Raw genomic sequence first — 144,179 nt, 5'->3', positions numbered from 1 at the left:
CGAATGTCCAGTTTTATGAAAATGATTGTATAAGAAGTTTCGAAATTTATTATTATTGCGAATTTTGTAACAGGGTTCCCGATATCTTGTTTTAGGAGGTCGTTTCGTTTGCCCAACTTACTGTATACCATAATTATGGGCATTTCATGTAAGAACATAAATAACATCAGAGGAATTTCAAGAAATGTCTGAATGGATATTTATACTGAAATTTCTGTTATTAACAGTAGAACGTAGTGTCGAGTAACAATTAAGATGAGGACAGCACATGCACCTATTAGAATGGCACTTAGAGACTGAATGAAACCTAACGTGTTCAGTAGAAGATGTTTTTATGTTGTATTTTCTAAGAATAGGTGATTTAATTGGTGAAATCAGTACTTTTAAATTATTGTTGTAAAGTGGAGTGTTTTTATGGTTCTCCTAGAATTATCTGAATGTAAAGGTAAATGACCACCGGTCGCCACATTATAGCTATTAGATACGGAGGATAAGTATCTACTGGGCACGTTAGATATCACACAATCAGTATTTTTCTTTGTATAAGTATTTCTTTTCATAAATCTGCTCATTTTGTTTGAAATAGAAGAGCCATTATGCATCCAACGAAATTGGAAATCAATGGGAATTAACCCTTTATTAAAATCAAACAAGAATTCTGAGGAAACATTAACTAAGAAAACGTAACATTCCCGAAGTTGGTTAACGGACTATTATGACTCATTTCCTATCACGTAAATTTCTTGACTTATAGTAATGCAACAATTGAAACAAAAGGGATTTTTATTTATTAGAGATAAAGAAACGTTGAACAAACTAAGTCTGTATCATTGTGACATAGGTACATCGACTTATCGACCTGGTATCGGACATGTCGACTTGTCAGCCACTGTAAGTGTTGGGTCGACACATTTCTGTTTCGACATCTCGCACCTAAAGAAATGAAATAAAGAATCTTCAAGAAAACATTATGTATCTACATGATAATAAAATGATAATATTATGAGGTGTCTTATCAAGTGACAGACATTCGCGCCTAAGGCGACAATATGATATATTATATATTCTTATTCCCGGAGCTTTAATTATTACCTTTCTACAATTATCTATTTACAAGGAATTAACTGGCTATCTCTACAAGGTAATTTAGTATGAAATATGTGTCCTACTTCTTTCTGATAATGTGTCTACGACAGCCATGTACGTCGTGACCGGTCTAGTAAGGTTGAAGTGAGCAGAAAGATAATATAGCCATGTAAAACGTTAGTTGTCCATATTTTCGCAATTAATAATAAATATACTGTAACAAGACTTTAAAAGATTAAATTCGATTATCAGCTTTTATTCTCAAACTCCACTTTGAAGATTATACCGTACACTGTAGAAGCACATAATGCTAGCTATCTATTAGTGTTTATATGGCATACTTAAAATTTTAAATAACTCCAAAATATTGATATAAATCAGATGACTTCATTTTTTTTCTAACTTACTGATTAGGGTACAGCTGCCCGTCAGATCCACAAATTATTTGGAAATCATTGGCACAAGAAATGCTTGCAGCGTTCTGGCAGAACACGTTCTGAACGATAGAGTGAATTGGGTCCACTGTAGTTGCTGCTGTAGTTGTCAACATCACTGTCGTGGTTGTCGTAGCAACGGTTGTCGTCATGCCCATAGAACCTGTCCCTGTTTGTATGGCAGGCGCCGCTGTTGCAGGTTGCATTGTTGAAGCAGGTGCCGCCGTTGCAGGTGGCATTGTTGAAACAGGTGCTGCTGTTGGTGGTGGGCATTCGCCATGGCTAGCAAGTTTTAGAGGATTGTCGACGTGTGTGAACTCACACGTGGCATGCGCGAATTTACAGCTAGAATCGAACAAAATGTTTTACATATAAGATAGAGAAAAACATCTGAAAACAACATTCTGTCACCTGTACCGTATAGAAGAAATTTATGCCGTGTTAACTTATATGATATGTTTGAGCAAGACACCAGACAGTTACCTAGATATGTTTATTATCTTTTCTTTCTCTAGGCAGCAATTTATTTTCTTTTATTGTTTGGACTGTTTGGACTGTTATGTCATAATTCCAGTAAATCTTTAATACCTGTATTTCGATGAGAACATGTTCTTGATAGACTGATTTTCCTTTCATTTGTTTATATTTTGCTAAACTCCTCAACGAATAGCTGGTTATAACTCATTTTGTAATTTGATCAAGACTGCTTTTTGACGAAAATGATTTACGATTAACCTTTTGAAAGTGAACAATTTTCCGAGATGTATTACACCACAGGCGTGAATTGACTCACGTAATTATGTTGTTTTAGTTTGTCAACATAAACTGTTTGAACCAAACAATATCAACCACAAGATAAAGAAGGAAAGAAATTATTCCTTATAACCGGAAATACGTTATAACCGTGTTCGTTATAAGTGAAGTTTATTGTAGAACATAAAAATGGTCCAGAAATGTAAGGCGATTTGACAGGCCTATATGAAAAGAAAAATGCGCTCTGTACACCGTGTGATTTACGTATACTTTTTGTTTTTATATTCTATATATCTGAAGCTGTGCATCTGCCGAAGAATGTGTGAAGAACTGTCGGCGATATGCTTCTCTTGGAAATGGATAAAAGGACAAAGAAAATGAAAGTTGTTTAAGGTTGCTTTTTTCACTTTTTTGTCAAGAAGATATGCCGTTAACTTATACCTGAAGTAAACATTTTGGTGTGTATAAAGCTATATGTACTAAATAGTGTACTTATTGTATAATAAATACACGGTAAAAACTAAAATGTAGAACAGATCGTTTAAATTGTCACGTGACTGCCTAGCCAAAAAACGTCCAAATTTCGAATCATCTTTTTTGCACAGAATACAAATTTCTGTAACCAGCGCGCAGGCTTTAAAGTTCCATCATGCTTTAAAATCTATATTAAAGATAGATAGAACAGCTGTCCAGATAGAGAATATGCATAGTTACCTGGTTAGAAAAAGTACTTTTTTCGAGATTGTTCATGAACTTGCACAATTAAAGTCATAAAGGGAGGTAAATGGAAACAATGGATTCAGTACTATTTGTTACTATGTTAATCAAAAGAAAAACGTCCGACAAATATATGAGAAAACAATTTTCAAAAATTAGAAAACATAAATTTGTAGATTTTATGTTTGTAACAAAAATGTGGTAGCCGCGTCACAAACAAAATAGACGCTTTAAATAGAACTTACATTTCTACCCAACTACAACTACCTTCAGAATTTTGTTCAACAACTAAAAAATACCCAATATTTCCCAAAATTCTCAAATCTTCATTCAAGGCTTACATTATCTAGTTCGACTACTAGTATCAGTTTACACATATTGTTTGAGTGACGATGGTCAAAATGTTTGCTTGAGATCCTTCCACTGGCTAGCCATTTATCAAATGTTGTATTACATGAAATCAGAAATAATTTTTCCCTTTGTTTTTCAAGTCACCAAACAAATAAGTAAATGTTGAGTAAAAACTGGCCTGTCGATCATATATCAAACAATGGAATGAGTTATGTAACAAATTCAACTGGTGTTTTACAAGTAAGTGAAATCATACTGGTTATCGTAAGTAACACCGTCACTTCCGCAGACTTTCTCGTCCCCCTGTGTCACGTGTGTCGCACAATCTACAAGAAGCAACTCGAGGCACAATTTGTCGTTGTAATGGAGCTCTATGTCGACAATGGCGGCATCAACTTGTCCGGAATCTGGAACGCTTCCACCATTGTTATTGTGACCGTGGTGCTCACCGCTGTGACCTTGCGAAGCCACGATCACAACTGACATTAAAATGAAACATTCAGTTTAGGTCTGAGACCCTACGTGCTTGAATCTTTCAAGTGACAGATAGGATACTTTAGTTAAAAAAAGTCAAATTCATGTCAACAGATAGCTAAAAACTTTCAGCTCAATGAAACGAATCCCGTACAGTATTGAATCCTAACCAAAAAACGTGCCAGAAGTCTCTGACGCTATAATTTCCTCAAATGAAAATGCCATCGACTCACCTTTTATTTTAAAACATTTCTTATCTACTGGTATTTTTCTTTTGATCTGACATAAACCATGCAACAAATTCAGAACACAAGTTATACACGAGCCCGCCCGCTTAGCTCAGTAGGTAAAGCGTTGGTCTAGTTCGATCCTCGGGCGGGGCTTATGTTCTCCGTGACTGATAAACGACATTGTGTCTGAAATCATTAGTCCTCCACCTCCGATTCATGTGGGGAAGTTGGCAGTTACTTACGGAGAAGAATCCAGGAACACTGGTTAGGTTAACTGCCCGCCGTTACATGACTGAAATACTGTTGAAATACGGCGTCAAACCCAAAACAAACAAACAAACAAATTCTACGCGTAAGTTTCAAATGGGTAGCCTAGCTACCACTGTCTTCTTTTTTTTAAAGCAAACAGGCTGTAAGGAATCGTATTTTATTGATCTTTACTGTGAATTTAAACATTCTAAGGTATGTTTTCATAAACTTTGTTGAAAATGGTTACGTTATGGTAGCCAGAACAAGTAATGTTTCAACCGATTTCCGGTACATGTCTATTTAAAAAAGGCCTCTTTCCTTTTGGAACAATCGCATCTTGACTAATTAATAATAACAATAACAATAGTCTACATAATAGTAATAGTAACAACAATTAGAAGTTAGTAATAATAACAATAATCATGATATTTATCTTTCTGTTAAAATCTCGGTAGATCTGTATCTATATCCTAGGTATAAACATTTTGAATAATTTTAAACATTTTAATCTCGAAACGTTACTAAAATACATAGGTCATAAATTTTCACTGTGAATAATATTTCAAAATGTGGTTTAAAACGTGCATTACTCTTAATTCTAACATGGTCCAATATGCCAGTCAAACTCCATATATCTTGCCGCATGAGGCCCGGTTAATTACAAGTGGATTATATGAAGCTCAGCATAATTTTCACCAAAATATTTTGATGAACATATAAGAATGAAAACAATCAAGGCCTTCGTGTGTTTTATCGTCTAATTTACCACGAGTCATCTTTAAGATGCTTAATAATTTAAACAACGACCTCGTGGTTCAATTGCTGCGCGTCTGAACTCTGAACCGTGATAAATAAGACAACAAAACACTCGAAGGTCTTGATTATTTGTTAAGTAAAATATGACAATGTATAAACAATACAAACCTAAAGCGAAAAATGGAACAAATATCTTCATCGTCGATGTAACTTATGTTGTCTACAAGGCGGACGAACACACTCTGGCTTACTTTTGCAGATTGTGGAGAGAGATAAGACAAATCGTGATTTCAAATCTGCACAATCTGATAACATCATTGACGTATATCATGATTTTGTAGGACATTTTGTAGGGCTAACAAAATTTTTGTGATGACCCCCAGAATTCGGCCGAGTTTGGATACGTGTGATTGTTAAAGATATATTTTTGTTGAAAAGTTAGCCCTGCGATTTATAACAATAACGCCTTACAGTGTTATCAGAAAATGTAAAACCACCATTGACGAAATGTTTCAACATGAAACTACATGTATCTATATTCTGTGACTGATAGATCATTTTCTTTTTGATAGATATTTTCGCAATAGAAATAGAAGTATACGATAGCGAGATATCGGTCAGGCTTTGACAGAAAAGGTCCAGGTTTTTGATGAAGGACATCAACATTGGTTTAAAACTTGATTATTCTTATTATGTACTTTTCTTTGTCATAATGTAAATTTTCTTGTATTTAGGCCATACCAAATTGATTAATAGTTCTTCGGAAAATTTTCAAAAAAATGGGAGCGAACGAGCGAATTTTTTTTCTCTCAATTTTGACTTTTTCAGAGGCGGGTAGATTTTACATGGAGCGAGCGGGTATTTTTTTTCCCAGCTTGGACCCTAGAGGAGGTGGTTATGATTATACATGAAGTTAACATTTCTTTAAGAATAACACAGAAATCAAACATTTACAGTGTGACTAACACAGTAGATAGCTTTTCTATATGTTTTAAAGACTACATGAATGATTTTGCAAATAAATTATTGCCCAAACTCACTGAATCACTTTGTTTTTTTTTTGTTTTTTTTTTTTTTGTATTTATAATTACTAAGGGATGAGTGTCTTATTTTTAACTTTGATTGTTCTACATTAATCTGAAGGCGTGCCCATTTAACGGCAGAGGATGAGGAATATTTAAGACAAAACGGGCTCCCTAGTGGAATAACATATCTTCTGAAACCCAGTTAGATGGCTTCGACATATGAGCAACTTTGTGCCCCTAGTGAAACTCCAAACGGTAGAGGTGAGGAGAAAGTAATAAATCACTTGATCAATGAGACTAAACGGAGGTGGGCACACAAATGCTTCGACATTGCTCGAATCCCATTGGAATAATTTCTTAACAGATCAGGCTAGCTTAAGTTTTTGTGGTAGAGGTTTATTTCAGTCAATAATGATAACAGACGGACAAAGAATGATCCTAATATGGCCACTCTTAAAAGTGTTATTTGTTGTGCTTTGATTGACCCAGAAATTTTGAGTTGGGAAGGGGTGTTTTTTCAGTTTCTTTCTTTCAATCAATTCACAGCCAATTAATATACAAACAGGGAAAATTGGGGTTACAATAGGACAGAAATTATTTTTATATCTACACTACTTATTTGAAAAGCTAAACATTTTTTTAATTGAATATATGCATTTTGATAGAATATCTGACTGCCAGACTAAAGAAGTTACAAAGATTTGGGCCCGAGACAATTAATGTGATGGATCGGTCAGGATCTGTGAACAAACTTTTTTTCAAGATAGCACTCGGCTTTGGCTCTAGATCTAACATATTGAACTAAACAACTGATAACAAATGGTTTGAAAACTTTATCTGAACAATATTTCAATGTTTAATCCAAATATTTTAATTGAATCCCCGTGCACGTCTTACAAGTTTGGCTTCGTTCTTTTCACTGTATTGAACAATCGTAGAACGGCCTACTTCATCACCTACCGATTTAAAACAAATGATGAATAACACCATAATTCCTGACTTTTTGAGTTTGGGTCATCAGCTACATGTATTACGGTACGGTATTACGGATGCATGAATTCCTATCAATATCATTTTGACGCATTAAAACAGCGATAAAACCTGTTTTGCCGCTATCATTCCGGACCGCGTAATCAGAAAAAAAAATTGGAGATTTTTATGTACGTGCGGGCGGGTGAATTTTTTTTCTTCTCGGGAATGAAATTATTGATGTGGTAGTTCCGACGAACGACAAATCAATTTGGTATGGCCTTAAGGTTTATTAAAAGGCTGATTTCTTTTGTTATTTACACAGTACGGAAGCAACTGGTTTTGCTTCCTCTTCTCTGCCTTAAGAAATTGGTACTGTCGATCCGTTAATGTATGGATAATACACGTTTTTTGTGTATTAACGTCTGCAGAATCCCGCGGGATTGTTTGTGACCGAGACCGAAGTTCGAGGTCACAAACATATCCCAAGGGCTTCTGCAGACGTTAATACACAAAACAAACGTGTATTGTCGCTATTCTTGCATAAAACACATTACACGACGACTTTATGTATTGTTTTCATATGTGATGACTTGACGATTCCGGTAAATTTTTTATTTACCATTCTGTTGTTCTTGGAAACGGTAAACACGTTTTAAATATCTGTATCCAGGGCCCAGAAATAAACAACAATATCAAAAGCACATTCTGAAGTTTTTTAAACGATTTTTTATCTCTCGTTATTACAAACATAAAATTACCAATAATTGTTCATATCACTTCACAATTTGGTGGACTCAAGCACAATTTCAAGAATAATAACCGTTTACATTCGAGTTATATTGAGTACGGACACAGTTGGAGTACAGATGAGTACGAACGTAGTATCAAGCTTCCAAGCTGTTTATATAAATTCTTCGAGAAATTAGAAAAAAACATACCGACTGATACTTACCAAAATCATAAATATGATTCCTAAAATCAAAGAATCGCACAGGTTACACGCGATTCTTTAACATTCACGGTTGTCTGCAAAATCTGAATCGATGCCGAGTTCTAAAAGGGGAGTAAACAAGGGAAGAAACGAGTACGAACATTGTTGGGGGCAGCGCATTTGGCGTTAGTTACTGATACAGCAAAACATTCTATGGTTTAGATTGCATCTTTAATGCTTCAAGAAGAGGTTTTTATGAAAGAAACAAGACGCAGATACCAGATGTCAATCTGCGCAGAAATACATATACGTCCCTGGGAAAGCATTTCAAAAATAAAAATTTAGTATTAACAGCACGTGAATTGCCTTGTTTGCACACGATTTTTCTCCCGTTAATACATGGGCGGATCCAGTGAAAAAAAGTAGTTTGATCAGATAATAACTTTTAGTTTTTAAGTCCGACTTTCTTTAATAATGGTTAAGATATTATATTGATAACTTTGCTTTCGAAATGTTATGATGGTCCTCTCAGTAATGCATGCCCCCTTTTAGGGACCTCGTGAGCTAGAAATGGTGCGTACACAACCTCACTCTTACCCCCCCCCCCCCCCCCCCCACCCCCACCACCACCATGTTCCAAAGTCACGGGACAGTGTAAATAAAGTAATCTACGCAAGGTGAATCTCTTAAACACACGCAATGGAAACAAAAGGCATGGCATGTAAAACACAAAAATGCTCCTGTATAATTATATAAGAAGCAAACCTTAAGAACCTAAAAAACGTATGTACCCAATGCCTTTGCAGAAGAACAGAGCATCAGGAAAAACACCATTAAGGGCCCGACGAAACAGGCCAGAAGACAGAAATCAAACATTTTAGTCCCGGTGTGATTTAAAAACTGCTAAGTTGTTATTTTCAGTAAGTCCAGAAAAAAAATTAAGAAATTGTGAATTTTATTTTAAGGTATTGGGCCCCTAATAGTAATGTTTAAAAATGGCATTTGCTGGGTATATTCTTACAGCTGACCGTGCTTCGCACTTATATGCAAATTTTTAAAAACTTTTACCGTGCCGTTTTTTTTATAAATTTTGTCTAATTTATGGTATTTCCTAAAGCTCAAGTAGAGATAAATTTCAAAGTGGTGGCCTTTATCCAAAACGTTTTCAGAGAATTTATTATTCCATTATTTTTTATGAAAGAAACATCAAACTATTGGTAAACAATCATAAAACTTAAAATAAAAACTCAATATCATTTTTTCTAGGGTGCCTCGAGTAACCGGATTTAATCAGACAGAATTCCAACTCCAATATTGAAAAATTATGGTCGAATCCTGCGGGTCTGTTTTGAATTTTGCTCACTTCATTCAAAAATAACCTTGGGGCAGAAGTAAAACCTACCTACATTTCTTCCACAATATGTTATCTAAAGAATGAAGGAAAAATAGAGAACTTTTACCGCATGTAACTCAGTATTTTTAAAGATTCAAGATTCAAAGTTTATTTCTTGTAACGTATACATAAAGTATCTTGTTACAAACAGATGTATTAACAAATACAACGTGACACATTCAAATAACACGCACACGTACGCACGCAGGCGCGCACACACACACACACACACACATATATACACAAGCGTACACATAGTTACACTCGCACATAAAAACATAGAAATACATATAAATGTTATTGATTATTGCATAGAGAAACTAAGTATGTTCGTTAATATCTTAAATAGAGAGGATGAACTAAAGAACTGCATTGTAATCTAACAATTGCACTGGCTCTAAACTGGCATTACTGTACTTTAAATGAAGCAAACATTGTCATTAATCATATAATCTCCTATGATTTGAAACGGCACGAACTGAGTTTAATGAAATACAATTAAGAGTTACATACAGTATTTAACACGCACGTATAATATCCTTTAAGATGATAAATAAAGATGTCTAACTCTACCCCTTCTGTTTTAGAGGTAAATTCACTTTTAACAGCAAGAAATCGCATATCAAATGATTTTTTTTCCATTTTTGTACAATAAATCAATAACAAGTCTTGAAAGAAGTAAAAACTTACTAGAAAAAAAGGAAAACGAGGAATAAAAATTTCGTTCCAGTAGGGCTTGAACCTACGCCCCCCTGAAAATTGCTGTCAAAGTAGGTTTATGGTAGGAATTGAATACTCTTCAAGAAGGAGGTACTCTATTATGGGCCTAATACCTTAAGTGGCATATGCGCATCTTACTGCACATAGTGTGTTTTTGGGGAATGTTTTATAAAGGCATTTTTGGTTGCTGTGCATTTAGATGTGTTAAATTAAGAAATAAATTATAGCAAAACGGTGCTTTAACACTTATTTATACACGATCGGCGTTTATACGCCGGGCGTAATAATTTCACAAGGGCGCAATGATTCTAATATGAATTTTATTGTAAAATTTAGATCAAATATGAGAAAACTGTTTCTTCGCGCATGCATGACGCCAACTGTTAGGTCGTCACGCTCTTTGTTTATGCACGCCAGGACCGGAAATGGTAATACGACTTGCGGAAGAGTTCAGATGGCGAATTATTCTGCTAAGCAAATAACCAAATTATTTATGTGTAAATTAATCAAGACAGTTGTTCAATGTGACATTTCGTTTTAAACATGCTATTAAGTAAAACATTTGATCAAATTTGAAAGCGCTATTTCTAGATGTAAACATGGCGCTAAATAACACGTCGACGTGACGTCAACATTATATCGTTGTGATGATTAAAGCATTGATAGTCATATTAGAATTAACGATAATGCCGTATAAGTATTTGAAGTTGATGCTTTAGAAATAAAGAAATCGGACTAATAAAAAATAATAGTTCTTTTCTTCAATCTTCTACGCAGTGATCTTCCTTTCCTATAGGTAGAGATTTCTGTAGTTGAAGGGAAGCAACTCCTGCGTGTAGCTTGACTTTTCTTAAAACGACTGCCCCAGTCAAAATTAGAAAAGTCATATTTGGAAACTTATTATTTCCTACTGGTAACAGGAAGAGTTTCGTATATTGGGTTAAACACTATAATTTCCTCCACCCTTTTTACACACACATCTATTTCAGCTGGACTTTAAATTGTATGTTGAAAACAGATGAAAGAACTTTCCAAATAGATGTTATGTACAATTATATGGTTAGAAAAAAACGCTACTTTGAATACTGCACATGGACTTTTACGGTAAGAGCCATAAAGGGAGGTAATCTAAAGAACGGATTGAATAAAACATTCTAGTATTGCATCAATATTCAGACCTTTGACAAATATCGGTACATAGATACTTTACTTAAAAAAATAGTACATGCACTCTGTAAGTTTAGAATTATGAATCATAACTTTCCTGTTGAAAAAGATATACTTTTTTAGGCATTGAAAGATGTCAACGTACTTGTCAACTTTGTAATTATAATTGCTTAGACCTGTGACGAATTTCATTATTTGTTAGAGTGTTCATTTTTCACAAATTTGAGAAAAAATACATTCCTAATTATTATACAGTTCAGTTTATTAGGCAAATCGGCAAAAATATTGCCTTTGGCCATCTAACACAGTGTAAAGAGAATATGGCCAAGGCATACACAACAATGACAATACAATAGCAAAATGAAAAACAATCATACATGCTTTAAGAAACAGTCATACTATATAGGGTAAAAGATCTTTTTACAAAGGCAGCTTTCACATAATTTGATAACATACGCTTACTATTTGTTGACATCACATGTATAAATTTATTCAGATTTGGCCATGGTACTGGCACAAGATAATTTTGGCGATTTTCAGAATAAAGTGGACAATATAATATGAAGTGGTACTCAGATTCAACATTATTTTGATAACAACATATGCCAATGCGATTTTCATTATTAATACCATTGTATCTATTTAGTTCAATTTCAAGATGGTGTGTACTTAACCTAAAACATGTAAGTTGCTTACGCAAACTATCATTTATAACAATGTCTAGATAAGGCTCATAACAAAATGAAGTTTTATATTTTTCATAATATTCTAATTTACACATTAATTATACGAGACATCCAAATACTTTAAAGTTAAGTCAGCTCATGAATAGTAGTAGTATATCTAGACTTGTTAAACTTGATTTATTTTGTAAGAATATTTTAGTTTGTTTTAATTAGACTAATTTTCCACTGACATAATTGTATATTTTAATAGAAATTGTTGTTGTTTTTTTTTCAATCTGGGCATTTTCTAAGGTTACCTTTGTCGGTTTATTCATTCCCTATTTATCTTGTACATTCCTTGAATAATAATGTGCTGTTTCGATTTGTTTTATTTTGTCACACATGTCTTGCCAGGTGCTGTTATTGCGGTTGTAAGCATTCGCCGTGGCTAGCAAGCTTTAGGGGATTGTCGCCGTGTGCGAACTCACACGTGGCATGCGCGAATTTACAGTTGAAATCGAACAACATGTTTTACATATATGATAGAGAAAAGCATCTGAAAACAACATCCTATCACATGTATCATTTAGAAGAAATTTATGACGTGTTAACTCATGTCAAATGATTGAGCAAGACACCAGACAGTCGCCTAGATATGTTTATTAACATTTCTTTCTCTAGGCAGCAAATTATTTTTTTTTCTTCTTTTTTTTTATTTTGTCACACATGTCTTGCTACTTATTTCAATTAGTATATTTCTTATTCTTATCACATGCTTGTAAAAAGCCTTGATATGGAATAAACTTTGTCAATTCATGGTTACCGAATGATTTAATCTCAACATAGAAAAAAAACTATTTAGTCACTGCTTTTACATATGTGTGTGTGTGTTTTACATAAGTTTGTTGTTTATGCTAACTGGATATCATTTAAGACTTTTAGATACTCGTGTTGAATCAAATTTAAAGATTGCAAAAAAGTATGACCCAAAATGAAAAATGATCATTTCAAACAGCTCAAGATAATAAAAGAATTAAGAAGCTCCGTTTCCCAGTCCTAAGTCGTATTAGCGATATGGCACCAATCATTAGTTTTTGTCGCTCAGAGTGCAGGGTTCACGGATTTCGTTATTTTTAAAGTCACATAAAACTTTTAGCAGTAAATTGGCCATATGGTTGGCCATCCCATGGGAAATGAACGGGTCGTTTTATAGTCCCGGTGGTTGAAAAAAGATGTTTTTCATGCTATTCAGGTATTTTAAGACAAATTTTCGGAAATAACAAATCGATGGCGTTTCAATCCTAGGTACATTCATTCAACATTGCTGTTAATTTTAATACCTGCCAAAGATTTTGTTTAAGTCTTAGGGCTAGTAAAATGCACACGGTAGGAAATTTGGCACCGTAGAGCTAATGTCCAACCACATGAGATGTTAACTGACACGTTTAATGATCGAAATACTCATTTTTACTCTCCAGAAAACAACAAAACCTTTTTAATATTTATTTTTATTGAAATGGCCACCAGACATTTCGACTGGTAAAGCGATATACTGTTCGTTAAAGCAACTATTTTGCAGTGCATCAATTAACAAGAGCTGTCATATAAATCAGCGCGCTCGACTATTTCGATGCTGGATAGTGAAATTGGGCCGATCTGAGGAAGCTGTAGCTGTCACTGGAGTGTTTAATGTGGATGTAATTGTAAGTAAAAGAGGGCGTATAACTCATAAAATTACTGAGTTACTGACCTTGCGTCATATGATGAGGATAATGATATGGAAAATCTAATTTAAGTTTTAATCAAATTCATTAAGTAATGACAAATATAAGGTGAAAGTGCACCACAATTAACCTGAAATTCTAAGTAAAAAGGGGGCAAAATTCATGTAATATTGGTGCAAGAGTTATGACCTTTGTATCATATGATGTGGGTGATGATGTAGTACAACTATTCTAAGTTTGAATCAAATCCATTTGATAATAACAGAGATAAAGTGGAAGTGCGTCAAAACTTTAAAATTTTAAGCACAAATTAAAACATATTGGTGCAAGAGTTATTATTTGTGTCATATGATGTGGATGATGATGTGGTACAACTGTTTAAAGTTTAAATCAAATATGTTTGTTAGTAACAGAGATAGAGTGAAAGTGCATAAAATCTTTAACCTGAAATTCTAAGTAAAAATGGGGGATACCTCATAAAACACAGATGTCACAGTTATGGACCTTGTTTCAAATGATGTAGGTGATGATGATGAACAATTACTTTTAGTTTGAATGAAATCCCTTCTGATATAACAGAGATATATTGAAAATGCATCAAAATCAACATAAAATTCTAAGTAAAAAGGGGACATAATTCATGAAAAATTGATGCCATTTGGTAATAACAGAGATAAAGTGGAAGTGCGTCAAAACTTTGAAATTTAAAGCACAAATTAAAACATACTGGTGCAAGAGTTATTCTTTGTGTCAGCCAACTGAATTGTTCAAATGCGCATACACATTTATACCCTGATACCGGTACGCTATCGGTCGGTGATATGGCATTTGTTTTCATTTAGCGGTCAAATTTAAAACTTGATCGGTATTATAAAATTGGTCATATGTTTGCACATCGAAATAATAATAATAATATATACTACTAATAATAAATAATGTACAGCTCAAGCTACATTTAAGATCTGATGTCAGCTGTACGAAACTGGAAAGATTAAATTACATGCTTGCACTAGTTTGTGCATGATTTCCATGCAGCCTTGAAAATAAGTAGATAATTTATACACTTTGTTCAGATGCTAACCTATTAACTTTAGTTGTTCGGTCTATTTTATTTAATATTCAGCTTCAAATTATAAGGAAGTAAGTATGTAACTGCGTGCATATATGTATATAAAAGTTATTCCACATAGATTGTATTACCCAACAATTTAGCAACATCTACACCAAACTGTCTTATCTTGAAAAAGCTTGCACTTTAACACCAGTTTCCATACACATTACATAATGATACAAATATCATTTACTGATACAAATTTCCTATTCATTAAACACAATTAAACTAATTGATCACTTCATGCAAACATAAATGTTGTTGTGTCAATGCTAAATTCTTTGATCACTTTATCTGTTCTTTTATTCCTTTTCTCCAGCTTCATAAAATTTTAGTTTCCATGTATAATACAAATGTGCGACTTTTTACGTAAAAGAGTTGATGTAAGTGATCAAAAATTTAATATGGTACTGGTTTATGGTCATTTTTGTGGCTTCATAGCTTGGGAAACACAGTTTACTTCAAATTTACACTTAATGTTTTGCATCTACGCCAAGAACAATTGATATTGTTGTTTTACTTTTAATATGAAGACTAAACAAGCAGCTTCTTACATTTCTTACATTGATAATTTTCTTTTAAAAAGCAGACATTCATTTCACTTATAGATCTTGTTATGTCCAAAAATATATCTTTGGGGACGGAGGGGTAGTCGTCAGTCTTCAATGGGGGATAAAATAAACGCGTTTTAGGTGGTGTAAACGACAAAGAAGCTGGCATATAAACAATATATCACTTCAAACAGTTGTATTTTATCACCATTATTTAAAAAAACAACACACACACAGACACGCGCATGTAGCGTAAAAAATTCGTCCACTTTATTTCATATTTAGCTCGACTATATAAAGTATGGAAAGCTATCATACTCGACCAAGTGTCGGCGTCGGAGTCGGCGTCCTTCCGCGTCCGAATCTTGGTTAAAGTTTTGGTGCACTTTTACTCTATCTCAGTTATTACTAAATGGATTTGATTTAAATTTAAGATAGTTGTTCCACATCATCACCCACATCATATGATACAAGGTCCATAACTCTTGCTCCAATTTTTCATGAATTATGCCCCCTTTTTACTTAGAATGTTATGTTGATTTTGATGCATTTTCAATATATCTCTGTTATATCAGAAGGGATTTCACTCAAACTAAAATTAATTGTTAATCATCATCACCTACATCATTTGGCACAAGGGCCATAACTGTGACATCTGTGTTTTATGCGGTATCCCCCTTTTTACTTAGAATTTCAGGTTAAAGTTTTTATGCACTTTCACTCTATCTCTGTTATTAACAAACAGATTTGATTTAAATTTTAAACAGTTGTACCACATCATCATCCACATCGTATGACACAAAGAATAACTCTTGCACCAATATGTTTTAATTTGTGCTTAAAATTTGAAAGTTTTGACGCGCTTTTCACTTTATCTCTGTTATTACCAAATGGCACCAATTTTTCATGAATTATGCCCCCTTTTTACTAAGAATTTTATGTTGAATTTGATGAATTTTCAATATATCTCTGTTATATCAAAAGGGATTTCATTCAAACTAAAATTAATTGTTCATCATCATCACCTACATCATTTGGCACAAGGGCCATAACTGTGACATCTGTGTTTTATGAGGTATCCCCCTTATTACTTAGAATTTCAGGTTAAAGATTTAATGCACTTTCACTCTATCTCTGTTACTAACAAACAGATTTGATTTAAACTTTAAACAGTTGTACCACATCATCATCCACAGCATAAGGGACAAGTGCTATGTCCAGTGACTGTATTCGTATCCTGATGTAATGACATTGTAAAATAATGCAAGGACCTTCATAATGGTTACAATGCATTTCTGGTCTCACTGGTTTTGATATATAGAGAGTTAATTTCAGGGAAATACATCACACGAAGACCGAGAACAGGAGTGAAAACATGTCTATAAGACGAAGTTCCAAATTTTCACTAAAATAAACTTGAGTGACTTGCACTGGACTTGCTGTAGATAATGTGCCAGAGGAATCTGTACATAGCTTTTTTTATGAAAGGCGTAGTTCATAAAATCATCGAAAATGCACTCTGGTTGTAATGTACGAATCACTATTCGCTGATTAGATTTTATTTAAACACAAGAGACGAAGTAAAGTACCTCAACATAAAATTCGTAAGTTGTAGCATCAAAATAGCTGCTAACATCTCTGCCTACAATTTGTTCAGTAATCCACTGTAAACATTAACTAAGAAAACGTAACATTCCCGAAGTTGGTTAACGGACTATTAGGACTCACTTCCTATCATGGAGATTTCTTGACTGATAGTAATGCAACAATTGAAACAAAATGTTTTTTTATTTATTAGAGATAAAGAAACATTGAACAAACTAAGTCTGTACTGTGACATAGGTACATCGACTTATCGACCTGGTATCGGACATGTCGACTTGTCAGCCACGGTAAGTGTCGGATCGACACATTTCTGTTTCGACATCTCGCACCTAAAGAAATGAAATAAAGAATGTTCAAGAAAGCAATATGTATCTACATGATAATAAAATGATAATATTACGAGGTGTCTTCTCAAGCGACAGACATTCCGCGCCGAAGGCGACAATATGTCTTATTCGCGGAGCTTTAATTATTACCTTTCTACAATTATCAATTTACAAGGAATTAATTGGCTATCTCTATACAGGTAATTTAGTCTGAAACATGTGTCCTACTTCTTTTTGATAAGGTATCTAGGGTAGTCATGTACGTCGTGACCAGTCTAGAAAGGTTGAAGTGAGCAGAAAGGTAATATAGCCATGTAAACCGTTAGTTGTCCATATTTTCGCAATTAATAACAAATACTCTGCATCAAGGCTTTAAAAGATTAAATTCGATGATCAGCTTTTATTCTCAAACTCCACTTTGAAGATTATATCGTACACTGTAGAAGCACATAATGCTGTCTATCCATAAGTGTTTAAATGGCATACTTTAAATTTGAAAAAAAAACTCCAAAATATTGAAATAAATCAGATGATTTCAGTTTTTCCTAACTTACTGGTTAGGGTACAGCTGTCCGTCAGATCCACAAATGATCTGGAAATCATTGGCACAAGAAATGCTTGCAGCGTTCTGACAGAACACGTTTTGAACGATAGAGTGAATTGGGTCCACTGTAGTTGCTGCTGTAGTTGTTGTCATCATCACCGTCGTGGTTGTCGTAGCAACGGTTGTCGTCATGCCCATAGAACCTGTCCCTGTTTGTATGGCAGGTGCCGCTGTTGCAGGTGGCATTGTTGAAGCAGGTGCCGCTGTTGCAGATGGCATTGTTGAAACAGGTGCTGCTGTTGGTGGTGGGCATTCGCCATGGCTAGCAAGTTTTAAATGATGGGCGGCGTGTTTGAACTCGCACACGGCATGCGAGAATTTACAACTGAAATCGAACAACATTTTTTTATATAAAAGATAGAGAAAAACATCTGAAAACAACACTCTTTCTCCTGTGCAATAGAAATGTCAATATTGTTCATGAACTTGTCATAAAGGGAGGTAATTGAAAACTATGGATTCAGTACTATTTGTTAACTTACTATGTTAATCAATAAACAAACGTTTGACAAATATATGAGAAACCAATTTTCAAACATTAGATTTAACATGAAATTTGTAGATTGTATGTTCGTAACAAAAATGTGTCAGTCACATCACAAACTAAACGGACACTTTAAATGGAACTTACATTTCAGAATTTTGTTCAACAACTAAACGATACCCTTCTAAACTTCTCAAATCTCCATTCAATAGCCTATATCATTATCTAGTTCGACCACCAGTTTACACATATTGTTTGACTGACGATGGTCAAAATTGTTTGACTGGCCAGCCATTCATCAAATGTTTTATTACATAAAATCAGATTTTTTTTCTTTTTTTTTTCAAGTCACCAAACAAAATAAGTAACTGTCGAATATAAACTGGCTAGTCATATATCAAACAATGGAATGAGTTCTGAAACAAATTCAACTGGTGTTTTACAACTAAGTGATTATCTTACTGGTTATCGTAAGTAACACCGTCACTTCCGCAGACTTTCTCGTCCCCCTGTGTTACATGTGTCGCACAATCTACAAGAAGCAATTCGAGGCACAATTTTTCGTTGTAATGGAGTTCTATATCGACAATGGCGGCATCAACTTGTCCGGAATCTGGAACGCTTCCACCATGGTTATTGTGACTGTGGTGCTCATTGCTGTGACCTTGCGAAGCCACGATCACAACTGACATGTAAAATGAAACATTCAGTTTAGGTATGAGACCCTACGTGCTTGAATCTTTCAAGTGACAGATAGGATACTTTAGTTAAAAAAGTCAAATTCATGTCAACCTGTAGCTACAAAACTTCAGCTCAGTGAAACGAATCCCGTGCAGCAGCTATTGAATCCTAACCAGACATCATGCCTGAAGTCTGTCCCGCTATAATTTCCTCCAATGAAATGCCATCAACTCTTCCTTACTTTTAAACATTTCTTATTACTAGATTCTAGTATTTTTCTTTTGATCTGACATAAAACATGTAACAAATTCAGAACACAGTTTCAAATGGGCCGTAACCGCTGTCTGCAATGTTTTGCCCGCCATGGCAGTTGTGACGGTACTACAATTTAAAAACAAACAGGCTGTATGGAATCGTTATTTTTTTTATCTTTTTTGTGTGAATTTAAACATTCTAAGGTATGTTTTCATGAACTTTGTTGAAAATGTTTACATTTATGATTCAATAAAATTGGTTAAGTTATGGTATCCAGAACAGGCAATGTTTCAACCAAATTCCGGTAGGCCTACATGTCTATTTAAAAAAAGCCCTTTTCCTTTTGGAACAATCGCAGTCTAATTAATAATAACAATAACTATAGTCTACATAACAGTAATAATAACAACAATTAGAAGCTAGTAATAATAATAACAATAATCATGTTATTTCTTTCTGTTAAAGTCTCGGTAGATCTAGAGTATCTAGATCTATATCCTAGGTATAAACATTTTGAATAATTTTAAACATTTAAATCTCGAAACGTTACTAAAACACATAGATCAGAAATTTTCACTGTGAATAATATTTCAAAATGCGGTTTAAAACGTGCATTACTGTTACAGTTCCGTAGATCTATATTCTGCGATAAACAACAATTGACGCGCGGGGAGCTGTAAGAGATTATTATCACGTAAATTATGACGTCGAATTGCCGCATGAGGTTCGGTTAATTACAAATGGAATAGATGAAGCTCAGCATAATTTTCACCAAAATTATTTTGATGAACATATAAGAATGAAAAAAAAAATCAAGGCTGTCATGTGTTCTATCGTCTAATTTACCATGGTGCATCGTTAAGATGTTTAGTAATAGAAACAACGCCCTCGTGGTTCAGTTCCTGGGCGTCTGAAATCTGAACCGTGATAAATAAGACGACAAACCACTCGAAGGTATTGATTATTTGTTAAGTAAAATATAAAAATACAAATCTAAAACGAAAAATGGAACAAATATCTTCATCGTCGATATAATTAATGTTGTCTACAAGGCGGACGAACACACTCTGGCTAACCTTTGCTGGTTGTGGAGAGAGATAAGACAAATCGTGATTTTTAATCTGCAAAATCTGATAACATCATTGCCGCATATCACGATTTTGTAGGACATTTTGTAGGGCATTTAAATTACGCCAAAAAAGGCAACATTTTTGTGTTGACCACCAGAATTCGGCCGAATTTGGATCTATAGCGACAAAATGTGTCCCAATGGTACATGTGAGTGTTAAAGATATATAAGATAATATATCGTTGTTAAAAAGACAACCCTGCGATTTATAACAATAACGCCTTACAACCGACTCGGTAGCCTAGTGGTAGAGCGACCGCTTCGAGTGGGGGGGGGGGGGTCGTGGGTTCGATCCCCGGCCGCGTCATACCAGGCATTAAGAGGGTAGTGCTAGGACTGGTCAGCCCGGTGTCAGTATAATGTGACTGGGTGGGGTATCATGTCACGTGTCTACGGCATGATATTCCAGTGAGGCAGCACTATAAAGCTGGGCATTGTGCTCACTGCTACAAGTAGACATCGTCGTTTATATGACTGAAAAATTGTTGAAAAAGACGTTAAAACCGAACACACACACACACACACACACACACGCACGCACGCAAGCACGCACGCACGCACGCACGCACGCACGCACACACACACACACACAGTATCTAACGAAATGTAAAACCACCACTGACCAAATGTTTCAACATGATATTATCTATGTTCTGTGACAGAAAATTCATTTTCTTTTTTATACATATTTTCGCAATAGAAATAGAAGTGTATGATAGCGAGGTATCATTCAGGCTTTGACTGAAATGCCCAGGTGTTAGACGAAGGACATCAACATTGGTCTAAAACGTGATTTTTCTTATTATGTACTTTTTTGTAATAATGTAAATTTTCTTGTATCAAAGGTTTGTTAAAAAGGCTGATTTCATTTGTTATTTACACAGTACGGAAGCAACTGATTGGAGCAGTTTCTTTCCGAAATTATGATCGCTTGCTCTTCTCTTTCTAAGAAATTGACATTGTCGGTCCTGTTAATGATAATAATAACTTTTAGTTTTTAAGTCCGGCTTTCTTTTATAATGGTCAAGATATTATATCGATAACTTTGCTTTAGAAATATTTTGATTGTCCTCTCATTTTTGTTCAACCAGTAGTGCGTGGCCCCTTTTTAAGCGGCTCGTGAGCTAAAATAGAAGATCCTTTTAACAACTTCTACTCACGTACTCATTTTTTCCGTAAATCATTTCGCTTGGACATTTTATGGGCCACCAGAAAAACTGTAAACAACCTGACATGAACTGCGTGACGGATGTTTATCAAACAGTGTCAGAACAATACAAACAGAGGTATAAACTAAGTAGTAATGTATTAAGGGAGTTTTTAATGACTTTTGTCACTCCAAGTTTTAAACTGGAAAATTCCATTGTCATTTTACGCTCTAATTAAGGAATTTCTGGTTAGCGTATCTCTTCAGAAAGAAGTTTTGTTGCAATGATACCAGTGACACTTCTACATAAACACCGTACTTCGGCTAAGTTACACTTGAATACTACGCGTGTGGGGGTGGTTGTGGCGCGGGGGTGGGAGGGGGGGGGGGTAGATGTGATGCGGCTTCATACAAGAGTGAGATATTAATTAATAGGCAGGAATATCTACCAGGTTAGTGATGATTTTGAATAACGTGGCCAACTGAGCCACTTACAGTGTATTTTAACCCGTGAATAAAGACCACCTCCCAATAAAGACCGCATTTTGGCTCTCCTAAGGGTGGTCTTTACAGACAGGTTTGACTGTACTGCAAAGGTTATGGGGCACAGTGTTTCACTAATTCCTTCAGTGTTCGATTAGGCACTTCATCAGTATTGTTGCCTTCATACGTGTTGAGCTTCCCGAGAAGTCTGAGGATGCCATCTGTAGAAATATCAGTGTCTGGCATTTTCCAGGCAAAGGTCGCAAAGCTTAAATGCTGACAAAGTTCTAGACAAATGGGCGCACGATTTCTCCTGCCTTTTGAACACAAATGATGGGAGTGAACTTTCTGCTTTTGATTTTTCAGTGTCTGATTTTGATATCAATGGGAAAGATGATGATGGTTTACATTTTAACTCGGTTATATCAGTTGAAGAAACACTCCATGCTATTGTACGAGCTAAATCTGGTAAATCTCCTGGTTTAGACAATATACCTGCAGAACTTCTTAAAAATGACTCTGCCATTCACACGCTGGTAAATCTTTTTAATCAGTGTTACAATAGGAGTATGGTGCCATCTGCATGGTCTAATGGAATTATTACACCAGTCCCTAAATCGTCAACATCCGACCCTAGAGATCCGTTGTCCTAATAGGGGTATTACACTAGCCTCGTCCATCTATAAAGTGTACTGTAGTATTTAGTATTTAGTATTAAAGTAAATGGTGTATGTCTAATGAAATAATTCATGATGAACAAAATGGTTTTATAAAGGTAAAAGTACAATTGATCATGTACATACTTTAACCAGTATAATAGAAACAAGGAAACTTAAGAAAAAGAGCACGTTCACTGCTTTCATTGATTTTAGAAAAGCATACGATTTCATCCCGAGGTCTATGTTGAGGTCAAAAATTAATAAGTTTCGTCTACAAGGCAAACTTTTCCGTGCTGTTGTGTCACTTTATAAGGATATACAGTGTTGTATTAGACTAATTGGTTTTGAGTCTCCATGGTTTGAAGTGAATTGTGGTTTTAAGCAAGGCTGTCCATTGTCGCCGGTCCTATCTAATTTATATATCAATGATTTAGTAACTGTAATTGTTAAATGGAAACAGTCTTTATATGGAGTATCTTAAGTTACAGGAAAGGGTAGAAATAAGTTAAGAACTTATAGAAACTTTAAGTCTGTCTTTGAGACTGAAAATTATGTAAAACAGCGTTTACCATTCCATTATCGTAGAGCAATGGCTTTATTTAGGTGTGGTGTAGCACCAATTCGACTAGAAACTGGGAGGTATGAAACATACCTATACAAAAAAGAACCTGTTTTAACTGTACTGATCTTGTTGAAGATGAAAAACATGTCTTGTTACACTGTCCACTCTATATGCAATCTAGGGAAGAGTTGTATGCATCTATCAGAGCTATTGTTAGTAATTTTGAAAATTTATCTGATGATAAGAAATTAAATACTCTATTTGCAAACCATTGTACTGCTAAGTTTACAGCCAAAGCCTGCTTTAATATTTTAAAACATAGAAGAAGTTTAGTCTACTGTAGATAATAAGTATATTTTATAGTAGGACTATTATCATATTTTATATGTACATGGTAGTAAAAGGATGTTGTGAATCTAACATCTTATATCAAATTTGATTTGACAGGATGAATTTCTTTTAAATCATTTTAGAAGTACTATTATTGTTGTTTTTAGCATGTCTGATCACAGGAGGAAATAAATGAATTCTACATGAGGCGGTTGACATTTGTACGTTGGTGTTGGTTTATCAATTTTAAGAAATATGCCTTTGAAACTTAATGCTAGTGTACCATCACTAAATGAGTAAACAGACCAAGAACCATAATCCTTCCATACATTTCGACAAAATTATGGCCCTGTATGTGTACTTAATAAAAGATTTGAATTTCTTGGTCAAAATGTTGTTAACGTCACATCAGGAAGGTCTAATACGTATCAGTTGTTCCAGGTCACATCAATCTTCTTGAATACCTTAGAAGCAATAGTTTTGACTTTTTTTCTTTGTTGATGTGTGTGTGTTAACAGTCTTGTAAAAGCAAAGCCAAGGTAACGCCTCTCGGATCTCGGTTTATAAATACCTTTTTCCAGTTGTCAAGAATAGATCGGTTCACAACTTCTTTTTTTTATTTTCTTTTTTTTTTCTTTTTAAATGTTTTAGAAATAAAATGACATGTATAGTATAAATAACAGCAATATTAATTAAAGTAAGCTATGCTTACCCGTCTCTTGTAATTCTGTAAAGAAAGGCATATGTATTTAAACAAGATTTTATTATGTTTTATTGTGACATACATATGATGAGACGTAAATAAACTATTGAATTGAATTGAATACTTCCTGACTTCTTCTCTTTGTCATATGTATGAATATTCTAGTCTGTTTTAATTAGACTCATTCTCCACTGACATAACTGTAAATGTTAACAGATATTTTCTGGTATTTTTTCAATCTTGGGTTTATTCATTCCGTATTTATCTTGTACATTCATTGAATAATACATGTGCTGTTTCGTTTTATTTTATTATGTCCGACATGTTTTAGGCTATAACGGTATTTTTATTGTTATCGCATGCTTGTAAAAAAGCCTTTATATGGAATAAACTTTGCCAATTCATGGTTGCCGTATGATTTAATCTCAACATAGAAAAAACTAATCAGTCACTTGTGTGTGCGCGCGCGTGCGTGTATGTGTGCACCTGCGTGGGTTTGTAAACGCTGCCAACTGCGTAATTTCGTATGAATACACACCAACGTACTGGGGATACGCCTCAAACCGGGGAATTCCCCAATTCATTTTAACAATACCACGTTATTCCTGACCTTCAAATTAGTCATCTCTCGAAATTTGAGCTTATTCTGAGCGATAGAAATTTATTCCCCGGTACGCCGGTTCTGGTCATACACATATCTCACACACAATCAGAATTTCACAAGTGTGTGTCTTTCGCCATTTACTGCAGTTCACCAGTTTACCTGTATACAACTCGTAGTACATACAGACAAAGGTTTAAATTATTTTCACTAATTTAACATATGTTTTCGTCATTATAAGCTCATTAGTGAAAAGATTATGTTGATTAATTCATCAATTACCAATTAAATATCTTTTTACGTTCACAAGGCAGTATTATATATTTATGTTACCGCATATCTTTTCCGGCTTATTGTGTTATGCGCTTTTATTTCTATATTAATGACTTGATTTGACAATTTTAATGTTAACTGAGAATATTATAATATACAGGAACACTACTCAAAATATACATTTTATATATAGATTTTATGTATATTCATCGCATTTAACAAACTTTCAACTTCAAGCGAGGTGCTGAAATATACTAATTTCTTTTGAACTACCGTGCTGCATTTGAAAAAATAAAGTAGCCCGGCTTATTAGTCATTCGATCTTGCACTTTTTAGTAGAGACACACCATGAACATAAAATGATTGAAGGTTATGTCAATTAGAAATCTGGATATGGAACACTGACTTTTCGCACCTTCTCTTGTCAGGGGCAGACAACTCATATAAAAGATATTTTCAGCAGATTTCTTTTTAAATCGTCATATTTCGCTCAATTTTTAATAAAACTTTAAGATTTTTGGGATTTAAGTGTTTTGTGTTAATATCTTTCTATTTATAGTATTAAAAGCAGGTTTACTCTCAAGTTTATTCATGCGCAACGACTTCCGTTATTTTGATAAAAATGTTCTTAGTAGTTATATTTTTAATGAATCATGACAAACTTTTGATTGTTATATAATTTATCTTTATAGGAATGCAAAGTTGAAATAATGTAAATAAATAATATATTTCGGAAAAAGACAAAAATATTCATTGTGGTTTATAAATAGCTATCGGTCTTTCTTCTTTTATCAAAATTACTGTAAAATGTTTGTAATATAATATTCATTTTTCAATTCAAAACCCTTAAAACAACACTTATTACACTTTTGTGACATTATCCGCGATCGAATATATCATTTTCCTGAAAAAAAATCAGTTAACGCAATTAAAAGGGAGGTAATCGGTAAATGGAAATAGATTTTGCATATTTGTCGCATTACCGTGATTAATGTGTTATAATATTGGTTAGTTACAAGTATCCAGGCACTTATGTATTTAGATTAAAAGGTTCGTGGTCTCAAAAAGAATACTTGAGTGGAATTATTCATGGTGATATACCATTAAATAAATTGCACATTCTGACAGCTGGATTTGGTTGCAAGTTAAACAAAGAAGTTAGTAGTCAATCTCTGTACATTTAAAAAATCAGGATTAAAATCACGGGGGCGTAGCTCGAGTGATATAATAATACGCATCAGAACGACAAACAATGAATAGCAAATCACTAAATTAGATATATTATTTCGATTCTAACACGTTACGATGGACTTTAAAGTATATCCTTGACGACATCCATTAAAATGCAAGTATTTGCCTATTTTCTATTTTATGTTGATTTCTTTTCATGCGCGACTGACGTAATAATTGTGACGTCAGGAAAATGTATTGATACATAAAAATACACAATAATCAGCTATGAAAATGAATTCGGTTGTGTTAGAATTTGCGATAAACAACGGTTGACGCGCGAACCGGTAAGACATCATTATGAAGTCCATTATGACGCCAAATGCTGGCATGACGTCCGGTTTATTACTACTTGGATAAATGAAGCCAAGCAAAAAAAAAACTATCAGAAAATTTCAATGACCATGTAAGAATAAAAATAAAGAAGGCCGTCGAGTGGTTTTTCACCTGATTTATCACGGTTCAAAGCTCAGTGCGCAGGAATTGAACCAAAATGTTTTAATATATCTAAAAAAAAATGCGATATTTTTAACAACGTGATTTATATAAAGGCATGGGTGTGATATTTTAAGTGAAATGTTTCTATAAATCTAACAAAGCTGTTTTACTCTTTGAAACGGAATGATGTGTGTATCATTCTGTATATTTTTGCAAACTACCGTAATAAAAGATATACTCAAATGAACAGAACTAAATCGTGATTTATTTCTTACGTTAATCAAACTGTATTTATATCTGACATATGAATATTTTTAGATTGTAAGAAAATTAACATCAGAACATAATTTAATCACACAAAACATGAAAAAGTCTTAAAGAGTTATTATTGACCTATCATCCTAAAAGTCTATGGCCATAGTGTAAAATAAAAATCAGCTAAATATATTCGTGTTTTAAATGTTAAGGGGTGCGTATTTCGGACGCATCAATGTAATACATACCAAAATGGAAACTGCTAATTTGCTATTTATATCATATAAGTACATTTTTTATTTGTCCTTCTTTAACATTGTTTACACTGATTCAGTTTTGCATTACTTTAACTGATTTTATAGATAAACTTTTCAACTTACAGCATATATTTATACTAGCATGAATCATCTTGAAAGTGTCTTATGACTAATGTCCAGTGTAATCACAAAAGAAAGACCACGCGACGTCTGTAAGCAATCGTACATCCAAATTAGTAATAAGATATACTTCTCGGAAACCCTACAGCAAATGTATTAATGTGGTGTCACAATGCAGTGTTCCCATTGGTCACATCCGGTAACATACACATTTACCATACCGCAATTGTTCCACCTTTACGTAAAGTCGTAGTAATGGTACATACGTTTATCGTTTATAATGCAGAAGTTATTTTAACATATACTAATGAGGTAGCCTGTCCAAACTGTAATGTACTTTGTTGACTTAGAAACATATGTAAAAGTACATTTATAAATATTTTGTCTACAGTCATACGATGGACTAGCACAGTATAGCCTATCATCTCACTGGTGAAATGCAGTTTGATATAAATGTTAGATCAAAGTCGCCACACTATAAGAAAACATTAAGCAATCATACATTTTTTTCTCATTAATTAGATAATAGAATAATGTATCTCTGACAGGTAAAAACACCCCAAAAATGAAATTTAGTAAGGAGATCGTTTCAAACATGCGCAAATTTTCAGTTTTATTCATCAGTTAAAAAGTATATTCGGGTGAGTACCCTACCCCTTCCCCCCCCCCCCCCCCCCCCCCCCCCCCCGACACACACACACGCACGCACGCACGCACGCACACACACACACACACACACACACACATAGCCACACAAAGCCAACAGTCGAGGACAAAACAAACTAAAGGAACACAGTCGGGCACTGCTTTGGAACGGTCAGTGGCAAAAACACCACTGGGTAGCTTAAACCGGTTCATGGTGCATACCCAGCCTTACTCTTACCCCATCATGTTCCAAAGACACGGGACAGTGTAAATAAAAGTAATCTCCTCCAGGTGAATTTCTTACACACGTAATGGAAACAAAAGAGCATGGCATGTTTAACACAAAAACGCTCGTGTAAAAATATAAATAAAGCAAACCTTTATATTCAAAAACGTATGTACTCAATCCCGGAAGACAGAGCAACGAGAGAAACACCCTTAATGTTCCGACAAAACAGACCAAAAGACAGATATCAAAATAGTCCTGGTGGATTTAAAAACTGCTTATCATAGAGTCCTCCCCTTCTTCGGTTAGACACAGCCAAAGAGGGAAACGTAGTGTCCAACTGTAAATGGGTTGAACACTAAACATGTGGTATGTCTCAAAACAGTTGGGTCGTAACCTCTTTCAATAAAACGTTTTATAATTTTACCAAATACAGTTGTAAATTTACCATGACCCAAGATCATCTACGAAGTTTGTAAACCACATACGAAAGTCGCACAGATACATTTATAGGTCATATGGTGACTTTCCCACTTTCAGGAAGACCACAAGTGTCCCTCCGTTTTTTTTATCACGGGCGGACAACAGGGTAGTTTGAAATTGTTACTTTTAATTATGAATTTTGTTATAATTAATAATAATTCATTTATATTTTGTTGGATTTAACGCCGCACCGACACATTATAGGTCATATGGCAACTCTCAAGCTTTTATTGTGGAGGAAGACCTCAGGTGCCCCGCCGTGCATTGTTTTATCACAAGCTGGAACCTGGGTAAAACCACCGACCTTCCGTAATCTAGCTGGATTTGTTTTTTGTTACTTTAAGTATAGTATCTGAAGTAGCACGCAACTGTTTCCTTAAATATAAAGTTATAATGAATCCTTTATACCTGAATCTACAAAATACACAATTTTATTATATATTAAAAAGCAGTTTTGTTGCAGATAAGTTAACGGTAATCAAATGCAAGTCAATGTCTGGATAAATTTATATAACTGTTCAATTCACACAGTAATTTTATACTCAAACACATAAAATTGAGCAAAATGTACGTATAATAATCATAATAATTCAAACAAAAATGTTGAGTATTATCATTCATTTTCAAACGAACTCATTTAAAGACATTCTTTTTATTTATTACTGCCGATAATTTACAGGTATGGTAAGATCATAGAAAATGAAACATTATTCGTGAGAAAAAAATATAAATAGACTAAATGAATTTTACGACATCGAATCCTTCAACAATTTACAAAATTCGTTTGCCAAGAATAACCAAGGCCTAAAAATGTATGAGTTAATACCAGAGCGATATAAAAATGTATATTCTATCTCATGGTCACACCAAAACCATACCAAAAACTGTGCCGAAAGACGTTATCTCACTTTTTACGACACGTACCTTTTACAAATGTACCTAATTTGCATATTGACCGAGGCGTGCGGAACCGCATTACCTTGCAGACTCTACCGTTACAGAAACTTCGGTTAAAATAATGCAGACGTTCTTAAGTATAAAAATGGTAATGTTAGTTAATAAGAATTGACAATCACCTTTCTTTAGCTAATCAACCAAAAACAACGAAGCCGATGTCGCTGTCAAAAATCCCCGTATTTACTGCACGGTGCTATGTTAAATTATATCAAGTGTGAGATAAGCGATATGCGCTTCAGTTTTGCGCATAATTTGTTGCTGTTCTAGTTGAATACATAGCCTTAGGTACCATCTCTGCATCTTGTAGTATTTTGCTGTAGGTAAGGAAGGGGGACTTTCTAAATATCGATACTCTTCAAAATGTCGTGTTTGTTTTGTCGCTTGAAGTTTTGTTGCTGGACCCTCGAACAACTGGACCTTACTCGGTAGAATAACAAATATATGTTTGATCTATTTCAAGAACAAAATCTCGAAAAGAACTTTAAGGAGACTTATCTTTCTTCTATATAGAAGTAAGAATGTTATACTCCTGTCAAAATTGAGTTGATCTTCCCGTTGATCGACCGACATGAGTATAACATCACACACACACACACACACACACACACACACACCTTATTGTGGCATGACAAATTTTAAAATGGGCCAAAGAACATTCAAATATGAACTATGAGAATAAAATGACCAAATAAGCACAACTTATGATAGTAATTGTATCCATATTCATTAATGCACAATACTGCAACCTCCTCATTCAATATACAAAAAAACACACAGGTAAACTGTACATAACACTTATACAAGCATACAAACAAATACATGCAAAAAGGTCGGGCCTTATTTTCGGAATAATGGTTGGAAAGACTGTGATGAAATTTTTTTTGTAATAAGTTAAACATGTATATAAAATTATCACACCCGCTTCATATGTATGTTTCACCCTTTTCAAAGGTGACTGACTTACAATGGTAACCAATTACTGCACCAGTTCGTATTCTTCAAATACAGACAAAGAGTGTTCTGACCAAAGAGATAGAGTGAGAAAAGGCTCCCAGAAAACACACACACACACACACACACACACACACACACACACACACAACGAACCTTCTTTCCGGATATTTTACCTAATCGGGATCAACTTGCATTAGTTCATGTCAAAACATTATCTCACATACCACTTTTAAAAATTGATTTCTAAACAAGTTTTTTAAATGACTACAATAAACAATAAAATATCAGCTAGATACTTAAATAAATATATTAAGTTTTTTATTGAGCCACTTCTATATGAGTTGAGGCACTGGTGTGAATAAAAGTGTTTGATATTGCATGTTTCAATTAGCTGTAATCTTATTCTTTAAGGGAATATTTCTTCTTTCAAGGTTATATACGTTCCTTGCTTTTTAACAATTAGAAAGGGTCTGCTCTTCTTAGTGTTTTATATACCATCCCTTAGTCTAGCTCTGTTGCGAAATAGTCATGAAATTAACCACTCTACGTTGTTCTTCATTGTGTTAAATTAAGTAATATATCAATGCAAAAGAATAGAAAAATATTTAAATCGAATTACGATCTACGTATGAATTGATTATTACATAAATACGAGGTTTAGTTCGCATCTACAAGAAAGAAATATACAACATTTAGAATGAGCAAAATATTAGGCATTTCTCCCTTATGTGTGGACAAGTTTAAAATGACCCGAAAAGGCATTTATAGTCAGAAGAATTCTAAAGCGATATAATCGAATTATGAACACGTTTCCTCTTTTTTATAACACTATTTTATAAAATTTTTGTCTTTGTTTGGAAACAGGATGTAAATTTTACGAAATGTGATACGTCGTTTTAGATAATTTATCCCTGTTCATACCAAAGGGGTCCGACACGTGTGGGTCACCTTAATATGGCATAATAAATAGTCCTAAGGCAATGGGGGGGGGGGGGGAAACATTGGTCAATAGATATATAACTGTGACCAGGGAAATTGCTCTCTATGGGCCTTTCAACCACCTCACTCTACAAAACCCCCCAAAATTTTAACACGCTTCGTTGCATTCATTGTTTCTCTCTGTGAATTACAGGGCTATGCATTGCCTCTCATGAAAACACACAACTTTAATCCATGCCTTAAACGATGTTCATTTTGTCAAGCTTTGTATGTCACAATAACGAATAAATTTCGATCCATTTACACGCGTTCGTACACACGGAATTCATCAGTAAAATGAATCTTTAATTCAAATTATCGGCGAGTAATTGCTACAGATCGATAAACAAACATATTTTACTAACACACACCACTGTTGAAATGTTTCTGTTTCACTTAACATAGACAAAAATCAGTTCCAAGTAAATTTCAAAACATTTTCGCCAACATACTCCATTTTCCATGTCGTGCTATTGACAGAACCGGTGATATAACAAATGATTTGATTGGCTAAGCGCTTTAAAATCACTTGTTACATCACCCGTTCTGTCTAATGGCACGCGCCAGTAAAGATGGAGGATGGTGGGGGAAATATTTTTAAAATTTACTTGGAACTGATTTTCGTCTGTGTTAAGTGAAAAATAAATATAACATTAGTGGTGAGTGTTAGTAAATATGTTTGTTTATCGGACTGTAGCAATTTTTTACCGACAATTTGCGTTCAAGAGTCATTTTACTGATGCATTCCGTGTATACGATAGCGTGTAAATGGATCGAAATTTATTCGTTATTGTGACATACAAAGCTTGACAAAATGAACATCGTTTAAGGCATGGATTAAAGTTGTGTGTTTTCATGAGAGGCAATGCATAGCCCTGTAATTCACAGAGAGAAACAATGAATGCAACGAAGCGTGTTAAAATTTTGGGGGGTTTTGTAGAGTGAGGTGGTTGAAAGGCCCATAGAGAGCAATTTCCCTGGTCACAGTTATATATCTATTGACCAATGTTTCCCCCCCCCCCCCCATTGCCTTAGGACTATTTATTATGCCATATTAAGGTGACCCACACGTGTCGGACCCCTTTGGTTCATACAAAGTATTCAAAAAGTAGCCTGTCTTTGATATTTATTAAAATAATGTAACTTTGAGAAGCTCTACATAGCCCAATTGTTTTGTCACCAGATTATAAAAAAAATTCGAAAAGGGCGATAAAATTCTATACGTTGCTGAACATGATCAAATTATTTTTACGAATTCAATAGTCCTAATGATGACGTCATAAAACAGTTTGCCCAGGCTTTCATGGTTGACTGATTCGAGTGTTCCATATCCAGAATTTATCTTCTGGTATTGTTCTTTAAGAAATGTAATATCTTATGTCTCTACTAAAATGTGCAAGGTTCGGCCATATTTTAGGTTTTATAAGCCGGGTAATGTAGTATTACCTCCAAAGATGTTCATATAATCAGCTCATAATTCAATTACCTATGTAAGTTCAACAGTAAATAATACTGCAAAGCCAGAGAATTTTAATACAATTTCATTATTTATAAAAAAAAGCAACAACATTTGTACATTAACTAATTGATTTTATTTACTACACATCAAAGAAAAGCATGAGGATCTGACTCTAGTACGTTTAAAATACTAATTAAGAACACGTGAAAATTATAAAACCTACATCATACAGTAGCTAACTTATGCAATTATCTTAACACAGGATTTTCATGCTATTTTCGCTCTGATTTTTTTCAGCAATCGCAATGTGTTGAAATCTATGATGTAAAAATGTTCCAACAAAGCATATAGGCTCATATACATGTCAGAAATTATTGTATTGTACGACGATTCTAGATAGGCATAAGTATAGATATGGCATACAGTTATCTGAACGTGATGATGGTGTTTTTTTTTCAACTTCATGGCCGTAAAAGTTAAATTTGATCAAAACTGCGTTTTAAGAAATTTTGTTTGATGGAAGGGTACGACCTCACTCAATTGCTAATCAGTTCTGTTAATTCAATAATATATCACATTGTATGTGTATTGTGGTAGCACTAAATTTTGGTACTTTGGGGGAAAGAAGAGCGATAAAAAAATATTGTTGATTGAACTGACAATGACGATGAAATCGAAAACAGAACAATATACAGATGAGATCCCTAGGTGTCAGAAAATGCAAAATGTAATGTATTGAATGAATGCCGATCTCTTTATTTCTTATTACACAAGTACAGTCGTTAATGGGAACATGAAAACAGAGACATTTTATTGCCGGGCCCGTGAAAAAAATGTTGTAAAATATTTTTATTGAACCGCCTCGGTAGCCTAGTGGTAGAGCGTCCGCTTCGAGTGCGGGAGGTCGTGGGTTCGATCCCCGGCCGCGTCATACTAAAGACGTAAAAAATGGTACTAGCAGTTTCCTCGCTTGGCGCTCAGAATTAAGAGGGTAGTGTTAGGACTGGTCAGCCCGGTGCCAGTATAATGTGACTGGGTGGGGTATCATGTCACGTGTCTACGGCGTGATATTCCAGTGAGGCAGCACTATAAAGTTGGGCACTGTGCTCAATGCTACAAGTAGACACCGTCGTTTATATGACTAAAAAATTGTTGAAATAGATGTTAAACACGAACAAACACACTATAAAGTTTTGCATTGTGCTCACTGCTACAAGTAGACATTGTCGTCTATATGACTGAAAAATTGTTGAAAAAGATGTTAAACCCGAACAAACACACACACACACACACACACACACACACACATAAACGCACACACACACACACACACACACACACACACACACACACACACACACACACAAAAGATAGCTTTCAGAGAGATAACGACATTATTCAGTTTTACATAATGATTTGTGTAGGTTACTGACCGAGTAGGATGTGTTCATGAATTGAAAATACCCACGCTCGTGCGAATCGTGACACCGAGAGCGCATAGCGCTTGAGGTGTTGCCGCACGATCGCGGGTATTTTCAATTCATGAACACCAGTCTAAGAGGTAAGTAACTGACTTACACAACGTCATTTTCATGTTTTAGTTTTTATCAATTAATTTATTTATAAGTCTTTTCTCCTCCCAGTCAGAAAAAAATGATTGTGGGAATTACTTAAACTTCACCAGGTAAATTAAATTCGTAAAATAATATTTAAAAAGTTTATGAAAGTTCTGCTAATTCGCCGATGTAAATGCATTTTTGTTAACCGATCTTTTTTGTGGGGGGGGGGGGGATGTTTTCTTTGTTTCATTTAACAGAAAAACAAACAACGCACCAGTATGGTCTCTGTAACATCAATAATTCACTTTCTGAAGTTCACATTCTCATGACGTGATATTTAGCAACTATGTTCCGAAAATGGTATCGTCTGTTTAACTGAATGAAAAGTCCGCAATTTGTTTCATTTGCATGTTTATAAAACATTTTTCATGATACACTTAGTTTCAGGCTCTGCATCTACGGTTTCGTCGTGGTCGTGGTCGTCGTCGTCATCATCATCATCATCATCATCATCATCTAACAATAATAATTAAAATAATTATCTTCTTCTACTTCTCCTCCCTCTTAAGTACTGAGACGTGAATTGATGAAAACATGACGATCGTAATTCAAAGGTCAAAATATACAATATCTAAAAAAAAAAATAAGTATACATTTGTAAATGGTACTTGACGCAGGTATTGTCTATTGTCCGTAAGTATTGACCTGACACTCATTAATCTTCTCCAGTATTTTCGGGGGTTTCCATTATCTTAAGAAATATTTGTATGCTAAAATAACCAATATAAGTAACCAATGGCACGGTGGCATAGTGGTTGCTGTCTAACTGCCACGCACGATAGCACGAGATCAAAATCACCTCACCGGACCATTTTTTTAAAGTCAATGAAATGTTGTTATCGATATTACTTTTACTCTTACAATATCTGCGTATCATATTTCACGAAATCTGATTGTTTTCTCTTGTAGATCTAGTATTCTATTTCAGGAAACGCTGGTGAGAAATACTTTGGTTTTTTTTGTAACAAAGTAAGATACTTTTAAATATGTTTTATTTAACATTTTCAATAACATTTATAGAACATAAGGGTTGATCAGATAAGTATGGCAATATTTCTACCGATAAAATTTGGGGGAAGAATGGTCCGTACACAGGAGTTGAACCAAAAATATAGTTTAGCAGCTAAACGTTTTGTCCCCACAACTATTTGCACATGTGACATTGTGAAAATTATACTGAAAAAGAAATGTATACGCAATATTTATATCGCTAATTAATTTCAGACACCGAGCATTAATTTACGGAAAATATACGGAATAGTCTTGAATGTCAGGTCAATACTTACGGAACAGAACAGAACAGAATTTTATTAAAGACTTGTATATAGTACATCGTCAAGCATAATAAACAACACAATATTATATTACATTGTCACGTTATCATGATCTTTTAAACATACAATGATGATTATTCGATAAATAGTAATGTTTGATGATGGAGGATGAACAGTTATAATATAACATTCATAATGTATTTAAAATAATTCTATCAACAAACAGGCATAAATATGTCCTTTAAGTTGCCAATATAAGGCGAAAATGTTAGTATTAATTGTTAACATTCATAATCATATTTCTAGTTTTAATAGATTCTTTAATATACTTTGCAAGATTTAATAATGTAGTCTTTTTATTTGTAGTAATAAGTTCAATAAATTTATACATCGATGGTCTGCTATAATAATACTTCTTAATGTATTTTCTCCTAATATCTATATAACATGGGTATATTAAAATGAAATGGTATTCATCTTCAATATCTATCGTGTTACAGCATAGACAATATCGCTCATTACGTGGTATTCTATTTTGCCCGTATCGGCCAGTTTGAATTCTAAGAGTATGTGCAGACATTCTCATTCTTGTAACAAAAAATCTATAACTTTTAGGTAATAAATCTAAGTAACATTCATATACAAGAGTTGTTTTACAATTTTTAAAAAGATCTAACACGGCACTATTTTCAACAGATGCACGCCACTCTTGCATGTAATTATCAATAAGTCTTTGTTTAAAAATCTTTGGAAACGTTTTACAATCTAACAAACAAGTATTATTGAAATATTCAGAAAAACCATAGTATACTGTAAAATCATTTAATTTTGTGGGCTTGAAATTTCGTGGTTTTGGTCTAAACGGCAATTTCGTGGGGATATAAATTCGTGGATTTCAACTTTTGAACATAAAATTAATGGAAATTTTACTTGTTCGTTGGGATTAATTTTCGTGAATTAACTCAACCACGAAATCCACGAAAATTAGTCCCCCATGAATATTAATGATTTCACAGTATCTAATATTTTTTTTACATTCGATACCCAGTTGTTTTTACCTATAATACAGTCGGATACGCCTAGCTCATAGACTTTCTTTAATATAATATTATCAGTGTTTATTAATTTGCACCAATATTTTATTATTCTCACATACCTATTAATATATAGAGTGTGTCTACCTAACTCACCATAAACACTTGAATTACACGTGCTACTTCTAACGTTTAAGATCCTTTTACAGAATTTCATATGTATACACGCTCAATATCTTTTGACTTATTGTGGTCCCATACTTCAGAAGAGTATGACAAAATAGAGCCTACAAAAGAATCAAACAACTGACATAATAACTTTGGCTTAAAATCAAAATCTTTACAGTTACATAATAAAACATTTAAAGCTTTTAATGCTTTACCAATCAAATGTTCTTGGTTTTAAACAGAACTCCCTGTGTAGTTGAACAATGTACCAAGATAATTAAAACAATCTACAATTTCTATTGGTTGGTCATTGTAAAACCATCTTTCTCTAGCAAAAGTAGGCCCCCTTTTCCTAAATACAACAATTTTAGTTTTCATAACGTTAACTTCTAATCCCCATTGTATACAGTATGTGTGTAATAAATCAAGGCTATTCTGCAAATCTTCCGGGGTTTTAACCATAATTGCCATATCATCAAAGTAATAGAATTAATACAATGTAATAAATCAATAATTACGGACAACAACATTGCATTAGATAAACGTTACAGTTTGAACTCAAAAAGAAAACATCATAATATGTATGTAATGCAAATTATTATGTGATATAAAACAATGTTATTTGTCATTCCTCTCCTTATTTGTAGAGCAAAAACTATCTTTTTATTTAAAAATTCGTCAAAATGTTGATCCAATTGATAAAGGCGGTTACTCTAAGTAACGCTTTCCAGGTTATATAGCAGTAATTCGGTCAAAAATGTGTTTCCGTGGTCTATAAAAAGAAGTCCCTAATAAATAGATCATAATTTTTCCATTTTTCGCGCATTTGCGCGTAAACCGGGGGCCAAATGGGCATTATTTCACTCGTGGAATGAATTCTACATAAAATAAGACACTTTTCATGCTAATATTCGCATGTTTTCGAGTTGTTCACTTGAAAACGAAAGTAGGGTGTTTATTCTGCGGACCGCTTTCTGAAATGCGGCAATATGAGCTAGGGTACCTGACTTCAGGTGACTTGCATTTCACTGCATACTATTCAACACCCTTTTTTCTTTTCGTTTTCTTGAAGCAAATGTATGGATATCTTGTGGAAAATAGGTCTACGATGGAGTGAAAATCTAGAAACTGTATCAAAATTGTTCTAACTAGCTGAATTTTATATGAAACAAAGAACAATTTCTTTTATTGGTATTTAGTCTCCAAATACCCAATAAAATTGTAGGAATTGACATTACCAGATCACGTGAAACTTTATCAGGGAGATCACTGCGCAGGAGTTTGTCTTACATTATGATAATAAAAATAATGGTTTCTGTGGACCACAACTCTGAAATAATTAACTTTCACCATTTCCTCATTTCCCAACAAATTGCATTTATGTGAAACTTCATACACATGCACCTGCATATAAGAACTTTCCACTTAGTTGGTCAAATAATTACTTTAATTTTGTATGTATAGGGATCACCTACTCGCAATGTCAAGGTCATTGCAGGTAGAGGATTTGTATTGCATGGTAATACTTCTTTATCATGTTTATTCTTGACTGATTTCAGCAGTTTATAGCATTATATTGTATTGCTAATGTTGAAAATTTGTAACTAGTCAGTCTAATACAGTAATGATAAGGTAATTTCTCATATTGCAGTAAATGTACTTCAGACACAACACTTTGCGGCGTCTTTGATGCTTGCATCAATGAATTTCCTTGTTTTTATTATGGTTCATTTCCTATAACACCGATCTCTTGATTGACAGTAGTGTAGACATGCAACAATTGAAACAAAATGATTGACAGTAGTGTAGTCATGCAACAATTGAAACAAAATGATTTTCTTATTTATTAGAGATAAAGAACCGTTTAACAAAGTAAGACTGAATCATTGTGACATAGGTACATCGACTTATCGACCTGGTTCCGGACATGCCGACTTGTCAGCCACGGTAAGTGTCGCGTCGACACATCTCTGTTTCGACAACGTGCACCTAAAGAAATGAAATAAAGAATGTTCAAGAAAGCATTATGCATGTACATGATGATGTTATGTATATGTCATTTTCCGCGGAGGCAAATTATTGTTTACTGACCTAGTTTTAAGGCATCATGTAATTTTTAATCCAGAATATTCTATTGTGTTCTGTAACAGTACTGATAAACAGAGTATGACAGTTATTTTTAGAAAAGATTGTCCTTGATTTTTCCAGAATGTTCCTTTTATTCTTAGTTTTACTTGAAAGTTCTGGAACCTTCTTCATTTTTGCCTCAAAATTTAGTGTCCTGAAACCGGCGTTTTACTCGTTTTAATCACAGAAGCAACAGAATCGGCAGGCCAGGCTGAAAATGTCACATAATGAAGTGCTAAGTATATGCTTTACCTCCGCTCAATACTTGCCTTGAATTTAACAAAATTTGATTTTTTTATGATTTTTTTCGCATTGGTATCAGCGCATATTTGTGGAATTTTCAAATCTACTGTCCCTTGCCCCCTAAAATGTCTAGGGCAAAAACCGCGCCAGACCAATTTAATTTGATAAATGCATACTAACAAACAATAACCTATCCTTAAATGGCATACTTAAAATTTGAAATAACTCTAAGATATTGAAATAAATTAGATGGCTTCATTTTTCCTAACTGACTGATTAGGATACAGCTGTCCGTCAGATCCACAAATTATTTGGAAATCATTGGCACAAGAAATGCTTGCAGCGTACTGGCAGAACACGTTCTGAACGATAGCGTGAATTGAGTCCACTGTAGTTGCTACTGTAGTTGATCGTGGTTGTCGTACCAACGGTTGCCGTCATGCCAATAGAACCTGTCCCTGTTTGTGTGGCAGGTGCCGCTGTTGCAGGTGGCACTGTCGAAGCAAGTGCTGCTGTTGGTGGTTGGCCGTGGCTAGCAAGTTTTGATAAATAAATGATGGTGGTGGAAGTGTTTGAACTCGCACACGGCGTGCGCGAATTTACAACTGAAATCGAACAACATTTTTATATAAAAGATAGAGAAAAATATTTCACATGTAGAAATAGAAATTGATGCCGTGTTTACGTTTAAGCCCGCTAGCTTAGCTCACTAAGGAGAGCGCAGATCTACGGATCTCCGGGTCGTGAGTTCGGGCCCTGGGCGAAGCGTATGTTCGCGGTGACGATTTGATAAAAAGACATTGTGTCTGAAATAATTCGTCTTCCACCTATGATTCATGTGGGGAAGTTGGCAGTTACTTGCGGAGAACATGTTTGTACTCGTTCTTGATAGACTGATCTTCCTTTCGAGTGTTAATATTCTGCCAATTTCCTCGACGAATTGCTGGTTGTAGTTGGCTGTACCCTATTTTTGTAATTTGATCAAGACCGCTTTTTTGGCGAAAACGATTTACACTACATAAGACTAACCTTTTGAAATTGAACAATTTGCCGAGATGTACTACCTCACGTAATTATGATATTTTTATAACATATAATAGTTCGTCATTGTATGCTGTTTGAACCAAAAATATCAATCATCAATAAGCATCTATCAAAAACACGACGGTCCCTATACAAAAAAAAATCTGTTCACGAAATTTAGGTGTTTTCATAAAATAAAGAAGGGAAAAAATATTCTTTATGACCGGAAATTCGTTATAACCGTGTTCGTTATAAGTGAAGTATATTGTAGAACATAAAAATGGTCTAGAAGTGTAAGGCGATTTGACATGCCTATATGAAAAGAAAACTGTGCCCTGTTCACCGTGTGAATTACGTATACTTCTATATATCTGAAGCTGTGCGTTTGCCGAAGAATGTGTAAAGAACTGTCATTGATATCCTTTAAGGACAAAGAAAATAAAAGTTGTTTAAAGTTGCCCTTTTTTTTGTCAAGAAGATATGCCGTTAACTTATGCCCAAAGTAAACATTTTGGTGTGTATAAAGCTATATGTACTAAATAGCGTACTTAGTGTATAATAAATACACGGTAAAAACTAAAATGTAGAACAGATCTTTTAAATTGTCACGTGATTGCCTAGTAAAAAAAGACGTCTTAATTTCGAACCATCTTTTTTGCACAGAATACAAATTTCTGTAACCAACGCGCAGGCTTTAAAGTTCCATAATGCTTTAAAATCTATATTAAAGATAGATAGAACAGCTGTCCAGATAGAGAATATGCATAGTTACATGGTTAGAAAAAGTACTATTTTCAAGATTGTTCATGAACTTGCACAATTAAAGTCATAAAGGGAGGTAATTGGAAGTTATGGATTTAGTACTATTTGTTAACTTACCATGGTTATCAACAGATAAACGTTTGACAAATAAATGAAAAAAAACAGCTTTCAAAAATTAGATTTAACATGAAATGTGTAGATTTTATGTTCGTAACAAAAATGTGTCACAGTCGTATCACAAACAAAATAGACACTTTAAATAGAATTACCTTCAGAAATTTGTTCAACAACTAAATGATACACTCCATTTTTAAAAACTTCTTAAGTCTTTATTCAAGTATATCATTATCTAGTTCGACCACCAGTTTACACACTATATTGTTTGACTTACGATGGTAAAAATGGTTGACTGGCTATTCATCAAATGTTTTATTACACCAGGAAGGTCTAATACGGACAGAGAGACAGACATTTTTATTCAGATCAAGTAGGCTAAAAAGCCCACAATGACATACATAGACACAAATAAGTATCAGTTGTTCCTGCTTACATGAAATCAGAAATACTTTTTCTCCTCTTTTTTCAAGTCACCAAACAAAATAAGTAAGTGTTGAATATCAACTGGCTGATCATATATCAAACAATGGAATGAGATATGTAATAAATTCAACTGGTGTTTTACAAGTAAATGAAATCATACTGGTTATCTTAAGTAGCACCGTCACTTCCGCAGACTTTCTCGTCCCCCTGTGTCACGTGTGTCGCACAATCTACAAGAAGCAATTCGAGGCACAATTTTTCGTTGTAATGGAGCTCTATGTCGACAATGGCGGCATTAACTTGTCCGGATTCTGGAACGCTTCCACCATCGTTACCGAAACCGTGGTGCTCACCGCCGTGACCTTGCGAAGCCACGGCCACAACTGACATGTAAAATGAAACATTCAGTTTAGGTTTCGGTCCCTACGTGCTGGAATCTTCCAAGTGACTGATACGATACTTTAATTTAAAACGTCAAATTAATGTAAGCACATGCCATCTATATACTACCACTTTCATACAGTTTGACGGGTTGTAGTGATGAATATAGCAAGTCTATCTCTCTGATCCGTGACATTCCGTGCAAAACATAGTTGCAAATTATTTAGATACATGTACACTTCTGACTAGTGTACAAAATAAACACACAGCAGCTAATGCGGTCTCAATCAAATCGAGTGTGCAATATTCACTATTAGCCTTGTCACCAGTGCTTACGAGAGATCTACTTTTCAGATTTTGTGAATATATTATGTTATTATTAAGTTATTAAGTATATATCTATTTCAAGAATTTTACAACAGCAGTTGATAATTTTAGGTTTTTATTTTTTGATAACATCCTTACATCTTTTAACGATGTTTCAGCAAATAACTTCTTATTTACACTACAGTATGTTCTTTGATTTTTATGCCTTGAAGGCGGGCATATTAAAATCGCCTTGTCCGTCCGTCCGATCGTAATATTGTAAATTCTTGTCCGGGATGTAACTCTGCCATCCATGAAGGAATTTTGAAATAGTTGGCATAAACATTAACCTTAATGAGACGACGTTTTGAATGTAATACTCAGACCCCTATCTACAAGGTCAATTTCACACTTAGAAGTCAAACGTTAATAGGGTCTGTTTTGTGTCCGGTTCGTAACTTTGCCATTCATCAAGAGGTTTTGAAATTACTTAGCATAAATGTTTATCTTAATGAGACGACGCGTCAGGGGCAAGACCCAGACCCCTAGCACCAAGGTCAAGGTCAGACTTAGAGTTCAAATTTTAACAGGATCTGTTTTGTGTCTGGTCCATATGTCTGCCATCGATGAAGGGAATTTGGAATACCTTAGCATAAATGGTAACCATAATCAGAGAATGTGTCATGCGCAAGACCAAGATCCCTTGCTCCAAGGTCAAGGTCATACTTATAAGTCATAGGTTAATAAAACATTTTTCATGTCCGGTATATAACTCTGTTATCCATGAAAGGATTTTGAAACAAATGGCATAAATGTTTACTATAATGAGGCAATGTGTTACACTCAAGACCCAGACCACTAGCTCCAAGATCAAGTTTACACTCAGAAGTCAAGTCAAAGTTTAATAGGATTTCTTTCATGTCCGGTTCGTAACACTGTCATTCATCAAGGAATTTCGAACTTACTTGGCATAGATATTCCCCATAACGAGAAAACGTGTCATGCATAACAAAAAGACCACTAGCTCTAAGGTCAAGGTCACATTTAGAGGTTCACAGCTTACATGGCGTGTTTCTTGTCCTTTTCATAACTCTTCCATCGATAAAGAGATTTTAAAATTACATAGCATAAACGTTCCCTATATTGAAATGACATGTCAGACACAAGCCCAAGACCCCTAGCTTCAAGGTCAAAGTCGCACTTAGACTTAACATCGTATCTTTCTTGTACGGTGAATAACTCTGCCATTCATCAGAAATTACTTGTCACAATTCTTCCCTATGATGAGCTGGTGTGTCATGCTCAAAACCCAGTCCCTAGCTCCAAGGTCAAGGTTACCTTCGGAGAACTTGTTTAATCTGGTAGCAAAATGAGTCATACCTAAACTATTCTGGCATATTTTGCGCAGACAACTGTAGCATTTTTGGGCACACTTCGGGGGCGTTTGTCACTAATAGTGCCAGCTCTTATTTGAGCTTCAATTGTAAATACTTAGTATATTTTGAGAGTTATATATACTTGTATTTTTCCCTAGAAAATGTCAAGGTCAGTAGTGGCTATTGTTATGTTACCTTAATAACACACGGTTAATGCGAACACGATAATGTTATACACCGATAGCCACACGAGAACTACATGCAGATATAGACTTTCCACAGTTCGCTACTGTGAAAATATAAAGTGGTAATATTGGACTGGGAATTCATGGCATTCAGCTCAGTAAAACCGTACAGTATTAAATCCTAACCAGACATCGTGCCAGAAGTATTTCACGCTATAATTTCCAATTATTGGCGTGTCCGGATTACCACGGACCGTATATCTCTGCCAGCCCTGCCAGACGACAGTTGCATTTAAACAGGTCACGTTTTCTTCCGTCGGTGGATTCGTCAACTGAGGAAGTTCTAAAATACGAGACTGTGTTCTTGATCATACAAATAAGTATCACAGTAATGACACATGTATATATTTGCATGACAGGCAATACTTATTTTTGTCTTAACCAGGTGGATAACAAATAAAACTGAAAAGGTTCTGATATCTATGTAAAGTATAAAACAAGTTTTAAAAAACAAAATAATAAAATTGTCTTATATAAACCGTTTTGGCATCCGGCACTTGACCAACCGACGGCACACTGGTTACTACTGCACAAGCCGTTGATAGGCGAGCAACTATCTTCCGGCGGACAGTGACACTGATAGTTACAGTTAGACCCGAACGTTGTATTGCTACAGGCTGTAAACAAAAATGTGATGTACATGTATCATTTTATGTCTTCAAAAGTAGTGAAAAAATACTTCTGCACAAAGATTGATACTTTCCTAAATATTGTGTTATACACATTTTTCAAGTTATATTTATTGTAAAAATATGTGTTACGATGTCAATGTATCATTTTTTGATTCATAAATCCCTGCTAGGCAGTAATGCTATAGCCTAATACGATTACATACTATGAAAAATGCGGCATTTTAACTTCGGGTAGAAAAATTGTATATATACTAACGTGTTTGACACTTCGGTGGTCCGGACCATCCTTGAGCACAAGAAAATTGGTCGCAGTTTCCAGTTTGAGGATCACAGTTTAATAAGCAGCGACACGCCCCACTGCAGTTGAAGCCAAAGGTTTCGTCAGGACAGGCTACAAAATGAAATTTCTTCATTCATTATATGGTAATGACTGATACGCTTACTTGCCAAACGTGTTACGTTCGTTTATAAGCTTTCTACATTATAATTCAGGTCTTAGATAAAGTCGATTTTCATTTACATTTAGTTGAAATATGTAACAGATTATTAATACCAATTTCTTTCAGTAGTGTTCCTATGACAATTGTTAATTAAGCATATGGCAATTTATTAGACTTTCGCCTAATTTTTGGTGTGGATTTTTCAGAACGACACATTCGCGGTCCCTTGACAGTTACATTGTCATGAGTTATAACATTTTATAACAAGAATTTTGTGACAAACTGAAATGTTAAACTAAAATTCAATCTGAAAAATATCAAAATCACACGGACATTTTTAATGGTAAGAAACTACAAAATGGGTATAATTTGGTTGAAACCACTGAAAAGGCCTGCACTATATTAAATAGCTTTTTACTCGGGAAATGCAGGTCTTAGACGCTATTTCACTCGTAAACATCAGATCGTGCACAATACGTCACTCGTGGACATCAAATTTTATATGCTATGTCAGTCATGAACATCAGACCTTACACGCTACATCAATCATGAACTTCAGATCTTACACGCTATGTCAATCATGAACTTCAGATCTTATACGCTATGCTATTTGTGAACATCAGATCTTACATGCTATGCTACTCATGATCTTCAGATCTTACACGCTACGTCAATCATGAACTTCAGATCTTACACACTACATCAATCATGAACTTCAGATCTTACACGCTATGCTACTCATGAACTTCAAATCTTACACGCTATGTCAGTCATGAACATCAGGTTTATACACTTCGTCACTCGTGAAAATAAGATCTTACACGCTACGTCACTCGTGAAAATCAGATCTTACAAGCTATGGCTCTCCTGAACATCAGCTTTATACACTTCGTCACTCGTGAAAATAAGATCTTACACGCTACGTGACTCGTGAAAATAAGATCTTACACGCTAAGTTAATCGTGAACATAAGATCTTATAGGCTACGACACTCGTGAAAATAAGATCTTACACGCTACGTAACTCGTGAGCATCAGATCGTACACGCTACGTCACTCATGAACATCAGATCTTACACACTACATCAGTCTTGAACATCAGATCTTGCAGGCTACGTCAGTCTTGAAAATCAGATTTTACACGCTACATCAGTCTTGAAAATCAGATCTTGCACTCTACGTCACTCATGATCATCAGATCTTACACGCTACGTCACTCATGGACATCAGATCTTACACACTTTGCCACTCATGAACACCAGATCTTACACACTACAGTTACTTGCGGAGAACAGGTTTGTACTGGTACAGAATCCAGGAACACTGGTTAGGTTAACTGCCCGCCGTTACATGACTGAAATACTGTTGAAAAACGGCGTTAAACCCCAAAAAACAAACAAGCAAACTTACACACTACGTAACTCATGAACATCAGATCTTAAATGCTACGTCAGTCGTGGACATTTGATCTTACACTCCTCGTCATTCATGAAAATTTGATCTATACACACGTCAGTCGTGAACATTTGATCTTACACGCTACGTCATTCGTGCATATTTGATCTTACAATCTACGTCAGTCATGGACATTTGATACTTAACACTTAGTCAGTCGTGAACATAAGATCTTACAGGCTACGTTAGTCGTAAACATTTGATCTTACACGCTACGTCAGTCATGAACATCAGATCTTACACGCTACGTCAATCATTTACATTTGATCTTAAACACTTAGTCAGTCGTGAACATCAGATCTTACACGTTACGTCATTCGTGAATATTTGATCTTACATGGTTCGTATCTCTTGTAACGCTTCTTCAGTAATGAATCCTTTGTATCTGGTGTTCACTCGGTGACAGAGATACTGCAATCTTAGAAAGAACAAACAAATATCCTCAACGTAGCTTACACGTGCAGACTCGACTGACATTTTGAAATCCAAGCTGGCATTCCTTACATCTTGTTGGACCAAACCCATGCACCCATTACATGCATTATCACACACTACGAAACAACAAATATAAACAAGGGTTATATATGTAAACTGACTTACATCTACGGTCTCTGAATATATCCTGGACAAAGAAAGTATGCCAATATTTGTATACAGAATATAAATGAATTACGGAATAAATAACTACTGTTGAAAATCTTTTAATTATTGTACCTAAATATCTATCATAATGTCACGTTTTTATTTAATTTTCAGCTTAAATCTGTTACATGAACAAATTTATGAGGAGGAGCAGTAAGGGGGAGGGGAGGGGATGGGGGTCTTCCAAAAAATTCAAAAGGGAGATAAATCAGTAAGTATATATGAGAGAGTTAGGTTTGCACTTCGTCCTAGTGATATACGGATATATACACAGGTCCACTTCATATTAAAACATTCATGTAAGATTGGAACAGATTACATATAAAGATTGTGAGAGCTTAATCGAACGAATATTTCTGTAGTATTTGCGTGTTGTAAAATTTCAAACATGTATAACTCCTAAACCAGGTATGGTACATGAATTCCCTTCAACATTCAAATTCAGTTCTTAGTGATACTTTTAAGTAAGTTTGTGTCAGATCCTTTGAAACTGTAGAAGTTATTCGGACAAGTTTTATATCAGTAGTGGACAATACACACATCATTTCAAAGGGCTGAGAGTCTGCACGTCTTAATGATACATTTATGTAAGTTTGGGCCGGATACCTCCATTATCTTGAAAACTTACGGAAGGGCTATTATGTAGGATGGAAATTTTGGGACGGATGGACGGGAACAAGGTCAAGGCGGCAACTACTCGTATATGCCACCTATCCCCATCTTATACCCATACCAAACATTTCCAGCATTGTAGTCACAGAATGAAATTGTGCCGCCTTCTTTAATCATTTATTTTAGTCCATCTCGTCTGAAAAGCGTCATATTTTTTTTATAAAATATTCTTACATGCATGAATCACAGAATTTTTGGAATAACATAAACTTACCAACTGATTTAGATTAAAAATCAACCAACTCAATCCTAATGTAATTAATAAATGTGGAAAGACAGTATGTCATTTAGGTATGCATATTGCGGTCCATTGATCGGCAGGAAAATGAGATTTTTATATGAAATGGCTGTTCCTTTTAGTTTTAAGATAGAATTAGTTGCATACGCGATGTATTTTGACGAAGCAGACAAAGCGTGTATTTGTGGACCAGATACAGACAGAGGATAGAAGAAAACGGGAGAAACACAATGGGACAGTGCGCACATGGTGGCTCAGAGGGAGGCCAGGGCAAAAACCTCACGCTGTAGGAGAACGAGCGACTCACCGGAAATTAGGTCGGAGAACAAAACTGTAGTTATGTTTAATTGCTTCGATAGAAAATACAGTGTCGTTGTTTATCGAGTGTGTGTACATGACTACATTATGAGTTAGTCGTCTATTCGAAGAAGTTTCACACACTGCATAGGATGCATATCGCGAAAAGCTATAACAACATAGCTAAACACTGGTAATTATGGGCTATTTAAAATTCCCCTTTACCTGTTCGTGGGTACTCATTTGTAATTCATCCGATAATATATGGAAGATAGACACAGGTGAACATACGCTTGCTTTATTAGATGTGAGCATGCATGGCCGATGATAACTGGAATAAGGATGCATCCACCCGCTGATACATGAGTAAGCAACTGGCATTTAATGTTTCGCATTTCGCAAATAACGATAAACATTTATCAACAGGCAATTGCCATTTGAAAGTCATTATCTGACATTGAGCATTTGGAAAATAGCATTTTGTATTAACTAAATGGCAAATAGCAAAACGCACCGGTCTTTCAGCTGACGTGTAATTGATTGATATCATCTTTGTGTCAGTTACATATTAAGTTGATGATCGTTTAGCTAATTTGACCAAGTTCGACAAGAATATAGTAAATGTAAGTATTTCAAAAAGAAAAAAACAACCCTGGGGAAACCGTTTTTGCCAATGAGCCATTCTAATGTGAAATGCTTAGACCTACTGCCAAATTTTAATGCTTATTGCTAAATACCAAATTTTAATGCATACTGCGAAATACCAAATGCTATATATCATATACTTTATATTAAGTGCCAAATGCTAAATGTCAAATATTTAATGCATAGTTACAAATGATAAATGCTAACAGTTTATGAGCAAGGATGTGTTTTTCTGAAACTTTCTGACAATTATTTGAAAACATTTACTGTTTTACCAGTCTGATTTGAAGCAGCAGCATTCGTCACAGGTCATAATGGTGTGTGGGACCGAAACTTTTTATTTTTTAAAAGGGGACAAATATGTGTAATGAAGGACACTGACTTTTACTGATGTATAATTAAAATTTTGGTTCTTTTTCTTTCTTGAATAAAAACTTAGTCATAATTAAGTAGTTGACGTTCATTGTTCCGCATCTCGGAATAGCAATAAGCATTTACCATTTGACATATTCGATTTTGATGATTTTGACATCTACTTTTACATTTATTTTCGCTGTAAGCATTTCACAATTAGCATAATGCACCAGTCTTCGATATATATACCTTACATGCATAATATACCAATATCGAATTCATTTGTTTACTATACTACCTGTATTGAAATAATATGATATCGTGTAAATATGCCAATTCAGTTGTTTTGTGAATGGGAATTTTAAATGGTACAGATTATTCCTATCCTATTACATGGAATGGCGTTTAATAGGTCGATATAAAAAAAGTAAATAAATAATGCTTAATTATCCGCGACCAGTGATGTGTTAGGCAAATAATGCTGTAATGAGAGGTACAGAAGTAATAAGCGATGTGTCTTATTATATGTACTAGGTTTCAAAGACATACTTGCAAGTTACAGGAAATATAACATGCTCACAATATATAATGATATAAAACTGAGAGAAAGACTAGCTAACAAAACTTACATATAACTTTTAAAATGCAGTCGGCTGTTATCTGAGCAGCGGGCGTCGTGGCGCAGTAACATACTGAACTTTTCACACATTAAACAGGTGTACATACTACATTATACAGAGGAGTTATATCTTCGGATGTATACACATTCAGTTTGTTAAAGTACCCCTCACAATAGTAATAAATTATAAGGAAGATCTACGTTTTCATGAACTTTGTGAAAATCTTTACTTCATAAAATAATAAAATTGGTTAAGTAATGGTAAATCTAGCCAGAACAGACAATGTTTCAACCGAATTCCGGTAGCCTCGCTACATGTCTATTTTTTTTTTTAAGCCTTTTTCCTTTTGGAACAATCGCATCTTGACTAATTAATAGCGATCTGGGCCTGCTCGAGAATCGAGCTTTACGGTAACGCAAGTATACTTTCACACTTGGTGATGGATTTGAAAAGTTTCGTCGGAAGTTTTAAAAAAGCGCACCCTAACGGACTGGTGCTCACAGGAAGTACTTCTTTCCGGAGTGAACACAGAACTTCATTCAATTGCTAAAATTATTCATAACTCAACAATATTGAAAGAATGATTTCCAGTTGTTTGAAAAAAAAATATTTGCATTTAAAAGATCAAGCATCGGCCAGAAAATGGAAAAAATGCCATCAATAAGCCGAAAGAAACGGGAACGCGGTAATGACGTCACCGTGACACCGGCCGCCATAAATTTTGCAACATATGATATTCACTGTTATAAGCATGGTGACACTGAATGTAGACTTTTTCAAGTGAATAGGTTCTCCTGACTTGTGAATAGTTTCTTTGTGACAAATAAATGTTGCATAATATTTTTAGATAAATCCGATTTCTTTGAGCTCGCTTTGAGGCTTTACCTTAGTTCATATTAATAACAATGACAATAGTCTATGAAAAGTAATATTCTAACACGATCCGATTCATTTTCCTATTAAACAAAGAAGACAGGAAACAATGAATTATTATACAACAAATCACTGTTCTGACGTCACAATTATTCCGTCATGAATATCGAAACGTTACAGTTTTCTTATTACAGTGACACTTTGAGTATTTGGGAGAGCGTCTACTTTAAAGTACCGACTATAATAGTCTACAGTAACAAGGTAGTCTTTGTTGTCAAAGGAGAATAGGTCAGCGACAATATTTAGCCACGGTCTTTCTGATACGTCATGTGACATCAAAGGCTCCTTTGCATTTGAATACCTGTGTTTTTGACATACGGCACATTGGGAAACATAGTCAGTGATTTGTTTCGCCATGCCAGGCCAGAATAGTGCGTCTTTGGCTCTCCGTAGGGTTATTTCTACACCCATGTGACCTTGATGAACTGATTCTATCAGCTGCTGTCTTGAAGGGGCGGGAATTATTATTGTTTGACCTCTGAATATCAGGTCGTCTGCTACAGAGAGTTCATCTCGGTGGTTAAAAAAATCCACAATTGCAGGATTACTTTCTGCGCGGGAGATTGGCCATCGGTCAGTAATCGTCTGCTTCAGTAGGTTTATGTTTGCATCAGTCTTTGTGTCATGTTTCAATGACCCAAGTCTGCGGTCACTGATGTGTAAACCTTTGAGTACAGTGTGTATATGTAGGTCAAAACCTTCATTCTCAAATTTCTCTTTGAGAGGCTGTCTTGAAAGCAGGTCACTTACAGGTATTTCTTTACCTGGTACAAATTTGACGTCTAGGTCATACATGCTCAGTGTCAGTCGCATCCTTTTTAATCTAGGAGGACATGCACACAGATTTTTTTGCATGATTGCACTCAGGGGCTTATTGTCACTGTGTACAGTTACAGTTCTGCCATACACATATTGATGAAACCGGGTACATGCAAACACTATTTCATTCATTTCTCGTTCTATGTTTGCATAGCGGGATTCGGTCTCAGTCAATGTCTTTGAGGCAAACGCCACCGGTCGGCCATCTTGAAATATGGCGGCTCCACAGCCATATTTGGAACTGTCACACTCAAGTGCCACCGGCTTTTTGGAATCAAAGTAGGCTCGCACAGGACTGATTGTTATGATTTCCTTCATTTTGTCAAATGACTGCAACTGTGGTACGTCCCACATAAATTCTATGTCTTTTATTAGCAAAAGCTCTCATGGGACTGGTACCCTCGGCTAAGATAGGCGCGAATTTCTGCAAGTAATTAGCCAGGGCAAGGACATTCTCTAATTCTGGCTTTGTCTTAGGTGCTTCGAGGTTTACTATTGCCTCGATTTTTGAAGGATCTGGTTTCAGTCCAGTCGATGTGATCAGATGTCCAAAGAATGGCACTTCAGTAACACCTATGACACCTATGACACATTTGTCTGGGTTGAACTTTATACCCACTGATTTTGCTTTTTCAAGGGCTTTGCGCAAGTTTGCGTCATGTTCCTCGGGAGACTTTCCATAGACTAAATGTCATCAACAATGGCTGTAAGTCCTTCAAGTCCCTCAAACATTTCGTCAATTTTCTGCATGAAGATATCACTTGATCTAGAGATGCCGTAAGGCAGTCTTAGCCAGAGGTATCGGCAAAATACCGTGCTAAATTTTGTCAAGAAAGATGACTTTTCGTCAAGTTTGACGCTCAAGTATGCGTGTGTGATGTCAAGCATGGAGAAGTATTTTGCGTCCGTTAAACGCGATGTCACATCATCAATAGTGCGCATAGGGTAATGGGGTCTCCTTATGGCGTCATTGAGGTTTTTGGGATCTAGGCATAACCTCAGTTTCCCTGACTTTTTCTCAACAATCACAAGGGAATTAACGAAATCGGTAGGTTCCGTTACTTTTGTGATGATGCCTTCTTTCTCCATACGCTGGAGTTCGGCCTTTAACCTGTCTCTTAATGCTTCAGGAATTCTACGGGGCGGGTATATTATAGGAATTGCGTCTGGCCTAATGTGCAATTTGCTTTCACCCGGGATGACCCCTACACCTTGAAATAAATGCCCATATTCTGACATAACCTTATGTTTATCAAGTGGCACAGAAGCATCTACTGAACAGGTTATCTGAATCAGGTTAAGGTTAACTGATGTTTGTAAACTCAGGAGGGGAACAGTGCTGCTATCTACTACATAGCAATTTGACTGACAGCTCTTATCTTTGTAACTCATGTGCAAGTTAAGCATACCACAGACAGGTAACCTATTCCCTGTATAAGAAGTCAAATGACTATCAGGGGCCTCAAGAGGGTGCTTGATATTAAGTCTTTGAAAGTGACTTAAGGAAATGATGTCTACCGCACTAGCGGTGTCTAGTTTAAATTTGAAAGGGGTGTGGGAGGGGCCAACATTTACTTGTACAAATGCACGTTCAGTAAGTGAGGAAAAATTTACCGTATCAATGATCCGTCGATCAACCTGTCGTTGTTGTTGATGGCGGTGGTGTGGGCGTTTTTGTTTGATGGCATCCACATTTTCTTTACCAATTGTTCGTAATTGTTCCTGACAGTACTCCATGTTTTGCATGATTTGGATTGTTTTGTCTAGTGTTAACTTGTCGCCCTCGTTAATTAATTTCTCCCTGGCCTTAGAACTGTTTGTACCGAACACAATTCTGTCACGTATCATTTCTTCTGGTTTGTCAAATTGACAGTCCCTTACTCTAATCCTCAATCTAGTTAGGAATGTGTCAAAGTTGTCTGAGCCCTGGATCTCATTGTAAATCTTGCAGCGCGCGAAAATTGGATTCAACTTCGGCTGCACATAATTCCTGAAACTTGCAGCGCGCGAAAATTGGATTCAACTTCGGCTGCACATAATTCCTGAAACGCGTGTAATATGTATCTAGTTTCTTCCTCATCACTAATGTCCTTCCATGTTTGGCGCACTTCTCTTCCTCTGTCCCCTACCCATATAAGTAAGTAGTTTACATTTTGTTCTCCGTTTTTTCACTGAGTGGACCGTTGAAGATAAGCTTAGCGTGCGTTTCAAATTTCTGCCATTCATCTGGCAAGTTTGAACTGTTCCAGTGAATCTGTTGAGACAGTATGCCTTCAATATTCACAAATGTGATAAGAACACCTAATCAAATAGCTTTGATAAGTAATCCGTTTTTATTCTGACACCATGTAATATTTTAGTGTTGTTGGTATTATAATAACAATACAGTTCTGTAGGATCCATGTTGTCATGTTCGCTAGCGAGAGTCAGTACTGATCTTTCCGCTACTTGAACTTTCTTGTAATTTTGTATCTTTGGGTTTCCCTCTGTCTCATGTTGGCGCTGACGCGATGACATAATTAACGATAAACTTTTCGTTTGCAGAATTTTACAGTTTTATAAAGGTTGCATGGTGTAAGTTTATGCAGTATTTTGTAATAATACATATTAGTCCTTGTTTTGGCCGCAATAACTTGTAGTAGCATACTCTCCTAGCTGTTTTAATAGATTTTTGGATTCGTACTGAAGGTTGCTCGTACCTTTACTCATTCCCTTGTTTAAGCTTCAAACTACTATTTCATGAATTTGTATCTTTTTTATATTTTTTAAAGCTCACCAAGGTTTTTGGTCACTGTTACAAAATTTAGTGATTTTTATAAAAAACAAAGACGAATATCAAAACAGGGAATGCAACGCACCAAAACCGCAGCCTCCTCAAAACGAAACCCACAGCACGCAGACGCGTGCACTACACACACACAAACACACACACACACACACAAAGCCAACACATTAGGACAAAACGAACAAACAAAGGAACACAGTGGGGCACCGCCTTGGAACGGTCAGTGGCAAAAGCCATTTTTTCCGAAGCATTATGTAAAACTAGTCATATTGTAATATATCGCTTATATGGTTTCTTTCGTATATTTTCGGTATTTACCACATACATGTTACCTTTGAGCCATTCCAAATAAACCACATAAAGGGACTTTGTGCTTTGTTTTTCGATGGTAACTAATTGGTTATACTCGCTGGCCTTATCCTTGGTCCGGTACAGTAAATAACCACGAACAGATAAAGCTGAGAATCATCACATGGAAACAAGAAAATTGAGGAAACAGACACCTAAAGGCATGGGGCTGTATCACCAGCGTAGTAACGAGTTGTTCGAGGAATTCAAAAAATGTGTCAGTGGTCTAGAAACATATATTTCATCAAACTATGGTTTATCTATCAGCAGTTCAATATCTAGTCTGAACAAGTGTACAGACCAATGTAAAGAGCTACATCAAGACGTTCAAACGGCATATGCTGAGTATATGAAGTATTTAGATGGTGTCAAAACAAAAGAGAGTGAAACTGAAATGGCACGGTTGGACAATTCGTATGAAGAAGTTGAGAACAAAGTGAGTGAATATTTGAAAACTATACAAAATATTAAATCCGAAAAAATTGACACAATGTCACAGAGCTACAAGAGCGATATTTCATCGACTCAAAGCTTAGTCATGCTTAAAGCAGCAGAAGCCAAAGCTGTTTAAGTCCGAGTAGAATTTGCAGAAAAGGAAAATGAATTGAAGAAAAAGAAAGCAAATATTGATGCTGATCTGGAACTGTTAAAACACAAAAGAGAAGCAGCAGCTCTTGCTACAGAAGCTAATGAACTAGCTAATCTAGTGGGTGTTTCGTTCTCAACATGGTTCAGTGTTAGGGGACATTCAGTTAATGCATGAGGAAGATCCAACTTCAAAAGTGCAACATTATTTTAACAGTCAATTTGATAGTGATCCACACCATATGTTGAAGCAAGAAAAATCCAACAATGAAACAAATACAACAGCACACTTTCTCTTAAGAAAGAACCTTATTTTGTCAAGACTGACAACTTTCAATGACACATGTACACATTACCAAGCCTGGAAAGCCAGCTTTCAGTCGGTGAGTGATGAAATGGCTCTTAACAGCAGTGAAGAAGTGGACCTTCTAATCAAATACTTAGGTCCGAGTTAAAAAAAAACACGCCACCAGCTTGAGAACCGCGTATCTTCACAATACAGACGAGGCATTAAGTCCTGAAAGTGTGTTGAATTCATTGACGAATAGGCTTCAGACTTTTTCATGTTTGACCAATAAGGACAGAGCAAGGCTTTATGACTTAGCGGACATCTGGCAGGAGATTGAGGGGCTGATGACTAATCCCAAGTACGGCAAAACTTTGTCATACTTTGACTCATCGATTGGAGTCAATCCTGTCGTTAACAAATTACCTCACAGTTTGCAGCAGAAATGGGTGACTCATGCGTCCACGTACAAAGAAAGTCACGGCGAACCATTCCCGCAATTTCGCTTTTTTGCAAGCTTTGTTAAAACGTTCAGCTTTATATACAATGATCCTAGTTTTATCTACGAAACCCAGACAACGAAAGACCCCAGTCGACAAAGGAATCGTGATCCACCGTATTCAAGAGTAGCACCCAGTGGTCGTGTAGCAGCGGCGAAAACAGGAATTCAGCATGATAACGAATCTAGTGTGTCTAATGATAAGTGTTTATTACATAATGGTGCTCCACATGCTCTTGCAGATTGCAAAAAAAAATAAGTGTAAGTCTGAAGAAGAAAGGCAGAAGTTTCTGTTCGAAAACAAATTGTGTTATCGGTGTTATTCTGGAGACCACCAGGCTCGTGATTGTAAAGTTTCACAGAAAAAGACGGAGCAGCATGGTGGGGAGAGACAGCGCTCGTCTGCCGGGCGGAATGACAGACTACAATCTACAGATCAAAAACAGAAAGTTGACAACAAGTGTGCTGAAATTTGTGGTGATAATATTGTTGGTAAATCTTGTGCTAAAATTATGCTGGTTTATATTTACACAAAAGATAACCCAGATAATTATGTTCAGTGCTATGCTACCGTTGATGAGCAAAGTAATAGGTGTCTGGCAAAGCCAGAATTGTTTCAGTTATTAAATGTCACTGGTAAATCTGTTGAATATACAATGTCTCGATGCAATGGAATTTCTGTCAAATCTGGTAGAGAATTAAACAATTTGGTTGTTGAATATATTGACAAAAGTGTTCAGTTTGAACTTCCTACTGTTATAGAATGTCAGGACATACCTAGTAATAGGAATGAGATTCCTACACCGAGTGTGGCAGCCAATCACCCACATTTGTCAAACGTAGCCCCTTTAATCCCAGAAATAGATAGTAATGCAAAAATGTTATTATTACTTGGTCGAGACATCCCAGATGTACATCATGTCCTAGATCAACGCTTAGGGCCAAAAGGTTGCCCATTTGCACAACGTCTGCCCCTTGGCTGGGTTGTCATAGGTGAAGTGAGGTGTGCTTAGGCAATGCTCACATTATCCCAGATGTCAATGTTAAGAAAACCTATGTTGTGATGACGGGCGAGCCTCGCTTCTTCTGCCATGTCCTAGCTAAATTCATGTGTCTGAATCAAAGGATGAATTCATGTCTGAGTGCAGTGCAGTTCTACATATGTGATAGACAATGGTAGATATACTCTGTTCAGACCGTGTACAAACATTGATCGTGATCATATGTCTACATATGATTATGATTTTGTGTTCGCTCTTGATGTCCGCCATGATGACAAAGCGTCTTTGTCCATAGATGACCGTGACTTCCTCTCCATAATGAACAAAGAGTTTGTCATTGATTCACAAGATAGGTGGTCAGCCCCCCTTCCCTTCAAAACACCAAGGTCTAGACTTCCTAACAACAGAGTCCAAGCACTTCAAAGAGCAAAATGTCTTCAGGCAAACTTGAGCAAACGTCCCCTTAAAAGACAACATTTTGTTGATTTCATTGGCAAGTTACTAACTAATGGTCATGCTGAAAAAGCACCAAGGTTAGATGATAGTACTGAGTGCTGGTACTTACCTATTTGTTTGGGTCTATCATCCAAAAAAGCCCAACAAGATAAGAGTAGTATTTGACTCGTCAGTACAATATGAGGGTGTTTCATTGAATTCAGTGCTGTAGGAAGGCCCTGATTTGACCAATAGCCTTCTGGGTGTTCTGCTTAGATTTAGACGTGAGTTAGTTGCAGTTTCGGTAGATGTAGAACAGATGTTTAACTGTTTCCGTGTACATGAGAATGACAGGAATTACTTAAGATTCTTTTGGCATGAGGATAATGAAACTTCAAAGCCTCTTATAGAGTACCGTTTGTGTAAACATGTGCTTGGCAACAGCCCGTCTCCGGCTATAGCAAACAATGGGTTAAGGAAGGCTGTAGAGAAATCTGATGATGATGTAGTACATTTTGTCGAGAGAGATTTCTATGTAGACGATGGGTTAATGTCATGTCTTACTGTATCTGAAGCAACCGATTTGCTTCAACGCACTCAGTCACACCTGGCAAAATCCGGGATTCGTCTTCATAAGATTGCGTCTACCTGACGTTATGAAGTGCTTCCCAAAAGAGGACCTAGCCGAGTTGTGTTAGGATATATTAGCAATCAGTCTCGTAGATTTTATACTTGCATTAGCAATAGAGTTCAGAAGAAGTTAGCACTCATCAGCAGTGGAGGTACATTCCATCTGACAAAAACCCAGCAGACGCAGGAAGTCGTGGTACGAGTCCGGCTCAGCTTAGTGATAGTATGTGGCTATTAGGCCACAGATTTCTTACGGAACATGTCGAACCCACTAGTAGATCCTCAGTCCGATTCTGAAGTTAGAACTACAAGTGTAGTTACTATGACAACCAAAGTTAGGGAGGGACTTTATCTAGGTGCATGCAGATTTGAGCGTTTTTCTTCATGGACCAAGTTAGTGTTAGCTATAGGTATACTTGTACACGTTGTGTTGTCATTGAGAAAACTTGTCCAGTGTAGAGGATGGCATGTCTTTTCAGATGCGCGATCCATAGAGAGCAATTCTAGAGCCACCATAGTTATCCTCAGAGAAGTACAACATGTCAGTTTTAGGGCAGAAGCTTTGATGTCAGAAAATTCAGTTAGCACTAACAGTAAACTGCTGCAATTGGATCCATTTCTTGATGATAAGGGATGACTCCGTGTTGGTGGTCGTCTCCGTCTGAGCAGTTTACCCTTAGATGAGAAACACCCGATTAGTTTGCCTGTTACTCACCATGTTACAAAATTAGTCATTAGGCATCATCATGAGTCTGTCCATCACCAGGGACGTTTATTTACAAAAGGTGCAGTTAGACAAGCAGGTTATTGGGTCATAGCTGGAAAGCGAGCAGTCTCCTCGCTTATTTTAACTGCGTGACATGCAAGAAACTAAGGAATAGGTACATACCATTAATGTAGAGAATGGGCAGGTTAAGGATTTCCTCTGTACGTCGGGTAGCATATGGGTCTTTAACGTTCCTTACAGTTCACACATGGGAGGGGTCTGGGAACGTATGATCGGATTTTCTAGACGCATATTGGAGTCAATGCTCGCAATCACCCACAATCTTACCCATGATGGCCTTGTTACACTTATGGCTGAGGTTGGTGCCATTGTAAATGCGCGCCCTATCGTTCCAGTGTCTTCTGACCCTGATTGTCCACAGATCCTTTTCCCAGCAGCCCTATTGACCATGAAACTAGATTCTGATCATCAACCTGTTGATGACTGTCGTAAACTTAGTTTTGAATCTACGACAATAATTTAACAACAAAACACAGAATGCCACTTTTATCTTTTTATTTTTAATCCAATATATTTTACTCACAATTACATCCCTTTTACTGACTTTATACTCCTTCTACAAGATATAGACCGGCTATATATATATATATATATATATATATATATATATATATATATATATATATATATATATATATACTAACTATTGCCGCCAAAATAACATGTAAAAATCATGGAAATCATGGAAATTTTACCGCCAAAAACAATGGGAGCAAAATAATGATATAATTTTCTAGGCCATATATCGGGAGCAAACAATAGGGGACAGTGTCATTTTCTAGAACACATATTTGGAGCAATGTATTAAAGAATAACTATTAGGAGTAAATAATATAATGCTTACCAAATAATAATAAACAAATACTTTGTATATAATAATGAAAGAAAAATGTAGATCAAATATTAAGTCAATCCAATAATGTCTCGCACTCTGCGACACTCCGGCCAAAAAATGATAAATCCAAACTGTTTATGGAAATTTAAAATATTCCTTCTCGTATGATCCCGAAACACTAATGATATTGTCATTTTCATCAAAAATTGTGTCTTTACGTAGTGTTATTTGAAAAATCTCTGTTTGAGTCTTAAATGGCCGCGATACCGTTAAATCTCCAGAAACACCATTCTCATCATCACTACTGATGATGATACAGTCAGCAATATCCGTTGAGGTCGGCGAATCTTTGAATATTTCTGAATCAATGTAATCCAAAGTTGTATCTTCATTAGCGGTTTGAATATCACTAATCAAAGAGCACTGATCATCACTAGCGGTTTGAATATCACTGATCAAAGAGCACTGATCATCACTAGCGGTTTGAATATCACTGATCAAAGAGCGCTGATCATCACTAGCGGTTTGAATATCACTGATCAAAGAGCACTGATCATCACTAGCGCTACACGCCTTAGCATCACTAATACTTGAACCTTTCAAATCACTAGCATTTTGAATAGCACTAACAACAGAATATTGATCATCGCTAGCACTTTCAGTGTCCAAATCGTCAGAAGAGATGTCTTCTACGATAGGGTTGTATGGCGACCTCTGTAGTAGGGTAAGATCAAAATCATCGACGTCAATATTTTCGGCCGTGAATGCAGATAACTCATTTATAATTGACTGCAATCCATTTATATAATCATATATTTTACAGGTGTCTGTTTTATCACAAGCCCCTACAGGTATACACGTTGTGTATGTGTAACATGCAATATTTAATTAGTAATTAAATACTTTCCTGCACCAATTCGTAATCAGTTAAATGTGGGCTAATTAAACCTAAAACTTATCTGCAGCCGTAATGACTTTTTGAACTATTTCAAATCTACTATCTTGAAAAAAAATGTTGAAAAAAAAGAAAAAAGCACTACTTACTCTATAACAAATATCTAACTTTTTACAATCATAAAATGTTTACAATAAATCTGTTGAGTATTCCAGAACATGAACACCCGTTAACTCGGGTTATGTAAGAAATCCCAGAAAATGTGGTTAATTTTACTCTCTAGGCCAGATTTCTAGCTGAATATATGTGAAGTTAAGGAAACTATTGTACATGTGATAGATCTAGAGTTAACAAAAATCCGGTCTACCAGCTATAAACTATAAGTAGAAGTTTATGAATATTTTTTGATAAAGTTTTGGAATCTTGTAAACAGAGAATTTCTTAATTTTATCCTGTATGCAAGTAATATCCATGTGACTTGAACGTATGTTAAATACTTTTATCTAAAGCTGGCGGATGGCAGTTGTGTTGAGTATTAAATTCTTTAGATAAAATAACTCATATTCTCGTTAATTCTAACATATTTTTCTCGGTTAAATACAGACATAAAATTTCATACATTTTACGCAAGTTTATGTCCATAGGTTTATGTGCATTTCTTTAGCTATATTGTTATCAATTTGACGTAGATGGTTTAATCAACATTAATATTATCAAGAAAGTAATAATGGAGTGCCGAGCACTGTGGTGCACAAGAAAAAACAAGAAAAAAAAGAAAGCAGCAACTTGAGTGAGAAAAGAAAACAATCAAACAGAACTTGGATATATAATGAGTTAATATACAGACAGTATTTCACTTTAGTAGGATTAAATCAGTGACTGAAAAAAGAAAAATATTTAGATTTATAAAAGGCTGGAATCAATATCTGACATGTTGTTGTGATGAAATATTCTGTTATATTTCTTCAGGGAAATTGCAAACAAACTTTAAATAAATGTTAGATTTCTTTTTGTTAAACTTTAACAAAATCAGAACTATTTGAAAATAAAATATGTACTAAATAATGCTAGTTTTAGTCTTTTTTCAGTTTCGTAGTCGTTGGGATAGCGTTGGCCCAACACTGGACCAACCATGATAGACGAAAAATGCTGTTGGCCCAATGGAGGGCCAACGATAAGTGCAGGATACCAGTTGTTGGCCCAATGGAGGGCCAACGATAAGTGTAGGATTCCAGTCGTTGGGCCAACGGTGTACCAACCGTTGGGCCAACGTTGCGCCAATTAGCAAAATGGCGTTGGGCCAACGTTGGAAATCTTTGTTGGGCCAGAAGAGTCTGCCGTTGGCCCAACGTTGGGCCAACGCATGTCTGTTATCTGGGTTGTCGTCGTCTGATGTTATATCTTCATAGTAGCTGGTTGAAGGTTGTTGTTTTGAACTTGTAGTAATTGTCAATTCCAATCCCATTTTTAGCGCTTCAGTTTTCTTCAATTTGTGCACTAACTGAAGATGATTCACAACATAATATCTTCGAAGAAACTTCGAATTACACATTGTTAGTGGACAGCACCAGTATTTCGACGTATCATGGAAATGTTCAATATGCCTTTTTATGTTTCTTTTTTGAGTAAACTTTTTATCACAAATATCGCAAAGATACATTTTCTAAGTTTATGGTAACGTGTCAATGTTCCTAATGCGCTATCAGTAGGTTTATTTCAGTGTACTCGATAAACCACGAAATCCTCGTGCTTGATTTCGTGGTGTATGAACAAGCGCTAGTTTGCTCCCAGTCATGTACAATACACTAGATAAACCACGAGATCATCGTGCTGTACTTTGCAGTCTATGAACAAGCGTTAGTTTGCTCCCCATGAAGGTTACAAGCGACTAAATTATGTACAATCATTTAGTATACATGTATGTATGATGTGTTCTCTTTCAAATAATTTTCAAAACATATCTTATGTCTAATTAATTCCACTATATTTATGCACCACTTAGCACGTATATACCTATTTAAATTGTTCAATTTTCACATTAATGTGACCTTCCAGGCAAAAAAAGAGAAATAATACAGATTCTAAAGCAATTTCTGAATTTTTTCTCTAGCCTTAGTTGCCGCAATTCTTGTTGGTCGTTGATTTATGTCGGGTAGGTTATCTGTCTCAGAACTACCCTGTTCATTATCGATATCATATTTGCCTTGAACATCATCGTCTGTTACAGTTTCACCTGATGTTTCTATGGGAAAGAGGAGATTCAGGGGTCGTTGGAAAACTTTCCCAGAGGCAGTTGTAACCTTAGCAGACCGAATTTCACCGTCACTGCTCAACCCTAGTTCTTTAATCCGTGCTAATTTCCACTGACCACGTGGCAGGTCGTCTTTAATTAACACTACATAGCCAAGTTTTGGCGCATTCTTTGCCTGAATTCGTGGCGATCTGATGTTAATTCTTGAACGCTCTCTCAAACTAGAAAGATATTCCTCTCTCCATATTTTCCAAAACACATTTAAAAGCTTTTCACCCTTTTTCCACATTTTGAGCAATTTATCACTACTATTTTCTTTCACATTAAAATCCGGGTCATCTTCATCGTCTTTGGTTTCTGGTATTCCAGTTTTGGGGTTCAAACAAATAAAATGTGAAGGGATTAGAGCTATTGACGATTTCAAATCTTCCCAAACATACACAAGTGGACGGGAATTTATTATTGATTCCACCTCTTTGACAACAGTAAGCATTTGATCAAAAGTTAACTTTTTTTTTCCCATTGTTTTACGCATAGACCTTTTCACTAATCCCACTAAACGTTCATACATTCCCCCCATCCATGGTGCAACTTCAACTATAAATGACCATTTTACTCCAGAATGTGCAACATAATCTTGAACATCTGCACTTTTCACCACATTGCACCATACCAAACGAACCGTGTCACTTGTAAGTTTGAATTGTTTAGCATTATCGCTAATTATTTCTTCAGGCGTACCTCTTGTTGCTATAAATCGTGTCAACATTGGACGAAAGAAACGGCGGTCATATCTCTCACTATCTCTAAGTGGATCGCTCTAGTGGTTAGACATGTAAATAGGCATATCCACACTTTACTAATCACTTTGTCCTCCCTAGTGTAGAGCGGGCCTAAATAATCTAAGCCCACCGAAGAAAATGGAGTTGATGTTTGAACTCTGCTAAACGGTTATGGCACCATATATGGAATGCGATATGGACCACCCTCTACCTTTCTACAAACAAGACATCTTTGTAGCACTGACCGCACATTAGCACGACCATGTATAATCCAATATACGTTTCTAATTTCTGCGAGTGTTTGAGATATACCACAATGCATTATCCTTTGATGAGATCTTTCGATCAGTAGATGCGTCAATCTTTCCTTTGAAGGTAATTAAATGGAGTATCTAGCACTTTCAGTGAGTTCGGCATTTTCAAATCTACCACTACATCGAAGAAACCCTTCATTGTCGATACATAAATCGAGCTGTCTTGCTAAGTTGTTTGGCTTTTTAGATCCAATGGATTCTATCGTATCTGAGAAATGCTTCATTTGCACATATCTTACCCACAATTTCTCCGCATTTTCTAGTTCTTCCTTTGTTAAGTAACACTTTCTTTGGTTTCCCTTTTTAACTACAGATACAAATCTTAAACACCAGGCTGTAACGCGAAAACGTTTCGTCACTGATGGAACTTTCTCAATCTCAATGTCAAATGGGGGTCGAACTTCTTTCGTAAAAGTAGTGCCCAACACTAGAGAACTCTCAGTTTCGCTAGAGCTTTGGTCTGGTTCATCTTCAGTTTCCTCGAATTCTTTGATTTCATCAACTGAACTCTTGAGATCTATTCCACTTGTCTCAACATCTTTGTTTTTATCTATGTCTTGTCCACCTTTAATAATCTCTTTCAAATTATTGGGTCCGTGTCACCAAAAACCATTTTGTTTGAGTTGGTTCATCGTAAATCCTCGACTCACGATATCTGCTGGGTTTGATTCTGTCTTTACATATTTGAATGTAATATGGTCATGACTTTTGATTTCTTTAATTCTGTTGTTGATGAAAACTGGTTGAGGCTTTTCTGAAGAGATCCAATTTAGCACACATTTCGAATCTGTGAACAGAATCGAATTTTGAATCGGTAATCCGAGTGTTGTTTTGTCACAAAATCCATACACTGAACTCAAATTAAAACACCCATAAGCTCGAGCCTAGGGATTGTTATTCCCTTCACTGGAGCCAAACGACTCTTGGGAAACACAAGATATGATTGAAAATCCTCATTTTTTATCTGCACCAGGTAAACAGCAATCACATATGCTTTTTTTAGAGACATCAGTGAAGCACACCAGAGAAGAATTATTGTGTGTTAAGGCAATGTATCTTGGGATTTCTTTATATTTCAACTGTCTCAGATCACTCTGGAATTCTTTCCAATCTTGCAAATCATCACCTATCACTTTGTCATCCCAAACTAATTTCTTTTCCCACAACTTTTGAATAAACATTTTTCCTCTTACAGTTATGGGTGTAGAGAGACCAAGTGGGTCATAAATTGAAGCCACCATTTTCAATGCATTTCGTTTAGTAACTTCTATCTACTCGTCAAGAATAGTGGTTGGGTTCAGTGAGATTGTATCCTTTTCCGTATTCCATGTATGACCTAAGACTTTGGTGATATTGTCATCTACTGTGTCACTGTCGGCAAATTTCTTTCTTAATATATCATCATTTGTTGACCATTCTCGTAGATTCATTTTTGCCTCACTGAATATCGATTTTGCCTTTCTGTAATTTCGGAGTCCCTCTTTTGACGTTTCACATCCAATTAACACATTGTCCATATATATGTTTTCCTTGAGTTTCTTTGCTAGATCTGAATCGTACGAATCCAGGTGATGTTCAACCGTAGCGCTGAGCAAAAAGGGACTCGATATGACCCCGAAATGAACACGGCAAAATCTGAATTCTTGGACGTTGTTTTCCTCAACACTTGGTTCCTTCCAGTCCTTAAACCATAGAAATCTGGTCACATCTCTGTCTGATTGTTGCAGACCAATTTTCAATATCCGATGTCATGACAATTTTATTTAATCGGAATCGTAGAAGAATTCCACAACGATCTTTGAGAAGTACGGGTCCTCTAAACAAGCACCCGTTTAAACTATTGTTGTCTTGTTTCGTCTTTGCAGAAGCATCGTAAACTATTCTAAGTTTTGTAGTTGTTTTCTCTGGCTTTATTACTACATGATGAGGTATGTAGTGTTTCCTTTCTCCCATTTCTATTTTCCAACTTTTTCTATGACACCCTTTTCAATCTGATCTTCGATAACATCATTGTACCTCTTAAAGAGATCAGGGTGACTTTCCAGCTTTTTTGAGAGAGAATTCAATCGCCCAAAGGCTAATCCTCTAATTTCAGGTAACTCGGTTACTTTACTTTTCCAAGGCCAACTGACCTAATATCTTCCGTCGTCGTCACGAGATGCAGTCTCTTTGAAATGAGCTAACGCCTTTTCATCGCCATCTGATTGAGGATCATCTGTGATTCTAATTGTTTCAAGATTCCAAAAATCTTCAATATTTGGTTTGATGGGCAAACACTCATCCACGGGAGTAAACATACTGTCAACAATTGGAGGTCCTTTTGTAAGGGTCAACATGGTAACTGAATTGACCCTGTAATGGTTATCCTTGACATGTGTTCTTCCTGTAAGAATCCAGCCCAGAGAGGACGACAACAAGTACAGGCCTGGTTGTATTTCGATTTTGTCATTCTCGATGATATCCAAGTAATAGTCATTTCCTATCAACATGTCCAGTTGAATGGTTTCCGCTTTACATGGAATGTTATCTGCTAAAGTCAAATGCTTCGTTTTATCTGCAAAATCCGAAGGCGAAATGAACTTTACCGTGTTGCGATAAATTGAACCTGTAATCTTAGAACCATGTATTTCCCAGTTTTCTGCTTCAGGCACAGCTTCGTTGTTTTTGTCTTAATCACTTTTGTTTTATCACTTCCAAATGTCACCAGGTTAATCTCTTCTTCTGATTCTTCTTTCAAGTTTAGACGTCGTGCTAAACTCTCGGTTACATAGGTTCTATGTGACCTTGAATCAAGTAACAAACGGATGTTTTCCGTATACGTTCCTTTTGGAGCTTTAACATCCGTTTTCGCAGTTTGCATCAAAACATTCTCTCCGGATGAAAGAAGACCAACTTCCTTATGTTTTTCTTCTCTTTCAGTTTCTTCAGAGAGTTGAACTGTTTGTGGTGTTCTCTTCCCAAATCTTTTTTCACAAAGACTTCTGTGATGTACATTTCGTTCACCACAATATACACATTCTCTTGAAGTTCTACATTCTTTTGAGAGGTGACCTTCACGGAGACATTTATAACAGCTCTTCTTCAGTTGCTTCTTTCTTTCATCAGTTGTTTGATACTTTGCACATTCATCGCTCCAATGCGTCTTTGAACAATATCTGCATTTTTTCGTTGGACTTGACTTTTTTGATCCCAGGTTTTCATGCACTACTAATGCTCCAGAATATTTCTGATTATCACTTCGTTGATCGCTATTCTGGTTTGTAAAATTAGATGAGCTCTTTGACATTCTGTGATTGCTGCTTTCTTTCTTTGCGCTGTCAGTTTTTTTCAGAATGTTCCTTTGATGTGATGTATTGGCGAAGAATGTCTCGTATTCTACACACAGACCATGGTACCTTATCATATTTAATGATTTCCAGTTGAAGAAGTACATCACTTGGCAATTTTCTCTTTATCATAGAGACAAATACTTCCTGGTTAGTGTCTTGACTCAGTACTTCTAAACTTCTCAAATGTCTCTCAGTGCTGTCAATGAAATATCGTAGTTTTCTTTGGTATTGCGGGGTGGAGAAAGATCCATTATTTTCTTGTAATGAAGGTCGATGGCTTCTTGGCGGTCACCAAATCGTTCTTGAAGTACATGTATGGCTACAACATAATTTTCGTTCGTGAGGGAATATCGAGCTATAGAACTCCTAGCTTCACCAGTGAGTTTGCTCTTCAAGTAATTGAATTTGTCAACATTTGATCTGAGAGTTTCTCATTGTTATGAATGGCACTTTCAAACGAGTCCCAAAATTCTGTCCAATACAACTTGTTCCCATTAAACAATGGCATGTGTAACATAGGTAGTTTCACCGTAGCAGAATGACTTTCATTTTTTAACTGCACTCGCATTAAATCTTGTTGAAGTTTCATTTGTGTTTCCACCAATCTTTGAAGTTTATCAGCTCTGGTAGAAGTTTTAGTTGCATCAGCTTCAGTTTTCTCTTTTGACTTTAACTTTGACTCAAGTCGGTCTCTCAGGATTCCAAGGTCAAAAAAGACATTCGAGACTTTTTAACAAATTGCACTGCCTTCCTCAAGGATTGATTGAATCAGACTATCATCCTCATCTCCTACAACATTAGATATTTTCTCAGATTGGTTGTCTAACTTTTCTTGTCCAAAATGAATTTTCGCTATACTAGTCTGCACATTTTTGAATACATCATCAAGTTCCTCCGGTAACAACTCCTCTAAGTTAATTTGAAGTAACTCAGTTCCAGCTTGCACTTCTTTCATCAAGGCATTAACGAAGCGTGTGCGCACACCTTTCAAGTACTGTAGGTTCGAAGACGGCATTTTCGATATTTGTGAATAATAACTTATTTTCCACAGAGAATTATACGCAAAAAAACGTAATCCAAACACTATTCGTTATCTTAATCCAAATATAACAAAAGGTGTAGCAGAGAATTATATTCCATTACGTTACTTTAATCTACAGAAAAATAAATCCTTTGTCTCAGCATTAAAACTCTAGATGTATTGAAATGATAAACTTCCCACCCTTACACAACACACTCCTCGAAATAGTGCTTGAAAATCTTTAGAACTTTTCAAACTATATTTCTTTTCTTTCAAATAAAAATCACAATTTCTTTTCTCACTTTAAATCCACACACAAGTTCACTTTAAATCCAAATTGCTATTCCCCGGGTTCCGGCGCCATTTGTCTTAAACTTAGTTTTGAATCTACGACAATAATTTAACAGCAAAACACAGAATGCCACTTTTATCTTTTTATTTTTAATCCAAAATATTTTACTCACAACTACATCCCTTTTACTGACTTTATACTCCTTCTACAAGAAATAGACGGGCTATATATATACTAACTATTGCCGCCAAAATAACATGTAAAAATCATTGAAATCATGGAAATTTTACCGCCAAAAACAATGGGAGCAAAATAATGATATAATTTTCTAGGACATATATCGGGAGCAAACAATAGGGGACAGTGTCATTTTCTAGAACACATATTTGGAGCAATGTATTAAAGAATAACTATTAGGAGCAAATAATATAATGCTTACCAAATAATAATAAACAAATACTTTGTATATAATAATGAAAGAAAAATGTAGATAAAAAATTAAGTCAATCCAATAATGTCTCGCACTCTGCGACAATGACCTTAACTTGAAAGATCTGTACAAAGACCAATGGAAGCGTGTCCGATATCTTGCAAATCAGTTCTGGTTGCGTTGGAGAAAGATTTCCTCCAGTCACTGCAGTCCAGACCAAAAGGGCAATCAGATCATGCACCTTTAAAGGTCAATCACATAGTCCTTCTCAAGGACTATGAAGTAGCTAGAAACTGTTGGCCATTAGGACGGGTGAGCAAACTGTTTCCTAGTACTGACGGTAAAATACGCAAAGTGGAGGTTTGTGTAATAAAGGATGGAAAACGGTCATTTTTTGTGAGGCCAATAGTTAACACGGTACTTCTGGTTAAGCTTTGACTTTTGTTAATGTTATGAAGTGATTCATTGTGGACTGTGCCAATTAACAATATAGTGTAAAAGAGAGTTTTGTGTAAATGTTCATTACAAAAGCATTGTGTGTATAGATTTTGTTTATTCCATACGGGTTTTATAAGTGCAAGTTATTACATATTTGATATTTCATTTTTAAACCATAATTACCAATGTCCTTCTTAATAGGATAGAAACATTTATAATCTATTTAGGTTATACATAAATTTTTCTGCACTGCATTAGAATTCTATGTAAGGCACCGCGTTATGTTCAGTCTAGGCTACTGTCTGTGTACCATGCAAGCATCTGAATTTATTGAACTGCATTGTAAAATATGTTCGGAAGTTTTTGATTTATAACAAAGTTATTTTATACAATATTGTACCATTGTGTAAACTTTCTATTTGTTGTTCTGCATAAGGATTTTTTCTGAAGGGCCTCAGATAAGATTTTGTGCGGAGCTCTAGATAGGAAGCTTCCATTTTTGGCAATTTTTGTTTAGGATTGATTTGTATCTATAAAGGTAAAGCACAGTGCATTTAACCTGTGGTAAAAGCCCACCTCCCAATAAGGACCATAATTTTGCTCTCTCAAGAGTGGTCCTTGTAGACAGGTTTTTGATTGTATAATTCCAAATTCGTCTTGCAATTGATATACAACGTTTAATAGCAGATTGTTAAAAAATTTACGTGTTTTAATATTGTGTAGTGATATCTTTGATATCAGGTGGGGAGTGTCATGTTCGCTAGCGAGAGTCAGTACTGATCTTTCCGCTACATAAACTTTCTTGTAATTTTGTATCTTTTGGTTTCCCTCTGTCTCATGGTTTGGCGCTGACGCGATGACATAATTAACGATAAACTTTTCGTTTGCAGAATTTTACAGCTTTATAAAGGTTGCATGGTGTAAGTTTATGCAGTATTTTGTAATAATTCATATTAGTCCTTGTTTTGGCCGCAATAACTTGTAGTCGCATACTCTCCTAGCTGTTTTAATAGATTTTTGGATTCGTACTCAAGGTTGCTCGTACCTTTACCTTATATGGTTTCTTTCGTATATTTTCAGTATTTACCACACACATGTTACCATTGATCCATTCCAAATAAACCACATAAAGGGACTTTGTGCTTTGTTTTTCGATGATAACTAATTGGTTATACTCGCTGGCCTAATCATTGGTCCGGTACATATGTACCACAAATGTAGGAATAGAGAAGCTAAGAACACAAGTGTGTTTACACTGCCACTTTAATAGATGGACTGAAGCATATAGGCGGGAAATCAACAATATCTAGAAAATGCTGACCAGTGCAGCAGAGCGTGATGTAGTGGAATTTTACTAGAGTTCCTTCAAGTAGCATAATACGGTTACATGAAGCTCAGCATAATTTTGACCAAAATATTTGGATGAACATATAAGACGGAAAACAATCGATGCCTTCATGTGTATCGTCTTATTCTCGTGCATTTCTTTTTCATTCTGTTTTCATGCATTCTGTTCCTGTGAGTTTTGTCTAAAGATGTTTAGATCTAGTATTCTAACACGACCAGCGAATAACCTACATACATGTAGAGCAAAATCTAACTCGGGTTATTCTGCAATAAACCACTCGCGTGCAATGACGTCATCTGATCCGGTCGTAAAAAGTAGTTACCATTTCTTCTAACACTGTTGATACTAGTATGTCGTGTTAGAATCATAAGTTCCCAACGGCCTTCGTGATATATTCTTATGCATAAGAACGAAAAACACTGGTTATTCTACCATAAATCACACTTGGGAACTTATTTCTTAAATAGAAACAACGCCATCGTGGTTCACTTCCTGCGCGTCTGACTTTTAACCGCGGTATATAAGACGACAAACCACTCGAAGGTCTTAATAATTTCTTAAGTAAAATAGGAAAACAGATCTATTTGAAAATAATACAAACCTAAAGCGAAAAATGGAACAAAAATCTTCATCGTCCGTATAATTAATGTTGTCCACAAGCCAACATTACTGGCTAACCTTTGCTGATTGTGGAGAGAGATAAGACAAATCGTGATTTTAATTTGCACGATTGGTTTGATCAATATAGAAAGTTGGACAAGTGTTCATACATGTAGTTAAAAGAAATTAGTAATGCGTTACCTCAGCTACGTTTTTGCCTGTCCTGTTACTGTTGCAACGGTCGGCACAGAGCAGGAGGTACTTGAAGTCGGGGCGATCTTAGAAAATCAGAAATGGCTGGGTTTTTTTTACGGATTCCAAGTGAAGGGTATCAGCTGTAGCCGATGGTAGGCTGTTTCATGTGGTAATAGTTCTTGGGTAGGAGTGGGGGTTCATGGGCAGTTGTGATAAGGCTCCGTGCTGGAGTGAGACAGTAATCGACAGGAATACTAGTATCTACTAGATAATGATGATTTTTAATAGCACGGCCAACTGAGCCTTACTTTCTATCGACTCCGAGACATTATTTGGTCAAGACGTCAGGTATCCTCCATCTGACAAACACTTCTTGCATATACTGCAAAGGTTATGGGGCACAATGTTTCCTTTGGGAACAGTACTCGATTAGGCATTTCATCAGTATTGTTTACCTTCGTACAGGTTGAGTTTCCCGAGAAGTCAGAGGATGCCGTCTGTAGAAAAATCGACTCCGTGTCTGTCATTTTTAATGTCAATTTTCAAGGAAAATGTCACAAAACGTATACTTCCTAACTACTTTTCTTTGTCATACTAGTATATTTAGATGTACATGTATCAATATTTGTTGATCAAACTCAGGTCAACTGTTACTATCCATGACACAGTGAGACATAATCATAGTCATTGTCCCGCGACTCGGGGGCCATTTTAGCAATGATAGGATTACCCTTTTATTGAAGTAACAACAATATGTTTTCCCATTTTCACAAAGAAATACACAGAGAAACTAGAACTGCTTTCGAGAAAAGCGCATGTCTCACACAACTGCCTAATCACCTAAATAGTAAGTCTGTCTTTATATATATAATTTTTGGTCATGTGAGTCTAGATGGACTTGTATTAATGGTTACGTAATTGTTGGTCAAGAGCCATTATTCAGAAGTGCCTGGGCCGATTTCGCTAGTTATCAAACTTGGCTAATGAGTTATTGGCAAGCACATTTTGTTCAAGTTTGGTGAAGATCAGATGAGAAATGTTCGACTTACGAGTGCGGACAAGCTTTGTGACACACACACACTGGAGTAAATCAATGTCTCCCACACCACTGTAACCATATTTCTTGTGTTCCTGTTTAAAGAACTGCACATGTAAGAGAACAGAAAGATATACCAATCATACATCTAGAACAGTATCCTGGTCAACTCCAGGGATCACACTCTAGACTGGAACTCTTTAAACAATAAAGTCAACAAGTTCCACATTTAAGATGAAATATTTTATTTCATTAGTTTCATATGTAAATCATAACCATGTATATGAAATCTGCTTTTTGAAAAAAAACAATGATACATGTACAATGTTATCTAATTAAATTAAACATGCAGTATAAAGGAGAACATTGTTCTTTGACTAAACAACAAGTTTTCATTCCAAGAATCAAGAAATGAAACACACACTTGCATATTAACATTACCCTAACATTACATGCTTTCTTGATAAAACATAATGTATATTTCCAAGACCAATATTATATATCTTCCAAGTGGATCATCCTTCAAAATTCTGAACACATATTCAGAACAGTAAATCACTTAAACCTTATCCTGCTAAATTTCTATGATGAAATTATTTATCTTTCAATTTGGACAGTATCATTAACTGTTAATAGGAGTGCATATAACAAGGATACTGACTGAATGGCGAACAGTGCAGATCATGATCAGACTGCACAAATGTGGAGGTTGGTCATGATCTACACTGGTTGCAAAGTTAGAATTAATCCTGCCAGGCAGCAGGATCCTGGTGCACACTATACTGGGACTCTTTAAAAAGAAAAGTTAACAAGTTCCACATTCAAGATGAAATATTTCGGGTTTTTTAAGTTTCATATGTAAATCATAACCATGTATATGAAATCCTGTTTTCTAATAAAGCAATGCACGGTTACTATTTGAACAAAGAGGAATTTAAAGTTATGTTTGCATTGTTATAAATGGATATGAGGCTTATTTTGTACCATTTCCTGTCCAGTTACATTTGTTTGATGCTATATGACACCTATATTGTTATATAGCAACTAGTGAGGTAAAGAGTATAGAAAATACCAAAGCACTGGATCAGTTTCAGTTGAAGTTTTATAAGCTGATTTTAATAAAAAGTCAACTCCAGACTGTATGGTTTATGGTGAGATTGGTGCAAAACCTGCACCATTACTGGTTGAACATAGGATGTTGTCCTACTGGTGCAAGCTGCTGAGGATGATAAAATTAGAAAAGTTTCGTATAGAGCTGTTCTTGCTCTTTTCAGTGGTAATGATTACAAAACCGATTGATTATTATGTTCACAAAACATCAGATCATTTTTGTGTTGTTTTGTTTTGTTTTTCACGCCTTTTTTCAACAGTATTTCAGTCATGTAACGGTGGACAGTTAACCTAATCAGTGTTACTGGATACTGCACCAGTGCAAACCTGTTCTCCGCAAGTAACTGCCAGCTTCTCCACATGAATTATCAGAGGTGGAGCACGAATGATTTCAGACACAATGTCTTTTATCAAATAGTCACGGAGAACATACGCCTCGCCTGGGGATCCAACCCACTACCCCGCGATCCATAGACCAACGCTCTCCCTACTGAACTAAGCGGGCGGGCTACTAGTTAAACAAAGAAGGAATTCAAGCACTGTATATTCTGCGATAAACAATGGTTGACGCACTGGCCGGTAAGAGAGCAATATGATGTCAATTATGACATCAAATTGCCGCATGAAGTCCGATAAATTTTTCATCGGTTAAATGAAGTCCAGCATAATTACTAGTATTAAAATATATCAATGGACATGTCAGAATGAAAACAATCAAGGCCTTCTTGTGATTTATCGTCTAATTTACCACGGTCAATCGTTCAAGTGGTTCAGTATTTCACTACTCGGGCTAACGCCCTCGTGGTTCAATTCCTACGCATCTGAACTCTGAACCATGGTAAATTAAACGATAAACCACTCGAAGGCCCTGATTATTTGTAAATTGAAACGAGACTTACTGATCACTTTATACAGAACCGGCATAGTCGAGTAGAACAGTCGTCTAAATGTTTAGTTTAAAGTTCCATAAGACTTTAAATTCTATGTTGAAAGGAGACGAAGTAACTTTCCAAATAGATTCTATGCACAATTATATGGTTAGAGAAACGCAACATTGAATACTGCACATGGACTTTTAAGGTAAGTGGCATAAAGGGAGGTAATCAAAAGAACGGATTGAATAAAACATTCCAGTATTGCATCAATATTCAGACCTTCGACAAGTCTCTGTCAGAGAAAACAATTAAAGGAAATAGGATTTTACAACAAATCGATATATTTTATGGTTATAATGTAACATGTGACAGCCACATTTTGAATAAAGGCATTATGAGCCTTAGAGAATTATAAAACTGAGTTTGGTCATGAAAAGTAGCTAGATATTTTACCTAAAATATTAGTAAATGTACTCTGTAACTTTAGAGTTATAAATCATAAGTTTCCTGTTGAAAAAGGTAGGTTTTCTGCCATTGAAAGTGAAACTAGTACATAGAGGATATTACGTGAGTGCCTATTCATATTGAATTTATTAAACGAGTTGAATAAAGTAATAAAATGCGAGGCTCGTTCGAGCATTTTATCAATTTTATTCAACGAGTTTGATAAATTCAATGTGGAAAGTCAGAAATGTTATATTCTTTTTATCACATGTTATTTTTACCTGTCGAAACATAAAAAATCTACTTTCTTCTACTATATACACAAGTCAATTTGACCAACTTCTCCTATACTATAAACGGCGTCGACGTCAAAGCTTTATTACACACTTGTGTATTATCATTTTATGTAATGGCTTTATTACACTCATGTGTACGACCAATTTCCCGATCAAGTTTTAAATATGACGCTAAATACAAAACCCCGACAGATAGCGTACTGGTATCAGGGTATGTGTATACGCATTTGAACAATTCAGTCGGCTGTCGAAATGCACAAGCACAGAGACGACTGATTTTTCAGGGACAAGTGATTTCATTAACTTGCGATGTATATTTGTATAACTGTTACAATGCATTTCTGGTCACACTGGTTATGATATAAAAGAGATGTTAATTTCGTCGAAAGACATCACACGAAGACTGAAAGCAAAATATAACGATCAGGGGTGAAAACATGTCTATACGATGAAATTTGCACTAAACTTTGCTATGATAAAGATTTGAGTGACTTCTACTGGGCTTGCTGTAGATAGTGTACCAGTGGAATCTGTACATGTTTTTGTTTACGAAAAGCACATCTCATTGAATTATGAAGTCATAAAATCAATCTAGATTTCATTTACGAAGTAAAGTACCTCAACATAAAATCCGTAAGTTGTAGCAGCAAAATATCTGCTAACAGCTCTGCGTATGATTAATTCAGTAAACCGATGGAAACATAAACTAAGAAAACGTAACATTTCCAAAGTTGGTTAACGGCGCGAGTTTGCCTGACTTACATCTTTATTTTAACTAACTATCACGCAGATTTCTTGACTTACAGTAGTGTAGATATGCAATATCAACAATTGAAACAAAAAATATCAACCATTGAAACAAAATGACTGTTAATTTATTAGAGATAAAGAAACGTTGAACAAACTAAGACTGTATCATTGTGACATAGGTACATCGACTTATCGGCCTGGTATCGGACATATCGACTTGTCAGCCACGGTAAGTGTCGGGTCGACACATTTCTGTTTCGACATCTCGCTCCTAAAGAAATAAAATAAAGAATGTTCAAGAAAGCATTATGTATGTACATGATAACAAAATGATAGTATTACGAGGCGTCTTAATATGAAGTAAGGCACTGCCTCAATCGGGAATCGATCCGACTTCAACTCATTCCATAAGATTTGAAAAGAACTGTCTAATGACAGCACGGAAGGACACATTCATTTTATTTCGATAGTTAATATCTCATTCGGTATATCGCATGTTACTGTAGACGGATCGATTCCGTATCATTTTAAAGGTAGATCTGGGAATAAAAACAGCAATACCCATATTTGTATTGATGTGCAAGACGTTGCGGTTCGCACAAGTCATGTGGACGCTTATTCTTCAAAAAAATCCGGCCAGACGCTCTGTGCACGTGCCGGAAGGGCACATTTTTTTAATTCGATAGTATATAACTCAATAGCGACGAAAATCGGTAGAATCGATTCCCTATCAAGCGACAGACATTATATATTTTTATTCCCAGACAAAATCCTCCGGAGCTTTAATTATTATCTACTACAATGAATAGATCTCAGCAGTATCTATTTTGAAAACTGCACATATAACGACATACATGACTTTGTACATGAACAAATGAATGGATTAGAAAACAAGGAATATACTGGCTATCTCTACACAGGTAATTTAGTCTGAAACATGTGTCCTACTTCTTTCCGATAAGGTGTCTAGGACAGCCATGTACGTCGTGACCGGTCTAGTCTAGAATCCACTTTGACATTGTAGCGTACATTGTAATAGCACATAATACTAGCTATCTATGAGTGTTTAAATGTCTACTTAAAATTTAAGATATCTCCAAAATATTAAAATAAATCAGATGACTTCATTTTTTCTAACTTACTGATTAGGGTGCAGCTGTCCCTCAGATCCACAGATTATTTGGAAATCATTGGCACAAGAAATGCTTGCAGCGTTCTGGCAGAACACGTTCTGAACGATGGAGTGAATTGGGTCCGCTGTAGTTGCTGCTGTAGTTGATGTTATCATCACCGTCGTAGTTGTCATACCAACGGTTGCCGTCATTCCAATAGAACCTATCCCTGTTTGTATGGCAGGTGCCGCTGTTGCAGGTGGCACTGTCGAAGCAGGTGCTGCTCTTGGTGGTGGACATTCGCCGTGGCTAGCAAGCTTGAGAGGATTGTCGCCGTATGTTGAAAGAAGACGAAGTAACTTTCCAAATAGATTCTATGCACAATTATATGGTTAGAGAAACGCAACATTGAATACTGCACATGGACTTTTACGGTAAGTGGCATAAAGGGAGGTAATCAAAAGATCGGATTGAATAAAACATTCCAGTATTGCGTCAATATTCAGACCTTCGACAAGTATCTGTCAGAGAAAATAATTAAAGGATATAGGATTTTACAAGAAATCGATATATTTTATGGTTATAATGAAACATGTGGCAACCACATTTTGAACAAAGGCATTATGAGCATTTAAAGTTTGTATAAAATTGAGTTTGGTCATGTAAAGTAGTTAGATATCTAGGCAGCATTTTTTTCTGTTATTGTTTGGGCTGTTTGGACTGTTATGTCAAGCATGCATCAAAAACTCGACGCTCCTTATACACATTTCTATTTATAAATTTTAGGTGTTCAAATGCTTCAATATTTCACCACTCGGGCTAACGTGTTTTTATAAAATAAAGAAGGGAAAATTATTCCTTATAACCGGAAATTCGTTATAAACGTCTTCGTATTAAGTGAAGTTTATTGTAGAACATAAAAATGGTCCAGAAGTGTAAGGCGATATGGCAGGCCTATTTGAAAAGAAACATGTGCCCTGTACTTCGAGTGAATTACGTATACTTTCTGTTTGTAGATCTATATTTTATATATCTGAAACTGTACGTTTGCCGAAGAATGTGTGAAGAACTGTGAGCGATATGCTTCTCTTGGAAATGGATAAAAGGACAAAGAAAATGAAAGTTGTTTTTAAAGTTGCCTTTTTCACTTTTTTGTCAAGAAGACATGCCGTTAACTTATACCCGAAGTAAATTTTAAAACGGAAATACATATTGAAAATCACAGGTACCCCTGCAGGCTTGATCTTGAATTATCTGCCCTAGAGAAAACAGAAAATACTAAAAACTCCGATTTTTAAAGGCAGATAATTCAAGATCAAGGCAAGAAAGCTGGACATTTAAATTTTTATTTCTATTTCAAACTTCTTTTTTACTGACTGAGAATTAAAGCAAAAACAGAATTATGAGATAAAACAAATCATAGGAACCCAGCCTTGGTCATCAATTATCTGCCCTTGAAATCCGGAAAATACTGAATAAAATCTACTTTCAATTACAGATAATTCAAGATTAAGCCTGGGTATCTATGATTTTTATGCATATTTCCGTTTTAAACTTGATTCTCAGTCAGTAAACGAAGTTTAAAGATATTTTGCCCATATAAAAAAGTTTGTCCTATATATATATACTCCCATAACTGGTCATAAATATATATAGGCAACTGTGGCATTTGCCCTAAAAGTTCCATACTACTTTATCTATTTAATCATTTAATTTATAGTAAAGATAGATAGATTAGCTGTCCAAATAGAGAATATACATAACATACAGTTACCTGGTTAGAAAAAGTACTATTTTCAGTATTGCTCATGAACTTGCACAGTGAGAGTCATAAAGGGAGGTAATCGGTTACAAAAGATTGCTATGTTAAGGTAGTTCTGCATATTCGGACCGAATTTTTCTACAATGTAGAATTTTATTAAACCTTGATTTTTCAAAACTTTAGAATATACCTTAAAAATCAGCAAATAAAAAGATAGGTCGTGTGTTTGAATTTTTGCTTGACTGACATGAAAAATTTGGACCTCGCGCAATTTTTCATAATGAAGGTCTATGGGACAATCACAGCTTCCATAATATTTTCGCGAATATATAATGTTCCACAATGTAGATTTTAATGAAAGTTCTCGTAGTCATTAATAAAAAATATGGTCTAAAATGTGGTGAAATAAAATGTATAAGTCATTGTTCTTATTTTTTTGATATTTTACCAAGATTAAAGTAAACCGCACATTTCAATTAAATTTAAGACATTCTATAAAATTATTTAACGTTTCAGATGTTTTAATATCATATTTTAGCATTAAAAGACAGTAACAGTGCCGCTGTAATAAGTTTACTCACGGATTACCATTAGTTCAAAAACAATTTTCATTTCAGTACGCCGAATCCAGGTTTTAGTCTACGTTTTCTGAATAAATGAAGTTACGCCATCACTTCCGCTCTATCTAACGTGCAGAAGTATTGACAAATATATGAGAAAACAATTGAGCAAGAAATTTATACATCATATGTTCGTTGCAAAAATGTGGCAACCACATCATAAACAAAATGGATGCTTTTAACGGAGCTTATATATCTATCCAATTACCTTAAGAATTTTGTTCAACAACTAAAGATATCCATTATCTATCAGTTTACACATTCTGACGATAGTAAAAAAAATGTTTGCTTGAGGTCCTTCGACTGGCTAGCCATTCATCAAATGTTTTATTACATGAAATTACAAATAAGTTTTCTCCTGTATTTTCAAAAGTATAGGTATTAAATGTTGAATAATATGAAATAAGGCAATGCCTCAGTCGCGAATCGTTACAGTCCATCAGCTTGCACAGAAATATGCATTTGTATCCATTTAAAGGTAGATTTTGGAATAAAAAATAATACTGTCAATAAATATATTTGTACTGATGTGCAAGACAAGTTATGTGGACGCTTATTACGCACAAGGAAAACGCGTATCTTCCAAAAAGTCCGGAGTCAGACGCTCTTTGCACGTGCCGGAAGACCACATTTTTAATTCGATAGTATTTGGCATATATCGCATGTTGCCATAGAGTGATCGTTACCGATTTTCATCGTTCGCGACCAAAATCGGTAGGATCGATTCCCTATCAATTGTCATATATTAAACAATGGAATGAGATATGTAATAAATTCAACTGGTGTTTTATAAGTAAATGAAATCATACTGGTTATCGTAAGTAACGTCGTCACTTCCGCAGACTTTCTGCAATTCGAGGCACAATTTTTCGTTGTAATGGAGCTCTATGTCGACAATGACGGCATCAACTTGTCCGGAATCAGGAACGCTTCCACCTTGGTGACCGCCACCGTGACCGTGGTGTTCACCGCTGTGACCTTGCGAAGCCGCGACCACAACTGACATGTAAAATGAAACATTCAGTTAAGGTATGAGACCCTGCGTGCTTTAATCTTTCAAATGACAGATACGATACTTCAGTTAAAAAAAGTCAAATTCATGTCAATAGTCAGTTAAAAATTTCAGCCCAGTAAAACGAATCCCGTACAGTATTGAATCCTAACCAGACATTTTAACAACCTTTTACGCTATTTTTTCCACAAATGAAATGCAATCGACCCATCGTTTACTTTAAAACATTTCTTATCTACTAGTTTTTTTCTTTTAGTCTGACATAAACCATGCATAGAATTCAGAACACAGGTTTTACGCGGATATTCAAATGGGCCGCTACCACTGTGTGCCATTGCAGTTGTGACGGTAATCTTCATTTTAAAAAAAAAGCTGTATATAATCGTTACTCATTAATCTTTTCTGTGAATTTAAACATTCAAAGTTATGTACAGACAGTACATCAATAATAGAAAATAAGGTTCACAATTACGTATCTTAAATGTATATTCATATATTTTAAGGGTGTTTAGGTATGGACATTTTCTTGATAATTATTACTACTGAGTAAGTAGTCGTGTATTATTAGAACATTAAAGGCAGCTATACATTTAACATTATATAAGAATATCCGGATACTTCATTCCAGACTCGGTATCTACATTTAGAAAAGTAACGTTCACTGGTACGCATTTAATTTTATATCGAATTATTTTATGCTGTATCAAATCGATATTGCCATTATCCTCTTTGACCTAGTTTCATAACTTGAAAGAACTTTTGTTTTACACGCTAAACAATTGATGATTTTTGATTTTGTGGTTGTCAAAGAAGCTGCGAGAGACCTGAGTGGTCATCTAATGTGCTGTTTAACTATTCTAGATTAGATGAGTACAAGTTATTACATTTATCTGTTTCATTCGGGACATAATAGAAAACCCACTTTTACAGTTTAGATTTTCATGAACATCTGATTGTATGTTTGCCTTATTATTATTATTATTATTATTATTATTATTTAGGATGTTTTCACGCTGAGTGGAGTACAAAGATAGAGATAACCGCATTTATATGGCGTACCATTTGGGTCCAAACTACACAAATACCGCTAGAAGAAATAAAGTTATACTTTCCAATTTATACCTACAGGTATAATTTTATTAATACTGGTGGTATCTGGGAACTTCTATTTTTTTATACCTGCAGGTACAATTTTATACCAGCATGTACAATTTTACACCCACAAGTATAAAATTATACCTGCAGGTACAATATTATATCTGCATACATGTATAAAACTATACCTACAAAATTATACCTGCAGGTACAATATTACATCTGCATGTATAAAACTATACCTGCGGATACAAAATTATACCTGCAGGTACAAGTTTTATAAGGTACGCCATTACTTTACCCCACTTCTTCTGGTCGATAATTACCATATAGCACAAATGGCATTTACAAGACAAATATATTCGTATTTTTTGTACATTGGAATGCTGTCAAATACTAAGACCTGTATCCTATATTATTGTTTGTTATTTTTGTAGTTAGGAACATGAAATTAGTGAATAATTGATTTACTCATGACATAGAGTGAGTAAATAATAGTAATATTAGCAACAATTAGAAGTTAGTAATAATAACAATTTTCATGATATTTATTCTCATAAAATCTCGGTAGATCTATATCTTAAGCAGATCTAAATCTATAAACATTTTGAATTATTCTAAATATTTTAATATCGAAACGTTACTAAAACACATAAGTCAGAAATTTTCACTCTGAAAAATATTTCAAAAAGCGGTTCAAAACGTTCGTTACTGTTAAAATTCCGTAGATCTTTCCTGCGATAAACCACGGTTGACGCGCGGAGCTTTAAGAGAGTATTATGACGTAAACTGTAACGTCAAAATTGCCGCATGAGGTCCGGTCAGTTACGCCTGGAATAGACGAAGCTCAGCATAATTTTCACAAATATATTTTCATGAACATATATGAATGAAAACAATCAAGGCTTTCGTGTGTTTCATCGTCTAATTAACCACGGTTTATCATTAAGATGCTTAAAAATTTAAACAACGCCCCCGATGATCAATTCCTGAAATCTGAAATCAGGGCAGTAGATGTGACGCGGCTTCGAATTAGAGTGAGAAATTAATAGGCAGGAATATCTACCAGGTTAATGATGATTTTGAATAACATGGCCAACTGAGCCTCCAAAACATTCTGTTTGGACAAGACAATAGGTATCCTCCACCTGACACACACCTTTTGCATATACTGCAAATGTTATGGGGCACAGTGTTTTGCTAATTCCTTCAGTACTCCATTCGGCACTATATTAATCTTGTTGCCTCCGTATGTGTTGAGCTTCCCGAGAAGTCTGAGGATGCAATCTGCAGAAAAATCCGTGTCTGGCATTTTCAAGGTAAAGCTCGTAAAGCTTATACTTCCTGACTTCTTCTCTTTGTCATATATTTACAAGAATACGTATCAGTATACTAAGCACAACTGTAACCATCCATGACACAGTGTGACATATCACATTAAAGTCCCGCGACTTAGGGCCATAATGGCACTCCTGTTATAGAAATTGTACGATTACCTTTTTGTTGAAGAAGCAACAGCATAACAGTTTAAGTTTTCATGATACCAATTTACTTTTCATGACAGTAGTTCACTAAGAACAGAAACGGAACATATTCGGAACGATTCTTCTTTCTTGGGGTAACGTGGTTCTCCTCCCAGTTGTGTACTCCTCCCAGTTGTGTCCCAAATGATAAACAGTAATATGGTGGCATAAAACTGCCACTACTTAATTATCAGGTTTCATGAAAACTTTCACGAAAATGATTTATGTTTTCACGAAAAGCAAAACAAATCACGAAAACAGATAAACATATCATGAATACAAGATGAATATCTTAACATGAAAATTTGCTCGTTACTGCTTCAAACTATCTCAGCATAACAGTTAAAGTTTTCATGATACCAATTAACTTTTCATGAAAGTAGTTAAGTAAGAATAGAAACGGAACATATTCGGAACGATTCTTATGACTTGGGGTAACGTGGTTCTGAAACACTGAACAAGGCAAACAATTTTCTTTCCATAAATTCTGTTGTGAAAATTATCTGGTTTCGCGAAACTTTTCATGAAAACGTTTCTTTAAACTTTTTGTGGTTTCGTGAAAAATTATCTGGTTTCATGAAAAATTATCTGCTTTCGTGAAAAATTATCTTCTTTCGCGAAACTTTTAATGATAATTTTTACGAAACCAGATAAATTTCTGTGCATAAATGGATCCAACAGAATTGATGGAAAGAAAATTGTTTACCTTATTCAGTGTTCCTGAACCACGTTACCCCAAGATAGTAGAATCGTTCCAAATATGTTCCGTTTCTATTCTTAGTTAACTACTTTCATAAAAAGTTAATTGGTATCATGAAAACTTTATCTGTTATGCTTTGGCAGTTTGGAGCAGTAACGAGCAAATTTTCGTGTTAAGATATTTATCTTGCATTCATGAAATGTTAATGTAGTATGAAATGTAGATATTTATATTTTATTTCGAAAAACGGAATAAAAATCCAATGACACTTCCTCTTGTTCCTGATAGTATACTTCTCGATTCAAACACGTTATTTTATAAAAGATTCATAACGTTACGCTGGAACTGATAAAACAAAACCGGAACTTAACATTATTATTTTTCTTTGAAACGTCATGACGTCTTTCCTGTTTGCGGACGTTGATTTCCCGCGCTTTGTTTAAATACGCTGCTATAAAAAATAGTTCTGAAAAGAAAGCCGTTCGACTATTTTATTTTTATTATAATATCTAGATATCGGTATGCAAGAAAAAGATTCTGTCACTGTTTATAGGTGCAGATGGGAATAACCGGCTCTCGGGTAACTGTTTAGACGGTAACTCGGTAGAAACCTCGTTACCGCCTAAACAGTTACCCTCGAGGCCGGAAATTCCCATCTGCACCTGTAACCAGTTAAAGAATCTTATAATATCCCTCACTGATCCAGCTAAAGCATGTGTCCCTGATCTGATCAGCTCTAAACTTCTTCGAGAAGGTAAAGCAGAACTTTCTGAACCTCTTTCACAGTTCTTCAACAAGTTATTGACGCATGCCTTCTTCCCTTCGTCCTGGAAACTAGCAAATGTTACTCGAAATTTTGAAAAATCAGATCCCTTAAACCTTCGAACTATCGACCAATCTACTTTCTTAGCTGCATAGGCAAACTTATGGAACGGTGTATTCACAAATATCTTTACAAATATCTCACTCAAAACAATCTCCTTACTTCTCTTTAATCAGGCTTTATCAAAAGTGACTCTAAAGTGAACTTACTGGTCTATCTTCATAACGACATCTGCAATGCTCTCGATAACGACAAAGAAGTTCGAGCCGTGTTTTATGAAGTTTCGAAGGCCTTCGACAGGTTGTGCCATCGCGGACTTCTTCATTACTTTTCCAATTTCAAATGCCCTCTAACTCTTAGCAATCTACTGTTTGTTATTGAACATCTATCATATCAAAATAATATTTCCCTATCCACTGACATACAACGTTTTATCATCTCATCAAGGAGATTCAATGCATGAGCTGCGACACCCCATACTTCTCTTTTCCCAATCCCAAACGACGACGAGAGACAATAGCATACTGTAAACATGCTCGTTAACTCGTTAATTCTTTCACTCCTCATTCCAAAAAATATTATTTGCTTAAAACAGGATGAAAATTGTAGTCGCACTTTGTTCTTTATAGTATATTTCTCGATTCAAATTATTTCAATTAATGAGAATTTCATAACGTTATGCAGCAAAAAATAAAATAAAATAAAATGGAACTTTATGTTGTGTGCGTCTTTATAAGGTCACAACACGTCTGACGTCATGTCTGTTAACGCGCGTCTGTTTCCCGCGGTTAGATCAAAATTGGTTGCAAAATGCACATCTCAACGCAAAAAATAAAAACAAAAAATTGTTGAATATATCTTACCTCGAAGTGAGGAAATGTTCACATTTTCACTCTCGCTACGCGCTCGTGAAAATACTTCTCAGTGAGATATAGAATCTATTCCATATTCACTAAAAAAAATCCCAAATATCCTCATATCCTCTATTTACGTAGATACATGCACACACCCTATTACCTGATGTCCACCACGCAGAGGGATGCGGCTGCCACAAAGGTATGAAATCAATAACGATGAGTAGTGGTGTTAGTTTTAAAAAAAGAAATAAAAAATACAGCTCAAAACACTATGATTTTCGCATCAATTCTAATAAACGTCCAATTGAAACAGCTGAATACATCTTTTTTTTCGCAAAGTTGGCGACCAGGATTAATTATATAATATGTTTAGGCATTTACACGTATGCCTGCACCAGAATATCTTCATGGAAAGTCGAAATAAAAAAATACAGCTCAAAACACTAACACCACTACTCACAGTTATTGATTTCATACCTCTGTGGCAGCCGCATCCCTCGTCGTGGTGGACATCATGTAATAGAGTGTGATGCAGTTACATACTTACTTTCTTAGTTTTTTTGTAGCTGAATATTATATAAAACAGACCGAACAGGCAAGTATTTGAACAATTATATGCTACAATGTCTATAAATCATTTTTTCCTTTTCGAGGTTGCATCGAAATCTTGAACAGACTAGTACAAGCATGTAACTTAATCTGTCCAGTTTCTACAGCTGACATCAGATCTTATATGCATCTAACTTTAGCTATACATTACTTATTATTAGTAGTATATATTTTTATATTATTATTATTATTATTATCCCAAACGCAAGTGTTGTTACACATTTGTATTCACATATGAACTTATTACATTTGTTACTATTACGATATGTTTTGAAGGTCGAAGTCCAATCATCAGAGTGTCTATTTTCCACGGATATGGGACGGGCAAACGTACGACCAAATTACCAATTAAGTTTTAAATTTGACCGCTAAATGAAAGAAAAAATGCCATGTCCCCGACCGATAGCGTACCTGTATCAAGGTATGTGTATACGCATTGGAACAATTCAGCTGGCTGTAAAATGCACAAGCACTGAGACGACGATTAGTTTAGTAAATCACTGGAAACAAAAACTAAGAAAACATTCCCAAAGTTGGTTAACGACGCGAGTTTTCCTGAATTTTATCTTTATTATGGTTCATTCCTATAACACCGATCTCTTGACTGACTGGTGTAGACATGCAACAATTGAAACACACTGATTTTCTTATTTATTTGAGATAAAGAAACGTTTAACAAACTAAGACTGTATCATTGTAACATAGGTACATCGACTTATCGACCTGGTTTCGGACATGTCGACATGTCCGCCACGGTAAGTGTCGGGTCGACACATCTCTGTTTCGCCAACGTGCACCTAAAGAAATGAAATAAATAATGTTCAAGAAAGCATTATGCATGTACATGATGATGTTATGTATATATCATTTTCCCCTGAGGCAAATTATTGTTTACTGACATAGTTTTAAGGCATCGTGTAATTTTTAATCCAGAATTTCTATTGTGTTCTGTAACAATACTGATAAACAGGTATGACAGACATTTTTAGAAAAGATTGTCCTTGATTTTTCCAGAATGTTCCTTTTAGTCTTAGTATTTGAAAGTTCTGGAACCTTCTTCATTTTTGCCTCAAAATTTAGTGTCCTGAAACCGGCGTTTTACTCGTTTTAATCACAGAAGCAACAGAATCGGCAGGCTGAAAATGTCACATAATGAAGTGCTAAGTATATGCATTACCACCGCTCAATGCTTGCCTTGGATTTATCAAAATTTGATTTTTTTATGATTTTTTTTCGCCTTGGTATCAGCGTATATTTGTGGAATTTTCAGATCTACTGTCCCTTGCTCCCTAAAGTGTCTAGGGCAAAAACCGCGCCAGACCAATTTAATTTGATAAATGCATACTAACAGACAATAACCTATCCTTAAATGGCAAACTTAAAATTTGAAATAACTCTAAGATATTAAAATAAATTAGATGGCTTCATTTTTCCTAACTTACTGATTAGGGTACAGCTGTCCGTCAGATCCACAAAGTATTTGTAAATCATTGGCACAAGAAATGCATGCAGCGTTCTGGCAGAACACGTTCTGAACGATAGCGTGAATTGGGTCCACTGTAGTTGCTACTGTAGTTGATGTCATCATCACCGTCGTGGTTGTCATACCAACGGTTGTCATCATGCCAATAGAACCTGTCACTTTAAAAAATTGTTAATAATAGACCTTGAGCTGACAATAACCCCCCATCCCCCCTCTAGGGATATTTCTACGCTATGATTTTCTTAAAGCATATAATATGAGCTATCATTTCAGAAATTCTGCCATCTGGCAGTCGGGTTCTTTTTACGTTACAGCCTACTTTATACGTTACCATTTATAATTTCTAGAAAATACTGACTGGCACTACAATTAGCGACAAATGGTTTCCTAGCAACACAATATGTCAATATATAAGACAGAGTATACAGATTTACATTTTGCATGTAAAATTGACATTTGTAGGCATGTGCTTTACGTTATGAAATATACGTTACCAAAATAGAAAATATAACTGTGTGATTTATATTTTAGTTGAAGTGTCTATGTCAAAAAAGAGATTGCGGTTATTACAGATAAGAGCTTGACATAATTATATCAGTTGTAAGATATTTCTAATTATTGCGAAAAAATAAGCGGTAATGTATAGTAATGAAGATGAAATAATATAATGTATATATGTTAACAATATGAGTTTCAAATTTATAATAATTATTCTTTTTCAAAAAGTCGAAAAATATTGGGATATTGTAAAATATTTTGATTAAATAGATATGTAATACGTGCGAATTCCATAAATGTGTACTATGTATTAAAAACATATAAATATATTTTACAAAATATAAATCTATGTAACGAAAATTACTTATTACCTAAATCATATATAGTTTTCTTCAACCTGAATTTACAATCAAGATAACAAAAAATCATTTTTCATGTGAAATGAAACTGATTTCATTGAGTGGAAAATGTAATGAAATAAATAATAAATAAATAAATAGATTACAAACGTGTCAAATGATATGCAGAGAGTGAGTGCTCAAACTTGCTTCATATATATGACACCTTCGAATTATTCAATCAATGATAATACTAAGTCCAGCATATGTTAAAAACGGCAGTAGATGCAAGTATAAAGTTTGCCAGAAATATATTATAGTGACATGAGACTCGGCTGTTGCTAGGAAGGCATATTCTTTGGTTCTGCAGACTAGAGATGTACTTGGTAACATAATAGTTAGAATGGGTGTGTTTCACACAATCTGCTCTATATTTGGGCCTGTAGGAAAATTAATGAAGGGCAATGGTCTTACAGAAGTTGTAATAGAATCAGGAATTTGTTCTAGTGGTTCACGTGATAAAGTATTACCAGGTAAACGCTACAACCATACTCTAAATGTACACAGGACTGTAATCGAAGCTCTTGAGCGTTTGCTTCTATGCAAGTTTGAAGAGACAAAACCCTACAAAGAAAGCATTTTAAAAGAAACTAACATTACAGAAACGGACTGAAAGTCCATTCAAAGGTGTTTGAAATAATAACTCTCCTGACTTATATTTCAGTAGACATGGGCAGTTCAAATCAGAAATAAGAAAGGGTGAAAGTGGCATAAACTGCTCAATTTTGGTTAATGTATGTAGACATAATTCACTTGATGTTGTTGCTCATCAAAGCAACACAGATTAATGCTTTTGTTTAACATACAGCATCTATGAAAAAAATGTGCTCTTTCTTCTTCACATTTGATCGCAATAATGATGCCCGCTACCTTCTCGATTACCTGTTGACATTGATCAATATTGATCCAGATGCAGAAGAGCTACTCCGAAGTAATGATTTTAATGTACCTAGGTCTTCTGTACCAGCATTGAGAAATGCTGTAGATATCACTACAGAGCAGACAAGTAACAGACATGCAAAGTCTGAGGTTGGCATACTTGGTTACAGCAGAAACTATGTTGCATATGTCCAGTGGTGCATGATACGTCATTACAGAACAAGTATGTTGAAGCAACACTTCAGAATGCAGAAATACACAGAGTGGACATGTCCCAACACAAAGAAGTTTAACATATTCAAATACGCAGATGTGAAGAAGTTAACTGGGTTATGATGGCACAAAATCCTTTACGAACCCATTTCAGGCTGAAAAAAACAACAAAGTTGACAATTACTGTGTGTTGTCTGGTATTCCTGTGAAATCAGAAGTCACTCATGACCTTAAGGCAACTGAAACAGGTGAAAAGACAACAGATAGATTACCAAAAGAAGACTGAATGAAAAATTAGTTCCTTTTCTAGACACCGTTCAGAGAAGAAAACTCAAAACAATTGCCACAGCTGAAGTTAAAATACTCAAAACAAAATACTACAGATAAGAGCAGAACGTAAAGTGTATGGACAGCTGGTACTTTTGTTTGTTCAGCGCAACATAGATCTAGAATCGATACTTTCTTTTCCTCTAAGACCTATCCCCTGGCCGTTATAGCCACTGCAACTGGAATGCCAATGAAAACAGGCAAGTCAAAACTACTTCATTATGTAAAGGCTGCATCCATCTAAAGTAGATCTTTTTTGTTGATTGACAGTAAAGTCCTGCTGCAAAGCTTAGTAAGTAAACATCCCTGCAACATTCCAAGACGTAGCCTAGGTCAACTACCTAAAACAGCTCGTGTCGATTTGTAACTGACACTTACATTCCTAAGTCGATCAAATCATATCAGCCTGGAAGACGTAGATCTTCTCCAAAATTCTTACTTGTCAGGAGTGAAAACTAAAGGATCATGTAACTGAAAAGCATTCATGTCAAATGGTGAAAACAAAACACAGTTGATCAATCTAATTTTCGAACAATGAAAATGTGATTCCAATGCAACAAAGATGATGAAGAAGACAACTGTATTTTGTCAATGGTGAAAGGTGTTAATTACACACAAATGAAGATGGGAATAAAGTTCAAGCTCGACCTTATATACCACTGTTTCTATACAAAGGAAGAAGCAGACGCAAGAATAATATTCATTGCATGGATATGGGTACTACTAGCACTACACGAAAGGCAAAAATCCAAGTAAGATCCCCAGTTACAGACGTGTTTATGTTATTGGTGATTGATATCTTCAAAAATACAATATACTGTTGTTTTTTTTTTCTTTTTCTTTTTGTTCTTACACTGGAACAGGCAATAAGAGACACCATTTAATTGCTCACATCATATTTATAAGCAAAGGAAAAAGAATCTGCTCAATTTTTCCTGCAATAAATTGTCTGAATGGTTGCAACAACCAGTGCTTTTGTTTGCACAGCGAAAGTAACACCGCTCAAATTAGTAGAGAAGAAAACAGGTGTATGTTGCAACATTAGCAGAAGTAGTTTACATCGCTGATCAGGTGACCTCTTAATGGCATCGAAAATATTGTCTGTGCAATCTATGGACTGAAAAATACAATAACATCAACAAATTTATATTATGACAGGTTTCTTGCAAAGTATTGAGTACGTGCTGGAAATTCACCGAGCAAATATAAAGGCATGGGCATGAGTCTATTTCCACTCTGCCAGTTGTCATTTAAAATGCACATAACACGTGTGCAATATCAATGTACCCAATTATACCAAATGTAGGTGAAAGTGTATAGAAATTTGGATCAGAAAATCTATTTGAATATGACCGGTGTTCCGATAATATAGTGCTTCAAGAACTAGCTGAAATTATTTGGGACACACCAGCAGCATGTGACTTTAATGACTCTGATAATGACTAAAAAGGAATAGAGATGGCCAATATAATTTTACACCATATATGGAACAGACAGTGATTATGATGACTTAGGTGACTGAACCCCGCAACTTAATTATTTCTCAATTTAGATTTGTGTGAATTTATTTGGTTAAACAGATAAGCAGTTGTATGCGTGTATTTTTCAGTTACTTAAATAAACTTTCAGTAACGTATTGTAACGTAGGTTACAATGTCACTGCTGTGCTGTATGCATTTTTATATCAAACTAGTTCGAACTTGATAAGATACTCGCATTAATTAAGTTTGAACATCATTATAAGGATTACATAAACAATCTATTGACTGAGAAATGAAAATATTATATCGTGAATTTTAGTAACGTATATAATGGTAACGTACTTGTTCTTAAAACGACTGAACGATGAATACTTAAATGTACTAATGTAATGTGTATCTGAAACTACTATTATTTAGACATATCTGATATTTTCTGGCAATTAAACCTACTGAATTAACTGATATGAGATTTTTTTATAAAACATATGGTAACCTAAATTACAATATGAACTGAACGATTGAGAGAAGAAAACTAAACGGGAACATTGACAACAGCATATTCTGCATATTACTAAACCCATTTTCTAATGATTTTGGTTGTTTCTACCATAAAGATCACCACATTCCGGTTTTATCATTTATTAAATAATTGTTAAGTAACTTAAATAACAGGCTATAACTCATATAGAAGATGACAGACCTTTTTATGAAACGTTCAGCCTAACATGGACGGGATAGAAGCAAGATATGCGGTAACAGACCGCGCCTGAAACTATTCAGTTGACGACCAATTAAACTCAGAAAATCAAGTAAAAATAACAATTCTAACCAAAACAGACACTGGAGAAGGTGTCGTTGCTTCTTTTTTATTACTTACACTCTGATACCGATAGTAAAAAATATTTATGCCCGTTTATTTTCCGACAAAACCATAACATACCTTCCAACTCTCTTAAAAGCAACAACATACATATAGTTTAAATGAAATGATTAACACCATTCGTCCGCTAACTTCTGTTGGTGGGGGAGCTAAAAGTTTAAATGTGGTTCAAATAAAACCTGCCAATAATTCAATCATTAACATAGACACAGCGTTCTTTTTTTAAATAAAGGCATTTGGCTCATGAATTTTTAATGCCGCAAATGAGATATGCAGTAAAAATATCATTACATTTACACTACCGTAAACCATAACTTGAATAATTTACATTAACAGCAAATACAGATATCTAAGTGTCAAAACTCATGAGTGGAATATATTGAATGATTAAATACCATGTGGAGATATTTTTCAGACAATAGCTGCTAATTTTTTATTTACGACTTAGAATAAGAGTCTTTGAAATAAAATGCATCAATCAAGTTAAGGTGACAAGGAGATGTAATAACTTGCTTATCATTTTTTGAGCGGTCATAGGAAGTGCTTGATAATAAAAATGACTGATACATACAATACAGTTAAACCCGATTTAGCGGATTCCTGTATCAAGCAGTTACTTGCCTTAAGTAATAAACAAATTACATTTATTCTTTAACCACTTGTGCATACTTCTAGCTTTTGATGTTACCTAGAAAATTATTTTCGTTTCATACAACTACAAATTATTTATATTATTAATGTCACTGAGGAGTAGTTTGTTCATAATGCCTTATTCATGCCCTGTGCTACACATTAAGGGCAGGACATTTTAAACCATTATGTTAGAGGACCATATGTTAGAATGGATATAGCCACCTATGTTATTAAATAAAGTTATTATTATTTTCATTATTATTATTATAATCATTATTTGAGCCTCGCCATGAAAAAACCAACAAAGTGCGTTTGCGACCAGCATGGATCCTGACAAGCCTTCTCTAATTGCAGTAGGCTTTGAAAGCGAGCAGCAACGGATCCTGACCAGACTGCGCAGATGCGCAGGCTGGTCTGGATCCATGCTGGAGGCAAACACACTATTTTAGTTTTCTAATGGCGCAAATCAAATTTGCTTTTTGTTCTAATTTCAACTTGTCTTACGCAGCCGGATTATGTTGGTCTTTCAGGTGATTGCTTAAAAGAGATTTGACTGTACAAATAAAACAAAACAGGGATTTGTATAGGTATTTTGTATGACAATGATTTCTTTTTAAACTTTTTTCGTTGACATTTTTGAACGTTGATTAACTACTTATTTATTTGAATGATAAAATGTCGGCTTTAGCAAATCTGGCAAATGTAGCAAAGAAACCAAAAAGAAAAAGAAAAACGAATCACGCGACTTACCGCTAAACATATACAGCACATTTATTTGAACTGACTTTATGAATCATGTTTCAATGTTATCAATAAGATATCAATGGCAAATATCCATAAGCCATCTCTTTTCTATGGCCAGAATTTATCGGGCCATCAACGTTCATTCAACTATTAAATCCGCCGTATATTTTACTAATGTGTTGATTTTTTTTTTCTCATCTCAAGAAATATCGATCTCAAGTACATATAAACATCAGAAGCAATTTAACATACTTGTACACGGTATAAATATCTCCTTTGAAACCTTTCCATCTAAGACATATCTCATGAGTTTGTCGCCATCTTGTTGTCTGACGTCAACACGGAACACATAGAACACGTCTGGCTCGCGGACGGCGAGAAACACGCGATACTCATTCACATTGGCGTTATGTTGGACGTTCCTCACGTGACGCCATTCGGGTTCAGCCTCTCTTGAAGCGTTATATGACATGTACAGCCTGCAGTGAACAAATTTTATATTTTATCTGCACCAACCATTCATTTATCTCACAAACAAGGGCCATGAAAAATATTAACAGTATCTTAAAGGAGGAAATCTTGCTAGTAAACTGAATCCGAGCAAGTTTGTCTGATGCCATTTTACTAGTAAGTTTTAAAGTGGTCAGAAGCAACAAAGCACTTCCTGTTTTGAGAATGGTCTTCGAAAATCTGTACTAAGCTCAATAAATAAAACATGAAAGTGATCTTGGTCACTTGGAGGATGGTCACATGACCGAGTGCACATAGTTAGAATTTAGTATGGAAATGTGCTGCAAAAAAAACAGAATGAGCCGTGCAATGAGAAAACCAACAAAGTGGGTTTGCGACCAGCATGGATGGATCCTGAGCAGACTGCGCGGATGCGCAGTCTGCTCAGGATCCATCCATGCTGGTCGCAAACCCACTATGTTGGTTTTCTCATGACACGGCTCGAATACATTCGATTTGAAAAGAAATGTATGTGAGTGATTATTTAAAATATGCGCTCAGAGTTATCTTTTATTTATATCCTGTCTTTTCCATTTGAATCGATATGTCTAACTGCATCTACCTTCGCATAATGTGATGAAGGACGGCGTCACTCGACTTCATAAAGTTAGCAAATATTTAGTAATAAACTCCAAAGTTTATAACGTAAGTGTACATGTCAGTTTTATTTGAACTTTCGTTTGAAAAACGAATGTTCCTGGTTATAACATAGTTTCATATCAAATTTGGTGGGAGGGGTATGGGTAGGGGTAGGGGTAGGGGAGAGGGCATAGATAACATTAAACCACATCTCAACTTACTCATATTGAGCTATTGGCCTGTCCGGATTACCACGGTCCATATTTCTCTGCCAGCCCTGCCAGACGACAGTTGCATTTGAACAGGTCACGTTTTCTGCCGTCGGTGGGTTCGTCAACTGAGGAAGTTCTAAAATACGAGACTGTGTTCTTGATCATACAAATAAGTATCACAGTAATGGCACATGTATATATTTGCATGACAGGCAATATATACTTATTTTTGTCATAACCAGGTGGATAACAAATAAAACTGAAAAGGTTCTGATTGTAATAGATACATTGTTTTGTTGTTGGGGAATAGCGAAAAGTCAGTTTATGGTTTTTGATGTTTATTAAAATAATATATCCAGAATAAAATTTAAGATGTTGTCAGGTCTAAAGATTCTAGCAAACTGATACAGAAATACAGAGGTACAGAAATATAATTGTTTAAGCAATTACAAAGGCAGCATTCAATGATATATCAAAGAAACAAACATATTGAATCAAAAGATTTTACAGTAAGGTGTTAATGATACATGTCAATCAATATGGAAAATAAGAGACTTTGAAGAACTAATTATAAACTGAATGGAGAGATTTGGTAACAAGGTTCTAATGACAAATGTCAATCACTTTGGCCTTCCTTAACTCTTTGAAGTTTGAGAAGACCCAAACTTCTGGAAAATATACAAAATGTACACGTAAAAAATATAGATGTGAATATCACATATATAACATCCGCCCTCGAAAAGAAAACAAATAATTAGTAACAAATCAACATTACATTGTTTTATTTATTTTTTTTTAGCTTAATTATATATGCAAAATAAAGGAAAAATAAATGTACTAGCAATGAACATACAAAAAATCTCACCAAATCAACTTGTATATGATGTAAATTTAATATGTAGCTGAAACTACACAAACAATTTACAGAAACCTGAGGTACTCTATAATACCATAGTGCATAATTAATGCTTATTACATGATCAATGAACATTTGACATACAAACTAGATTTCCAGGTTATAATACATTACAATATATGCAGAGCCTGCCATAAATGCTTGTAATTATCACACTAAATGAAAATTCTATGCAGAGCCTGTCATAAATTCTTGTAATAATCACACTAAATGAAAATTCTATGCAGAGCCTGCCATAAATTCTTGTAATAATCACACTAAATGAAAAATCTATCAGGATCCTAGTGTAACTGAACATAACAAGTCTTAGAATACCCCAGCTTGGTATCAAAATGTAATTATTCAATGTCCATTGAAAGGAACATGATTAGAAGGAGTCTGTTAACCCATTTGTAAACAGACATTTTCTAGTAAAATACCCTTTTGAACTGAGAAGCCTTCGCACTATACAAAAATGCCATCAGAAACCTATGTACATTGATTATTCAATCTCAACAATGACAGGGGGCGGTTTCTCTCTGACCTGTTTTAATGCTAATTTGCTCATGGCTGTCAAAGGAACCCAAACATCATTTTCAGTTGGTTCCACTCTAAACTGAACAAGATACTGTCTTTCATTATTTACATACTTCTGTCCCAGAACGTTTTTGATTTTGTGATATCCATTATCCATTACATCATCACTACTCATCACATCACTCAAATTCACAGTCAATCCCAGCCTATCTGGCTCTTTCCTCTGATGGGATGATTTTCGGATAGGGTGTGTGATTTCTTCCTCTTTTTGGTCTGTTAGTTGTTTATTTTGTTTGATTATTTGTTCATTCTGTTTACTGGCCTCACAGCATTCAACACTAGGCATGAAATATGACGATGGGTTCGGCTTTCTGACATAGGCCATTTTCAGTCTATTAATGTGAACAGTATTTTTTTAATAACTGGCCATTTTCAAGATTTTTTAGATTGATAAGGTGTGAACTGGGAAGATTAACAACAACAAAAGGTCCTGAATATTTGTTCTGAAGCTTTTGTCTTGTTCCTTTTGTTTCAGTTAAATGATAAACATAATCTCCTGGTGAAAGGTGAAGGACATTTTCTGTTAGATTTTCTCTTTCTGTCATTTTCTGTTGATATGATGTAATATTGTGTTTCACTTCAGTCCGAATTATATTCAGTTTGTCAATTTGTTTACGAACGTATGCCTGCATATCAGATGGTACCGTATTAAAATCCGATGGTATTGGTGCACTGAGAGGGAATTTTGGTCTGTGTCCGAATACTATTTCATGCGGTGAATATCCCATACTTGAATGAACTGACTGGTTAATAGAAAATGTAACCGAACTGAGCACTTCATTCCAACTATTTCCCTTGTGTTGTAGGTATGGTGTGAGACGTTCTGCGATAGTTCTGTGTGTGCGTTCACATGCTCCAAGACAATGGTGACTGAAACTTGGTGTGAATTCCTGTGCAATATGCAAATTTTTGCAAATTTCCTGCAGACATTTAGAAATGAACTCTGTTCCTAAATCAGAAATTAATGTATCACATACTCCATATTTGGTGAATATTTGAACAAGAGCAGAAGAAACGGAAAGTGTATCTTTATTTGCAATAGGGATGGTCACTAAGTATTTACTAAACATGTCTACAGCAGTCAAAACATATGAATATCCTTGGCGTGTTATTGGTAAAGGCCCATAAAGATCTACTTGCCAAACTTGAAACGGCTCAGTTGGTGTGGGGTAGGCTGTAACCCGTGCCTTTGTTGGTTGTTTGGTAACTTTGCGCTTTTGACAGTAATCACACGATCGTACATAATCCGTAACTATAGGTCCCATAAGTTTGAAAAAATACTTTTCACGCAATCTATCTGAAGTCGAATGTCCACTCATTGGCGAGTCATGGTATAATTGTACAACTTCTTTGATCATAACAGCAGGAACAACTAACTGATAACAGTCGAGTAATTTTGCCCGGTTTGATTTTGACTGACGTGAATGCATTAATAATCCATCAATAAGCAAATAATCCGTTGACTCAAGAAGAATTCTACGCGCTTTTTTCTGTCCTTTTGGTAATTCATTGTTACCTAAGTATTTAATGAGAGAGGATAGTTCAGGGTCACATTTCTGTAATTCTTTCACTTTCTCAACACTAAAGTCAAACTTTTGAAATAGTTCAAAGCTAATATTCGTGTTATTTTGTTCAGAAGAAGAAGGTGATTCACTAGTTTCATATTCACTTGTAATCTCAGTGACTGTTGACGATGAATCAGTATGGACAGTTAAACTGTCAGTGTTACAAAGTTTCTCCTGTCTTGGTTTTGAATAGCCCGATTTTTTAAAATGATCTGTGGCATAATCCTCACTATCTGCATCGTAATTGCCATTTTCTTCTGGTATTGTCTGTAATGAGTTTTTAACCTGAGAGTTAATGTCCTGTTTAGAATTGCATAACAAGTCAGTCAATGTTTTCCCATCTGGCAACCTAACGCATTTATGTTTTTCTGGTATGTAAGGGAAACAGGGGTCATTTTCATCAGGACTAAATTCCAGTTGTTCAGAATGTTTGTTTGGGAAGTACCTGGATAAAGCATCTGGCACTGTCATTTCACTTGCTTGTTTGTATATTATTTCACAGTCAAATTCTTGTAAAATCGCAAGCCATCTTTCATATATTGCACCTTTCATTTGTTTTTGAAAAGTGGTTTTAAGCTTTGATGGTCACATTCAACAAAGAAATGTCTACCCCGTACGTAAGATGCACAATCTAAAACACTTGTCACCATTCCTAAAAGTTCGAGTTTGGTAGGTCCATATGATTGCTGATAACTGTTCACTAACTTGGATCCAAATCTGACGACACGTATAGTTTCACATGTGTTGTCATTTGTTTGATGTTTTTGATAAAGCATATATCCAATGTCCTTACTGGAAGTGTCAACTGATAAATAAAATGGTAAGTCGAATCTTGGGAAAGCTAATGCTTCAGAATTTAGCAGTGAATTTTTCAACACTTCAAACGCACTTTGGTGTTCCTGTAATCATTTAAATTTTACATCTTTTTTGAGTAATGTGTATAAACACGCTGATTTCGCACTAAAATTAGGAATGAATTTTCTAAACCAGTTCATTAGTCCGAGAAACCGATGTAACTCTTTCGCACTTTTTGGTGTAGGATAATTTCTAATAGCTTTCAGCCGATCAGGCGGTGGCCGAATTCCTTCACGTGAAATTTCATGACCCAGAAATATGCATTTATTCTGTGCAAATTTACATTTGTTAGGTGATAACTTCAATCCTGCAGCTCGTAGCCTTGAAAACACATCATTAAGATCATCTATATGACGCGAGAATGTTGGAGATGCTATGACGACATCGTCCATGTAACAAAGTGTAGTCTTAAATGAAAGGCCTTTAAGCACCTTGACCATTAACAACTGAAAACTATGGGGACTTGTTTTCATACCTTGTGGGGTCCTCTGAAATTTATACGTTCCAAAACAAGTGTTAAACGCTGTACACTTGGCTGATTCTGGTGCAAGTTTCATTTGAAAGAATCCCGAGCTTAGATTAATTGAAGATATGTAACTTGCGGACATATCTGCGAATGATTCCGTTAACTCCTGCACATCTGGAATGGCATATCGAAAGTCCTGCGTCTGCGTATTCAAATATCTGAAGTCAATACAAAAGCGGTACATTGACAAACAGTCTTGCTTTGTTCCGTGTTTTGTACTTGAACTGGGCTTATTACCTTTAGCCACTAACACAACTGGGCTTGTTATGGGTATATCCTCTTTCTCAGACACTGGGGTAATAACTCATTGTTTCAATAATTCGTCAAGTTGATGACGCAAAACGTCCCGTTTTTCTGGTGTTAACTTATATGGTCTCTGATGTTTAGACTTTGCATCAGGCCTTAAATGAATGTGATGCTCAACAAGATTGGTCAGTCCTAACGCTGGATTTTCGTCAGTAACAAATACATCTTTGTTTTCAAACAAACAATTTTCAAGTTTAAACTTTTCATAGTAGGAGAGAGAACCTTTGTCAAATTGAAAATAAGTCATAAATCTGGCTTTCTTTTCTGTTTCTAACTTAAAACTATCACCCTTGTTCTGACCAATACCCTGACCTGAATTCACCTGAACATGGTTACAATAATGAGGTGTAGCAAATGAATTGTCTGTCGGACAGCCCTGTATACTTGTCTTATCATCAATGACCTAAAAATACCCTAATGGCTTATTTCTGTGAATAACAAGTTTTATCAGTGGGGTTAGGGATTTTCACAGGTACCATACGATTCTGTGGTGTAGTAACCACTGAGCGGGCAACTAATAATTTCTTCCTATTTACATATTTTACATTAGAACAAAGACTATTTAAACCCTCAGTAAAGCGTTTTGGTAATTTACCATAAACAATAGATTCTGAATTTGGAGGTAAATAAATACGTTTCTGAGCATAAATTTTTGAATCAGAAAAATGATATCCATCACTAAAATCTAAAATCAATTTGTTTGATTTTATAAAATGTGTCCCTAGAATCAATGGGTGAGAAGTGTCTTTGAGCTCATAAACATCAAATTCCTTTCGGTGTCCTTGAACGAAACATGATATGGAAGATATTCCATCAATATTAACTGACTGGTTGTTTGCTAGCACAATGTTACTACTATCCACCGGTGTCAAACTGCTTTTATTGTGCACTGGTAAGGATTCAAACAATTTCCTTGACATAAAGTTTATGGAACTTCCTGTATCCAATAATGCTGATATTTCCCTGTGATGAAATTGAACTTGTAAATAAAGGAAGTTATTATCATTATGTGGATTAGAATTAGTCAAGAAATCAAAATCACAAGAATCACACATTTCACCATGTTCATGTTTCAAATCTCGCGAATGATTGTATCGTTTTATTGGCAATTTACTGCGTTGCCGCGTTTTACCAAATGACCTCCTGAGCGATCGCGGTCTTCTTCCCTCAGGCGTATGAAGTTTCCCTGTTCCTGGTTTCTGCTGGATCCGTCATATGGGTATCTGGTTGCACACTGACGGGCGTCATGGCTAAACTGGCGACATAACTGACATCGCGAATCTGGATCTGATGTACCCCGAGCACAGTTGCAATATTTCGCAATGTGTCCTGCACCACCTCATGTGTTGCATAATTTGGAATTATTTCTTGGTTTGTTTCTGTTGATATTCGTAAGAGAGTCTAATCTTCTCGTTAGCTCTTCAATTTTGCTTTCAATACTTGAAAAATTAGCTGCTGCTACAGTTGGTTGTGTAGATAATAATGATTGTCTGTACCCATAGGCTTCTCCCATTTTGGCTGCTTCCAAAGCGGAGTCGAGATTTCGTGGTGATCCTGCACGAGTGAAAAATGCAAGTTTCTCTGGTAATCCGTTTATAAAGACCAACATCATTTCTGCATCGCTTTTAGACAGTTTTTTACCGCATTCGCGAATAAGTTCGAATAATTCTCCAAGTGACTGATTGGCTTGTAACTGCAATGTCTGAAATCTTTCAGTTTCAAAGATAAGTGCACTGGCATTGACATCACAGTATTTGGTTTTAAATTGTTCTTGAATATCATCCCAGTCATCGGTTTCGAGGTTGTCGAACCAAATCTTTGCTGGACCGTGCAGGTGTAATTGAAACGCAGCGAGTTGCATTCTGTCGTTCCTGCCAATTTTCATAAGTGTCGTGTATGCATTAAAATCCGACAGAAATCACTTTTACCATTTTCATGTGAAAGTCCAGAAAATGTTGGCACTGATATCTTCTGATGGTCCGTGGTTGTACACGATTGGAACTTATTAAATGAAGCTCCCTCGTAAGTCCAATTTTTTCTTTTAAAGTTTTAAGTCTACCTCTTAAATTAGATTCAAAAGCATAGATTCTAAGTCCAAATTTTAGAATATAAGTCCAAATTTTAGATTCTCCACCATATAATAGATACGTTGTTTTGTTGTTGGGGAATAGCGAAAAGTCAGTTTATGGTTTTTGATGTTTATTAAAATAATATATCCAGAATAAAATTTAAGATGTTGTCAGGTCTAAAGATTTTAGCAAACTGATACAGAAATATAGAGGTACAGAAATATAATTGTTTAAGCAATTACAAAGGCAGCATTCAATGACATATCAAAGAAACAAACATATTGAATCAAAAGATTTTACAGTAAGGTGTTAATGATACATGTCAATCAATATGGAAAATAAGAGACTTTGAAGAACTAATTATAAACTGAATGGAGAGATTTGGTAACAAGGTTCTAATGACAAATGTCAATCACTTTGGCCTTCCTTTACTCTTTGAAGTTTGAGACCACCCAAACTTCTAGAAAATATACAAGATGTACATGTAAAAAATATAGATGTGAATATCACAAATATAACATGATATCTATGTATAGTATAAAACAAGTTTTAAAAAACAAAATAGTAAAAATGTCTTATACAAACCGTTTTGGCATCCGGCACTTGACCAACCGACGGCACACTGGTTACTACTGCACAAGCCGTTGATAGGCGAGCAACTATCTTCCGGGGGACAGTGACACTGATAGTTACAGTTAGACCCGAACGTTGTATTGCTACAGGCTGTAAACAAAAATGTGATGTACATGTATCATTTTATGTCTTCAAAACTAGTGAAAATATACTTCTGCACAAAGATTGATACTTTCCTGAATATTGTGCTATATACATTTTACAAGTTATATTTATTGTAAAAATATGTGTTACGATGTCAATGTATCATTTTTGATTCAAAAATCACTGCTAGGCAGTAATGCTATGAAAAATGCGACATTTTAACTTCGGGTAGAAAAATTGTATATATACTAACGTGTTTGACACTTCGGAGGTCCGGACCATCCTTGAGCACAAGAAAATTGGCCGCAGTTTCCAGTTTGAGGGTCACAACTAAATAAGCAGCGACACGTCCCACTGCAGTTGAAGCCAAAGGTTTCGTTAGGACAGGCTACCAAAGGAAATTTTCATTCATTATATGGTAATGACTAATACGCTTACTTGCCAAACGTGTTACGTTCGTTTATAAACTTCCTACATTATAATTCAGGTTTTAGACAAAGTCGATTTTCATTAACAGTTAGTTGAAAAATTTAACAGATTATTAATACCAATTTCTTTCAATAGTGTTCCTATGATATGTTAATTAAGCATATGGCAATTTATTAGACTGTTCGCCTAATTTTTGGAGTGGATTTTACAGAACGTCACATTCGCGGTCACTTGACACTTACACGCTAAGTAAATCGTGAACATAAGATCTTATAGGCTACGACACTCGTGAAAATAAGATCTCACACGCTACGTAACTCGTGAGCATCAGTTTTTACACGCTACGTCACTCATGAACATCAGATCTTACACGCTACGTCACTCGTGAACATCAGATCTTACACACTATGCCACTCATAAACTTCAGATCTTATACACTACATCAGTCTTGAACATCAGATCTTGCACGCTACGTCAGTCTTGAAAATCAGATTTTACACGCTACATCAGTCTTAAAAATCAGATCTTGCACTCTACGTCACTCATGATCATCAGATCTTACACGCTACGTCACTCATGGACATCAGATCTTACACACTATGCTACTCATGAACACCAGATCTTACACACTACGTAACTCATGAACATCAGATCTTAAATTCTACGTCAGTCGTGGACATTTGATCTTACACGCTACGTCAGTCATGGACATTTGATATTAAACACTTAGTCAGTCGTGAACATAAGATCTTACAGGCTACGTAAGTCGTGAACATTTGATATTACATGCTACGTCAGTCATGAACATCAGATCTTACACGCTACGTCCATCATGTATATTTGATCTTAAACACTTAGTCAGTCGTAAATATCAGATCTTACACGTTACGTCATTCGTGAACATTAAATCTAACAGGCTACGTCAGTCGTGAACATTTGATTTTACATGGTTCGTATCTCTTGTAACGCTTCTTCAGTAATGAATCCTTTGTATCTGGTGTTCACTCGGTGACAGAGATACTGCAATCTTAGAAAGAACAAACAAATATCCTCAACGTAACTTACCCGTGCAGACTCGACTGACATTTTGAAATCCAAGCTGGCATTCCTTACATCTTGTTGGACCAAAACCCGTGCACCCATTACATGCATTATCACACACTACGAAACAACAAATATAAACAAGGGTTATATATGTAAACTGACTTACATCTATGGTCTCTGAATATATCCTGGACACAGAAAGTATGCCAATATTTGTATACAGAATATAAATGAATTACGGAATAAATAACTACTATTGAAAATCTTTTAATTATTGTACCTAAATATCTATCTTAATGTCATGTTTTTATTTAATTTCCAGCTTAAATCTGTTACATGAACAAATTTATGAGGAGGAGCAGTAAGGGGGAGGGGAGGGGATGGGGGTCTTCCAAAAAAATTCAAAAGGGAGATAAATCAGTAAGTATATATGAGAGAGTTAGGTTTGCACTTCGTCCTAATGATATACGGATATATACACAGGTCCACTTCATATTAGATCACATATAAAGATTAAGAGAGCTTAATCGAACGAGTATTTCAGTAGTATGTGCGTGTTGTAAAATTTCAAACATGTATAACTCCTAAACCAGGTATGGAACATGAATTCCCTTCAACATTCAAATTCAGTTCTTAGTGATACTTTTAAGTAAGTTTGTGTCAGATCCTTTAAAACTGTAGAAGTTATTCGGACAAGTTTTATATCAGTAGTGGACAATACACACATCAGGGCTGAGAGTCTGCACGTCTTAATGATACATTTATGTAAGTTTGGGCCGGATACCTCCATTATCTTGAAAACTTACGGAAGGGCTATTATGCAGGATGGAAATTTTGGGACGGATGGACGGCAACAAGGTCAAGGCGGCAACTACTCGTATATGCCACCTCTCCCCATCTTACACCCATACCAAACATTTCCAGCATTGTAGTCACAGAATAAAATTATGCCGCCTTCTTTAATTATTCATTTTAGTCGATTTCGTCTGAAAAGCGTCATAATTTTTTATAAAATATTCTTACATGCATGAATCACAGAATTTTTGGAATAACATAAATTTACCAACTGATTTAGATTAAAAATCAACCAACTCAATCCTAATGTAATTAATAAATGTAGAAAGACAGTATCTCATTTAGGTATGCATATTGCGGTCCATTGATCGGCAGGAAAATGAGATTTTTATATGAAATGGCTGTTCCTTTTTGTTTTAAGATAGAATTAATTGCATACGCTATGTATTTTGACGAAGCAGACAAAGCGTGCATTTGTGGACCAGGTACAGGCAGAGGATAGAAGAAAACGGGAGAAACACAATGGGACAGTGCGCACGTGGTGGCTCAGAGGGAGGCCAGGGAACCTTACGCTGTAGGAGAACGAGCGACTCACCGGAAATTAGGTCGGAGAACACAACTGTAGTTATGTTTAATTGCTTCGATAGAAAATACAGTGTCGTTGTTTATCGAGTGTGTGTACATGACTACATTATGAGTTAGTCGTCTATTCGAAGAAGTTTCACACACTGCAGAGGATGCATATCGCGAAAAGCTATAGCAACATAGCTAAACACTGGTAATTATGGGCTATTTAAAATTCCCCTTTACCTGTTCGTGGGTACTCATTTGTAATTCATCCGATAATATATGGAAGACAGACACAGGTGAACATACGCGTGCTTTATTGGATGTGAGCATGCATGACCGATGATAACTGGAATAAGGATGCATCCACCCGCTGATACATGAGTAAGCAACTGGCATTTAATGTTTCGCATTTCGCAAATAACGATAAACATTTATCAAGAGGCAATTGCCATTTGAAAGTCAATATCTGACATTGAGCATTTGGAAAATAGCATTTTGTATTAACTAAATGGCAAATAGCAAAACGCACCGGTCTTTCAGCTGACGTGTAATTGATTGATATCATCTTTGTGTCAGTTATATATTAAGTTGATGATCGTTTAGCTAATTTGACCAAGTTCGACAAGAATATAGTAAATGTAAGTATTTCAAAAAAAAAACCTCTGGGGAAACCGTTTTTGCCAATGAGCCATTCTAATGTGAAATGCTTAGGCCTACTGCCAAATTTTAATGCTTATTGCTAAATACCAAATTTTAATGCATACTGCTAAATACCAAATGCTATATATCATATACTTTATATTAAGTGCCAAATGCTAAATGTCAAATATTTAATTCATAGTTACAAATGATAAATGCTAACAGTTTATGAGCAAGGAGGTGTTTTTCTGAAACTTTCTGACAATTATTTGAAAACATTTACTGTTTTACCAGTCTGATTTGAAGCAGCAGCATTCGTCACAGGTCATAATGGTGTGTGGGACCGAAACTGTTTATTTTTTAAAAGGGGACAAATATGTGTAATGAAGGACACTGACTTTTACTGATGTATAATTAAAATTTTGGTTCTTTTTCTTTCTTGAATAAAAACTTAGTCATAATTAAATAGTTGACGTTCATTGTCCCGCATCTCGGAATAGCAATATGCATTTACCATTTGACATTCGATTTTAAAGATTTTGACATTTACTTTTTCATTAATTTTCACTGGAAGCATTTCACAATTAGCATAATGCACCAGTCTTCGATATATATACCTTACATACATAATATATACCAATATCGAATACATTTGTTTACTATACTACATGTATGGAAATAATACGATATCGTGTAAATATGCCAATTCAGTTGTTTTGTGAATGGGAATTTTAAATGGGACAGATTATTCCTATCCTATTATATGGAATGGCGTTTAATAGGTCGATATAAAAAAGTAAATAAATAATGCTTAATCATCCGTGGCCAGTGATGTGTTAGGCAAATAATGCTTAATGAGAGTTACAGATGTAATAAGCGATGTGTCTTATTATATGTACTAGGTTTCAAAGACATACTTGCAAGTTACAGGAAATATAATATGCTCACAATATATAATGATATAAAACTGAGAGAAAGACCAGCAAACAAAACTTACATATAACTTTTAAAATGCAGGCGGCTGGCTTAGGAACGAAAATAAATTTACCTCTGCAGATCGTTCCCCCCCGGGATTTCCTGGCAGTACTGGTCCGACCTGCATGTTGTTGTGGCGCATGTTATCTGAGCAGCGGACGTCGTGGCGCAGTAACTTACTGAAATTTTCACACATTAAACAGGTGTACAAACTACATTATACAGAGGAGTTATATCTTCGGATGTGACGGACGGACGGACACAGCGGCAACTATATACTCGCCCTTCGGGGAGCATAAAAATAACTGGAGGAAACATGGCACGTGGCAGTACTGAACTGAAAACATTACAGACAAAGAAAAGAAAAATTAACAAAAAATAATCAAATACAATTTGATATGAATATGCACAGAGCAATCCAAAGGCCACCACCAAAATGTCAGTCATCAAAATGTAGAAAGATGAACAAAAACTATGTAAAAAATAAGATATTTGAAAATCAACCAAACTCAGACATCCAAACTTGTTCATTAATATACACTTTAAGAAATTGTTAATTATAGACCTTGAGCTGACAATAACCCCCATCCCCCCTCTAGGGATATTTCTACGCTATGATTTTTTTAAAACATATAATATGAGCTATCATTCCAGAAATTCTGCCATCTGGCAGTCGGGTTCTTTTTACGTTACAGCCTACTTTATACGTTACCATTAATAATTTCTAGAAAATACTGACTGGCACTACAGTTAGCAACAAATGGTTTACTAGCTACACAATATGTCAGTATATAAAGACAGAATATACAGATTTACATTTTGCAGGTAAAATTGACACTTGTAGGCATGTGCTTTACGTTATTAAGTATACGTTACCAAAGTAGAAAATATAACTGTGTGATTTATATTTTAGTTGAAGTGTCTATGTCAAAAAAGAGATTGCGGTTATAACAGATAAGAGCTTGACATAATTATATCAGTTGTAAGATATTTCTAATTATTGCGAATAAATAAGCGGTAATGTATAGTAAAGAAGATGAAATAATATAATGTATATATGTTAACAGTATGAGTTTCAAATTTATAATATTTTTTTTAAAAAAAGTCGAAAAATATTGGGATATTGTAAAAGTTTTGTTTAAACGGATATGTAACGCGTACGAATTCCATAAATGTGTACTATGTATTAAAAACATATAAATATATTTTACAAAATATAAATCTATGTAACGAAAATTACTTATTACCTAAATCATATATAGTTTTCTTCAACCTGAATTTACAATCAAGATTAACAAAAAATCATTTTTCATGTGAAATGAAACTGATTTCATTGAGTGAAAAATGTAATGAAATAAATAATAAATCAATAAATAAATTACAAATGTGTGAAATGATTTGCAGAGAGTGAGTGCTCAAACTTGCTTCATATGGCACCTTCGAATTATTCAATCAATGATAATACTACAGTCCAGCATATGATAAAAACGTCAGTAGATGCAAGTAATGAAGTTTGCCAGAAATATATTATAGTGACATGTGACTCGGCTGTTGCTAGGAAGGCATATTCTTTGGTTCTGCAGACTAGAGATGTACTTGGTAACATAATAGTTAGAATGGGTTTTTTTATTCACACAATCTGCTCTATATTTGGGCCTGTAGGAAAATTAATGAAGGGCAATGGTCTTACAGAAGTTGTAATAGAATCAGGAATTTGTTCTAGTGGTTCACGTGATAAAGTATTACCAGGTAAACGCTACAACCATACTCTAAATGTACACAGGACTGTAATGGAAGCTCTTGAGCGTTTCCTTCTATGCAAGTTTGAAGAGACAAAACCCTACAAAGAAAGCATTTTGGAAGAAACTAATATTACAGAAACGGACTGAAAGTCCATTCAAAGGTGTTTGAAATAATAACTCTCCTGACTTAGAAGAATATTTCAATAGACATGGGCAGTTCAAATCATAAATAAGAAAGGGTGAAAGTGGCATAAACTGCTCAATTTTGGTTAATGTATGTAGACATAATTCACTTGATGTTGTTGCTCATCAAAGCAACACAGATTAATGCTCTTTTTTTACATACAGCATCTATGTAAAAACTGTGCTCTTTCTTCTTCACATTTGATCGCAATAATGATGCCCGCTACCTCCTCGATTACCTGTTGACATTGATCAATATTGATCCAAATGCAGAAGAGCTACTTTGAAGTAATGATTTTAATGTACCTATGTCTTCTGTACCAGCATTGAGAAATGCTGTAGATATCCCTACAGAGCAGACAAGTAACAGACATGCAAAGTCTGAGGTTGGCATACTTGGTTACAGCAGAAACTATGCTGCATATGTCCAGTGGTGCGTGATACGTCATTACAGAACAAGTATGTTGAAGCAACACTTCAGAATGCAGAAATACACAGAGTGGACATGTCCCAACACAAAGAAGTTTAACATATTCAAATACGCAGATGTGAAGAAGTTAACGGGGTTATGATGGCAGAAAGTCCTTTACGAACCCATTTCAGGCTGAAAAAAAACAACAAAGTTGACAATTACTGTGTGTTGTCTGGTATTCCTGTGAAATCAGAAGTCACTCATGACCTTAAGGCAACTGAAATAGGTGAAAAGACAACGGATAAATTACCAAAAGAAGACTGAATGAAAAATTAGTTCCTTTTCTAGACACCGTTCAGAGAAGAAAACTCAAAACAATTGCCACAGCTGAAGTTAAAATACTCAAAACAAAATACTACAGATAAGAGCAGAACGTAAAGTGTATGGGCAGCTGGTACTTTTGATTGTTCAGCGCAACATAGATCTAGAATCGATACTTTCTTTTCCTCTAAGACCTATCCCCTGGCCGTTATAGCCACTGCAACTGGAATGCCAATGAAAACAAGCAAGTCAAAACTACTTCATTATGTAAAGGCTGCATCCATTTAAAGTAGATCTTTTTTGATTGACAGTAAAGTCCTGCTGCAAAGCTTAGTAAGTAACCATCCCTGCAACATTCCAAGACGTAGCCTAGGTCAACTACCTAAAACAGCTCGTGTCGATTTGTAACTGACACTTACAGTCCTTAGTCGATCAAATCATATCAGCGTGGAAGACGTAGATCTTCTCCAAAATTCTTACTTGTCAGAGTGAAAACTAAAGGATCATGTAACTGAAAAGCATTCATGTCAAATGGTAAAAACAAAACACAGTTGATCAATCTTATTTTCGAACAATGAAAATGTGATTCCAATGCAACAAAGATGAAGAAGAAGACAACTGTATTTTGTTAATGGTGAAAGGTGTTTTTTACACACAAATGAAGATGGGAACAAAGTTCAAGCTCGACCTTATATACCACTGTTTCTATACAAAGGAAGAAGCAGACGCAAGAATAATATTCATTGCATGGATATGGGTACTACTAGCACTACACGAAAGGCAAAAATCCAAGTAAGATCCCCAGTTACAGACGTGTTTATGTTATTGGTGATTGATATCTTCAAAAATACAATATACTGTTGTTTTATTTTTTTTTATCCTTTTTCTTTTTGTTCTTACACTGGAACAGGCAATAAGAGACACCATTTAAATGCTCACATCATATTTATAAGCAAAGGAAAAAGTATCTGCTCAATATTTCCTGCAATAAATTGTCTGACTGGTTGCAACAACCAGTGCTTTTGTTTGCACAGCGAAAGTAACACCGCTCAAATTAGTAGAGAAGAAAACAGGTGTATGTTGCAACATTAGCAGAAGTAGTTTACATCGCTGATCAGATGACCTCTTAATGGCATCGAAAATATTGTCTGTGCAATCTATGGACTGAAAAATACAATAACATCAACAAACTTATATTATGACAGGTTTCTTGCAAAGTATTGGGTACGTGCTGGAAATCTCCCGAGCAAATATAAAGGCATGGGCATGAGTCTATTTCCACTTGTCTTACGCAGCCAGATTATGTTGGTCTTTCTTTGGTCAGAATTTATCTTAAAGGAGGAAATCTTTCTAGTAAACTGAATCCTAGCAAGTTTGTCTGATACCTTTTTACTAGTAAGTTTTAAAGTGGTCAGAAGCAACAAAGCACTTCCTGTTTTGAGAATGGTCTTCAAAAGTCTGTACTAAGCTCAATAAATAAATCATGAAAGTGATCTTGGTCACTTGGAGGATGGTCACATGGCCGAGTGCACATAGTTAGAAATTAGTATGGAAATGTGTTGCAAGAAGAAACGGAATGAGCCGTGCCATGAGAAAACCTACGTAGTGGGTTTGCGACCAGCATAGATCCAGACCAGCCTGCGCATCCGCGCAGTCTGGACAGGATCCATGCTGTTTGCTAACAGTTTCTCCAATTCCAATAGGCTTTAAAAGCGAACAACATGGATCCTGACCAGACTGCGCGGATGCGCAGGCTGGTCTGGATCCATGCTGGTCGCAAACCCACTATGTTGGTTTTCTCATGGCACGGCTCGAATACATTCGATTTGAAAAGAATAATGTATGTGAGTGGTTATTTAAAATATGCGCTCAGAGTTTATCTTTTATTTATATCCTGTCCTTTCCATTTGAATCATTATGTCTAACTGCATCTACCTTCGCATAATGTGATGAAGGATGGCATCACTCGACTTCATAAAGTTAGCAAATATTTAGTAATAAACTCCAAAGTTTATAACGTAAGTAGTCATGTCAGTTTTATTTGAACTTTCGTTTGAAAAACGAATGGTTCTGGTTATAACATAGTTTCATATCAAATTTGGTGGGAGGGGTATGGGTATGGGTATGGGTAGAGGTAGGGGTAGGGGAGAGGGCGTTGGTAACATTAAACTACATCTTAACTTACTCATATTGAGCTATTGGCCTGTCCGGATTACCACGGTCCGTATTTCTCTGCCAGCCCTGCCAGACGACAGTTGCATTTGAACAGGTCACGTTTTCTTCCGTCGGTGGATTCGTCAACTGAGGTAGTTCTAAAATACGAGACTGTGTTCTTGATCATACAAATAAGTATCACAGTAATGACACATGTATATATTTGCATGACAGGCAATACTTATTTTTGTCTTAACCAGGTGGATAACAAATAAAACTGAAAAGGTTCAGATATCTATGCATAGTATAAAACAAGTTTTAAAAAACAAAATAGTAAAAATTTCTTATACAAACCGTTTTGGCATCCGGCACTTGACCAACCGACGGCACACTGGTTACTACTGCACAAGCCGATGATAGGCGAGCAACTATCTTCCGGCGGACAGTGACACTGATAGTTACAGTTAGACCCGAACGTTGCATTGCTACAGGCTATAAACAAAAATGTGATGTACATGTATCATTTTATGTCTTCAAAACAAGTGAAAAAAATACTTCTGCACAAAGATTGATACTAAAATATGTGTTACGATGTCAATGTATCATTTTTTGATTCAAAAATCACTACTAGGCAGTAATGCTAGAAAAATGCGACATTTTAACTTCGGGTAAAATAATTGTATATATACTAACGTGTTTGACATTTCGGTGGTCCGGACCATCCTTCAGCACAAGAAAATTGGTCAGTTTCCAGTTCGAGGGTCACAGTTAAATAAGCAGCGACACGTCCCACTGCAGTTGAAGCCAAAGGTTTCGTTAGGACAGGCTACAAAAAGAAATTTCTTCATTCATTATATGGTGATGACTGATACGCTTACTTGCCAAACGTGTTACGTTCAGAACGACACACTCACGGTCACTTGACACTTACACTATCATGAGTTATAACATTTTATAACATGAATTTTGTGACAAACTGAAATATTAAACTAAAATTCAATCTGAAAAATATCAAAATCACACGGACATTTTTAATGGTAAGAAACTACAATATGGGTAAAATTTGCTTGCAACTTTGAAAAATACTGCAATATGTTAAATATCTTTTCACTCGGGAAATGCAGGTCTTAGACGCTATTTCACTCGTAAACATCAGATCGTGCACAATACGTCACTCGTGGACTTCAAATCTTATACGCTATGTCAGTCATGAATATCAGGTCTTATACGCTTCGTCATCCGTTAACATCAGGTCTTACACACAACATTTCATCTTACACGCTACGCCACTGCTGAACATCAGATCTTACAAGCTAAGTCAAACATGAACTTCAGATCTTACACGCTATGTCAATCATGAACTTCAGATCTTATACGCTATGCTACTCATGAAACGCAGATCTTATACGCTATGCTACTCATGAACTTCAGATCTTATACGCTATGCTACTCGTGAACATAAGATCTTACACCATATGCCAGTCATGAACTTCAGATCTTATACGCTATGCTACTCATGAACTTCAGATCTTATACGCGATGCTACTATGAACGTCAGATCTTATACGCTATGCTACTCATGAACTTCAGATCTTATACGCTATGCTACTCGTGAACATAAGATCTTACACGCTATGTCAATCATGAACTTCAGATCTTATACGCTATGCTACTCGTGAACATAAGATCTTACACGCTATGTCAATCATGAACTTCAGATCTTATACGCTTTGCTACTCATGAACTTCAGATCTTATACGCTATGCTACTCATGAACTTCAGATCTTATACGCTATGCTACTCATGAACATCAGATCTTACACGCTATGCTTCTCGTGAACATAAGATCTTACATGCTATGGCAATCATGAACTTCAGATCTTATACGCTATGCTACTCATAAACTTCAGATCTTATACGCTATGCTACTCGTGAACATAAGATCTTACACGCTATGTCAATCATGAACTTCAGATCTTATACGCTATGCTACTCATAAACTTCAGATCTTATACGCTATGTAATCATGAACTTCAGATCTTATACGCTATGCTACTCGTGAACATAAGATCTTACACGCTATGTCAATCATGAACTTCAGAACTTATACGCTATCCTACCCATGAACTTCAGATCTTATATGCTATGCTACTCATGAACTTCAGATCTTATACGCTATGCTACTCGTGAACATAAGATCTTTCACGCTATGCTACTCATGAACTTCAGATCTTATACACTATGCTACCCATAAACTTCAGATCTTATACGCTACGCTACTCGTGAACTTCAGATCTTATACGCTATGCTACTCATGAACATAAGATCTTACACGCTATGTCAAACATGAACTTCAGATCATATACGCTATGCTACCCATGAACTTCAGATCTTACCCGCTATGCTACTCATGAACTTCAGATCTTATACGCTATGCTACTCATGAACTTCAGATCTTACACGCTATGTCAGTCATGAACATCAGGTTTATACACTTCGTCACTCGTGAAAATAAGATTTTACACGCTACGTCACTCGTGAAAATCAGATCTTACAACATAAGATCTTATAGGCTACGACACTCGTGAAAATAAGATCTTACACGCTACGTAACACGTGAGCATCAGATCTTACACGATACGACACTCATGAACATCAGATCTTACACGCTACGTCACTCGTGAACATTAGATCTTACATACTATGTCACTCATGAACTTCAGATCTTATACACTACATCAGTCTTGAACATCAGATCTTGCACGCTACGTCAGTCTTGAAAATCAGATTTTACACGCTACATCAGTCTTGAAAATCAGATCTTGCACTCTACGTCACCCATGATCATCAGATCTTACACTCTACGTCATTCATGAAAAATTTAAAATTAAACACACGTCAGTCGTGAACATTTGATCTTACACGCTACGTCATTCGTGCATTTTTGATCTTACACACTACGTCAGTCATGGACATTTGATATTAAACACTTAGTCAGTCGTGAACATAAGATCTTACACGCTACGTAAGTCGTGAACATTTGATCTTACACGCTACATCAGTCATGAACATCAGATCTTACACGCTACGTCAATCATGTACATTTGATCTTAAACACTTAGTCAGTCATGAACATCAGATCTTACACGTTACGTCATTCGTGAACATTTGATCTTACACGCTACGTCAGTAGTGCACATTAAAACTTATAGGCTACGTCAGTCCTGAACATTTGGTCTTACATGGTTCGTATCTCTTGTAACGCTTCTTCAGTAATGAATCCTTTGTATCTGGTGTTCACTCGGTGACAGAGATACTGCAATCTTAGAAAGAACAAACAAATATCCGCAACGTAACTTACCCGTGCAGACTCGACTGACATTTTGAAATCCAAGCTGGCATTCCTTACATCTTGTTGGACCAAAACCAATGCACCCATTACATGCATTATCACACACTACGAAAAAACAAATATAAACAAGGGTTATATATGTAAACTGACTTACATCTATGGTCTCTGAATATATATCCTGGACACAGAAAGTGTGCCAATATTTGTATACAGAATATAAATGAAGTACGGAATAAATAACTACTGTTGAAAATCTTTTAATTATTGTACCTAAATATCTATCATAATGTCATGTTTTTATTTAATTTCCAGCTTAAATCTGTTACATGAACAAATTTATGAGGAGGAGCAGTAAGGGGGAGAGGGGTCTTCCAAAAATATCAAAAGGGAGATAAATCAGTAATTATATATGAGAGAGTTAGGTTTGCACTTTATCCTAATGATATACTAATAGGTCCACTTCATATTAAAACATTCATGTAAGATTGGAACAGATCACATATAAAGATTAAGAGAGCTTAATCGAACGAGTATTTCAGTAGTATTTGCGTGTTGTAAAATTTCAAACATGTATAACTCCTAAACCAGGTATGATACATGAATTCCCTTCAACATTCAAATTCAATTCTTAATGATACTTTTAAGTAAGTTTGTGTCAGATTCTTTGAAACTGTAGAAGTTATTCGGACAAGTTTTATATCAGTAGTGGACAATACACACATCATTTCAAAGGGCTGAGAGTCTGCACGTCTTAATGATACATTTATGTAAGTTTGGGCCTGATACCTCCATTATCTTGAAAACTTACGGAAGGGCTATTATGCAGGATGGAAATTTTGGGACGGATGGACGGGAACAAGGTCAAGGCGGCAACTACTCGTATATGCCACCTCTCCCCATCTTATACCCATACCAAACATTTCCAACATTATAGTCACAGAATGAAATTATGCCGCCTTCTTTAATTATTTATTTTAGTCCATCTCGTCTGAAAAGCGTCATATTTTCTTATAAAATATTCTTACAGGCATGAATCACAGACTATTTGGAATAATATAAACTGACCAACAGATTTAGATTAAAAATCAAACAATCAATCCTGATGTAATTAATAAATGTAGGAAGACAGTATGTCATTTAGGTATGCATATTGCGGTACATTGATCGGTAGGAAAATGAGATTTTAATATGAAATGGCTGTTCCTTTTTGTGTTAAGATCGAATTAGTTGCATACGCTATGTATTTTGACGAAGCAGACAAAGCGTGTATTTGTGGACTAGATACAGACAGAGGACAAGAAAACGGGAGAGACACAATGGGACAGTGCGCACGTGGTGGCTCAGAGGGAGGCCAGGGAAGAAACCTTACGCTATAGGAGAACGAGCGGCTCACCGGAAATTAGGTCGGAGAACAAAACTGTAGTTATGTTTAATTGCTTCGATAGAAAATACAATGTCGTTGTTTATCGAGTGTGTGTACATGACTACATTACGAGTTAGTCGTCTATTCGAAGAAGTTTCACACACTGCAGAGGATGCATATCGCGAAAAGCTATAGCAACATGGCTAAACATTGGTAATTATGGGCTATTTAAAATTCCCCTTTACCTGTTCGTGGGTACTCATCTGTAATTCATCCGGTAATATATGGAAGATAGACACAGGTGAACATACGCGTGCATTATTGGATGTAAGCATGCATGACCGATGACAGCATTCGCTCGCTGATACATAAGTAAGCAACTGGCATTTATTGTTTCGCATTTCGCAAATAACGATAAACATTTATCAACAGGCAATTGCTATTTGAAAGTCAATATCTGACATTGAGCATTTGGAAAATAGCATTTTGTATTTAACTGAATGGCAAATAGCAAAACGTTCCGGTCTTCCAGCTGACGTGTAATTGATTGGTATCATCTTTGTGTCAGTTACATATTAAGTTGATGATCGTTTAGCTAATTTGACCAAGTTCGACAAGAATATAGTAAATGTAAGTATTTCAAACAAACAAAAAAACCTCTAGGGAAACCGTTTTCGCCAATGAGCCATTCTAATGTGAAATGCTCAGGCCTACTGCCAAATTTTAATGCTAACTGCCAAATTTTAATGCTTACTGCTAAATGCCAAATTTTAATGCTTACTGCTAAATACCAAATGCTATATATTATATACTTTATATTAAGTGCCAAATGCTAAATGTCAAATATTTAATGCATAGTGACAAATGATAAATGCTATATGTTTATGAGCAAGGATGTGTTTTTCTGAAAATTTCTGACAATTATTTGAAAACATAAACTGTTCTACCAGTCTGATTTGAAGCAGCAGCATTCGTCACAGGTCATAATGGTGTGTGGGACCGAAACTGTTTATTTTTTTAAAAGGGGACAAAGATGTGTAATGATGGACACTGACTTTTACTGATGTATAATTAAAATTTTGGTTCTTTTTCTTTCTTGAATAAAAACTTAATCATAAATAGTTGACATTAATTGTTCCGCATCTCGGAATAGCAATAAGCATTTACCATTTGACATTCGATTTTGAAGATTTTGACATTTACTTTTTCATTTATTTTCGCTGGAAGCATTTCACAATTAGCATAATGCACCAGTCTTCGATATATATACCTTACATACATAATATACCAATATCGAATACATTTGTTTACTATACTACCTGTATGGAAATAATACGATTTCGTGTAAATATGCCAATTCAGTTGTTTTGTGAATGGGAATTTTAAATGGGGCAGATTATTCGTATCCTATTACATGGAATGGCGTTTAATATACGTCGATATAAAAAATCAAATAAATAATGCTTAATCATCCGTGACCAGTGCTGTGTTAGACAAATAATGCTGTAATGAGAGGTACAGAAGTAATAAGCGATGTGTCTTATTATATGTACTAGGTTTCAAAGACATACTTGCAAGTTACAGGAAATATAATATGCTATAATGATATAAAACTGAGAGAAAAACTAGCAAACAAAACTTACATATAACTTTTAAAATGCAGTCGGCTGGCTTAGGAACAAAAATAAATTTACCTCTGCAGATCGTTCCCCCCGGGATTTCCTGGCAGTACTGGTCCGACCTGCATGTTGTTGTGGCGCATGTTATCTGAGCAGCGGGCGTCGTGGCGCAGTAACATACTGAAATTTTCACACATTAAACAGGTGTACATACTACATTATACAGAGGAGTTATATTTTCGGATGTATACACATTCAGTTTGTTAAAGTACCCCTCACAATAGTAATATAAGGAAGATCTACGTTTTCATTAACTTTGTGAAAATCTTTACTTTATACAATAATAAAATTGATTAAGTAATGGTAAATCTAACCAGAACATACAATTTTTCAACCGAATTCCGGTAGCCTAGCTACATGTCTATTTTTTTTTTATTTTTTTTTAAGCATTTTTCCTTCTGGAACAATCGCATCTTGACTAATTAATAATAACAATGACAATAGTCTATAAAAAATAATATTCTAACACGATCCGATTCATTTTCCTATTAAACAAAGAAGACAGAAAACAGTGAATTATTATACAACAAATCACTGTTCTGACGTCACAATTATTACGTCATGAATATCGAAACGTTACTAAATCTCGTAGGTCAAAAATTTTCACTGTGAATAATATTTCAAACGCGCTGGCCTGTAAGAGAGCAATGCGACGTAAATTATGACGTCAAATTGCTGCATGAGGTTCGGTTACTTACAACTGGAATAAATGAAGTGTAATATTTTAGTGTTGTTGGTATTATAATAATAATACAGTTCTGTCACAAATGTGGGAATAAAGAAGCTAAGAACACAAGTGTGTTTTCACTGCAACTTTAATAGATGGACTGAAGCATATAGGCAGGAAATCAACAATATCTAGAATGTTGACCAGTGCAGAAGAGCGTGATGTAGTGGAATTTTACTACAGTTCATTCAAGTTGCATAATACGGTTACATCTCCCTCTCTCTGTAAGGTTGAGAAACTTTGAACCTGTGTCTATCAAATACATGTACATTGACTGTTTCCAGATGATGATAATAATTGATAGGTAACTATCATTGGTTTAAATTATCAATATATCATTATTGAATAAACATGGTCAATCATGAAATAATAATAATAAGTAAGTAGGTAGTATATTTCAGTTTAAACAATTTTAGCACAAGTCTTATTAAAGTTATAATCAAAGTTTATCTGCTGCATTTTATTTCCATATAACGTCTTTGAATGTTCTCTACATAATTGTTTTCTCATTAGTTCATCCAGTTCTCACTAAAGTATCTTTTGTTCCGTTTTACCTCCCTGCCTGAACGTGTAATATAGGGGTAATTTTGGCGGGGCATATCATAGACTTCGGGGATCATAACTTGGTCATGATTGTCTGGTCCCGGAAAATTCCTATCATTGGGGCACAATAAAGGGTTGGTTGTGGGGGAGTCTTCCAGAATTTTAGGCGCAAATTCTTGAATTTCTGGGAAATTTTCCTTAGTTTTATTCAGTTTGACCCTATTTCTGCGATATGTACCACTTGATTTAGTTTGCACTGTGTAAGAACGGTCATTGTGTATTTCTATAACTTTTGCTGGTTCCCAGTGTTTGCTGACCTGTAATCGAACATACTCATTTAGTTTAAGAGGGGACAGTTTTTGGGCTGATTTATCATAAAAAACCCAACTTCAAGGGGTGTGTTTCTATACTCTAAAATGGATAGATAGGGGTCCCTGCGACTTTCCTGTGCTTTTTTAAATATTCTTTTAACAATGGATACTGTTTTCTCAGCAAGACCGTTACTTATAGGATGCATGCGGCTTGATGTGACATGTGAAAACCCCCTTTCTTGGGCAAAGTCCGAGAAGACTTCTGCAGAGAATTGTGGTCCATTGTCAGTCATAAGTTTGTCGCAAATGCCGTATCTGGCCATATGAACTTTCAGTTTTCTTATTACAGTGACACTCTGAGTATTTAGGAGAGCGTCTACTTCAAAGTACCGACTATAATAGTCTACAGTCTTTTTTTAGCAAAGCTTTCATGGGACTGATAACCTCGGCTAAGTAAGGCGCGAATTTCTGAAAGTAATTAGTCACGCCAAGGATATTCTCTAATTCTGGCTTTGTCTTGGGTGCTTCGAAGTTTACTATTGCCTCGATTTTTGGATCTGGTTTCAGTCCAGTCGATGTGATAAGATGTCCAAAGAATGGCACTTCAGTAACACCTATGATACATTTGTCTGGGTTGAACTTTATACCCACTGATTTTGCTTTTTCAAGGGCTTTGCGCAAGTTTGCGTCATGTTCCTCGCGAGACTTTCCATAGATCAAAATGTCGTCAACAATGGCTGTAAGTCCTTCAAGTCCCTCAAACATTTCGTCAATTTTCTGCATGAAGATATCACTTGATGCAGAGATGCCGTAAGGCAGTCTTAGCCAGCGGTATCGGCCAAATACCGTGCTAAATGTTCTCAAGAAGATGACTTTTCGCCAAGTTTGACGCTCCAGTATGCGTGTGTGATGTCAAGTATGGAGAAGTATTTTGCGTCCGTTAAACGCGATGTCACATCATCAATAGTGCGCATAGGGTAATGGGATCTCCTTATGACGTCATTGAGGTTTTCGGGATCTAGGCATAACCTCAGTTTCCCTGACTTTTTCTCAACAATCACAAGGGAATTAACGAAATCTGTAGGTTCCGTTACTTTTGTGATGATGCCTTCTTTCTCCATACGCTGGAATTCGGCCTTTAACCTGTCTCTTAATGCTTCAGGAATTCTACGGGGCGGGTTTATTACAGGAATTGCGTCTGGCCTAATGTGCAATTTGCTTTCACCCGGGACGACACCTACACCTTGAAATAAATCCCCATATTCTGACATAACCTTATATTTATCAAGTGGCACAGAAGCATCTACTGAACAGGTTATCTGAATCAGGTTAAGGTAAACTGATGTTTCTAAACTCAGGAGGGGAACAGTAGGTGGACGGATAGCTCAGTGGTTTGCACACTGGCCTTCCAATCCTGAGGTCGGGGGTTCGATCCCCGGCAGCTACTCGGGAATTTTCAGAAACGCTTTTCAGTGTTTCCCACCCAACTAGAGGTGTACTGGTCAGGAACCCGGGCAGTCCTTGCGTGTATCAGTGCTATTCACTGGGCACGTTAAAGAACCAGGCTGTCTATTCGCAACGAGCTAGGCTAACTTAGCCGGACAAGCCTGTATCTGATTTCTGATCTCTCTCTCGTGGGGGCTGTGTCTCACTATGTCCCTCTGGTCAGATCGCTCTGTGTCTGTACTAGTAGAGGATGAATTATGCGCCCTGTGTGACTGCATTTGAACTATGTAAAGCGCCTTTGAACGTGAAATTGATCATGAAAAGGGCGCTATATAAATCTGGTATAATAATAATAACAGTGCTGCTATCTACTACATAGCAATTTGACTGACAGCTCTTATCTTTGTAACTCATGTGCAAGTTAAGCATACCACAGACAGGTAACCTATTCCCTGTATAAGAGGTCAAATGACTATCAGGGGCCTCAAGAGGGTGCTTGATATTAAGTCTTTGAAAGTGACTTAAGGGAATGATGTCTACCGCACTACCGGTGTCTAGTTTAAATTTGATAGGGGTGTGGGACGGGCCAACATTTACTTGTACAAATGCACGTTCAGTAATTGAGGAAATATTTACCGTATCAATGAAAAATTCCCTATTATCCTTAGTATCTGAGTCACTAGATTTAAATCCGTTTGCTGAACTAACATTATGAACTCTTCTGCTTTTAGATCTACACACACTGGCAAAATGCGTCAGTTTTCCACAATTGTGACATGTTGCATTTTTCGCTGGACATGTGTGATTCTGTGTGTTTTTCTTTCGTCCGCAATTTGTACAGTTTCCTTCTTTGGCAGTTGTCGCTCTCCGTCGATCAACCTGTCGTTGTTGTTGTTGTTGTTGTTGATGGCGGTGGTGTGGGCATTTTTGTTTGATGGCATCCACATTTTCTTTACCAATTGTTCGTAATTATTCCTGACAGTACTCCATGTTTTGCATGATTTGGATTGTTTTGTCTAGTGTTAACTTGTCGCCCTCGTTAATTAATTTCTCCCTGGCCTTAGAACTGTTGTACCGAACACAATTCTGTCACGTATCATTTTTTCTGGTTTGTCAAATTGACAGTCCCTTACTCTAATCCTCAATCTAGTTAGGAATGTGTCAAAGTTGTCTGAGCCCTGGGACTCATTGTAAAACTTATAGCTCGCGAAAATTAGATTCAACTTCGGCTGCACATAATTCCTGAAACGCGTATAATATGTGTCTAGTTTCTTCTCATCCTCGGCGCTAATGACTTCCATGTTTGGCGCACTTCTCTTCCTCTGTCCCCTACCCATATAAGTAAGTAGTTTACTTTTTGTTCCTCCGTTTTTTCACTGAGTGGACCGTTGAAGATAAGCTTAGCGTGCGTTTCAAATTTCTGCCATTCATCTGGCAAGTTTGAACTGTTCCAGTTAATCTGTGGAGACGGTATGCCTTCCATTTTCACAAATGTGATAAGAACACTTAATCCAATAGCTTTGATAAATAATCCGTTTTTATTCTGACACCATGTAATATTTCAGTGTTGTTGGTATTATAATAATAATACAGTTCTGTAGGATACATGTACCACAAATGTGGGAATTAAGAAGCTAAGAACACAAGTGTGTTTTCACTGCAACTTTAATAGACTGAAGCATATAGGCAGGAAATCAACAATATCTAGAAAATGCTGACCAGTGCAGCAGAGAGTGATGTAGTGGAATTTTACTAGAGTTCATTCAAGTAGCATAATACGGTTACATCTCCCTCTCTCTGTAAGGTTGAGAAACTTTGAACCTGTGTCTATCAAATACATGTACATTGATTGTTTCCAGATGATGATAATGATTAATAGGTCACTATCATCGGTTTAAATTATCAACATATCATTATTGAATAAACATGGTAAATCATGAAATAATAATAATAAGTAAGTAGGTAGTATATTTCAGTTTAAACAATTTTAGCACAAGTCTTATTAAAGTTATAATCAAAGTTTATCTGCTGCATTTTATTTCCATATAACGTCTTTGAATGTTCTCTGCAAAATCGTTTTTTCATTTGTTCATCCAGTTCTCACTAAAGTATCTTTTGTTCCGTTTTACCTCCCTGCCTGAACGTGTAATATAGGGGTAATTTTGGCGGGGCATATCATTGACTTCGGGGATCATAACTTGGTCATGATTGTCTGGTCCCGGAAAATTCCTATCATTGGGGCACAATAAAGGGTTGTTTGTGGGGGAGTCTTCCAGAATTTTAGGCGAAAATTCTTGAATTTCTGGGAAATTTTCCTTAGTTTTATTCAGTTTGACCCTATTTCTGCGATATGTACCACCTGATTTAGTTTGTACTGTGTAAGAACGGTCATTGTGTATTTCTATAACTTTTGCTGGTTCCCAGTGTTTGCTGACCTGTAATCGAACATACTCATTTAGTTTTAGAGGGGACAGTTTTTGGGCTGATTTATCATAGCAAGATTTTTGTTTTTGTTTGATATCTTGCATTTTGTCTTTCACGATTTTTGGGTCGATGCTTTTGGGCTTTAGTTGGGCATTGGTGATAGACAGAATAGATTTTGTTCTTCTACCCATTATCAGTTGACTTGGGGAAAACCCAACTTCAAGGGGTGTGTTTCTATACTCTAAAATGGATAGATAGGGGTCCCTGCGACTTTCCTGTGCTTTTTTAAATATTCTTTTAACAATGGATACTGTTTTCTCAGCAAGACCGTTACTTATAGGATGCATGCGGCTTGATGTGACATGTGAAAACCCTCGTTCTTGGGCAAAGTCCGAGAGACTTCTGCAGAGTATTGTGGTCCATTGTCAGTCACAAGTTTGTCGCAAATGCCGTATCTAGCCATATGAACTTTCAGTTTTCTTATTACAGTGACACTCTGAGTATTAAGGAGAGCGTCTACTTCAAAGTACCGACTATAATAGTCTACAGTAACAAGGTAGTCTTTGTTGTCAAAGGAGAATAGGTCAGCGGCAATATTTTGCCACGGTCTGTCTGGTACGTCATGTGACATCAAAGGCTCCTTTGCATTTGAATACCTGTGTTTTTGACATACGGCACATTGGGAAACATAGTCAGTGATTTGTTTCGCCATGCCAGGCCAGAATAGTGCGTCTTTGGCTCTCCGTAGGATTTTTTTCGCACCCGTGTGACCTTGATGAACTGATTCTATCAGCTGCTGTCTTGAAGGGGCGGGAATTACTATCGTTTGACCTCTGAATATCAGGTCGTCTGCTACAGAGAGTTCATCTCTGTGGTTAAAAAATTCCACAATTGCAGGATTACATTCTGCGCGGGAGATTGGCCATCCGTCAGTAATCGTCTGCTTCTTGTAGGTTCATGTTTGCATCATTCTTTGTGTCATGTTTCAATGACTCAAGTCTGCGGTCAGTGATGTGTAAACCTTTGAGTACAGTGTGTATATGTAGGTCAAAACCTTCATTCTCAAATTTCTCTTTGAGAGGCTATCTTGAAAGCAGGTCACTTACAGGTATTTCTTTACCTGGTACAAATTTGACGTCTAGGTCATACTTGCTCAGTGTCAGTCGCATCCTTTGTAATCTAGGAGGACATGCACACATACTTTGTTTGCATGATTGCACTCAGGGGCTTATTGTCACTGTGTACAGTTACAGTTCTGCCATACACATATTGATGAAACCGGGTACATGCAAATACTATTGCATTCATTTCTCGTTCTATGTTTGCATAGCGGGATTCGGTCTCAGTCAATGTCTTGGAGGCAAACGCCACCAGTCGGCATCTTGAAAAATGGCGGCTCCACAGCCATATTTGGAACTGTCACACTCAAGTGTCACCGGCTTTTTGGAATCAAAGTAGGCCAGCACAGGACTGTTTGTTATGATTTCCTTCATTTTGTCAAATGACTGCGACTGTGGTACGTCCCACATAAATTCTATGTCTTTTTTTAGCAAAGCTCTCATGGGACTGGTAACCTCGGCTAAGCTAGGCGCGAGTTTCTGCAAGTAATTAGCCATGCCAAGGCATTCTCTAATTCTGGCTTTGTCTTGGGTGCTTCGAGGTTTACTATTGCCTCGATTTTTGAAGGATCTGGTTTCAGTCCAGTCGATGTGATCAGATGTCCAAAGAATGGCACTTCAGTAACACCTATGATACATTTGTCTGGGTTGAACTTTATACCCACTGATTTTGCTTTTTCAAGGGCTTTGCGCAAGTTTGCGTCATGTTCCTCGCGAGACTTTCCATAGATCAAAATGTCGTCAACAATGGCTGTAAGTCCTTCAAGTCCCTCAAACATTTCGTCAATTTTCTGCATGAAGATATCACTTGATGCAGAGATGCCGTAAGGCAGTCTTAGCCAGCGGTATCGGCCAAATACCGTGCTAAATGTTGTCAAGAAGATGACTTTTCGTCAAGTTTGACGCTCCAGTATGCGTGTGTGATGTCAAGTATGGAGAAGTATTTTGCGTCCGTTAAACGCGATGTCACATCATCAATAGAGCGCATAGGGTAATGGGGTCTCCTTATGACGTCATTGAGGTTTCTGGGATCTAGGCATAACCTTAGTTTCCCTGACTTTTTCTCAACAATCACAAGAGAATTAACGAAATCTGTAGGTTCCGTTACTTTTGTGATGATGCCTTCTTTCTCCATACGCCGGAGTTCGGCCTTTAACCTGTCTCTTAATGCTTCAGGAATTCTACGGGGCGGGTTTATTACAGGAATTGCCTAATGTCTGGCCTAATGTGCAGTTTGCTTTCACCAGGGATGACCTCTACACCTTGAAATAAATCCCCATATTCTGACATAACCTTATGTTTATCAAGTGGCACAGAAGCATCTACTGAACAGGTTATCTGAATCAGGTTAAGGTTAACTGATGTTTGTAAACTCAGGAGGGGAACAGTGCTGCTATCTACTACATAGAAATTTGACTGACAGCTCTTATCTTTGTAATTCATGTGCAAGTTATGCATACCACAGACAGGTAACCTATTCCCTGTTTAAGAGGTCAAATGACTATCAGGGGCCTCAAGAGGGTGCTTGATATTAAGTCTTTGGAAGTGACTTAAGGGAATGATGTCTACCGCACTACCGGTGTCTAGTTTAAATTTGATAGGGGTGTGGGACGGGCCAACATTTACTTGTACAAATGCACGTTCAGTAAGTGAGGAAAAATTTACCGTATCAATGAAAAATTCCCTATTATCCTCAGTATCAGAGTCACTAGATTTAAATCCGTTTGCTGAACTAACATTATGAACACTTCTGCTTTTAGATCTACACACACTGGCAAAATGCTTCAGTTTTCCACAATTGTGACATGTTGCATTTTTCGCTGGACATGTGCGAGTCTGTGTGTTTTTCTTTCGTCCGCAATTTGTACAGTTTCCTTCTTTGGCAGTTGTCGCTTTCCGTCGATCAACCTGTCGTTGTTGTTGTTGTTGTTGTTGATGGCGGTGGTGTGGGCGTTTTTGTTTGATGGCATCCACATTTTCTTTACCAATTGTTCGTAATTATTCCTGACAGTACTCCATGTTTTGCATGATTTGGATTGTTTTGTCTAGTGTTAACTTGTCGCCCTCGTTAATTAATTTCTCCCTGGCCTTAGAACTGTTTGTACCGAACACAATTCTGTCACGTATCATTTCTTCTGGTTTGTCAAATTGACAGTCCCTTACTCTAATCCTCAATCTAGTTAGGAATGTGTCAAAGTTGTCTGAGCCCTGGGACTCATTGTAAAACTTATAGCTCGCGAAAATTAGATTCAACTTCGGCTGCACATAATTCCTGAAACGCGTATAATATGTGTCTAGTTTCTTCTCATCCTCGGCGCTAATGACTTCCATGTTTGGCGCACTTCTCTTCCTCTGTCCCCTACCCATATAAGTAAGTAGTTTACGTTTTGTTCCTTTGTTTTTTCACTGAGGGGACCGTTGAAGATAAGCTTAGCGTGCGTTTCAAATTTCTGCCATTCATCTGGCAAGTTTGAATTGTTCCAGTTAATCTGTGGAGACGGTATGCCTTCCATTTTCACAAATGTGATAAGAACACTTAATCCAATAGCTTTGATAAATAATCCGTTTTTATTCTGACACCATGTAATATTTTAGTGTTGTTGGTATTATAACAATAATACAGTTCTGTAGGATCCATCTACCACAAATGTGGGAATTAAGAAGCTAAGAACACAAGTGTGTTTTCACTGCAACTTTAATAGATGGACTGAAGCATATAGGCGGGAAATCAACAATATCTAGAAAATGCTGACCAGTGCAGCAGAGAGTGATGTAGTGGAATTTTACTAGAGTTCATTCAAGTAGCATAATACGGTAACATGAAGCTCAGTATAATTTTCACCAAAATATTTGGATGAACATGTAAGACGGAAAGCAATCGATGCCTTCATGTGTATCGTCTTATTCTCGTGCATTTTTTTTCATTCTGTTTCCATGCATTCTGTTCCTGTGCGTTTTGTCTAAAGATGTTTAGATCTAGTATTCTAACACGACCAGCAAATAACCTACACACATGTAGCGCAAAATCTACCTCGGGTTATTCTGCAATAAACCACTCGCGTGCAATGACGTCATCCGATCCAGGTGCGTAGCACGGTCGTAAAAAGTATTTACCATTTTTTCTAATACTGTTGATACTAGTATGTCGTGTTAGAATCGAAATAACAAGTTCCCAACGGCCTTCGTGATATATTCTTATGCATAAGAACGAAAAACACGGGTTAGTCTACGATAAATCACACTTGGGAACTTATTTCTTAAATAGAAACAACGCCATCGTGGTTCACTTCCTGCGCGTCTGACTTTTAACCGCGGTATATAAGACGACAAACCACTCGAAGCTCTTGATAATTTCTTAAGTAAAATAGGAAAACAGATCTATATGAAAATAATACAAACCTGAAGCGAAAAATGGAACAAAAATCTTCATCGTCCGTATAATTAATGTTGTCCACAAGCCGGATAAACATACTGGCTAACCTTTGCTGATTGTGGAGAGAGATAAGACAAATCGTGATTTTAATCTGCACGATTGGTTTGATCAATATAGAAAGTTGGACAAGTGTTCATACATGTAGTTAAAGGAAGTTAGATAGGAATGCGTTACCCAGCTACGTTTTTGACTGTCCTGTTACTGTTGCAACGGTCGGCACAGAGCAGGAGGTACTTGAAGTTGGGGCGATCTTAGAAATTCAGAAATGGCTGTTTTTTCTTTACAGATTCTAACTAAAGGGTATTAGCTGTAGCCGATGGTAGGTTGTTTCATGTGGTGATAGTTCTTGGGTAGGAGTGGGGGTGCATGGGCAGTTGTGATAAGGCTCCGTGCTGGAGTGAGACAGTAATCGACAGGAATACTAGTATCTATTAGATAATGATGATTTTGAATAGCACGGCCAACTGAGCCTTACTTTCTATCGACTATAGTCATCGTCCCGCGACTCGGGGGCCATTTTAGCAATGGTAGGATTACCCTTTTGTTGAAGTAACAGCAATATGTTTTCCCGTTTTCACAAAGAAATGCACAGTAAAACTAGAGCTGCTTTCGAGAAAATCGCATGTCTCACACAACTGCCTAATCACCTAAATAGTAAGTCTGTCTTTATATATATAATTTTTGGTCATGTGAGTCTAGATGGACTTGTATTAATGGTTTCGTAATTGTTGGTCAAGTGCCATTATTCAGAAGTGCCTGGGCCGATTTCGCTAGTTATCAAACTTGGCTAATGAGTTATTGGCAAGCACATTTTGTTCAAGTTTGGTAAAGATCAGATGAGAAATGTTCGACTTAAGAGTGCGGACAAGCTTTGTGACACACACACACACTGGAGTAAATCAATGTCTCCCACACCACTGTAACCACATTTCTTGTGTTCCTATTTAAAGAACTGTGCATGTAAGTGAACAGAAAGATATGACAATCATATATCTAGAACAGTATCCTGGTCAACTCCAGGGATCACACACTAGACTGGAACTCTTTAAACAATAAAGTCAACAAGTTCTACATTTAAGATGAAATATTTTATTTCATTTGTTTCATGTGTAAATCATAACCATGTATATGAAATCTGCTTTTTGAAATAAAACAATGATACAATGTTATCTAATTAAATTAAACATGCAGTATGAAGGAGAACATTGTTCTTTGACAAAACAACAAGTTTTCATTCCAAGAATCAAGAAATGAAACACACACTTACATATTAACATTACCCTAACATTTCATGTTTTTTTGATAAAACATAATGTATATTTCCAAGACCAATATTATATATCTTTCAAGTGGATCATCCTTCAAAATTCTGAACAAATATTCAGAACAATTAATTAACTTAAACCTTATCCTGCTAAATTTCTATGGTGAAATTATTTATCTTTCAATTTGGACAGTATCATTAACTGTTAATAGGAGTGCATATAACAAGGATACTGACTGAATGGCGAACAGTGCAGATCATGATCAGACTGCACAAATGTGGAGGTTGGTCATGATCTACACTGGTTGCAAAGTTAGAATTAATCCTGCCAGGCTTGAGTAAGGTCCTGGTACACACTATACCGGGACTCTTTAAAAAGTAAAGTTAACAAGTTCCACATTCAAGATGAAATATTTCGTATTTAAGTTTCATATGTAAATCATAACCATGTATAAGAAATCTGCTTTTGTAATAAAGCAATGCACGGCTTACTATTTGAACAAGGAGGAATTTAAAGTTATGTTTGCATTGTTAAAAATGGATAGGAAGCTTAATTTGTACCATTTTCTGTCCAGTTACATTTGTTTGATGATGTGGTAACGCCTATATTGTTATATAGCAACTAGTGAGGTAAAGAGTATAGAAAATACCAAAGCACTGGATCAGTTTCAGTTGAAGTTTTTTAAGCTGATTTTAATAAAAAGTCAACTCCAGACTGTATGGTTTATGCTGAGCTTGGTGCAAAACCTGCATCATTACTAGTTAAACATAGGATGTTGTCCTATTGGTGCAAGCTGCTGAATGCGAAGGATGATGAAATTTGTAAAGTTTCGTATAGAGCTGTTCTTGGTCCTTTTAGTGGCATTGTATTACAAAACCCATTGATTACGTATGTTCACAAAACATCAGATGATTTTGTTTTGTTTTGTTTTGTTTTGTTTTGGGTTTCACGCCGTTTTTCAACAGTATTTCAGTCATGTAACGGCGGGTAGTTAACCTAACCAGTGTTCCTGGATTCTGTAACAGTACAAACCTGTTCTCCGCATGTTACTGCTAACTTCCCCACATGAATTATTAGGAGGATGAATGATTTCAGACACAATGTCTCTTATGAAATAGTCACGGAAAAAATACGCCCAGCTCGGAATCGAACTCGCGTCCGCGCGATCCGTACACCAACGCTCTCCCTACTGAGCTAAGCGGGCGGGCTACCAGTTAAACAAAGAAGGAAGTCAAGCACTGTATATTCTTTGATAAACAACGGTTGACGAACGGACAGGTAAGAGAGCAGTATAACGTCAATTATTACACCTAATTGCCGCATGACGTCCGATAAATTTTTCATCGGTTGAATGAAGTCAAGCGTATTTTTTAAGATATATCAATGAACATGTCAGAATGAAAACAGTCAAAGCCTTCTTGTGATTTATCGTCCAGCTGAACTCTGAACCGTGGTAAATTAGACGATAAACCATTCGAAGGCCTTGATTATTTGTTTATTTAAACGAGACTTACTGATCACTTTGTCAGAACCGACATCGTCGAGTAGAACAGTCGTCTAAGTGTTTAGTTTAAAGTTCCATAAGACTTTAAATTCTATGTTGAAAGGAGACAAAAGAACTTTCCAAATAGATGTTATGCACAATATTTATGGTTAGAGAAACGCAACATTGAATACTGCACATGGAATTTTACAGTAAGAGGCATAACGGAACGGATTGAATAAAACATTCCAGTATTGCATCAATATTCAGACAGAGAAAACAATTAAAGGAAATAGGATTTTACAACAAATCGATATATTTTATGGTTATAATGTAACATGTGACAGCCACATTTTGAATAAAGGCATTATGAGCCTTAAAGAATTATAAAACTGAGTTTGGTCATGAAAAGTAGCTAGATATTTTACCTAAAATATTAGTAAATGCACTCTGTAACTTTAGAATTATAAATTATAAGTTTCCTATTGAAAAAGGCAGGTTTTCTGCCATTGAAAGTGAAACTAGTACATAGAGGATATTACATGAGTTCCTATTCATATTGAATTTATTAAACGAGTTGAATAAAGTAATAAAATGCGAGGCTCGTTCGAGCATTTTATCAATTTTATTCAACGAGTTTGATAAATTCAATGTGGAAAGTCACAAATGTTATATTCTTTTTATCACATGTTATTTTTACCTATCGAAACATAAAAAATCTACTTTCTTCTACTATATACACAAGTCAATTTGACCAACTTCTCCTATACTATAAACGGCGTCGACGTCAAAGCTTTATTACACTAGTGTATTATCATTTTATGTAATGGCTTTATTACACTCATGTGTCCAGTTTGTTCAGCTGACATCAGATCTTATATGTATCTAACATTAGCAATACATTTACTTATTATTAGTAGTATATTATTTTTTATTATTGTTATCGTCATTATCATTATCATCATCATCATTATTATTATTATAATTCAAAACACAAGTGTTGCTACACATTTGTATTCATATGTGAAAAAAAAAACAAAGACAAATATCAAACAGGGAATGCCACGCACCAAAAACGCAGCCTCCTCAAAACGAAACCCACAGCACGCAGGCGCGTGCACCACACACACACACACACACACACACACACACACACAGCCAACACATAAGAACAAAACGAACAAACAAAGGAACACAGTGGGGCACCGCCTTGGAACGGTCAGTGGCAAAAACACCACTGGGGAGCTTAAACCGGTTTATGGTGCGCACCCAACCTCACTTTTACCCCCACCATGTTCCAAAGACACGGGACAGTGTAAATAAAAGTAATCCCCTCCAGGTGAATATCTTACACACGTAATGGAAACAAAAAGGCATGGCATGTAAAACACAAAAATGCTCGTGTATAAATATATAAAAAGCAAACCTTAAGAACCAAAAACGTATGTACTCAATGCCTAATCAGAAGACAGAGCAACAAGAGAAACACCCTTAAGGACCCGACGAAACAGGCCAGAAGACAAATATCAAAACAGTTCAGTCCTGGCAGGATTTATAAACTGCTTATCATAGAGTCCTCCCCCTCTTCCGTCAGACACAATCAAAGAGGGAAGCTTAGTGTCCAACTGTAAACGGGTTGAACACTAACTATGCGGTATGTCTCAAAACAGTTGGGTCGTAACCTCTTTTAATAAAACGTTTTATAATTTTACCAAATACATTTGGAAAATTACCATGACCCAATATCTTATGAAAACTTATTACACACGTAAATATGATGATATGTTTTAAGGTCGGAGTACAGTCACCAGAGCGTTCATTTGACACGGATAGGATATGGGATTTCGAAGGGCAAACGTACGACCAATTTCCCGATCAAGTTTTAAATATGACGCTAAATACAAAACCCCGACAGATAGCGTACTGGTATCAGGGTATGTGTATACGCATTTGAACAATTCAGTCGGCTGTAGAAATGCACAAGCACTGAGACGACTGATTTCAGGGACAAGAGATTTCATTAACTTGCGATGACCAGTGACTATTTGTATAACTGTTACAATGCATTTCTGGTCACACTGGTTATGATATAACAGAGATGTTAATTTCGTCGAAAGACATCACACGAAGACAGAAAGCAAAATATAGCGATCAGGGGTGAAAACATGTCTATACGATGATATATGCACTAAACTTTGCGATGATAAAAGTTTGAGTGACTTCTATTGGACTTGCTGTAGATAGTGGAATCTGTACATGTTTTTGTTTACGAAAAGCACATCTCATTGATTTATGAAGTCATAAAATCAATCTAGATTTCATTTACGAAGTAACGTACCTCAACATAAAATCCGTAAGTTATAGCAGCAAAATAGTTGCTAACAGCTCTGCGTATGATTAATTCAGTAAACCGATGGAAACATAAACTAAGAAAACGTAACATTCCCAAAGTTGGTTAACGGCGCGAGTTTGCCTGACTTGCATCTTTATTAATACTAACAATCACGCAGATCTCTACAGTAGTGTAGATATGCAATATCAACAATTGAAACAAAAACATTCAACCATTGGAACAAAATGACTTTTAATTTATTAGAGATAAAGAAACGTTGAACAAACTAAGACTGTATCATTGTGACATAGGTACATCGACTTATCGACCTGGTATCGGACATGTCGACTTGTCAGCCACAGTAAGTGTCGGGTCGACACATTTCTGTTTCGACATCTTGCACCTAAAGAAATAAAATAAAGAATGTTCAAGTAAGCATTATGTATGTACATGATAATAAAATGATAGTATTACGAGGCGTCTTAATATGAAGTAAGGCCCTGCCTCAATCGGGAATCGATCCGACTTCAACTCATTCCATAAGATTTGAAAAGAACTGTCTAACAACAGCACGGAAGGACACATTCATTTTAATTCGATAGTTAATATATCATTCGGTATATCGCATGTTACTGTAGACGGATCGATTCCGTATCATTTTAAAGGTAGATCTGGGAATAAAAACAGCAATGCCCATATTTGTATTGATGTGCAAGATGTTGCGGTTCGCAAAAGTCATGTGGACGCTTATTAGGCACAAGGAAATTGCGTATTATTCAAAAAAATCCGGTCAGACGCTCTGTGCACGTGCCAGAAGGGCACATTTTTTTAATTCGATAATATATATCTCAATAGCGACGAAAATCGGTAGGATCGATTCCCTATCAAGCGACAGACATTATATATTTTTATTCCCAGACAAAATCATCCGGAGTTTTAATTATTATCTATCAGTATGAATAGATTTCAACAGTATCTATTTTGAAAACTGCACATATAACAATATACATGACTTTGTACATGAACAAATGAATGGATTAGAAAACAAGGAATATACTGGCTATCTCTACACAGGTAATTTAGTCTGAAACATGTGTCCTACTTCTTTCCGATAAGGTGTCTAGAACAGCCATGTACGTCGTGACCGGTCTAGTCTAGAATCCACTTTGACATTGTAGCGTACATTGTAATAGCACATAATACTAGCTATCTATGAATGTTTAAATGTCTACTTAAAATTAGAGATATCTCCAAAATATTGAAATAAATCAGATGACTTCATTTTTTCTAACTTACTGATTAAAGTACAGCTGTCCTTCAGATCCACAAATTATTTAGAAATCATTGGCACAAGAAATGCTTGCAGCGTTCTGGTAGAACAAGTTCTGAACGATGGAGTGAATTGGACCCGCTGTAGTTGATGTCATCATCACCGTCGTGGTTGTCATACCAACGGTGGCCGTCATGCCAATAGAACCTGTCGCTGTTTGTTTGTTTGTTTTGGGTTTAACGCCGTTTTTCAACAGTATTTCAGTCACGTAACGGCAGGCAGTTAACCTAACCAGTGTTCCTGGATTCTGTACCAGTACAAACCTGTTCTCCGCAAGTAACTGCCAACTTCCTCACGTGAATCAGATGTGGAGGACTAATGATTTCAGACACAATGTCGTTTATCAAATAGTCACGGAGAACGTATGGCTGGTGCCGCTGTTGCAGGTGGCACTGTCGAAGCAGATGCTGCTGTTGGTGGTGGACATTCGCCGTGGCTAGCAAGCTTGAGAGGATTGTCGCCGTGTGCGAACTCACACGTGGCATGCGCGAATTTACAGCTGAAATCGAACAACATGTTTTACATATAAGATAGAGAAAAACATCTGAAAACAAAATCCTGTCACCTCTATCGTATAGAAGAAAATTATGACGTTTAACAGTTGCCTATATATGCTTATTAGATTATCATTTCTTTCTCTAGGCAGCATTTTTTATCTTTTATTGTTTGGGCTGTTTGGACTGTTATGTCAAGCATCCATCAAAAACACGACGGTCTTTATACAAATTTCTATTTATGAATTTTAAGTGTTCAAATGCTTCAGTATTTCACCACTTGGGCTAACACCCTCGTGGTTCAGTTCTGAACTCTGAGCCGTGGTAAATTAGACGATAAACCGCTCGAAGGCCTTGATTATTTGTTAATTAAAACAAGACTTACTGATCACTTTGTTCAGAACCGGCATAGTCGAGTAGAACAGTCGTCTAAGTGTTTAGTTTAAAGTTCCTTAAGGCTTTGAATTTTATGTAGAAAACAGATGAAAGAACTTTCCAAATAGATGTAATGTACAATTATATGAATATCTTTGAATACTGCACATAGACTTTTACGGTAAGAGGCATAAAGGGAGGTAATCTAAAGAACGGATTGAATAAAACATTCCAGTATTGCGTCAATATTCAGACCTTCGACAAGTATCTGTCAGAGAAAACAATTAAAGGAAATAGGATTTTACAAGAAATCGATATAATTATTTTATGGTTATAATGAAACATGTGGCACCCACATTTTGAACAAAGGCATTATGAGCCTTTAAAGTATGTATAAAATTGAGTTTGGTCATGTAAAGTAGTTAGATATCTAGGCAGCATTTTTTCTTTTATTGTTTGGACTGTTTGGACTAAAAACACGACGGTCTTTATACGAATTTCTATTTATGAAATTTAGGTGTTCAAATGCTTCAGTATTTCACCACTTGGGCTAACGCCCTCGTGGTTCAATTTCTACGCATCTGAACTCTGAACCGAGGTAAATTAGACGATAAACCACTAGCTGGCCTTGATAGTTTGTTAATTAAAAACACGATGATCCTTATACACATTTCTATTTATAAAGTTTAGGTGTTCAAATGCTTCAGTATTTCACCACTCGGGTTAACGTGTTTTCATAAAATAAAGAAGGGAAAATTATTCCTTATAACCGGAAATTCGTTACAACCGTGTTCGTTATAGGTGAAGTTTATTGTAGAACATAAAAATGGTCCAGAAGTGTAAGGCGATATGGTAGGCCTATTTGAAAAGAAACGTGTGCTCTGTACTTCGTGTGAATTACGTATACTTTCAGTTTGTAAATTCTATATATCTGAAATTGTACGTTTGCCGAAGAATGTGTGAAGAACTGTGAACGATATGCTTCTCTTGGAAATGGATAAAAGGACAAAGAAAATGAAATTTGTTTTTAAAGTTGCCTTTTTCACTTTTTTTGTCAAGAAGACATGCCGTTAACTTATACCCGAAGTAAATTTTAAAACGGAAATACGTACTAAAAATCACAGGTACTCCTGCAGGCTTGATCTTGAATTATCTGCCCTAGAGAAAACAGAAAATACTAAAAACTCCTATTTTTAAAGGCAGATAATTCAAGATCAAGGCAAGAAAGCTGGGCATTTAATTTTTTATTTCTATTTCAGACGGAAATTATGAGATAAAACAAACCATAGGAACCCAGACTTGGTCATCAATTATCTGCCCTTGAAAGTCGGAAAATACTGAATAAAATCTACTTTCAATTACAGATAATTCAAGATTAAGCCTGGATACCTATGATTTTTATACATATTTCCGTTTTAAACTTGATTCTCTGTCAGTAAACGAAGTTTAAAGGTATTTTGCCCATATGAAAATTTTTGTCCTATATACATATAGGTAACTGTGGCATTGGCCCTTAAAGTACCATACTACTTTATTTATTTAATCATTTAATTTATAGTAAAGATAGATAGAATAGCTGTCCAAATAGAGAATATGCATATTTACCTGATTAGAAAAATTACTATTTTCAATATTGCTCATGAACTTGCACAGCGAGAGTCATAAAGGGAGGTAATCGGTTACAATGGATTGCTATGTTAAGGTAGTTCTGCATATCCGGACCGAATTTTTTCTACAGTGTAGAATTTTATTAAATCTTGATTTTTTCAAAACTTTAAAATATACCTTAAAAATCAGCAAATAAAAAGATAGGTCGTGTGTTTGAATTTTTGCTTGACTGATTTGAAAAATTTGGACCTCGCCCAATTTTTCATAATGAGAGTCTATGGGAAAATCACAACTTTCATAACATTTTCGCGATTAAAAAATGTTCCACAATGTAGATTTTAATGAAAGTTCTCACAGTCATTAATAAAAAATATGGTCTAAAATGTGGTGAAATAAAATGTATAAGTCATTGCTCTTATTTGTTTCAGATATTTGACCAAGATTAAGGTAAACCGCACATTTCAACCTAAATTTAAGACATCCTTTAAAATTATGTCAGATGTTTTAATATCATATTTTAACTTTAGAAAGACAGTAACGATGCCGCTGTAACAAGTTTACTCACGGACTGCCATTAATTCATAAAATGATTTTCATTTCAGTACGCCGAATCCAGGCTTCATTCTAGGTTTTCCGGATAAATGACGTTACACTTCTGGTCTATTAAACGTGCAGAACTACCTTAATAAGAGGTAAGTTTGCCAAATATATGAAACAATTATCAAGAAATTTATACACCATATGTTCGTTGCAAAAATGTGGCAACCACATCATAAACAAAATGGACGCTTTAAACAGAACTTAATCTATCAAACTACCGTCAGAATTTTGTTCAACTATTAAAAGACATCCATTATTCTTTCATTAATTCATAAAATAATTTTCATTTCAGTACGCCGAATCCAGGCTTTAGTCTACGTTGTCTGAATAAATGAAGTTACGCCATCACTTCCGGTCTATCAAACGTGCAGAAGTATTGACAAATATATGAGAAAACAATTGAGCAAGACATTTATACATCATATGTTCGTTGCAAAAATGTGGCAACCCCATCATAAACAAAATGGATGCTTTAAACGGAGCTTATATTTCTATCCAATTACCTTCAAAATTTTGTTCAACAACTATAGATATCCATTATCTATCAGTTTACACATTTTGTTTGGCTGACGATAGTTAAAAAATGTTTGCTTGAGGTCCTTCGACTGGCTAGCCATTCATCAAATTTTTTATTACATGAAATTACAAATAAGTTTTCTCCTGTATTTTCAAGTCACCAAAAATATAGGCAAATGTTGGGAATCGTTACAGTCCATCAGCTTGCACAGAAATATGCATTTGTATCCATTTAAAGGTAGGTTTTGGAATAAAAAATAATACTGTCCATATATATATTTGTACTGATGTGCAAGACGTTGCGGTTCGGACAAGTTATGTGGACGCACAAGGAAAACGCGTATCTTCCAAAACGTCCGAAGTCAGACGCTCTTTGCACGTGCCGGAAGACCACATTTTTTAATTCGATAGTATTTGGCATATATCGTATGTTCCAATAGATTCATCGTTCCCGATTTTCGTCGTTCGCGACCAAAATCGGTAGGATCGATTCCCTATCAACTGGTTAGTCATATATTAAAGAATGGAATGAGATATGTAATAAATTCAACTGGTGTTTTACAAGTAAATGAAATCATACTGGTTATCGTAAGTAACACCGTCACTTCCGCAGACTTTCTCGTCCCCATGTGTCACGTGTGTCGCACAATCTACAAGAAGCAATTCGAGGCAAAATTTTTCGTTGTAATGGAGCTCTATGTCGACAATTGCGGCATCAACTTGTCCGGAATCTGGAACGCTTCCACCTTGGTGACCGCCACCGTGACCGTGGTGCTCACCGCTGTGACCTTGCGAAGCCACGACCACAACTGACATGTAAAATGAAACATTCAGTTAGGGTATGAGACCCTACGTGATTGAATCTTTCAAATGACAGATACGATACTTTAGTTAAAAAAGTCAAATTCATGTCAACAGTCAGTTAAAACTTTCAGCCCAGTAAAACGAATCCCGAACAGTATTGAATCCTAACCAGACATTTTAACAACCTTTTACGCTATTGTTTCCACAAATGAAATGCAATCGATCCATCGTTTACTTTAAAACATTTCTTATCTACTAGAATTTTTCTTTTAATCTGACATAAACCATACATCGAATTCAGAACACAGGTTATACGCGGATATTCAAATGGGCTGCTATCACTGTGTGCCATTGCAGTTGTGACGGTATTCTTCATTTTAAAAGCAAACAGGCTGTATATAATCGTTACTCATTAATCTTTTCTGTGAATTTAAACATTCAAAGGTATGTACAGACAGTACATCACCTATAGAAAATAAGGTTCACAATTACGTATCTTAAATGTATATTCATATATTTTAAAGGTTTTTAGGTATGAACATTTTCTTGATAATTATTACTACTGAGTAAATAGTCGTGTATTATTAGAACATTAAAGGCAGCTATACATTTAACATTATATAAGAATATCCGGATACTTCATTCCAGACTCGGTATCTACATTTAGAAAAGTAACGTTCACTGGTACGTATTTAATTTTATATCAAATTATTTTATGCTGTATCAAATCGATATTGTCATTATCCTCTTTTGACCTAGTTTCATAACTTGAAAGAACTTTTGTTTTACACGCTAAACAATTGATGATTTTTGATTTTGTGGTTGTCAAAGAAGCTGCGAGAGACCTGAGTGGTCATCTAATAAGCTGTTTAACTATTCTAGATTAGATGAGTACAAGTTATTACATTTATCTGTTTCATTCGGGACATAATAGAAAACCCACTTTTACAGTTTAGATTTTCATGAACATCTGATTGTATGTTTGCCTTATTATTATTATTATTATTATTATTATTATTTAGTATGTTTTCACGCTGAGTGGAGTACAAAGATAAAGATAACCGCATTTATATGGCGTACATTTTGGGTCCAAACTACACAAATACCAGTAGAATAAATAAAATTATACTTTCCAATTTATACCTGCAGGTATAATTTTATTACTACTGGTGGTATCTAGGAACTTTTAATTTTTTTATACCTGCATGTACAATTTTATACCTGCATGTATAATTTTATACCCACAGGTATAAAATTATACCTGCAGGTACAATATTATATCTGCATGTATAAAACTATACCTGCGGATACAAAATTATACCTGCAGGTAGAATATTATATCTGCATGTATAAAACTATACATGCGGATACAAAATTATACCTGCAGATACAATATTATATCTGCATGTATAAAACTATACCTGCGGATACAAAATTACATCTGCAGGTACAATATTATATCTGCATGTATAAAACTATACCTTCAGATACAAAATTATACCTGCAGGTACAAGTTTTATAAGGTACGCCATTACTTTACCCCACTTCTACTGGTCGATCATTACCATATAGCACAATGGCACTTACAAGACAAATATATTCGTATTTTTGTACATTGGAATGCTGCCAAATACTAAGACCTGTATCCTATATTATTGTTTGTTATTTTTGTAGTTAGGAACATGAAATTAGTGAATAATTGATTTACTCATGACATAGAGTGAGTAAATAATAGTAATATTAGCAACAATTAGAAGTTAGTAATAATAACAATTTTCATGATATTTATTCTCATAAAATCTCGGTAGATCTATATCTTAAGTAGATCTAAATCTATAAACATTTTGAATTATTCTAAACATTTTAATATCGAAACGTTACTAAAACACATAAGTCAGAAATTTTCACTCTGAAAAATATTTCAAAATGCGGTTCAAAACGTTCGTTACTGTTAAAGTTCCGTAGATCTTTCCTGCGATAAACCACGGTTGACGCGCGGAGCTTTAAGAGAGTATTATGACGTAAATTGTAACGTCAAAATTGCCGCATGAGGTCCGGTCAGTTACGCCTGGAATAGACGAAGCTCAGCATAATTTTTACAAATATATTTTGATGAACATATATGAATGAAAACAATCAACGCCTTACAGTAGTATCTAACGAAATGTAAAACCACCATTGACCATAATTATGTTCCAACACGAAATTATCTATGTTCCGTGACAGAAAGTTCATTTTCTTTTTTATACATGTTTTCGCAATATAAGTGCTTTAGACATGTTTTGATGATCCTCTCATTTTTGTTCAATCAGTAGTGCGTAGCCCCATTTAAGGGCCTCGTGAGCTAAAATAGAAGATCCTTTAAACAACTTCTACTCACGTACGGCTTGATGGATCACCACTTGAGTTCCTCTTTAGCATCTTAATATGAATTTTATTCATTTTTTCCGTAAATCATTTCGCTTGGGCACTTTATGGGCCACCAGAAAAACTGTAAACAAGCTCACATGAACTGCTGGCGGATGTTTATCAAACTGTGTCAGAACAATGCAAACAGAGGCATAAACTAAATAGTAATTTATTAAAGGAGATTTTAATGACTTTTAACATTTTTAAACTGGGAAGTTCCATTTTCATTTTACACTCTAATTAAGGAATTACTGGTTAGCGTATCTCTTCAGAAAGAAGTTTTGCTGCAATGATACCAGTGACACTTCTACATAAACACCGTACTTCGGCTAAGTAACACTTGAATACTACGCGTGTGTGGGACGGGGTGGTTGTGGCGCGGGGATGGTGGGGGGATGGAGGGCAGTAGATGTGACGCGGCTTCGAATTAGAGTGAGAAATTAATAGGCAGGAATATCTACCAGGTTAATGATGATTTTGAATAACATGGCCAACTGAGCCTCCAAAACATTCTCTTTGGACAAGACATTAGGTATCCTCCACCGGACACACACCTTTTGCATATACTGCAAATGTTATGGGGCACAGTGTTTTGCTAATTCCTTCAGTACTCCATTCGGCACTATATTAATCTTGTTGCCTCCGTATGTGTTGAGCTTCCCGAGAAGTCTGAGGATGCAATCTGCAGAAAAATCCGTGTCTGGCATTTTCAAGGTAAAGCTCGTAAAGCTTATACTTCCTGACTTCTTCTCTTTGTCATATATTTACAAGTACACGTATCAGTTTTGTTTATCAAACTAAGCACAACTGTAACCATCCATGACAGGGTGTGACATATCACATTAAAGTCCCGCGACTTAGGGCCATTATGGCACTCCTGATTTAGCAATTGTAGGATTACCTTTTTGTTGAAGAAGCAACAGCATAACAGTTAAAGTTTTCATGATACCAATTAACTTTTCATGAAAAGAGTTAACTAAGAATAGAAACGGAACATATTCGGAACGATTCTTCTGTCTTGGGGTAACGTAGTTCTCCTCCCAGTTGTGTACTCCTCCCAGTTGTGTCCCAAACGATAAACAGTAATATGGTGGCATAAAACTGCCACCTTTTAATTATCAGGTTTCATGAAAACTTTCACGAAAATGATTCAGGTTTTCACGAAAAGTAAAACAAATCACGAAAACAGATAAACATTTCATGAATGCAAGATAAATATCTTAACATGGAATTTTGCTCGTTCTGCTTCAAACTGCCACAGCATAACAGTTTAAGTTTTCATGATACCAATTAACTTTTCATGAAAGTAGTTAAGTAAGAATAGAAACGGAACATATTCGGAACGATTCTTATGTCTTGGGGTAACGTGGTTCAGGAACACTGAACAAGGTAAACAATTTTCTTTCCATAAATTCTGTTGCATCTATTAATTATCTGGTTTCGTGAAAATTATCTGGTTTTGTGAAAAATTAACTGGTTTCATGAAAAATTATCTAGTTTCGTGAAAAATATCTGGTTTCGCGAAACTTTTCATGAAAAGTTTTCTTTAAACATTTTGTGGTTTCGTGAAAAATTATCTGGTTTCATGAAAACTTATCTGCTTTCGTGAAAAATTATCTTCTTTCGCGAAACTTTTCATAAAAATTTTCTTTACGTGGTGTCAGTTCAAAGCACTAACTAACATAATTTCGTGTTAGGATATTTAAGTGGCCTTTGTGATAATTTACTGTTTTCATAAAATCCTCCATTATTAACGTGAAAACATAAATTATTTTCGTGGAAGTTTTCATGAACCCTGATAATTATGTGGTGGCAGTTTTATGAAAAGTTTCGCGAAAGCAGATAATTTTCCCGAAAGCAGATAATTTTTCATGAAACCAGATAATTTTTCATGAAACCACAAAACATTTCAAGAAAAGTTTTCATGAAAAGTTTCGCGAAACCAGATAATTTTTCATGAAACCAGATAATTTTTCATGAAACCACAAAACATTTCAAGAAAAGTTTTCATGAAAAGTTTCGCGAAACCAGATAATTTTTCATGAAACCAGATGATTTTCACGAAACAAGATAATTTTTACGATACCAGATAAACTTCGGTGCAAAAATGGATCCAACAGAATTTATGGAAAGAAAATTGTTTACCTTGTTCAGTGTTCCTTAACCACGTTACCCCAAGACAGTAGAATCGTTCCGAATATGTTCCGTTTCTATTCTTAGTTAACTACT

General features: G+C 35.7%; 7 protein-coding genes and 1 long non-coding RNA gene across 9 annotated transcripts; 1 reads left to right on the top strand and 7 right to left on the bottom strand.

The window, feature by feature from the left end:
- Window positions 1-780: 780 nt before the first annotated feature.
- Window positions 781-5,349, bottom strand: LOC123536472 (ovomucoid-like). The gene is made up of 4 exons (XM_053524469.1): window positions 5,219-5,349; window positions 3,598-3,820; window positions 1,494-1,865; window positions 781-933 (listed from the first exon to the last, which is right to left on the bottom strand). Exons 1-4 carry the CDS (start codon window positions 5,247-5,249, stop codon window positions 852-854), a joined length of 708 nt encoding a protein of 235 aa, XP_053380444.1. The 5' UTR covers window positions 5,250-5,349; the 3' UTR covers window positions 781-851.
- Window positions 5,350-17,086: 11,737 nt separating this feature from the next.
- On the bottom strand, window positions 17,087-27,846 carry LOC128548894 (ovomucoid-like). The gene is made up of 4 exons (XM_053524468.1): window positions 27,455-27,846; window positions 18,791-19,013; window positions 17,795-18,169; window positions 17,087-17,243 (listed from the first exon to the last, which is right to left on the bottom strand). Exons 1-4 carry the CDS (start codon window positions 27,480-27,482, stop codon window positions 17,162-17,164), a joined length of 708 nt encoding a protein of 235 aa, XP_053380443.1. The 5' UTR covers window positions 27,483-27,846; the 3' UTR covers window positions 17,087-17,161.
- Window positions 27,847-44,407: 16,561 nt separating this feature from the next.
- Window positions 44,408-47,330, bottom strand: LOC123536680 (uncharacterized). Its single transcript, XR_006683385.2, has 4 exons — window positions 47,234-47,330; window positions 45,140-45,274; window positions 44,731-44,868; window positions 44,408-44,534 (listed from the first exon to the last, which is right to left on the bottom strand). It is a non-coding gene; the product is annotated as an uncharacterized LOC123536680 (long non-coding RNA).
- Window positions 47,331-55,254: 7,924 nt separating this feature from the next.
- LOC128549197 (uncharacterized) lies at window positions 55,255-58,588 on the top strand. Its single transcript, XM_053525723.1, has 4 exons — window positions 55,255-55,566; window positions 56,743-57,503; window positions 57,696-58,058; window positions 58,192-58,588. The coding sequence occupies exons 1-4, from the start codon at window positions 55,255-55,257 to the stop codon at window positions 58,586-58,588; spliced, it is 1,833 nt and encodes a 610-aa protein (XP_053381698.1).
- Window positions 58,589-63,164: 4,576 nt separating this feature from the next.
- Window positions 63,165-64,103, bottom strand: LOC128549195 (uncharacterized). Its single transcript, XM_053525722.1, has one exon. The coding sequence runs from the start codon at window positions 64,101-64,103 to the stop codon at window positions 63,165-63,167; it is 939 nt and encodes a 312-aa protein (XP_053381697.1).
- Window positions 64,104-67,011: 2,908 nt separating this feature from the next.
- On the bottom strand, window positions 67,012-67,833 carry LOC128549194 (uncharacterized). The gene has a single exon (XM_053525721.1). The coding sequence runs from the start codon at window positions 67,831-67,833 to the stop codon at window positions 67,012-67,014; it is 822 nt and encodes a 273-aa protein (XP_053381696.1).
- Window positions 67,834-76,703: 8,870 nt separating this feature from the next.
- LOC128549193 (uncharacterized) lies at window positions 76,704-86,611 on the bottom strand. The gene is made up of 4 exons (XM_053525720.1): window positions 86,576-86,611; window positions 85,117-85,407; window positions 77,737-78,080; window positions 76,704-76,865 (listed from the first exon to the last, which is right to left on the bottom strand). Exons 1-4 carry the CDS (start codon window positions 86,609-86,611, stop codon window positions 76,784-76,786), a joined length of 753 nt encoding a protein of 250 aa, XP_053381695.1. The 3' UTR covers window positions 76,704-76,783.
- A 734-nt stretch (window positions 86,612-87,345) lies between these two features.
- Window positions 87,346-128,764, bottom strand: LOC123536350 (uncharacterized). Of its 2 annotated transcripts, none has more exons than XM_045319512.2 (9): window positions 128,701-128,764; window positions 118,748-118,852; window positions 104,569-104,664; window positions 103,328-103,462; window positions 102,943-103,080; window positions 95,554-95,680; window positions 94,496-94,722; window positions 88,150-88,348; window positions 87,346-87,504 (listed from the first exon to the last, which is right to left on the bottom strand). In XM_045319512.2, exons 1-9 carry the CDS (start codon window positions 128,729-128,731, stop codon window positions 87,423-87,425), a joined length of 1,140 nt encoding a protein of 379 aa, XP_045175447.2. In that variant the 5' UTR covers window positions 128,732-128,764; the 3' UTR covers window positions 87,346-87,422. The 2 variants fall into 2 exon arrangements, with proteins under 2 accessions (XP_045175447.2, XP_053380442.1); XM_053524467.1 differs by lacking the exons at window positions 95,554-95,680; window positions 102,943-103,080; window positions 103,328-103,462; window positions 104,569-104,664 and adding exons at window positions 112,370-112,496; window positions 112,693-112,830; window positions 113,032-113,164; window positions 115,700-115,795 and having other exon boundaries at window positions 128,701-128,735.
- Between the last annotated feature and the right edge of the window lie 15,415 nt (window positions 128,765-144,179).

The sequence above is a fragment of the Mercenaria mercenaria genome, chromosome 15 (genome assembly GCF_021730395.1).
Source record: "Mercenaria mercenaria strain notata chromosome 15, MADL_Memer_1, whole genome shotgun sequence".
NCBI classification, from domain to species: Eukaryota; Metazoa; Mollusca; class Bivalvia; order Venerida; family Veneridae; genus Mercenaria; species Mercenaria mercenaria.
This window is presented reverse-complemented; position numbering and strand designations above follow the sequence as displayed.

Coding starts and splice junctions, on each gene's coding strand:
- LOC128549193 (XM_053525720.1), bottom strand. CDS start 86,611: ATGTCCACCACGACGAGGGATGCGGCTGCCACAGAG. Junction 85,408..86,575: donor GGGATGCGGCTGCCACAGAG/GTATGAAATCAA, acceptor GCCTGATTAAAG/AGAAGTAAGGAGATTGTTTT. Junction 78,081..85,116: donor CACATGCTTTAGCTGGATCA/GTGAGGGATATT, acceptor AATTGTGCATAG/AATCTATTTGGAAAGTTACT.
- LOC123536472 (XM_053524469.1), bottom strand. CDS start 5,249: ATGAAGATATTTGTTCCATTTTTCGCTTTAG. Junction 1,866..3,597: donor GGTGTTACTTACGATAACCA/GTATGATTTCAC, acceptor GTTCGATTCTAG/CTGTAAATTCGCGCATGCCA. Junction 934..1,493: donor GGGCAGCTGTACCCTAATCA/GTAAGTTAGAAA, acceptor TCATTTCTTTAG/GTGCGAGATGTCGAAACAGA.
- LOC123536350 (XM_045319512.2), bottom strand. CDS start 128,731: ATGAAGATTTTTGTTCCATTTTTCGCTTCAG. Junction 118,853..128,700: donor TGTTCCATTTTTCGCTTCAG/GTTTGTATTATT, acceptor TGAAAATTTCAG/TATGTTACTGCGCCACGACG. Junction 95,681..102,942: donor AAGTGCCGGATGCCAAAACG/GTTTGTATAAGA, acceptor CTCGTATTTTAG/AACTTCCTCAGTTGACGAAC.
- LOC128549197 (XM_053525723.1), top strand. CDS start 55,255: ATGGAAACAAGAAAATTGAGGAAACAGACACCTAAAGGCATGGGGCTG. Junction 55,567..56,742: donor ATGAAGAAGTTGAGAACAAA/GTGAGTGAATAT, acceptor ATGCTCTTGCAG/ATTGCAAAAAAAAATAAGTG. Junction 58,059..58,191: donor GATGATAGTACTGAGTGCTG/GTACTTACCTAT, acceptor TTTGACCAATAG/CCTTCTGGGTGTTCTGCTTA.
- LOC128549194 (XM_053525721.1), bottom strand. CDS start 67,833: ATGATAAGGTACCATGGTCTGTGTGTAGAATACGAGACATTCTTCGCC.
- LOC128548894 (XM_053524468.1), bottom strand. CDS start 27,482: ATGATTCATGCTAGTATAAATATATGCT. Junction 19,014..27,454: donor TGCTAGTATAAATATATGCT/GTAAGTTGAAAA, acceptor TTTACATGTCAG/TTGTGATCGTGGCTTCGCAA. Junction 17,244..17,794: donor GGACAGCTGTACCCTAACCA/GTAAGTTAGGAA, acceptor TCATTTCTTTAG/GTGCGAGATGTCGAAACAGA.
- LOC128549195 (XM_053525722.1), bottom strand. CDS start 64,103: ATGTTGACACGATTTATAGCAACAAGAGGTACGCCTGAAGAAATAATT.